Genomic DNA, 144,179 nt, shown 5'->3' with positions numbered 1-144,179 from the left:
TAAAGTTTAGTCTCCAGAAGCGTCAAAACTTCTTTACTGTAAAAACTGTGAATCTGTGGAATAGACTTCCTCAGAACATGGCCACAGCAGGAACAGTGGACAGTTTTAAAAAGGGTTTAGAATAATTCTTAAAAGTAAACAACATTAATGCTTATGAAAAAGTGTAGAAATTCGAGTCTCACTTCCTTCTGGGATTCACGTCCCCAACTGTCCCTTGGTTGAACTTGATGGACTTATGTCTTTTTTTCAACCATATTACTTGTTACTATATTCAGCGTAAAGAAGAACAATGAGTTATTGAATTCATTATATGGTCCCCACACAGCCCTGATCTCAACTTTATCCAGTCTGTCTAGGATTACACAAAGCGACTAACCCTGGGTTCACACCTAAGCGTTCCTCAAACGCGCGTTTTATGCGCGTTTTTGTCGCGCGTTTTTTGTAATAGTAAACGCGCGTTTGACGCGCGTTTGTGTCATTGACTGCAGTGTCCTATGGCCACAAACGCGCGTCAAAACGCCCCAAAGAAGCTCAAGTACTTGTTTGAGCGTCGGGCGTTTTACAGCGCGTTCGTACGCGCTGTAAAACGCCCAGGTGTGAACCCTTCCCATAGGGAAGCATTGGTTTTCATGTCTTAAGCGTTTTACAGCGCGTTTGAACGCGCTGTAAAACGCTCAGGTGTGAACCCAGGGTTAAGGAAGGAAGGATTTGAGGAAGATCTGTAGTTAGTTCTCCAATATGTCTAGAACAACCTCCCTGCCAAGCTCCTGCAAAAACTATGCAAGTTCGATGCTGTTCTAAAGGCAAAGGGAGGTCACACCAAATAATGATTGGATTTAGATTTTTCTTTTGATCATTCATGTCACATTTGGTTAATTGCTAAAAATTCACTATTTTTGAAAGCATTCTTACTTTCCAGCATGTTTTCCACAACTGCCTAAAACGATTGCACATTACTGTATATAGAAATCTGCACCACTGCAAAAAAAAGTGATTTTTTTATGATCACCCTTTTATGAATGGATCACTAATGGGGACTGCCATTTTGAGCGCTACACCCAAATCAAATATCCAAGACGTTTGACCGACCCTGTGACATTTATTGTGTCTAAGATGCTTTGTCATCTGTTGACTAAAGATGGCTACTGTACAATGTGCCGTACAATAATGCAAAACACTTATGCAAATGCATAAGAAACATGCGTGGGCGGCATTCAGCTATAAGAGGAGCCAGGAAATATGGAATTCTTATCTGGAGGAAAAACAACTTTACTGGAGGTAAAAAAATACATTTCAGGGGGAATGGATGGGGGAAGGAATGCACTAACGTTTCCATGAAATACTGCATATATAATGTAAACACAAGGTACAAGCAAAACAAATTTCCAGAGCTGAAAGTAAAATACATTATAGATAAAAATCAATGCTAACCTTAATCTAAATAAATGGTAGTGAGTGGAAGAAAAATACATCCAGACAGCCACACATTATCAATGATAAGTACTTTTTGTTACTACAATTTAAAGAGCATTAGTCAGCATGATCAACCCTATTAAGACATATTTTAAACCATTTTGCCTATGCCTGGTAGGGTTGATCATGCTGAGTAAAATACTACCTGTCTTGTTTTCCGCACCAGACACACGTCTGAAACTACCCTTTAAAGACCCTGTCAGTATGATCAACCCTATTAAACCAGATATTTTGCAGCTGAGTAAAATACTACCTGTCTTTTGTCTATACCATCACTTAGTCATTGATGGTCCAGCATCATTTATGGTGTATACAGTCATCAGTGACAGTATGTTAGCATTCTGGTGCTCGAAATAGGTCATTTCATACATTTAGGGCACCATTCACATGTACATATTTTTGATCCCCATGCGATCTGCATTTTTTGTGGATCAGACTCAACACGGATGTATTTTGCAGGAAATCATGCTCTCACATAGAACGCGTTTTCCACACTGGACACACTTGTCTGAAATTACCCTGAAGGGTCCGCTGCTGGCAAAAGAGTCAGTATGGGGAAGAGCAATGGTGTTAGCGATCGCTATTCCCAATACTGTGGAGGAGATCGCTGCATGTAAATGCCACGGTCTCCTCCACATGCGAGCAGCAGATTGTCGGGAAGGAACACTTCTGCTCTGCACACTTCATTCCCCATTATGGGCAGAGGCACAAGGCCGGCTAGATCGGGATGTACGGGCCGGCACATGCGCATTAAACGCTCTTGTGCCTCTGCCCATAATGGGGAATGAAGTGCCCAAGCGCAGAGAATCTGTTAAATGGCGCTGGATTCCTCACTAAGAGGAGGACGTAATCAGAAGAACCCAGGGCAGGCCATTGGGGTAAAAGGGTAAGGGTTTCGTATGAAAAGCACCAAGGGGCCTGGGCACCGGCCGCATGAACGCCTCCCCTGGGCCCCTATAGAGGCTAATTAACATATTGAATGTGTTTTTCTGAGAAAATCGGCGATGGACAACAATATTGAAGGTAGCATTCTAATATGGGGAATGTAATGGAGATCCTGATGTTAGTGTTCTATAATGGTGATTTCAGGTGAAAGACTCCCTTTAAATGGTCCCTCAGTCTGGTTCAGTAGGCTACACAATCATGGGGAAAACTGCTAACTTGACAGTTGTTTAAAAGACAGTCACTGACGACCATCACATGGAGGCTAAGCCAAAAAAAAGGTCATTGCTAAAGAAGCTGGCTGTTCAGAGTGCTGTATCCAAGCATATTAATAGAAAGTTGAGTGGAAGGAAAAAGTGTGGTAGAAAAAGGTGCACAAGCAGCAGAGGTAACTACCCTTGAAAGGATTGTCAGGAAAAGGCCATTCAAGAATTTGGCGAGATTCACAAGGAGTGGACTGTGGCTGGAATCAGTACTTCAAGAACCACCACACACAAATGCCTCCAGGACAAGGACTACAACTGTCACATTCCTTGTGTCAAGCCACTCATGCCCAAGAGACAACTTCAGACGTGACTTACCTGGGCTAAGGAGGAAAAAGGACTGAACTGGTGCTCTGTAGTTGAAAGTCCTGTTTTCAGATGAAATTAAATTTAGCATTTCAGTTGGAAATCAAGGTCCCAGAGTCTGGAAGAAGAGTGAAAAGGTACACAATCAAAGTTGCTTGAGGTCCAGTGTGAAGTTTCCACAGGCAGTGATGGTTTGGGGAGCCATGTCATCTGCTGATTTTGGCCCACTGTCTTATATAAAGTCCAAAGTCAGCGCTGCAATCTACCAGGAAATTTTAGAGCAGTTCATGCTTCCATCTTTCAAGCTTTATGGAGAAGCGGATTTTATTTTCCAGCAGGACTTGGCACCTGCTCACACTGTCAAAAGTACCAATACCTGGTTTAATAACCACGGTATCACTTTTCTTTATTGGCCAGCCAACTTCCCTGACCTCAACTCTATAGAGTATTGTCGAGAGGAAGATGACAGACACCAGAACCAACAATGCACACGAGTTGAAGGCCACCATCAAAGCAACCTGGGCCTCCATAACATCTCAGCAGTGCCCCAGGCTGGTCGCCTCCATGCCACGCTGCATTGATGCAGTCATTCATGCCAAAGGAGCTCCAAAGTACTTTTCAGTAAGCCAACACTTGTATTATTTTTTTTAATCGGTCTTATTTAATCTAATTTTTTGAGATACTAACTTTGGGGTTTTCATTAGCTGTAAGCCATAATCATCATCATTAAAATAAATAGACGCTTGAAATAGATCCCTCTGTGTGTAATAAATCTATAGAATATACGAGTTTAACTTTTTGAATTGAATTGCTGAAAAAGATTAACTTTTCGATGATATTCAAATTTGAGAATGCACCTGTAAAAAGTGTATGGCCATATAAGATCCCTTAACTTGAACTGCAATCTTGCAGCCGTAATAAGCGCCCTAAACTGTGGTCTAAAGCTGTTTTTCAGATGTGTGTACTCACATCTACTTAGCAAATCTAAGAATGTGCACATGATGGATACTGGCGTGTAGCTCATAAAATCTGCTTAAGATCTCAGTCACATTGTTGTAAAACTACAGCATCTGGATTGTTGGGGGAAAAAAAAAAAAAAATCATGAGCCTTTTTGCCAAGACTCTGCTGGGAAACCACGGCAGGTGGCCACATGTGGAGACGGGCTCATGCCCATGAACAAAGAGGTTCCGTGCCCGTTCTGCAGACCTAAAGCGGCAGGTCTGCAAAATACAGCCACTGGCCGTGTGCACTCTGTGGCGGGGATGTGGACCCATTGACTTGAATGGGTCCATGATCCCCAATATATGGCCAAAGACAGGACAGGTCATATCTTTTGAGGAACGGAGGCACGGATCGGAAGCCCACAGAAGCGCTTTCGGGTCTGTGCCTCCGCACCGCAAAAGACAAGACATATCCTATCTTTGGCCGTATCTTGCAGATAAGTCAATGGGTCCACATCCCCACCGCGGAGTGCACACAGCCGCATTGCGGACTGCTATTTGCGATCTGCAGCACAGGCCCTTACATTCATCTGTTTGAGTCCTAAGAGCCACACATAGCAGTTGTGAAATGCAAACCTATAACAAAAACCCAAGGGGGCACATACTGCACTGAAGGTGTATATGATACATCACATAATAGATGCTTATCTTTTGATGTAATAAACTAACAAAATTCTACAAATACAGTTTACAAACCGGCTAATTCTTTTAATGCAATTTGCATAATTCTTGTACCTTTTCTAAAATGCGTTAAAAAATTGCTGCATGCTGTCTACTATTGCTATTCAAGAGCACTTAGTGAAAGAATTCTAGTGCATTTTGCTTTTTAAATCTCCCCAGTATTTTATGAACCAGGTCACATTGAGATTTCAAGAATTTGAGATATTACAGGAAAAAATAAAAATAAAAATATCTATATCTATAGAAGGACTATGACTGGCAGAGTGAAAATCCATCACACTAATATAAGGTCAGGTGTTAAATTACAAGTATACCAATTTAATGCCAAGCAGCTTTTAAGACATACTAAATGGGGACAAAATCATTCAGCAGGCTGGCTGGACTCCCCCACACCAATTTGTAGCAATAACCTTGGCCCCAATAAGTAGAATATGTAGCAGATTGCACTTTATATTTTCCAAAAGATCATTGTAATTGTAGGTAACAATAAGTCAGTGCACAGACTAGACTGAGGACAGAACCAGCCACAAAGACGTGCAAGGATTTTCTTTCTTAGCTTTATTGTTTGGGTATAATGGTTTGCTCATGTACAAACTTGAAGAATGCAACATAGAAATTACTGCTCTTGGCCTTGTAGACACAAACATTTTTCTCCTTTCTGGAGGAGAAATTAGAAATGAATAGCTGTAGAGAGATCACTGCTCACTATGGTGTAATGGGTGCTTTGAAGAGAAGGTTGACTAATTCTAGTATATTATAGTATCTTCCAGCAAAAACACCCTTATACACACTGAGGACGTGATATAATTTTTTTTTTAAAAGCCGGGCATACAGCGCTTTTGAGTTCTGAGCAATTAAACGGGTTGTTCCAAGAAAAATATTCTACATTTTTTAAAGCAGCACCTTGATCTGAATACTTTTGTAACTGCATGCAATTAAAAATGTTGAATAGTCACCGAGTTATTCCATAAAATCTATCTGTGTAGCACCACCGGGAGTATGTTCTTCCCTTGTTTGTCTGTCCACCAAGCTGAGGTGGACACAGATAATTGGTTCCATTCTTCAATCATAAGCCACCAGCCTTATCTGTGACATTAAGGCCTCGTTCACACTTCAGTGTTTAGTCAGTGATTTCCATCAGTGATTTGTGAGCCAAAACCAGGTGCAGCTCTAAACATAGAACAGGAGCAGATCTTTCCCGTCTACCTCATGTCTGTGGAGGCTCCACTTCTGGTTTTGGCTCACAAATCACTGATGGAAATCACTGACCAAACACTGAAGTGTGAACTAGGCCTAACAGGGAGAGCGCGGCTGCAGAAAGGACATCCCCCCTGAGCTTTGATAGGGACAGAGCTGCCAGATGGATATAAATCTAGCAGAGCAATCGGAGCAATGAATGGAGAGATCTCTGGATGTATGCGAGATACAAGACTGGTTCTAACATTATATTAGAGATTTTCATATTTTTTTTTATATGTATTAACCATAGGATAGTGGCTGACTCTGGATACCATTACTCGGTAACACTTTTTTTTTTGCTAGAAACTGCACCACTATCACCATCAACTTAAGCCTAGTGTACAGATGAGTGAACCTTTTGGGACTTTGTTCGGTTCAGGTTCAACAAATTTTTGTTTGCACTCAAATCGAAGTATCAAAGTGACTCCAATTGCCCTGCAAATTAGTATAACACACACTCTTGTCTCCTAGGAATTGTTTTTAGGAAAATGTGTTAACCGCTTTTTGTCAATTTTAAATATTTTTTTCTCTCCGCCTCCTTCAGCTATTGAACGCAATGACAGCAATAGCAAATCATATCAGAGAGACACTAACATACATAGCTATGGATAAACACGTTTGACGGAGTAAACTAACAGTGGGGGTCATATATTAAGACCATGTTACGTTTTAGACGCCGGTCTTAATAACCCTATATCTGTCAGCGCCGGCCTCTACATAACTTCGTTGAAACCAGGCAGGCAGTGGCATGATGGCAGCAGCAGCAGCCATATGGAACATGATGGTAGGCAGGAAGGCAGACAGCAACAGTGGCAAGATGGGACAGAAAGGCCAGATCTATTATCATTCATGATAATCAATGCAGTATAATACAGATGTATTGTGCTGCATTGAAACACGGATCATACCCTGTAATGTTGAAGTCCCATAGTGGGACAAAAATAAAAATAATAAAAGTGAAATAAAAGTGTTTTTAAGAATAAATAAAATAAATAAAGTCTCAAAAAAAAGTCCCCTTTCCCAAAAAGACAAAATTGCAAAAAATAGAAAAAAAATAAAAACAGATATATTAGGGTTCGCTGTGTCTGTAACAACCTGCTCTATAAAAAATATCACATGAACTCACCCGCCTGGTGAACACTATAAAAAATTTAAAACTGTGCTAAAAAAAAAAAAAAAAAAAGAAGCCATTTGTTGCCACCTTTCATCACAAAAAGTGTAATACCAAGTGATCAAAAAGTCATATGTACCCAAAAATAATACCAATCAAACCGTCATCCCACAAAAAATGAGACCCTAAGATAAATTGACCAAAAAATAAAAAAAGATATGGCTATCAGAAAATGTAGACACTGGGCCAGATTTATCATTAGCTCAAGTCAGAATAATGGAGTGAAAAAGTCGAAAATTTTTGCGCAATCACTAAAACTGCGCAAAAATTTGCGACTTTTTTCTGCTCTGCACTATGCTCTGCACCAGTTTTCTGAAAGTGGGCGTGTTTTCTTATGTAAATTAATCTCTAGACAGATTTACTATTGAGACTATTTAAAAAGTCGCAAAAAATTGCGCAATTTCACTCCAGTGAGGACCATGCTTATCTTATGAGACTTTTTAATAGAACATGCGACTTTTTTGTAAAGACGTGCGACTTTTTTGTAAAGACGTGAGACTTTTTTGTAAAGACGTGAGACTTTTTTGTAAAGACGTGAGACTTTTTTGTAAAGATGTGAGACTTTTTTGTAAAGATGTGAGACTTTTTTGTAAAGATGCTACCGTCAAACCACATTTATTACAGTCTTAAAGGGCCGTTCATAAATCTGACTTGGCTAAAACTGACTTTAGCCATATGTGAAAGTGGAGTGAGCTGTCAGAGTCATGATAAATCTGGCCCACTATGTTTCAAAAATGCTTTTATTGTTTAAAAACAAAATATATTTTAAAAAAAACTGACATATTGGGTATCACCACGTCCGTAACAACCTGCTCCATAAAAATATCATGATTTACCCTGCAAGGTGAAAACCGTAAAAAAATAAAGTCTATCTAAAATTTTTTGTCAACAAACATCACAAAAAGTGTAATACCAAACGATCAAAAAGTAGCATGTAATCCAAAATAGTACCAATCAAACTGTCACCTCATACCGCAAAAACTGAGCCCCTACATAAGACAATAACATGAAAAATAAAAATAATGTCTTTCAGAACAAGGAGACACAAAAACATAATTTATTTAAAAAATGCTTTATTATGTAAAACTGAAACAATAACAATAAAAGTAGTCATATTTGGTATTGTTGTGTCCATAACAACCTGTTCTATAAAAATAGCACATTATCTAACCTGTGAGGTGAACACCATGAAAAACAAAAAACAACAAGTGTGCCAGAACAGCCATTTTTTGTTACCTTGCCTCACAAAAAGTGTAATATAGAGCAATCAAAAGTCATATATACCAAGAAATAGTACCAATAAATGTGTCACCTTATCCTATAATTTCCAAAATGGGGTAATTTTTGGGGAGTTTCCACTCTTGGGGTGCATCAGGGGGACTTTAAATGTCAAAAGGCAACTTAAAATTATCCCTGTGAAATCTACCCTCTAAAATCCATGACGTTCCTTTCCTTCTGCACCCTGTCATGTGCCCGTACAGCAGTTTACGACCACATGTGGGGTGTTTCTGTAAACTGCAGAATCAGGGTAATAAATATTGAGTTCTATTTGGCTGTTAACCCTTGATGTGTTACAGGTAAAAAAATAAAATTAAATGGAAAATCTGCCAAAAAAGTTAAATATAAAAATGTAATCTCCTTTTTCCTTTAATTCTTGTGGAACATCTAAGGGGGTAAACAAACTTTGTAAAATCAGTTTTCAGTAACTTTAAAGGGTGCAGTTTCTACAATGGGGTCATTTATGGGTGGTTTCCACTATGTAACACCACAAAGTGACTTTAGAATTGAAGCGGTCCTTAAATGGGTTTTAGAAATTCTTAAAAATTTTAAAGTTTGCTTCTAAAATTCTAAGCCTTATAAGATCCTAAAACATAAAATTACATTTACAAAATGATGCAAACATGAAAGTGGATATATGGGAAATGTAAACTAATAACTCTTATGATGTATCACTATCTGCCTTAAAAGGAGATAAATAAAAATTTCGAAAATTGCAAATTTTTCAAGATTGTCGGTAAATTTATTATTTTCTAAAAAAATAAAAGGTGAGTTATATCGACTACATTTTTTCACTATCATGAAGTACAATGTGTCGCGAGAAAACAATCTTAGAATCGCTTGGATAAGTAGAAGCATTCTGAAGTTATTACCACAAAGTCACATATCATGTTTCCAAAAAACGGCCTGGTTCTTAAGGTGACAAATGGCAGTGTCCTTAAAGTGTTAACCCCCATTACTTGTAGATTGTATGCTTGAAAACAGGTCCCTCTCTATTTATGTTGTTATAGTAACACTATAATTGTAACATTATTTCAATGTACCCTGCAACTTAATGTATTAAACATCATTATCTCTGAAAATTTCCCTCAGGACAAAATAGTGAGGTTAGCAGAGGTTGCGAGGTCTCTGCTGCTCGTAAGAAAGATCAAGTGGCTCTTTGTCCTTATGACAACCTTAGTACATGCAAATCATTTGGGGAAAAAAATTGCATGAGGTAGTTCTAGAAAATGCTGTTAACTTCTTCACTCCAATGTCAACTGGATGCAATGCAAATAGAGGGAATTCAGATGCGGCTCAGTCCAACACTTCATTCTTCTGCCTCTTCAGACTGCCCTGTGCCACTAGGTAGAAACTACGGACTCCCTTTAAAGGGGATTTCCAGTTATGATTTTTCAGCAAGTGCCCACAGCCAGCTGAAACACAAGATTCATACTTACCAGCTCCATGCCATTCTGGTCTTCTGTGCTGTCTCTACCTTCCGGTCTGTTAAAGGGGCTATTAATTATTGATATTTATGTCAATCTCAATAATTAATATTCATAAATAGGCGTGAGTCGTCTGGTGATGACTCCGCCTATTTATGCCTAAATTAACAAAAAATCGCTACCGATTGCCTTACTCTACACTGTACTATCTGCGACGCCTTACTACTACTACTACTACTACAAAAGACTACACACTGTGCTTAAATAAAAGGTATTTATTAACACACTATACGTCACAGTATAATATATTTGCTTATAACTATATATATCTATATCAAGGGAATAGATATATATATTTATAGCAGCACAGTAATATAAGTACACACACTATTACAACACACTAATACGGTTCTAACTACGCTAACACAGTCCCAATTCCTCCCCAGAATCTAACTACAATTACAATAATACACATACATACACTTTACCAGCAGCCCACCCAATCCTGTCAATATACTATCCCTACGGGGAATAACAAGGGGTTAATACGAACACTGCTGCTGTTGGGGTAAGCAGGGCAGCCGTGAAGGGGTATCAGAGTTAGAGGCAATACCAGGGTAGCAGGGGATATGAGAGATCTACAATCCTGGGGGAACACAGGGGAATTAGGAATATAGGGGGACACAGGGCAGGGGAAGGTAAGGGTTTCCAAGGGACAAGGGTAAATGAGCTGCAGGGGAAGGTAAGGGTTATAGGGGAATTAGGGGTATTGTAAGGGTTAATCAGCGTTGGTGGTATAGGGGGAGTAAGGGTTGGTTGTATGGGGGGGGAGTAAGGGTTAATCGTTGGTTGTATAGGGAGGGTAACAATAGGGTTATCGTTGGTGGTATAGGGAGGGTAATAATAAGGTTAATAATATCGTTGGTGGTATAGGGAGGGTAATAATAGAGTTAATCGATACTTAGGGTATAATGCATGTTGTCCAGGGGGGCTCGTTTGTCCAGGAGATGATCCTCTCCGACTGGGGGCTCGTTCAGAAGTGCCTTAGCGTAGTGCCGCTGGACTATTTAAGATCGGCGGCGCTCGCTCCCGAGGCAGCCTGTCCTGTGGCGCGCATGCGTGCCGTCGGCCAGAACGGGTGATAAGAAGTCACCACGTCGGCCCGCGGATCCCAGAGCGCGCTTCCAGGCGGAGGGTTCCTTTGATCCTCCGCCTGTGGCGCATCTACATAACTTGCGGTGTGATAATTATCGCGCCGGAGGTATGCAGATAACAGAGGGACGTTTGTTTCCCTCTCTCTGTTATGTTAACTATCCCCAGCAGCTGGGAATAGTTAACACCAAAAGGCATCAGGTCTCTATTGATCCTATGCCTTTTGAGGTCACCAGAGGCTGGACATAATTGTCCAGCCATCTGGTGACCTTCTCATCTCCTGCAGGCATGCAGGAGGAGGGGGGCATCCGGACAGGGGGCAGCTTATCCTTATGCTATATGTGTATGGATGCTTGGGGCAAAAAAAATGTCATATTCTAGGTTCTTCAAAGTAGCCACCTTTTTCTTTGATTACTGCTTTGCATAATCTTGGCATTCTCTTCATGAGCTTTAAGAGGTAGTCACCTGAAATGGTTTTCACTTCACAGGTGTGCCCTGTCAGGTTTAATAAGTGGGATTTTTTGCCTTATAGATGGGGTTGGGACCATCAGTTGCGTTGTGGAGAAGTCAGGTGGATACACAGCTGATAGTCCTACTGAATAGACTGTTAGAATTTGTATTAAGGCAAGAAAAAAGCAAAAAAAATGAGTGTCCATCATTACTTCAAGAAATGAAGGTCAGTCAGTCTGAAAAATTGGAAAAACTTTGAAAGTGTCCCCAAGTGTAGTCACAAAAACCATCAAGCACTACAAAGAAACTGGCTCACATGCGGACCGCCCCAGGAAAGGAAGACCAAGAGTCACCTTTGCTGCGGAGGACAAGTTCATCCGAGTCACCAGCCTCAGAAATCGCAGGTTAACAGCAGCTCAGATTAGAGACCAGGTCAATGCCACACAGAGTTCTAGCAGCAGACACATCTCTAGAACAACTGTTAAGAGGAGACTGTGTGAATCAGGCCTTCATGGTAGAATATGTGCTAGGAAACCACTGCTAAGGACAGGCAACAAGCAGAAGAGACTTGTTTGGGCTAAAGAACACAAGGAATGGACATTAGACCAGTGGAACTCTGTGCTTTGATCTGATGAGTCCAAATTTGAGATCTTTGGTTCCAACCACCGTGTCTTTGTGCGACGCAGAAAAGGTGAACGGATGGACTCTACATGTCTGGTTTCTACCGTGAAGCATGGAGGAGGAGGTGTGATGGTGTGGGGGTGCTTTGCTGGTGACACTGTTGGGGATTTATTCAAAATTAAAGGCATACTGAACCAGCATGGCTACCACAGCATCTTGCAGCGGCATGCTATTCCATCCGGTTTGCGTTTAGTTGGACCATCATTTATTTTTTAACAGGACAATGACCCCAAACACACCTCCAGACTGTGTAAGGGCTATTTGACCATGAAGGAGAGTGATGGGGTGCTGCGCCAGATGACCTGGCCTCCACAGTCACCAGACCTGAACCCAATCAAGATGGTTTGGGGTGAGCTGGACCGCAGAGTGAAGGCAAAAGGGCCAACAAGTGCTAAGCATCTCTGGGAACTCCTTCAAGACTGTTGGAAGACCATTTCAGGTGACTACTTCTTGAAGCTCCTCAAGAGAATCCCAAGAGTGTGCAAAGCAGTAATCAAAGCAAAAGGTGGCTACTTTGAAGAACCTAGAATATGACATTTTCAGTTTCACACTTTTTTGTTATGCATATAATTCCACATGTGTTAATTTATAGTTTTGATGCCTTCAGTGTGAATCTACAATTTTCAGAGTCATGAAAATAAAGAAAACTCTTTGAATGAGAAGGTGTGTCTAAACTTTTGGTCTGTACTGTATATATATATTTTCATTCATTCATGGATGTTTGGGGCACATCCATAAATATACATACCCATAGATAAAACCAAAAAGCCCACCAGTACATATATACATAGAGATGTATGCTGCCAAGGGGGCTTACATACATCTCCATGTATACCCACAGGTCCAACCTGGACGGGCCCATAGACAAGGGCCAATATATATGTATATATGTAGAGGCATATATACATATATATTTAAATATAACACTTCCCTCAACACGGTCCCTGCAGTTTACACCCGGCTGTGCATGCACCCTTCCAGTGGTGCTATGACCACAAGCAGCACTTCATTGGCTGGAGTGGTGCATGTATCCAAGCCCATGCCGGATGTAAACAGTGCGCGGACAAGAAGATGGAGACAGCAGAGCAAGCACATAGGACCAGAGCAGCAAGGAGCTGGTATATATGAATCTTGTTGACACCTAGTAATAATGTGATGCCCCATCAACATATACCGTGTAGCAAAACCCAAAATAACAAAGTAGGACCACCTTGGTTGTGTGATCATTGATCGAGCACCACAAGCAGTTTATACTTTGTCAAACGCTGCTCAATCACACAAAGTTTTGCAGGTGTTCTTTTTTCATTTCCCAGTTTAACCTGTTTAAACCACAAAAGATAATATTTTAGGCTTAGCCATTAAAACATAAAACTCAACTTTCCAGCTCATCATATGACAGTATGCAGTTCCCATGGCATAATGGTGCGCAGAGTTTCACTAGACACAGAATGTCACATTTCAATTCAGTAATGCAAATGCATAACAATTCTTAGTTAATATACATTATCACACAATTTGGCTTGTTCATAACACTGAGGAAATGACCACGTACACGATACCTACCTCTACAGTACTTAAGCAGGAACTTTGTATAAACTTCTGAGTTTTTTCATTGGAGACTAAGCAGTTTACAGTGTCGAGGAGTAGAGTCACTTGTTGCAGGAACTGAGCTGAGATTGAGAACGCTGAGCCTGGACGGTAGACAGAGTTGAGCGGCAAGAAGGCCGACAGAAGGATGTTTGTTTTCTTAAGAAACCAATACTAGCATAAAGTTGGACAACATATGGGTAAACACTGAAGACCCTTTGTTATTTTTATCTTCAAAAACCTAATTTAAAGATTTCTGACTTTCATAAAAAAATTACATATGCTCTACTAATCCACACTAGCAGCAAGGAACTCCGGCAAGCTGTTCCGGCGGGTGAACAGCCTGTCGGATCCATGCTGCCGCTAGTGCACGTGTGCCCCCGAACTACCGCTGTTCACCTGCAGGAGTCCCTTGCCGCTAGTGTGAAAGTATCTGTCCATAACATGTTTTCTCTAACCATCCTCCATTTTCTGTCCGTGTTCTTCTGTCCATTTTAATATTTCCCTTTTATTGTCTTAAAGGGGTTGTGCACTTTTGGGTGGGGGTCATGTCAAGGGAAGCATATTTACCTGCTTCCCAACACTGCGGCCTCTGCTGCAGCCAATTGCAGGTTTCTGCGGTGACCTGCCCCACTTGCATTTTGACAAATGGTCATGCGATGCAAGGAGAGCAGGTCAACTCTGTAGCCAGTGATTGGCTGCAAGGGTGTCAAACCGGAAGTTTACATCCAGGGAACACAGCGGAGGCTGCAGAGTGCAGGAGCTAGCATGGGGAAGCAGGTAAATATGATTCTCTTCGCAGGTCTGCCAAAAACCCACCCAAACATGCACAACCCCTTTAAAACTGTAGATGATTTAATAAAGCTGCTTGCTAAAACCTGTGAATTGTCCATTTCTTCACTGTCTTTTGTCGTCATTATTTTAGAGCGAGCTGAGCTTTTCTCTAGGCACCACTACTCTACCAATGAACTGTAACTAACAGCCCCGGTTCTTAAAACAGCCTACTGCTCTACAGCCAGGATCAGAGATGGTGCAGGTCCGAACTGGCAACAGTATAATTGCCACTGTCTGTGACCAAAGGGGATTTCTCCTGCTGAATGGGTTCCAGTGATCTGGGTATGCCCTTTCCAGTTAGCCCTAGGGGCCTAGAAAGGGTCCCAGCACTGTAAGTTCAGTTATCCTGCTGTTAGGGTGCACTAGTGTTGCCCTAATCTCAGTCATGCCATAATAACACAGAGCATAATGTCTTCACAACAATGTATTTACCTCGCTTTTATACACCCGTGTCGCTTCTGAAGCCCATATGGCCATTGCATCTGTCCGCTGCGTGGATGAAAAACATCCGACTTCGGGGGAGGGTGGCCGTTGAGGAGTAGGGTCAGCCAATAGCAGGCCAAGACAGGAACAAGCCTCCCCAGCGTCACCTGCGATGCTAGAGAGGCTCGTCCCCGTCACCACCTGCTATTGGCTTCATCCGTGTGGGCTTCAGAAGAGACATGGGTGCCGAAGAGCAAGTTAAGGAAATTGTGTGTGAGGGGCCCAGGCATATGGGGGGGGGTAAGGCATTTCAGGGGTTAGATAACTCCTTTAATGGAATTATAAAAAATATATTTACTAAAATAATTTGAATAAAAACTTTCAAAAACTAAAAGCTATTTTTCATAAAATACACTTTATTGCACAAACTTTATAAATGCAAAAAATATATAAATACACACTCATCCAACAGGTTATTCCATGTAAAATATGCACAACGTAGAGTACAAAAAAATTAAATAAATTAATCTAAAAAAAAATAAAAATCGAAAAGTGCTTTTTCTATATCTGCAACAAAAAAAATTACATATAAATGATTAAGTAATTTAGATGTACCCTCAAAGCAGCACAAAAAAAAAGTTATTTTTCTTGCAAATAAAATTTGCCATGTCAAGATTTTTTATTTATTTTTTTAAAGTTAGTGCTGCTTAAAGAAGACCTTTCATCGGTCAAAACATTGTGAACTAAGTATCATGACATATACAGCGGTGCCCAGGGATCTCACTGCACTTACTATTATCCCTGGGCGGGCTCTGATGTCTAATCTTTCTGCACCAGAGCTTCCCACTTGTTTTTCAACCCTACTTATTTTTTCAATCCTGGTTAGAGCGAGTTTGTGCTTTTCTGTGAGGGGAGCAGTAACCACCCTTGTAAGATAACCGCTGCGTCTAGACAATTTATTACATGGAATAGCCTTAGTTTCTTGGAAAAACTAGACTTGTTGAGCTTTGGAAGAAAGCGCTTTCGTTATGACCATTTTAACTACCTCCGGACCGCCTAACGCAGGATCGCGGTCCGGAGGCGGCTGTCCCAGGCAGAGTGACGCATATACGCGTCATCTCGCGAGACGCGAGATTTCCTGTGAACGAGCGCACACAGGCGCGCTCGTTCACAGGATCGGAAGGTAAGAGAGTGGATCTACAGCCTGCCAGCGGCGATCGTTCGCTGGCAGGCTGTAGATGCAATTTTTTTTAACCCCTAACAGGTATATTAGACGCCGTTTTGATAACAGCGTCTAATATACCTGCTACCTGGTCCATTTTGCTTGGATCGACCACCAGAGGACACAGGCAGCTCAGTAAAGTAGCACCAAGCACCACACTACACTACACCCCCCCCTGTCACTTAACCCCTTATTAACCCCTGATCACCCCATATAGACTCCCTAATCACCCCCTGTCATTGATCACCCCCCTGTTAGGCTCCATTCAGATGTCCGTATGTATGTGTTTTACGGATCCATGGATCGGATCCGCAAAACACATACGGATGTCTGAATGGAGCCTTACAGGGGGGTGATCAATGACAGAGGGGTGATCACCTCATATAGACTCCCTGATGGAAAGAAGACACCCCAAGGTATTCCGTGAGGGGCATGGCGAGTTCCTAGAATTTTTTATCACAAGTTAGCGAGGAAAATTGTTATTTTATTTATTTTCTTACAAAGTCTCATATTCCACTAACTTGTGACAAAAAAAAAAAAAATTCCCTGAACTCACTATGCCCATCACGAAATACCTTGGGGTGTCTTCTTTCCAAAATGGGGTCACTTGTGGGGTATTCATACTGCCCTGGCATTTTAGGGGACCTAAAGCGTGAAGTAGTTTGAAATCAAAATGTGTAAAAAATGCCCTGTGAAATCCTAAAGGTGCTCTTTGTAATGTGGGCCCCTTTTCCCACCTAGGCTGCAAAAAAGGGTCACGCATGTGGTATCGCCGTACTCAGGAGAAGTTGGACAATGTGTTTTGGGGTGTCTTTACATATACCCATCCTGGGTGAGAGAAATATCTCTCTAAAAGACAACTTTTCCCAATTTATTTATTCAAAGTTGTCATTTAACAGAGATATTTCTCTCACCCAGCATGGGCATGTGTAAAAAGACACCCCAAAACACATTGCCCAACTTCTCCTGAGTACGGCGATACCACATGTGTGACACTTTTTTGCAGCCTAGGTGGGCAAAGGGGCCCACATTCTAAAGAGCACCTTTAGGATTTCACAGGGCATTTTTAACACATTTGGATTTCAAACTACTTCTCACGCATTAGGGCCCCTAAAATGCAAGGGCAGTATAACTACCCCACAAGTGACCCCATTCTGGAAAGAAGACACCCCAAGGAATTTAGTGATGGGCATAGTGAGTTCATGGAAGTTTTTATTTTTTGTCACAAGTTAGCAGAAAATGATTTAATTAATTTTTTTTTCTTACAAAATCTTTTTCTGCTAACTTGTGACAAAAAATAAAAAGTTCTATGAACTCACTATGCCCATCAGCGAATACCTTAGGGTGTCTACTTTCTGAAATGGGGTCATTTGTGGGGTTTTTCTACTGTCTGGGCATTTTAGAACCTCAGGAAACATGATAGGTGCTCAGAAAGTCAGAGCCGCTTCAAAAAGCAGAAATTCACATTTTTGTACCATAGTTTGTAAACGCTATAACTTTTACCCAAACGAATAAATATACACATATTGCATTTTTTTTTTATCGAAGACATGTAGAACAATAAATTTAGAGAAAAATGTATATAGAAATGTAGTTTTATTTGAAAAAGTTTACAACTGAAAGTGAAAATTTCATTTTTTTGCAAAAATTTCGGTAAATTTCGATTAATAACAAAAAAGTAAAAATGTCAGCAGCAATAGAATACCACCAAATGAAAGCTCTATTAGTGAGAAAAAAAGGAGGCAAAAATTCATTTGGGTAGTAAGTTGCATGACCGAGCAATAAACCGTGAAAGTAGTGTAGTGCAGAATTGTAAAAAGTGGTCTGGTCATTAAGGGTGTTTAACCCCTTCCCGACCGCAATCTGTATATATACGTGATAGCTGCACATACCCCGTGCAGCTACCACGTATATAAACGTTCTGGCAGCTCTTTAATCGAAGCGCTACAAAGCGCTTGGATTAAAGCTTCTGCCCCTGCCCTGTATGCCGTCACGGACAGCATACAGTGCCAAGGGACCAGAGTGGCCCCTTGCCGGCAATCGATCCAATTGGTTAGTCTGTACAGACTGTACAGATTTTTTTTATAAAATGGAAAATCTGCCAAAAAAGTGAAATTTAGAAATTTCATCTCCATTTTCCTTTAATTCTTGTGGAACGCCTAAAGGGTTAACAAAGTTTGTAAAATCAGTTTTGAGTAACTTGAGGGGTGTAGTTTCTACAATGGGGTCATTTATGGGGGTTTCCACTATGTAAGCCCCACAAAGTGACTTGAGACCTGAACTGAACCATACACTTGACAAAAGCTTAACCTAGCCGAAACGTTGTGTGATTTTGTACACTGTGCCTTGGTATCTTGCACAAATAAAGATTTTGGGATGGATATGCTGCTGTGACCCGCTATTTTTTTACTGTTCTGTGGACCGCATTGGATCTGGGGTCTCCTGTCCAGCTGCTGCATCACACCATCTGAACTCTGCACAAGCCGACTGCAGTGCTGCTCCTAACCTTTATTTTTCCCTTCAGACCTGAACTGGTCCTTAAAAAGTGGGTTTTGGAAATTTTCTTAAAAATTGTAAGAATTGCTTCTAAACTTCTAAGCCTTCTAACGTCCTAAAAAAATAAAATTACATTTCCAAAATGATGCCAACATAAAGTAGACATATGGGGAATGTTAAGTAATAAATATATTATTAGGTATGACTTTCTATTTTTGGTAAATTTGGGATTTTTTCATAAATAAAGGTGAAATATATTGACTCAAATATATGACTATCATGAAGTACAATGTGTCACGAGAAAACAATCTCAGAAAGGCGTGGATAAGTAAAAGTGTTCCAAAGCTACAACCACATAAAGTGACGCATGTCAGATTTGTAAGTTTTGACCTGGACACTGGGGCATCAATGACCCTTGGTCATGAAAGGGTTAAGCTAGGGGAGCTAAGGCAGTTAAATAGTGCCATGCTTTGCCAGCTACAATAAAAAGAATGCACAAAGGATTCATAATGATATATTAACCCTTTCTTGACTGGGCAACTTTGTTTCCATTTATCACTCCTTGCCTTCAAAGAGCTGTAACTTTATTTTTTCATTCACATAGCTGTATGAGGGCTTGTTTTTGTAGAACAAGTACTTTCTAATGGCACCATTTAACATTACGATTAGTGTTGAGCTACTCGAAGCATCTGAAGTGGACTTCGATCTGAATTTCAGGAAAAATTTGTAGCCAAATTTCCTTCCTCTCATGGTAAAGAATAAATTTTCCCTAAAATGGTGGCTAAAAATAAAAGAATATTACACTCACTTCATCCACTTTATCACGGAGATGCCATCTTTATTGAAGAAAACCTGCCAAAGGACCTGTGGAGAGCGTGATGACATCACAGTGTGTGCCCAGCGTGATCACATGTTGATGTCATCAGTGATGACGTTCCCATGGGCACCCAGCATGATCACATGGTGACGTCATGCTCGCCACAGGTCCTTTGGCAGGTTTTATTCAATCAAGAAGGGAGTAGATGGCCTCTTCGTGAGCAAGTGGATGAGGTGAGTATTCTTTTTTTTTTTAAAACCCCTGAAAGGCTTATTGTGAGTCACAGATGTGTCAATTAGCGTTGAACGCGGCATCTGAGCGGTTAAAATGGTGTGGTGCGAACGCCATTCCCAGTCATTGTGCCCGCTCTATACAATGGAAAGCGATTTGTGACAGTAATTCGTAACTAATTGGATTTCTTGTTGAAGCTTGGCAAAGCAGCCAAATCAAACTTTTCAAAACTTCGCTCATCTCTAATGGTGGTGTAATGGGAAGCTGGAAAATTTCAAATGGGGTGGAACTGGAAAAAAAAAAACTATTCTGCCAAAGTTTTATTGGTTTTGTTTTTATGGCATTCCCTATATGCTAAAACTGACCTGTTATCTTCATTTTCCAGTCAGTACAGTTACAAAGAGCACATTTATATAGTTTTTCTTACATTCTGACATTCATAACTTTTTTTATAATCATGTCTACAGAGTGGTGTGTCTCTTTTTTGTGGGTCGAACTGCGGTTTTTATGGACGTCATTTTGAAGTGTGTACAACTTTTTGCTAACATTTTATTCAATTTTTCGGAAGGAGAGTTGACAAAAAATGGTAAATCGCATATATTGATTTTTTTCCCATTATGGCATTCACCAACTCACCACATGGGATAAATATGCTTATATTTTAATAGTTCAAATGTTTTAGAATATTGGAAGCCTATGTTTATTTTTTATTCGTTATTTTTATTAACCCTTTCAGTACCAGACACTTTTCACCTTAAATCCCAGGCCAATTTTCGCAAATCTGACGTGTCACTTTATGTGCTTTTACTTATCAAAGCCATTCTGAGACAGTTTTCTTGTGACAAATTGTACTTCATGACAGTGGTTAATTTGAGTCGATATTTCACCTTAAATTAATAAATATAAAAAAATAACAAAAAAAAAATTGAAATAAAAACCACACAAATTTGCAAAATTTTAATTTCTCTACTTTTAAGACAATCAACATTCCCAATATGTCTGCTTTATGTTGGCATAATTTTGTAAAAGTCATTAATTTTTTTAGGATGTTAGAAGGCTTAAAATTTTAAAAGCACTTTTAAAAATTATCAACAAAATTCCAAAACCATTTTCTTAAGCACCAATTAAAAGATAACTGTCACACTTAGACCCCAATTTCAATTTTCATATATGTAGTTACTAATAACATGATATTCCAGAATCAGTTACTATTAGTGTCCATTCACACGACCGTTTTTTCTTTCCTGATCTGTTCCGTTTTTTGCGGAACAGATCAGGACCAGATCTGGACCCATTCATTTTCAATGGGTCCTGGAAAAAATCGGACAGCACAATGTGTGCTGTCCGTTTCCGTTGTTCCGTTCCGCATGTCCGTTTAAATATAAAACTTGTCCTATTCTTTTCCGCAAAATTCGGATCCTGGTACAATACAAAGTCAATGGATCCGCAAAAAACGGAAGACATTCGGATGTCCGTTCCTGGAAACACAATTTTTTTTTCAAAGAAATCCAAACAACTTTATTTGATTATTGAAATTTATACATGGTTCCGTTTTTTGCGGATCCGCAAAAAACGGATGACATACGGAAACATTTTCAGGAACAACGAATCCGCAAAAAACGGACCGAAAATCGGGATATAGGAAAATACTGACGTGTGAATGTAGCCTTAAACTGACTTACCCCATATTTAATAAGATTCAGCCCTTAGCAACCAGTCTGCATAAAACTGCAATTTTACTATTCAGTTAAGATGGCCGCCACTGCCCTCACCCTGAGGTTAATCCCGCCTTTCCTCACTAGCCAGTAACAATAGCCCCCAAAAGTGTCAGTAACCAGAGCCCTCCCGCCTAAAGGGTTAATCTCATGCAGCACAAAGGGGTCCTCTTACCACATGTTGCTTTCATTTATACACTGAGCAGATGGCAGATCTCCCTTCCCTGGTCTGCGCTGCTTCAGCTCTGCATTGTCCCAGTCTGCTGAGTGAGGGAGCGTCTAGTGCACACAGCCCAGGCACTGTTATCAGCTGCTGGGGAGGACCTGGCTATAATCATTTACTTACAGTCCCTGGCTGTCAGTAATGTGACCTTGCACGCAGCTTGCTTCTGCTTGCTCAGTCCTTCAACAGATAGACGGACCTGCATAGCAACCCTATTGTAAGCACAGGTAAAAGTAGGCAGTACAGGGAACAAAACTGTGGAAATAAGGGTTAATTGAATACACAGTGAAAAGTTGAAATAGGGCCACCAAGGAGATATTAATCACCACAATTCAATACTCAAAAAATAAATAAATTTCTTTAAGTTATAAAGTGATTTTGAGGGGCTTACATAAAAGAAACCACCCATAAATTACCCAATTTTAGAAACTACACCCCCTAAATTATTCAAAATTGATGTTACAAACTTTCTTAACCCTTAAAAGGTGTTCCACAAGAATTAAAGGAAAATGGAAGTGAAATTTAAAATTTAATTTGTTTTGTAGATTTTTTATTTAATCACAATTATCTTGCAACATAGCAAGGGTTAACAGAAAAATAAACCTCAATATACATTACTCTGATTCAGCGGTTTACAGAAATACCCCATATGTGGTGGTAAACTGTTCTATGGGCACGTGCCAATTGTTAGAAGGAAAGGAGCGCCATATGGTATTTGGAGGCAGATTTTGCTAGAATGGTTTTTGGGCACCATTTTGTATATGAAGAGACTCTGGTGTACCTTTACAGTGGAAACCCTCCAAAAGTGACCCCATTGTGGAAACTAAACCCCTCAAAGAATATATTAAGGGGTGTACTGAGCACTTGGACCCCCTAAGCGCTTTATCGAATTTGGAAACACCTGGCTGTGAAAATGAAGTCATTTCTTCCAATAAAATGTTGCTTTAGCCCCAAATTTTCAATTTTCACAAGGGGTAACAGGAGAAAAAAGCACCCCATTATTTGTTACCCCTTTTCTCCTGAATATGGCAACACTCCATATTTGGAACATAGCAGGACGCCGAAAGGAAGGAGTACCATTTGGCTTTTGCAGCTCAGATTTTGATGGATTGGTTTTAATTTTTTTATTGTAATTTTTTTTTGCAGGAGGTGACATTTTTATTGTTACATGTTGGGGTATATATGACTTTTTCATCACTCAATATTATGCATTTTGTAAGGCAAGGTGACACAAAAAGACTGTTTTGGCATAGTTTTTATTTATTTTTACATTTACAGCATTCACCTGACAGGTTAAATCATGTGATTTAGAGAGCAGGTAGTTACGGACGCGGCAATACCCAATATCTCTATAATTTTGATTTTACACATTGAAAGCATTTTTGAATAGCATAAAATCTTGTTTTTGTGTTGCCATGTTCCGAGTTATATTTTTCTGGCGATTGTCTTAGGTAGGGTCTAATTTTTTGCGGGATGAGACGACTGTTTGATTGGTACCATTTTGGGCTACATATGCCTTTTTGATCGCTTGATCACTTTTTGTGAGGTGTTCACCTGATCGGGTGAATTATGTGATATTCTTAAAGAGCCGGTCAATACCTAATGTCTTTTTTTCCCCATTTTTAAAAAAATAAATTGGGAAAAGGATGCTTTTTTTTTTGTCCCATTATGGGACTTCAACTTTTGGTGGTCTGATCCGCTGTACAATGCATTACAATACATCTTTACTGTAATGCATTGCCCATTGCCGTCTTGCCTGTGAGATCCAGAGGGCTGTATCTCACAGGCTTACATAGAAGACAGCTACCTATGGAAGGTATTGGGCTGCCTTCCCAGCCACTGGGTCCCCGTCACTGCAGAGCGGGGATCAGACAGGGATACTGCAGTCAGCAATGACCACGGCATTGTGAGGGTTAATGAGCAGGCATCAGTGTTTTCATCAATAACGGCGCATACAGCAGGGGTCCGGCTATCAGTGACTGCTGGACAGCTGATCCTCATCAGCGCGCTATAGCTGTATGGCGCTGGGATTTAAGACAGTTCCCAGCGCACCATTGCAGTCTATAGGAGATTTAATACATTCCTATGGAGCACTGCCAGGCAGGGCTTCATAGGGAAGTATTGCTGTGCCAGCCTCAAAACTTTCTAAGGCTCGAGGCTACCACGAAGAAAGAAACGATTCCCCAATTCCCAATCGCTTGAGGGAGCAGTTCCGGCCTCGGGAGTACAGCTTTCTGGGAGAAAACTGCCTCTGATGCTGTGGTCACAATGGACCATGGATTCTAAAGGGGTAGATGCAGATTGCAGACATTGCCTCTGGGCGTCTGCTGCGTAAAGCAGCAGAGTGGACAGCATATTAAGGACTCTACTTTTGCCGTACATGTACGGTGGTGGTCAGAAATGGGCTAACCTTTTAACATTATCAGTTTAGGTCAAAACTATGATTCCAGTCCGTTGTTACCAGGATTTACCGCAGCGATTCCCGAAGGTAAAGTGGAAACCCAGGACGGGCAGGATCGTTGGATTGGTTTTAATGTATTGCCTTTAACCCTTTTATGCTTGCAAGTACAATAAATCCATTTTTATACTGGTTTTAAAGCGGTGCTTCCCTATTGGAGAGCTTTAAATATTTTATACAGCTACACTGGATAAAAGAGAAGAAAGGAAGGAAAGTGAAGCCTCCGGATTTGTTTGATGTGCCTGCATGTTCATTTGCGCTCGTGAGTATAACCATACTAGTGTTAGTAGCATTGAATTACAGTGCTTCACTATCAGTGTATTTTCTGATATCCCACAAGAATATCTGGTGGAAACAATATTGGTGGGACCTGATGTTTTGCCTATGTATATGAAATTGGATGGTCTGAGCTTGAAGAGGCTTTCTCCTAATTGGATAGGGAACGCACGGCCCCATATAACGCATTATCAGTTTAGGATTTGCCAACCTAATGGAATACAAGAGAGGAGTGATGATTGTTGAAAATTGGTCTTCGTACACCTATACAGATATTTCATTAAAATCGTCTGCTTGGCCCTATAATAGTCATTTACAACATTAACAATGCCTAAAACGTTTTTCTAAGCTGCTATTTTAATTGAAAATAATAGTGATTTTTCTTTCAAGGACAGAGGCATTTTTATACTTATAAACGGTAAAGAATCTAAAGAGAATTGTCATTGTCTGTTTCTCTGCAATTACTTAAAGTGGTTGTAACACCGCAGACAACCCCTTTGAGATTTGCAACAACTCCCAGAACCCCTGGCAAACAGTTGATTTTGCTAAGAGCAGCTGTTCCTGGCTCTGTATTTCACCTGCAGTGTAAAGGATTGCTAAAGTAGGCCTCCTTTCTAAACAATCTTCAAGAAAACAGCAGAGAAGCTTTTATTTATGTCAACCATCGATAATCTGATATTACGAAGCCCCACATTCTCCAACACCTCTGAGGAGTGCAATTCATAGAGCTCCTTCAACCTTAAAGTAGAGCTATAAAAGCATAGCGGCAGCAGCAGGTAGTTTTAGCCAAATGTTTGGAGCAAGAGAACATGTCCCAGATTATGAACATTTTTTTCTTCTGCATGGAAACGGACCCGTCGTGTAGATTCTTAAAACTGCACAATGTCAATTTTTTGGGCGATTTCTTGTGCAGATTTCACCCTTTGCAATGTAAAGGGAGAGATTCGCTGCAAAACCGCATAAAAAATACAAGTGGATTTTGGTGCAGAAACACACACGGAATTTCTGTTTTGAAATCTGCCTGGTGTGCAGGTGCTCTAATGGGGAATCGCTGGTGCTTTGAGGTACTAAAACAAAGACAATTTAAAACATGCTAAAAGGGTTAGTTACTCTTACTGGTAATTGGATTTTCAAATAGCCTGCATAATGGCACTCACAGAAGGGAGGGTGTCCCCGCCCCCAGGACAGGAAACAACACAGACGCACATGATAAAAAAAATAATATACATATTAATACATTACTAATGTAATAAATTACATCATTCTTTAAAGAAATAGGGAGGGAAAAACCCAGTGCAGTTGTGGAGGCTATTGGAAAATCCAATTACCGGTAACAGTAACTAACCCTTTTCCCCGGCGCCTCCACAACGGTACTCACAGGAGGATTCACAGAGAAAACAACTCTAGGGAGGGACAACAGCAGATAGAATTTTGCGACCCAAAGACAGTCCTGGTTCTGAAGAACGTCCTGTTTATAATGATTGAAAAAGGTCAAAAGGGTTTGCCCATGTGGCTGCCCTACAAATCTGATCTAAGGAAACTGAAGTAGATTCTGTCCAGGAGGCTTTGGCACAAGTAGAGTGAGCTCTTATTCCAGCAAGAGGTTGTAGATTTCTATGGATGTAGGCAAAATAAATCATCTCCGATCAATCTCGCTATAGTTGACTTGCTGGCAGCCTGATCTTAGTTAGGTCCCTGGTACTGGAGGAAGAGTTGATACGATTTTATGAGGTTAGTAGTGGTGCTTAGGCAAGTCAATACACTTCTAGCGTCCAGGTTGTGGGATTTCCTTTCCTTATCTGTAGCTGGAGATGAGCAGAAGGCAAAGAAACTTCCTGTTGACAATGAAACGACTTTGGGGAGGAAGGAAGGACAATGCCTAAGAATTATGCAGTCATCCAAAATCGTACGGTATGGAGATTTACAAGAGAAAGTTTGGATTTCTCCAATTCTTCTGGCGGTCATTATTGCTAGAAGAAATTATGTTTTGTAGGCGAGAAATTTTAGTGAAATATCTTCAATTGGTTCAAGCGAGGGTTACATTAAGACTGAGAGGAATAATAGGTGAGCAAGCGTCTTGTAGCCACCTTCAAAAACCGTTAGATCAAAGGGGAGTCTGCTAGCTTAAAATCCAGGAAGGAACTAAGAGCCAAAACCTGAACCTTGAGGGTCGCAGGTCAGAGACCCTTATCTAATCCCGCCTGTAAGAAAGTGTAAATTACTCTTACCGGTAATTGGATTTTCTAATAACCTCCACAACGGCACTGACAGGAGGGTGTCCCCGCCCCAAGGACAGGAAACAACGCAGGAGCAACTATTTAAAAAGGCCTTCTCCCCCTTACCTCACCAGTCAGTAAGAGAGTACTCCAAGAAGATGCAAAAGAAAATTGTATTAAATATCAAATTACATAATTTGACAATATAAAGAAACATAATACTTACAGTAATCAATAAACACACATTTCAATTGGGAGGGAAAAACTCTGTGCCGTTGTGGAGGTTATTGGAAAATCCAATTACCGGTAAGAGTAATTTACACTTTTCCCCGACACCTCCACAATGGCACAGGAGGATTAGCACAGTAATCTACTAGGGCGGGACAACAGCGGCAAGAACTCTACGCCCAAATGATAAGTCCAGGTTCTTTTGGACATCAGTTTATAGTGATTATAGAAAGTCATGGGACTCGCCCAGGTGTCCGCTTTACAAATCTGGTCTAAAGAGACCGAAGCCGATTCTGCCCAGAAGGATGAAACTGCCCTAGTGGAGTGGGCTTTTATTCCTACAGGATATAAAAGGTCTTTCTTGATGTAAGCAGTGGAGAGGACACCCCGAATCCATCTGGCTATGGAAGACTTGCTGGCTTTTCCTTTATTGGCCCCCTGGTGTTGAAAAAAAAAAAGTTGGTCCGATCATCTAAAAGCCTCCATGGCTTTTAGATAGGCTAAGACAGATCTTCTTAGATCTAGGTTATTAAATTTCTTCTCTTTTCCAGAGGAAGGATGTGGGCAAAAGGATAGCAGCGAGACTTCTTGACCACAATGGAAGGGGGAGATCACTTTATGAAGATACGAGGGACAGTGCCTTAGAATTATACGATCGTCTAGTATAGACAAATAGGGTGCCTTACAGTAGAAGGCCTGTATCTCCCTAATTCTTCTGTCGATGGTTATTGCCACTAAGAATACTGTCTTGTAAGTTAATAGTTTTACAGAGATTTCATCCACCGGTTCAAATGGAGGCTCCATTAACACCGAGAGGACTAGACTCAGATCCCAAGGTGGAACCATGGAATGAACAGTCAAAATCTTTCTGGTAGCCCCCTTGATAATGCGTTTAATAAGAGGGGAATAGGCCAGTCTTAAATCAAAAAAGGCACTGAGGGCAGATATGTAAACCTTTAGAGTGGTCAAGCAGGCTTGGACCCGGGACAGATGGATTTCGAGCATCTCTTTGGAGCTTGCCGCTACCAAAAAAAACATCCAGGTAAGGTATTATTAATATCATTTGGAGAAGTAGGTATTTTATAACGTCGGACATGACTTTGGAAAATACTTTTGGAGTTGAGGCAAGCCCGAACAGAAGCCCCTTTCTATTGGAAGTGGAGCAATTAGTCTCCTATAAAGACTGCGATTCTTAGATATTTTTGATGGGGTGGATATATTGGGATATGATAGTAAGCATCTTGTAAATCTATTGTAGCCATCATACAGTCTTGAGGAAGGAGGTTTATTGTTGATTTTATGGTTTTCGTTTTGAACTTTTTGTAAACGATTGATCTGTTTAGGGATTTTAAGTTTATTATTAGTCGGAAGGACCCATTTTGCTTCGGCAATAGGAAGACCGGAGAATAGAACCCCTTCCCGTATTGATCCTTTGGAACAGGAAGGAGTACTTTCTTTTGTATTAGGGATGATACTTCTGACTCTAGACAAAGTTTTCCCTTTGGGGAGTCTTGTTTATTGTAAATCGATCTAGGGGAAGGGAGGTAAATTTGAGTATTTAAAACCCATGCGGAGGTATAGATGTTTTCCCAGGCTGGAAAAAAAGCCCTTAATCTGCCCCCCTACAGGACTTCTGGCGTCATTGGGTGGAGCGAGAAGTACTCTCGGGGTTAAGTAGGAAACCCCTAGCCCTAGCTTTGGAAGGTTGCCATTTCCTGGAACCTTTTTCTTTTTAGGGTCCGTTCTGGTCTTTCTTTGATTCTGAAAGGACCGCCTTTGATGGTAGTATTTATTTTCTAGAGGGCACCCCTTTTTATCAGATTCCTTTTCAAGGATATTGTCTAATCCTGAACCAAACAGTCTGTCTCCCTCACAGGGGAAGGAACACAGGTGTCTCCCGACCATGAGCGAAGCCAGACTGTTCTCCTAGCCGCATTGGAGAGTGCAGCAGATCTGGCTGAGAGTCTGACGAGGTCAGCTGAGGCATCTCCTAAAAAGTTAGATGCCTTTTTTTAGGCATGAGAAGGGACGCCAGAATTTCTTCTCTAGGGGTAACATGATGCAATGTGTTCCTCTAACTGATCTAGCTAGACAGAGGGTTCTGGCTGCACAGGTAGAGGCAATGCTAGGATGTAACATTGCCGTATTTGTTTCCCAGGATTTTTTTTAACATGCTCTCAGAATTACTATTCATGAGATCCCTCAAAAGTCCTGTATCCTTAAACGAGAGGGAAGATTTTTTTGAAATACGGGCAACTTAGGTGTTTTGTCTCATAAATGTATTTCTGATTCTTCAAAAGGGATATTTCATTTTGAAGGAGTTGGGGACCGTGGTTTTTTTTTCAGGGTCTTTCCATTCTCTTGATATTAAAGCTTATTATTATGGATCGGGAAGACCCTGCTAAGTTTTTCTCCGAGCCTCTGAAACATGTGATCCTGTATGGAGTGGACCTCTTTAACATCCTTAACCACTTCAGCCCCGCTAGGTGAAACCCCCTTCATGACCAGAGCACTTTTTACACTTTGGCACTACACTCCTTTCACCGTTTATCGCTCGGTCATGCAACTTACCACCCAAATGAATTTTACCTCCTTTTCTTCTCACTAATGGAGCTTTCATTTGGTGGTATTTTATTGCTGCTGACATTTTTACTTTTTTTGTTATTAATCAAAATGTAACGATTTTTTTTGCAAAAAAATGACATTTTTCACTTTCAGCTGTAAAATTTTGCAAAAAAAACGACATCCATATATAAATTTTTCGCCAAATTTATTGTTCTACATGTCTTTGATAAAAAAAAAATGTTTGGGCAAAAAAAAAATGGTTTGGGTAAAAGTTATAGCATTTACAAACTATGGTACAAAAATGTGAATTTCCGCTTTTTGAAACAGCTCTGACTTTCTGAGCACCTGTCATGATTCCTGAGGTTCTACAATGCCCAAACAGTAGAAAACCCCCACAAATGACCCCATTTCGGAAAGTAGACACCCTAAGGTATTCGCTGATGGGCATAGTGAGTTCATAGAACTTTTTATTTTTTGTCACAAGTTAGCGGAAAATGATGATGATTTTTATTTATTTATTTTTTCTTACAAAGTCTCATATTCCACTAACTTGCGACAAAAAATAAAAAATTCTAGGAACTCGCCATGCCCCTCACGGAATACCTTGGGGTGTCTTCTTTCCAAAATGGGGTCACTTGTGGCGTAGTTATACTGCCCTGGCAATTTAGGGGCCCAAATGTGTGAGAAGAACTTTGCAATCAAAATGTGTAAAAAATGACCGGTGAAATCCAAAAGGTGCACTTTGGAATATGTGCCCCTTTGCCCACCTTGGCAGCAAAAAAGTGTCACACATCTGGTATCGCCGTACTCAGGAGAAGTTGGGGAATGTGTTTTGGGGTGTCATTTTACATATACCCATGCTGGGTGAGAAAAATATCTTGGTCAAATGCCAACTTTGTATAAAAAAATTGGAAAAGTTGTCTTTTGCCAAGATATTTCTCTCATCCAGCATGGGTATATGTAAAATGACACCCCAAAACACATTCCCCAACTTCTCCTGAGTACGGCGATACCAGATGTGTCACACTTTTTTGCTGCCAAGGTGGGCAAAGGGGCACATATTCCAAAGTGCACCTTTCAGATTTTGCAGGCCATTTTTTACACATTTTGATTGCAAGGTACTTCTCACACATTTGGGCCCCTAAATTGCCAGGGCAGTATAACTACGCCACAAGTGACCCCATTTTGGAAAGAAGACACCCCAAGGTATTCCGTGAGGGGCATGGCGAGTTCCTAGAATTTTTTATTTTTTGTCACAAGTTAGCGGAAAATTATGATTTTTTTTTTCTCTTTTTTCCTTACAAAGTCTCATATTCCACTAACTTGCGACAAAAAATAAAAAATTCTAGGAACTCGCCATGCCCCTCACGGAATACCTTGGGGTGTCTTCTTTCCAAAATGGGGTCACTTGTGGCGTAGTTATACTGCCCTGGCAATGTAGGGGCCCAAATGTGTGAGAAGTACTTTGCAATCAAAATCTGTAAAAAATGGCCTGCAAAATCTGAAAGGTGCACTTTGGAATATGTGCCCCTTAGCCCACCTTGGCAGCAAAAAAGTGTAACACATCTGGTATCGCCGTACTCAGGAGAAGTTGGGGAATGTGTTTTGGGGTGTCATTTTACATATACCCATGCTGGATGAGAGAAATATCTTGGCAAAAGACAACTTTTCCTATTTTTTTATACAAAGTTGGCATTTGACCAAGATATTTCTCTCACCCAGCATGGGTATATGTAAAATGACACCCCAAAACACATTCCCCAACTTCTCCTGAGTACGGCGATACCAGATGTGTGACACTTTTTTGCAGCCTAGATGCGCAAAGGGGCCCAAATTCCTTTTAGGAGGGCATTTTTAGACATTTGGATCCCAGACTTCTTCTCACACTTTCGGGCCCCTAAAAAGCCAGGGCAGTATAAATACCCCACATGTGACCCCACTTTGGAAAGAAACACCCCAAGGTATTCAATGAGGGGCCTGGCGAGTTCCTAGAAATTTTTTATTTTTTGCATAAGTTAGCGGAAATTGATTTTTTTGTTTTTTTTCTCACAAAGTCTCACTTTCCGCTAACTTAGGACAAAAATTTCAATCTTTCATGGACTCAATATGCCCCTCAGCGAATACCTTGGGGTGTCTTCTTTCCGAAATGGGGTCACATGTGGGCCAAATTTTTTTTCTGAATGGAGCCTTACAGGGGGGGGGGGGGGGGGGGGGGGGTGTGATCAATGACAGGGGGGGTGATCAATGACAGGGGGGGTGATCAATGACAGGGGGGTGATCAATGACAGGGGGGTGATCAATGACAGGGGGGTGATCACCCATATAGACTCCCGGATCACCCCCCTGTCATTGATCACCCCCCTGGTAAGGCTCCATTCAGACGTCCGTATAATTTTTACGGATCCATGGATCGGATCCGCAAAACACATGCGGACGTCTGAATGGAGCCTTACAGGGGGGTTATCAATGACAGGGGGTGATCACCCCCCTGTCACTGATCACCCCCCCTGTAAGGCTCCATTCAGACATCCGCATGATTTTTTACGGATCCATGGATCGGATCCACAAAACACATGCGGACGTCTGAATGGAGCCTTACAGGGGGGTTATCAATGACAGGGGGTGATCAGGGTGATCACCCCCCTGTCACTGATCACCCCCCCTGTAAGGCTCCATTCAGACATCCGCATGATTTTTTACGGATCCATGGATCGGATCCACAAAACACATGCGGACGTCTGAATGGAGCCTTACAGGGGGGTTATCAATGACAGGGGGTGATCAGGGTGATCACCCCCCTGTCACTGATCACCCCCCCCTGTAAGGCTCCATTCAGACATCCGCATGATTTTTTACGGATCCATGGATACATGGATCGGATCCACAAAACACATGCGGACGTCTGAATGGAGCCTTACAGGGGGTTATCAATGACAGGGGGTGATCAGGGTAATCAGGGTGATCACCCCCCTGTCACTGATCACCCCCCCTGTAAGGCTCCATTCAGACATCCGCATGATTTTTTACGGATCCATGGATACATGGATCGGATCCACAAAACACATGCGGACGTCTGAATGGAGCCTTACAGGGGGGTGATCAATGACAGGGGGGTGATCAGGGAGTGTATATGGGTGATCACCCGCCTGTCATTGATCACCCCCTGTAAGGCTCCATTCAGACGTCCGCATGTGTTTTGCGGATCCGATCCATGTATCCGTAAAAATCATGCGGACGTCTGAATGGAGCCTTTCAGGGGGGTGATCAATGACAGGGGGTGATCAGGGAGTGTATATGGGTGATCACCCCCCTGTAAGGCTCCATTCAGACGTCCGCATGTGTTTTGCGGATCCGATCCATGTATCCGTAAAAATCATGCGGACGTCTGAATGGAGCCTTACAGGGGGGTGATCAATGACAGGGGGGTGATCAGGGAGTGTATATGGGTGATCACCCGCCTGTCATTGATCACCCCCCTGTAAGGCTCCATTTAGACGTCCGTATGCGTTTTGCGGATCCGATCCATGTATCCGTAAAAATCATACGGACGTCTGAACGGAGCCTGACAGGGGGGTGATCAATGACAGGGCGGTGATCAATGACAGGGGGGTGATCAGGGAGTTTATATGGGGTGATCATGGGTTTATAAGGGGTTAATAAGTGCCCGGGGGGGGGGGGGATGTAGTGTAGTGTTTGGTGCGACTGTACTGACCTACCTGAGTCCTCTGGTGGTCGATCCTAACAAAAGGGACCACCAGAGGACCAGGTAGGAGGTATATTAGACGCTGTTATGAAAACAGCGTCTAATATACCTGTTAGGGGTTAAAAAATTCGGATCGCCGCTGGCGATCCACTCGCTTACCTTCCGCGCCTGTGTGCGCGCGTTCACAGGAAATCTCGCGTCTCGCGAGATGACGCATATATGCGTGACTGTGCGCCAGCCTGCCACCTCCGGAATGCGAATCTGCGTTAGGCGGTCCGGAGGTGGTTAATATGCATGGTCGCACGGATAAGATTTTAATAGACCGTCAGTCTCTTCTGGAAGAAATAGGGGTCTGCCAGAACCGTCCTCTGAAGAGGCTTATTCAGAGTCAAACTAATTCTCCCTCATCAAATTCAAGGGGAACATCAGATGTGGGATCTTTGTGCGGTAGATGGCAGTGGTGACTGAGAAGCCATTTTTAAATCAACAGCAGAATTAACTTCCTCCTTTATAATTGCTCTCAGACTCCAGGAGAGATGGAGATTCCTCAGACACAATCTTTTCTGTGTACTTTTGAAATAAAGTTTTCTTGCTCTTTGAAGCAAAGGATTTTTTTTTTTTACAAATGGCGCATTTTTTGCAACCCACTAGGCTGGCTGGCTTGCGAGTCATGGTCTCAGTGCCTTAAAAGGGAGACAAAGGGATAATAGGACCGTGAAACACCATAATAAAACCAGGGCCACCACCTCACCAGATGTGAACATAAGTAACCAATATAAGGTGATTGTTCATAAAACATCTGTGCACATATAATAACATTTATCTCTAATGGGGAAGGATCTCCAGGCTTTCTGGCGGTATTTTCTCCTGAGGCAGGCATGCTTGAACCGCAGGTGAGCGTGAACTGGATGGCCGGCTGCGGTCACAAAACGCCGGCATCTCAGGTCCGCACCTTTAACCCGGAAGTGACGCGCCCAAAATCTCGCGAGATTCTCTTGCACAAGGAGAATCTCGCCTGGTGACCTGAAATCCCGTGCGATTCCCACATGCGCACAGGACTTGTGAAGCCCAGGGATGCCTGCAAGCAGGGCTTACTCCAGAGATGGGAAAGGGCGGCGAGAGCGACCCCGGGGGACCCATCTCCTGCATTTAGAATTAATAGAATGTCTGGTTGAAGTAGATTACGTGAAAAAGAAAGGAAGGGATTTCAGGTTTTTAAATAAATTTTGTACGTTATGGATTTTTGACTCATGGTGGTTATTACCGCATCTGACAGTCTTTTTTGCTTTAAGGCGAGGCATTCAGCTTCCAGGCCTTCAGACTGAGTTGGGATACCTTGGGATGGAGTAGTGGGCCCTGGTGGAGAAGGTCAGGGATTGATGGAAGTGTCCTAAATACTCCTGCAGACAGCCTGAGCAGGAGAGGAAACCAAGACCTTCTTGGCGAGAACATGGCAATGATTACTACTTCAGCCCCTTCTTCCGCCAACTTCATTAGGGTCCTTGGGATCAGGCTAAAGGGAGGAAAGGAATAAAGAAGGGTCGTTGGCCACAGCTGGGATAATGCATCCACCCACAACAATCTAGTCGGGAGAGGGAGCAAAATCTTTTTTCACTTGTCTGTTGTTTTTGGTGGCAAACAGATCTAGGTCTGGAACTCCTCATTTGTCGCAGAGTTGTCAGAATATTTGGTTGTTCAGAGACCATTCTCCTTCCTTCAACATTTGACGGCTTGAGAAGTCTGCTAATACATTGATTACTCCTTTCACATGAACTGCCGATAAAGACATGATTATTTTCTGCCCAACAGAAGATGTTCCGAGATATTGCCGCTAGGGTACGGCCTTGAGTCCCTCCCTGTCTGTTCAAATATGCCACCGCTGTGTTATTGTCCAACAGAACCTTTACATGTTTGGGAGATGAGGACATTGTATACGGCTGAAAGTTCTCTCATGTTGGAGGAAGCATTTATCATCTCCTTCTGCCCAGAGGCCCTGAACTACTTTTCCTTCCGAGTGACCGCCCCCATCCTAGACTGCTTGCGTCTCTGGTCACGATCCTCCGCTTCTCCTGACGCCTAAAGACTCCGGTCTGCAAATTATTCTTTACTTTCCACCTTCTGTCCAGGAGGACAAGAAAAAAGATTGAAGCATTCTCGTAAGGCTTTGTGCCCATCTGATCAACAGGATTGCTGCTGTCAAGAGTCCCAGAATGGTCAAGACATTCCTTATGGAGGAGGTTTTTTGGCTGCAAAAAAGATTTAGTGACCCCGAATTTCCTGTTTTTCTAAAGGCAAGGAAAATATTAGCTGGTGAGAATCTAAGACAACACCTAGGAAGAGCCTTCTCTGATTTGGGGTCAAATATACATTTTTTTTAATTTATGACCCAGCCTAAGCCTGTAAAGCATTCCTGAAACCTGGGCAAGATGAGATCAGAGATCTTCTGAGGGTGAAGCAATCAGGTAGTCGTCTAAATATGGAATTATTAATATTCCTATTAGGTGAAGGTATTTTGTGACTTCTGAGATAACTTTTGAAAATACTCTTGGAGCTAAGGAGACGACGAAAAGAAGAGCTCCGAACTGGAAACTACATAATAGTTCCTTTTATATAGATGACTATTCTCAAATATTTTTGATGGTTTTGATAAACAGGGACATAATCGTATGCGTCCCGAAGGTCCATTGTAACCATAAAGTAGTCTTGAGGAAGGTTTATGGTGGATTTTATGGTCTCCATCTTGAATCTTTTGTACACAATGTATTTGTTTAGGGAGTTAAGATTTATTATGAGACAGAAGGATCCATTTCGTTTCTGCACTAGGAATACCGGAGAAAAGAATCCTTGGCAGACTTGATTTCTCGGAACTGGAAGAAGCAGTCTTTTCCCGATCAGAGTAGATATTTCTAGCTCTAGATTTTCTTGTTTTATTTTTTGAGGAAGTATCTTGTTTATGACAAACCGATCTGGGGAGGAGAACTGAACTCCAGTTTCAAGTCCTTTTGTATAGTGGTTAAAACACACGGGGAGGCTCCCATCTCTTCCCAGGCAGATGCAAAGTGTTTTAACCTGCCTCCCACCTGACTTATGGAGTCATTGTGTAGTACGAAAGGCATTCTCAGAATAAGAATCCTTTCCCTCTCCCTTTAAATGGCTGACACTTCCCAGATCCTTCTTTATTCCTTTGGTCCAATCTAGTCTTTTTCTGATTGCGAAAGATATGTCTCTGGTGGAAAAAACGACTTTCAGAAGAAAATCCTTTTTTCTCATCTGAAGCCTTGTCGAGAATGTTGAGACAGAGCCAAACAGCCAAGGGGATCGAACACAGGCGACTTTTGGAGCTTGCATCGCCGACCATGTGCAAAGCCAAATAGCTCTGCATGTAGCATTTTAGATGGCAGCTGACATGGCAGAAAACTTAACTAAGTCTGCAGATGCATCTGCTAGGAAATTAGATACCTAGAGGCTAGAAACTCTTCTCTGGGTGTGCCTGCCACTAAATGTTCTGCCAATTGATTCAACCAAACAGATAATATTCTTGCCCTGCATGTAGACGCAATACTGGAACGCAACATGGCTGTGATAATTTCCCAAGCTTTTTCCAATAGGCTCTCGCATTTTTTGTCCATTGGATCTCGCAGGAGATCCATATCCTCGAATGGGAGTGAGTTTTTTTTTTTAGAAATGTGAGCCACTAGGGCATTAATTTTTGGGGTCTGGTCCAATTTTGACTCTGCAAAGGGATATTTCCTTTATAAGGAATTTGTCACGGCCATTCTTTTTTCAGGATCTCTCCATTCTTTGGATATCAGGGATTCGATATTATAGATGGGAAAGACCCTTTTCCTTCTTTCTCCTAATCCCTGAAACATCTGATCTTGGATGGAGTGGGTTTTCTTAACCTCCTCAAAGTTCACAGTTGCCCTTATGGTTTTCAAAAGCCCCTCTGTTTCTTTAGGGAGAAACAATGGTTTACCAGAACAGTCATCTGAAGAGTCAGAATCAAAGTCAGATATGAGCTCCCCTTCATCCAAATCAAATGCAAGATCAGAAGTATTTATGAGATGTCGATGAACGTGGGGTTTGTGGCTTGATTCTAGAATCTAACGCTGCGTTGGATCTAAGCGTCAAGGATGGATGGTGATTCTTCTGTAACCACTTTCTCAGTGCATTTTGGGCATAAGGGATTTTTAGTTTTTGAAGAGGATTTTCTGCAGATAGCGCATTTTTTGCATCCTGGATCTCCCCAGGCTGGTTTAGACGTGATGGTCTCTCTGCCCTAAAAATAAAAATGAGACTTTACTCTCCATAGGAGAGGAGGCTTACCGGGCTAAGATAGCGGGATCCTCAGGATTTCGTGTGGACTGAGCCGCGCCCACTGGAGCCAGCACGTTTGTAGATGCAGAAGGAAGGACGGAATGGTCATCCAAGTGCTCAGTTTTAAGTGTCGCCCCCTTTGCATGCTGCACCATCTGATGTCCTGCGCCGGAAGCAGACATCCAGAGTAGAGTACGAGATTCCAGTGCCCAAGAGGAATCTCGCCTGGTGATGAAATCATGCCAGATCCTGCGCAATCTCCCTTCCTGGGAGTATTGTTAACCTGGGGAAGCCTGAATTCAGGGCTTACTCCTAGGACTGGGTAAGGGAGGCTATGCATCCCAGTTCCCTGCACCAGCCCTCACACCTTGTGGGAAAGGAAAACAGAGGCGGTGTGATGAACAATCCAGGATTCCTGGCACTCCAGAAAAGGCTTCCACGCCCACCCAAGGACATGAAACTAATGAATATGTAAGAGGAGGAGGCATTGTTAATCCTGTGCTTCTGCTTTCTTTCCTGTCCTGGGGCGGGGACACCCTCCTTTCTGTGAGTGCCATTGTGGAGGCGCCGGGGGAAAAAAGTTTTAATTTGGTCATTTTAAAAATATTAGACAAGCAGTTAAATGTTAAAATTAAATACTCATTGCATGATGAAAAGCAAAAACGCACAATGTTAGAAATGTGACTAGTCAATCTGGTGTTGGAAAAATCTTTATAGTAATCAAAGCAAGAAAAAGTTTCAAATATATCAACTGATTTATAGATAAATAGAGCACAGCAAACTTTTCATTTACTCCAACTACAGCATATTTTAAAAACCCCGGATCATCAGAAGTCAATAAAACCTTAACGTATCTTCACAGTATTTGTACAGTTGTCTTAAGAAAAAAATAATCTAAACCAGTCAAAAAAAAAAAAAAGACACTGCATAACAAAATTTTAACAGCTCAAAATCCCTGAACTTTCAAAAAAAAATCTTTTAAGAGATGGCTCTGTACACAGCATGTTTTCTATTAACGTAACAGATAAAACACACACAAAAAAGGAGTTGACGATGTGCAATAGCAGGCATGTACTGTCACAAACAATACCTTTCACATTATTGTTGAACTGTACAGAATTGGATGAGAATAAATTAACAATTCTCTGAGGACAGAAGAATATCTGCACACACAAAAATATTGTATGTCCTGCTATATGTCATCACCCGTTTAACCCTACTGTCAGATGATATGTAACAGGAAAAAGACTGAGTAATAGTGTGTAATAAACAAAACAATATACATTCTCAACACATGAAATGTAAGTACCTGAATGAATCATATGAAGCTATTGGGGTAGTGTAGAAAATATAGGTACAGTAATTCATATGTGTTAAATCTGCAACATCTTCACAAGTAAATCATGTTTTGTGCTAAATTGACCTTCATTTTTACCCATTTATAAAGAAGAAATTGCATGCTGAAGTAACATAGCTGGCAAATTAGATGTACCCTTTTCTACTATCTAACAAAAGGAACTGCCAATAAAGGGGTTGCCCCATCAAACAGGTTCTGGGCTGCAACCCTGAACTTCCTGATTGCTATGGGGAGATGACCTGTATTTTGACTGATAGCACAGACAAGCGGCACTCTGATGACATCACCACAGCAACTGCCTGTGCATGCAAGTTCCCGAGGCTGCTAGTGAAGCATTTTCATTAGCAACTTTGGTGAGGAGGAAGGCTGGTGAGAGCATCTAGTGACCGAGCTGTATAAAACAACTCCAAAGCTACCGCAGATGTCTTGAAGCCATTCTACAAAAGTGATGTGAGGTGGCCTGGAGAGGGGCTATTGTGCATGTACGCTTACAGCCACTACAGATAGAGGAACTCTTGACTGCAGCGGGGGCCAAATTCCATAAAAGCTGTGTAAGAAGGGGTAGAGGAAGGAAGAAACAGTATGGAAAGAGGCACCTTTGCTGACACATCCCAATTAGCAAGTGCCATGTACTGCTGTTTTAGGCACGCTAGGGCCTACTTTATGAGATGGGAATACCCCTTTAATTGTGACCTTCCTCTTTAGTACATTTATCCCAGACTATTCCACCTTGAGAGCTGATATGCTAGCATTCGAGTACAATATACAATTAGCTCCTGCATAGGTGTATCTACATTGTTCTACCAATTTGGGAAGGAAAAATTAGACTAGGTTGCCATGGGGCAGCCGTAACTCTAACCACCTATGACTGTTTATGGCCACTCAAATACTTAGGTTTAACAGAGGTATACTCTTAAATTTCAGATGGCCATGGACAACTGCTGGTGGATGGAGTTGCTGATGCCCTGTGGAAACTCCGCCTAAATGTGGCCAGACACATTCTATGTTTTGGACAACATAACCTGTTGAGCTTTTCAAATTATTACAATACTTAACATGTGTAGATCTTTAACCCATTAGTGACTGTCAGTATGCCTTTTTACGGCGGTCACTAACAGGTCTTAGGCTAGGCCGGCGCCTTTTTACGGCAGCCTAATCTAAGCACTGCACCCATGTATCACAAAGCATGAGTGTGGCACTCAAATGAGAGCCAGTCTCCTGCTCTAAAGGCCCAGACTAGCAGAAGCACTGATCTGGGCTGTTTAAACCATTAGATGTTGCAGCCAATAGCGACCACAGCATTCAAGCAGTTTAGTGGAAGGGAACTCTGTGTCAGGCATCCGCACACCGGCAAATTATATCACGGGGTGTTGATGTCTTAGAATTGCAGCTGTGTGTCTAATGGAGGCCCCTTGGTCTGCCTGCAGTGTATGCCCTATCACTGTGCCAGAGCTTCATTAGCATTAAGTACATTATAGAAGCACGCAGATCTCTTGTCAGTCAAGTCCCCTTGTGGGACTAATAAATTGTAAAAAATCAAAGTTGGTTTATAAAAAAAATAAAAAAAAATGCACCTTTTTCCATTGAAAAAAATGCTCTTTAATAGGGGGCAAAAAATCCCCCCCCCCCCCCCCCAAAAAAAACAACACACTACACAATTATCACAAAATGTATCCCGCATGGTGAATGCCATAGAAAAATTAAACAAATAGTTATGTACCCCAAAATGGTACCAATGAAAATCATCTGGCAAAAAAGTTCTCACACAGCTTCGCAGAAAAAAAATAAAATAAAGTTATGGGTTTTGGAATGCAACGATGCAAAAACATTTAAAAAGGTTTTATTTTGCCAATGTAGTAAAATGTAAAAAAAATAGAATATATATACACTATATGTATTTGGTATTGCTGTAATCGTACTGACCTAGAGAATAAAGTAAAGTAATGTAATATAAAGCAAAAAATTTATGCCACAAAATTTATAATGTAAAACCCCCCCCCCCCCCCCCCCCCCACCTCATTCGCTATACAGAAAGAGTTAACACATTGATGGCTTGGTCACTAAAGACTACGTTTGTTTCCTATATTTGTAAATATGTTTGCTATATCATAAAAGACCTCTTGGGGACATCTTTATTGTGAAACTTTTCACTGTAACTGGGGCATCCATTTGCAGGCATACACAGAGCCCTATTGCGATGATAGTCACTGGCAGAACTAATGTTCATCGCCTGTTCTTTGCCTGGGCACACCTGGCGATCATTTGATGACCAGGTCCAAAAAAGGCACAAGCTCTGCCACTTGCTCTATAGACGATATAGCACTCATTGAGCACTATGTAGACTTAAGAAGAGAACGGGTTATAAACATCTGCTTTGGCTCTGCGCCTGCTAAACTGTATTTGATTACTGTAGTGATTACTGTAGTGACACAAATACACATTGCAGACACAGCTCCTGCACCACCTACCACCAGGGGCAGTCACTATGGTGTTAAAAACAAACCATCAGTTAAGGTGACTGATGACAGACTTGCCAGGAAAGAAGTTGGCTGCTTATAACATTTTCATGCGACAGCAGGGGTGCACATACGTTCTGTGAAAGAACATTCACAAGACTATCCTTTGCCCAGTCTCACTGAACATGATTGTCTGGTTTGAACAATTGTCAACATAAATTAAAGTGTCTATGGCTGTGTTGGCAGAATGAGCCTTCATTCAAACCTACTTCTATCTAATGTGTATGGCCACCTTAAGAATTAATGCTTATAAGGGGTTAATTACAGTAAATTAAATGCGCTGTTCAGCCTAGGAGGCCAACTAATACGCTAAACCTGTGCCAGATTTAAAAAACAAACAAAAAAAAAAAACCTGTCTACAATCCCAGAAGGCTTGGTTCTGTGACTGCTGCAGACAATCACTGGCCTCAGCAGTCACATTTGCTAGAATAGCACACTGCTGCTAATCAAACTAAGGCTTTTTAGCTCTGAGGCAATAATACCGAGAATTTCCCAAATAAAGGATTTAAGAGTCACTATTTTGTGTTGCGTTCAACAATTCAGACATCTCATTTGTTAATTGCCTTGATTATTTGGCTAAACCCATGCTGGTGCCAAAAGTCTTGCTAGGATTGCTTTTTATGCTGGTCCAAAACTAATAAACCATTTAGCAGCCTGAGTGCTGCAGTTACTAGATGCATAGCTGCACTCTAAAATCAAATATGAAATCTCCAGTTTTCAACACACAGGCCAATATCTGAGGTTTGCCAGCAGAGCTAAGGAACTGAGAGCCATCATCAAAACTGTGGCCAACAGTGCAAACTCTGAATTCTAGAACTGCCCAAAACTTTTGAGTTACTGAAAAGTTGAACCGCCAAGTATAGTTTAAAATGTTAAAGCAGAGATAGCCGCTGAAATGTACATTTTAGATTTTGGTGTTTTTTTTTATAATAGGCCATTTTTGATAGCTAACTTCCTTTATGGCTTATTTTGACAATTGGGGACGGGGCAGAATGGATTATGCAAGTCTAAGGAAAAGGTTAGTTCCTACAAATAAAATCAAGTTTTAAAAAACACCAGTGCAAACCAAGTCTGCAATTAACTGCACAGTAAATGTCACATTAGTTTACAGTATTGTGTGCTCTATTTGCAGCCAATAAAATTTGCCTGCCATAGTAAATGCACAAGAAAACAGGAATTTATTGCTTACAAATGACATTTCAGTAGAGTTTGATGGATTTTCCAATGACACCCTAGTATATACAATCGCCATTATTCCTGTAATCGCGTAGTAATGCTTACAAAGTCTTAAAAACGGTAGTCTAAAAATCTAACTTTCCTGATGAGCCACTGGATACGAACACGCATGATCAATAAAAGTTCTAAAAACTTTCCTTTTTAAATTAATGCTAACAAATTTTAAGTTACCAGTTCATTTGTGCAAATTCAATGAAATTCAAGTGAGTGCAAATTAAGTGTAAGGCTACTTTCACACTCGCGTTTTGTGTGGATCCGTCATAGACGGATCCATTCAGATAATACAACCGTCTGCATCCGTTCAGAACGGATCCCGTTTGTATTATCTTTAATATAGCTAAGACGGAATAGTCTTGAACACCATTGAAAGTCAATGGAGGACGGATCCGTTTTCTATTGTGCCAGATTGTGTCAATGAAAACGGATACGTCCCCATTGACTTACATTGTGTGTCAGAACGGATCAGTTTGGCTCAGTTTCATCAGACTGACACCAAAACGCTGCAAACAGCGTTTTGGTGTCAGTCTCCAAAGCGCAATGGAGACTTAACTGATGCATTCTGAGCGGATCCTTATCCCTTCAGAATGCATTAGAATGCAAACTGATCTGTTTTGGACCGCTTGTGAGAGCCCTGAACGGATCTCACAAATGGAAAGCCAAAACGCGAGTGTGAAAGTAGACTTATATAAATAGAATAATAGCAACCTAGATGTATATTCGATCAGAGCTATTGACCTGACAAACCTGTTTCAGAAAACCTATTGAAAAATGTAAAGTGAATTTACCACCTAAACAAAAGCACACAGACATTTAAACAATTTCACATGTGAAACAACAAAATCGCTGAGTGAATGTACTCAGTGACTACCCTAAGGCAGTCTTTTAACCAATTATTTAGCTCATAAAATAGTTGACTACATTTTACATAGAGGTTTGGTTCATTAAAATAAAAAATAAAAAAAGTGGAAGCACAAAATTGCTTTGCCATGAATCAAATAGACATCTAAAATTACTAAAGGAAGCAAATAAAATGTATGCATTTTATCTTGTGTACATGAAAAAAAGAAAGCTGCAAAGAAACAAAAATGGGTGTGCCTGATTTCTATTTTTTTTTTATCAGTACAAGTGCTTGTGCGTCAAGTATTATATGCAAGGCTTATCACACGGCAGGTCTTTAAAAATAATAAAAAATATAAATAAGGCACTGTACTTCTAACATTCACTATTAAAAAAAGCTAAACACCTAAAAAACTAAAAAAATAAATTACATTTTGAGCACCAGAGGGGGAAAAAAATAAACCCTCAAACCGTTAACTTCCCCACAATCCATGCATCACAATGCCTACATGATTTAGTTATCGGTAGATTTCAAGGGTTGCTACAGGATTATCTAAAACGGTTCACAAGTAATGCCAAAGAATGTACAATAGTACACAGGTAAAGGTCCTTGCTTGTTACTTCAATTCAAACGATCGTCCCTTGCGATTTGTAGGCTGCAGCTGTGATCTTGGTTTGCGGTGCCTCACTTGGGATGCTACTTTTATTTTGTGTTTTGCAGAGATGGCGCAGATTTTTTTACGTAGTCCCTTTTTCCTATGTGAAGATGACAAACTTGCGATTTTAGATGAATCAGCCAAATTTGGGGGCACTTGTTTTAGCTTGGCTGATCTGGTCTTACACTTCAGTACAAGTTGTGGTTTACGGGACTGTTTTTGCATAGGAGTTTTTGCTTTTCCTTTTCTTAAGCTTGTTTTATAGACACCAGCCTTTCCCACTTGTCTCTTTGGAGCTTGTGAATTGGAAGTTAAGTCTATTTTACGTAATCTGCCGTCTTTAGCTTTTGTAGAGAATGCTCTTGTGTTAACATGAGGTCTGTTTTTAAAATATCCTTGCTTTGCTTCTATTTTTCTTTTTTTACGTGGCTGTGCAACAGTTTCTATCAAGGTGTCATTTTTGGAACGCTTCTTACTTCTTTGATCTTTAATTACTACAGATTTAGAGTTTACTGAATTCTGAACGTTTTGCAAGCCCAATTCTGAAGTAGCCATTCCCTTTATATTTTTAGGGCCCGTTTTTCTTTTTGCATTTATCACACACACTTTCTTACTTTTACTTACTGTACAAGATTGATATTTTAAGTTTTCCCGCAATCCGCTGTATTTTTGTACGATATGAATAGGAGCAGTCTTTTTAGCGTTAACATGGGGTTCTTGCTTTTGGCAGTCATTAGGCCCTTTTACAGTATCTTTGGGAACCTCAGTAAGTGGTACACCGCTGTTTATCAATTTATTTAACGAATTCTGAGTTATGTCGTTGCGTGCTGGAAAAACTGAGGCAAATTTCTTAAGATGTTTTTTCAAGCGCTGAGCCTGTAACATGTGAGGATATAGATTTTGGATTGGATACTTCGGCGATTGAATCATTGGCAGCTGATGTTCCTCAGGTAGACGAGTGTTTAATTTCTTTACAATAACTAACGACTTTGTTTCTGTTGTTTCCATAAACCATCTGCAAACGTCTGACAATTTAAAAGAATTCATAAACAGGCTCTGAACCGGAGAACATGTTGGTTGATCTTGAATGCTTTTAGGTCTACGAACCCTTTTCTTGGTTTTCCAAATCTCTTTTAATTTATCAGCTTTGTTTTTCGACTTTGTCACATTTGCAGTTTCTCTTTCCAGTGGAATCCACTTTGTGTGTACGGTTGTATACGTGTCATTGAAACTAGAGATACGCTCCTGATTTTCTTCCTCAGAACACCAGTCTATAAATTTAGGTATATTTTTTTGCTTATTGGAATAATTGATTTGCTTATTTTCTGTGGACGGGCTCTTCAATTTATCAGATTTACAGTTCATTTTATCCTTCAATGTTTTTAATGCAGCAGGTTTGGTGCTTCTAGTTTGAGAGATGGAATTTAAGTCATTTTCTGATAGCTTTTCATTACATTTCTGAAGTCGCAATTGGCCGTCAGTGCTCAAACTTTTTGCACTACACTTACATTTAGCATTTGCCATTTTCAGACAATGATGATTCTCCTGTGCAAAAGATACTACTCGCTTATCACAACCTATTTTAAAATCGATCTTGAGGTGTTTAGACATCTTAAAACGGGACAAACAAGCAGTGTTTAACATTCTTTTGTGAAGTAATGGTGTGCCTTCTCTACAATGGCTGTTTAAAGAGACAGCAAAATAACTTTCACTACTACTGGTCTCTTCAATGGAGGAATCTATGACAGTGGCAGGAAAGGGTGTATCTTCTGTTTTTATTTCCACACACCTCTGCGCAGAGTTAGTGTCTTTAATGCAAGGTAATATGACTTGCAGGGAAGGAATTTTCTGTAAAAACGAGTCAACATGGGCTTCACGACTCCGAAGACATCTGTCAGTTGGGGCAGGAACTTTTTTATGCCTTTTTGATGGTGTAAGAGTTTTACGACTATTTGTGTTGCTTATCAAAGAATTGTCGATTTCGTCTAGACCAATTGCACCTTTGCCATTTTCCCCAATAACCTCTTTAGTTTTTAGGAGCTCCCTAAATAGGTCATGTTTGTCGCATCCAGATGAAGATGTTGCATCACAATGACAGAGGTCCTTGTTTAGAACATTTGCTTCCAGTTTCACATTGATATTTTCAACAATTTTTGCACATGTATTTAAGGGACTACGAAAATGTTCAGCAGGGCAATTTGGTTCAGTAAGTGAAGGTCGTAGGGTAGCTATACTGTGCAGTACAAGATCTTCTTCTGTCTCCATTTTAACAGAACGATTAAGAGCTAGGCTTTGACCATCCTTTACACGTTCTAATAATTCTAAATCTGTGAAGTGGACATTTTCTTTGTCCACACTTTGAGAGGTGTGTTCCTGCAACTTGATAACACTACCAGAACAACCAGGATCAACTTGTGAAGTCTTAGAAAGCTGGCTTCCAGAATTTAGTATAGGAATTACATCTTTAATGGTTTCTGACTTCAGTGTTAATTGCTGGTCAGAGGTAACAGTAGGATCATCAATAACTGCTTCAGATAAAATCTTACTATCATTAAGACTAGTTGAACCAATGCCTGGGAGATCTTTGTCAGCAGTCTTATTTGGGAATGAAGATGAATATAGAATGGAAGGACTTGCATGGCTGTATTGTAAGGTAGCACAAGTTTCTTCCAGTGTTGTATTATGTGGATAACACTTGGGAGGTGCTGTATCATGTTCAGATTTCGATGAAATGACTTCCATGTCTAACGATGGGTTAGCTGAACTATGTTCAGGACTACCCAAATTATTGGAATGGGTTACGAAGTCTGGATTTATAGTCAATTTAGCTACACTTTTTTCATGATCATTTATAGATAAACAATGGGCATCTATATTTACTACAGAAGAATTTGGGCAAGTCTTTGGAATTTCCTCAACATAGTTATTAAGTGCCAGTTCACCGTGGTTGCTTGGAATAGATGGATTTTCAGGTTCATCTTGTGCAAGAGAAAACACAGCTACTAAAGAATCAGGGATGCCATCTACTAGTTCCATACTCCGATGTTGACCAGTATGATTTTCAGATTCACAGCTTCTTGAAGAATCCAGTACCGTCTCTTTTGTTTCATCATTCTGTGGGACAGGACTGAAAGTGTTAGTTTCTACTTGGATCAATGATACAACACCTGTGGAAGGTAGAGTCTCAATCAAGCCATTAGGAATTATTAACGTATGTAATGCAGAGGTTACTTTGTCCTCAACCTTTGCGCTTCTTACCAATGTGCGAACAGTGGACAATTCACAGCAGTCCCCACCAAACAGATATCCTCGGGTACTTTTCCTTGCAGTATTTCGAGGACAAACTACAGACTTCGGATTCTCAAAGTGGCATTCAGTTGTAATTGGCTCACTAATGTAAACTACATCACACTGTTTATCACACTCATTTGTCAAGACTCGAGAACTCTTACATGCAACTGTTTTTGAGTGCTTTTCATACATCCTGACTTTTTGTAAAGCTGACCCAGAAAGGTCAGCAAAGTTCTGAAATGGACCCTCGCAAAGGTTTCCAAGCTTCATTGCCATCCCTGTTACAGAATTCTCCTGCATTAATTTACTGTCACCACAGTCTAAAAGTGTCTGTTTCGGGTTAATGTATTGTGTGTTTTCTTTATTTGCAATTTTGGGGGTGCTTGTAGGGAGTTCAGATCCTGGAAAATCATTGACCATGTTTAATGCAGAGTTACTATGTGAAAGCATGGCATGTTCTAAAAAAACAGTCTGACCAACTTCAGATATTTTTGCAAGGACGATTCCAGATTTTTCCTCTGTGGGTGGCATAGCTATAGTATTATTTGTAATGGCTGGGTCTATGGGATGAGATACATTAACGCCATGATCCGCCTTGGAATTTCCACAGTAGTAGTTGTCCTCATGTAGATCGGTTCGAGTACTTATAGAAACGTGGTGACAATCTAAACAAGATTCAGAAGCAGATTTGTTTATCTCCACCAGGGAAGGGTTTGCTTTTCTATTAGAACAGGAATGATCATAGCCTTCGATATTAGCATTTTCAATCTCGGAAACGGAGGCACTTCGACTTGTGGATTTCATTATGTATTCCTCAGTGCATAAATTGTTCAACACAAGAATAAACTGCTTTTGGTGATGTGAGCACAGCTTGGCCATGAACATTTCCAGTGATAAACTTGTTGAATTGTTAGGGTCTATTGCATTTCTCGGTGTATCCTGAATGCTGGGGGGGAAAGAGAGGAAAAAAAAAAAAAAAAAAAGGGAAAAACATTTAGCAAGGCAATAACAAATCATTAAAGTCGACACATTCCTAGCAAATTCTTCCTACTAGTGAGACTGCATTGCTTTGTAAATGTTTAGAAAGACTGCACACAAAGAGCTAACCTGCAAAGCTATAAGTTAATTTAACAAAATATCCTTGAACATTCCAGAAGCAATACTACGATTCTTCTATACAAAACTTGACAATCCTCAAGCCTGCACATCATACCTTCATAACAAACCAAGGTATTTGCAAAGAGAACCAATAGATCGAAAATATAAAACCTCACTAGAAGCCTAATCAAATTGTCGGGGGTCAACAAGAGAGCCTATTGTTGTATGACCATCAGAAAAATAATTGTATCCCTCATTTACAATGTAGACAGCAAATAAGATGGTGTTCTCATTAAAATCGATCTGTTCATTTAGTTGTTTTTTTTTTCATTCTACTGTAGAATCCTACATTTTCATAATTTTCGTAAAACAGAAGGAAAACAGACAACACATGACACACATTGATGTAGCACAATGCTGGATCCACACAGGGTTTTGAAGCAGTTGTGTTTTTCAAAGTTTTTCCTTTAGGTCAGAAAAGCTGCAGATTTTACGGTACGTTTCCACTGCGGATTTGAAGTTCAATTTACATAGTTTAAGGGGACTCTCATATTTTGATCCCAAGTACACAGTTTTCTAGATACTTCTTTGAAGCCACATGTAATTTTTAGCACAGCACCCTTGCTTAACTTTCTCAGTTAGACCATCACTGTGGCCAGAAAGGTAAGGGGAGTCAGTGACTCCAGGCAGTCAATGCACTGCTCTTCTGTAGAAATCTTTTTCTAGGCCTCTCGAGTACAATAGGGCCATCATATTTAGAGTGCCCACTCACTTCACCCCATAAAGCCAGACATCCTAGGCCACACACTCGACCCACAAAATCACAGCCCTAATGCTGGCAAAAAACAAAACTGGAAGGTGAGCTGGGGGCCGAATGGGAGCGCTTCTCTCACCTTCAGTCAGCCACAGAGAGCTATGTCCGCGAGCTCTGGTGAATGACTGGGGGCGAGAGAAGCTTCAAGTCAGTCCACTTGTAGCTGCAGCCCACGATCAGACAGCACAATGCTGCTGCCCGAGCTACTGAGAAAGGAGGACATCCTTGCGTCCGTCCGAGGACAGGAAGCCAGAAAACCGGACATCTGGCCACCCTAGTCATACTGTTATCCCAATTCTTAACCTATTCTAATAAGGATTATCTTTCAGATAACTGTTCCCCTCACAGCAGCAGTAAACTGGATTAGGTGTTGACTGCTACAGAAGGCCATGATTTAGTATTTAATTTTGACTGGTATGGTACTGCCGAAAGGAAAATGCAACCAACAGCCAAAAATATTGTCAAAATACTAAGGCTACATTCACACAACAGTGAAAAATAATGGTTGTTAAAAACAGATACACTTGTGCATCCATTTTCTGGCCGTGTGGCAATTTTTAACAGATGTTAAAAATAGCCATTAAAAATGGATGAATTTCAGATTTTTTTTATGCCAACCCCTGCAATGCCCTCAGTATATATTATGCCCCTCTGTAGTGCCCCCTGAACAATTAACAGCCTCTATAGCAGGGTTTCTCAACTCCGTTCCTCGGGACCCACCTTCCAGTCATCAGGCCTTACCACAGGTATTCATTCTGTGGGATATACTCAAATCCTGACCGGAAAGTGGGTCCCCAGGACTGGAGTTGAGAAACCCTGCTCTATAGCGTCCCCTGCAATGTCAGAACACTGTGTGTGTGACTCAAACCCTGCTGCCTCTTGTAAGGACAGAGTGTTCATGTACATGCAAGAAGAGGGTTTTGTTTCATTTTAACCCCTGAAAAGGCCCTTAAAAAAAAGAAAAAAAAGGTACCAGGTTTTAATGCCCATTAGATGGTGCACTCCTGTCTGAATGGTCATTAAAAACTGGCTCATTCATTGGGGTCCATATGGCTGTACATCCTATTTTTTGATAGACCCATAGAATTGGCTCTGAAAACAGCCATTTTTCACTGTCATGTGAATGTAGCCTTTACCCTTTCTGATGGAATTGCTCCTGTAAAAACCTCAACTGTTTGGCTAGTATGGTTTTACACTGGGAATTTCCATTTGTAAAAATGTACATATGCTTTTGAGAATGCAGCCTAAAGAAATATTGAAAGGAAACCGGCCACTGGGATTGATACATATGCAAATAAACCTGAGATGAGTCCGGGACAGGACTCCTCAGGTTAATTTGCATATGTATCAAATAGGTTTTTTTACACAATAAAAGCACACAGAGCTATGGGGACTGGGTAGTGCGGATGTGCTAGCGGCCATCTAGCAACCCATGTCATCAGCTCTATACACAAAATCCCGGTGGCAGGTTCCCTTTAAAGCCTTTTTATTGCATTGCATCCCCAACTGATCAAGAGAATGAGGATGCACAGTCTCTGTTGCACCACTCAACTATATGGGACTGCCAAAAAAGAAGCAGCAAACAGTCCCATAGAGCCGCAGCACGCATTTGAGACGGTCACTCCATTCACAAAAGGGAAATTGTCATTAGCAGTTCACTGTTCTGTCCCTGAACATCCTAACAGCTTCACTATTGGCCAAAACAGATGCTAGAAAAAAAACAAACACCTTAGACAATCTGTCACGATAATCTTGGACTATTATCTGCAGTAATACATTAGTAGTATAAGGACTCTAGTTCACCATTTCTTATTTCCTCCACTGTCCCCCATTCACCTGCTCTCTGGAGTCCTCTCGCTTAGGTGAGAATGGCGCAACAGTCCAGACTGCATAGCTCAGAGCAGCTTTGACAGCTGACTGGGGGAACAGGAGGCAGTAGGAAAATTAACAAGTCCTAGTCCAAGATCGTGCTGACAGATTCCCTTTAAGGTTTCCTTCACACGTCTGAAAGAGTTTAGCGGTTCCGCAAATTGCGAATCTGCAAAACACAGACACCAGCCATGTGCACATGGGTGGCACTATATAAGAAAATGCCGATTCTTGTCCACTATTGTGCACAAGAATAGGACATGTTCTATTTTTTTTGCGGAGCCACAGACCGGAAGTTTGGGGCCGCAGAATGGAAGTGCAGATGCGGACAGCACACTGTGCTGTCCACATCTTTTCTGGCCCTATTGAAAAAGAATGGGTCCGCACACGTTCTACATAATTGTGGGACGGATCCGAACCATTCATACGGACGTCTGAATGGAGCCTAAAGGGTTGTCTGAATGTTTAGAACTGGATAGGTCATCAGTATCTGATTGTGGGGGTGCACCTCCTGGATCCCCGCTTATCAGCTATTTGAAGAGGATGCGACCTCTTCCTAGGCCAGTCACGGTCATCGGTCACATGGCCTAGGCACAGCTCAGTACCATTCAAGTGCAATACCATGCACAGTCACTAGCCAATGGACGGCACTGTGCTTGGTAAGCTGAGATGAGACCAAAGCGCTCACTGAACAGCTAAGCCTCTTCAAATAGCTTACCATAGGCGTGTCAGGTGTCAAACCCCTGCCGATCAGACACTGAAGACCTATCCTGAGGATAGGTAAATCCATATTAAACACCTAATGTGCACTATATTCAAATTCCTTTTTTTTTTTTGCAATCGAGATAGAGAAACTTGACAGACGTCAAGCTGGCCCCGCCCAAATTCCGTTTGCATTGATTGATTTCTCTAAGGACAGGGAATGCTATCCGTAGACCTTTGAAAGTCTTACGACACACTGTTGACTTAAAAAAAAAAAGGTAGTTCACTTCTATTGGGCTCCCGATGTCTGCACCCCTTAAGCCAGGGAAAGTACACCATGCTTCACTGCAAATGTGTAGAGATTAAAAAAAACACACCACGCATCACGAGATTTTCAACAGGCTGAAAATAAGGTTCCATCAAAGTAGACTGGGTGGGATTAGGACATGACTAGTTTGACTTCTCCCCTAAGGGTTTCCACCTCCTTAACGGCAGAAAAAAAAAAAAGTAATTTGCACATAGCATGTGCCAGGATCCCTTCTGGCTAAAAACACTATTGGAAAGATTAGGAGCAAAATAGTGAGCTACCGGAGGCAGGTTAAGAGTGGAAAAAGCATCAGACAGGCTCCTTTAAAGTCAGCCGAACCTGACAAGCATATGTATTAGGGCCTTCCGAATATCCCTCAACTGCAGATGTCATGGAAAAGAAGAAATCCAACACGTTCTCAAGGGAGACAAGTTGCCACCACATGAGTATGGCAGCGGCTTCCTCTCCTCTCCCCACTGAGAACACATGCATGTTTGGCTGAGGTTTACTGCTTTTCAAGTTAAGGCTACTTTCACACTAGAGGCAGGACGGATCTGACAGGCTGTTCAGTCGGATCAGTCCTGCCGCTATTTCGCAGTGCCGCCGCTCCGTCCCCATTAACTAGAATGGGGACGGGGGGCGGAGCTCCAGCAGTGCACGGCGAAAGGCCGCCGGACTAAAAGTACTGCATGTCCGACTTTAGTCCGGCGGCCTCTGGCCGTGCTGCGCCGCCCCCATTATAGTCAATGGGGAAGGAGAGGCGGTCCGGCAAAATAGCGGCAGGACGGATCCGACAGGGTGAACAGCCTGTCGGATCCATCCTGCCGCTAGTGTGAAAGTAGCCTAACAAAAGCTTTGTCATTTTGTACAGGCGTTTTTTCATAATGCTTCATATAGTCCTATAGTGTAAATGATAGTTCTCTGTAACAGCAGACCCAGTTGGTTCGGTGCGTTTTCCTTCACTTTGCAGGCTCCGTTCTAAAGTTAGGTGGGAGCCACACATATGAGACAGTGGGGGCATATCCTAGGGTCACACCACCAAAGTTTGAGGTGCGACAACCCTTTTAAGTACAATGCTGAGTGACCTCAGAACGCTGAAGTTAGCCAGTTATTTAACATCAACACTTTAAATCACAGCACTTTTTAGGCATGAAAGAAAAGAGGAATTTTTTTTCACAACAAATTTATTAGAAGAATAGTGGTTTTGAAAAGTCTAGCATCCAGTGAGAACTACCATACACAACATCACAGCTGGGAATGTATTTTTTTGTAGTTTTTAAATTGACATGGTCAAATTATACAATGGAACCATTAAATTTTACATATGCACGACGACAGAATCAGCGCTTTCAGCATACAATGCCGAAAAAAAATGAACCACATGGATTTTTTTTTTTTTTTAAGTTTAAAAGTACTTATCACATACATTAAAGACATATTTTATTTAGTCCAGTCAAAATCAGAACAGCATAAAAAAAAGAAAAAAAAAAGAAAGAAATTATGTAGTGCAATCAAACAAAAATATATAATTGTGATCGTAAGTGCTCTACTACATAAGACATTGATCATAGCAAGAACAAAAAAGTTTAAAATCACAGTACAAAAAAAATCTCTAAATAAATATAAACTACAGTACAAGAGAAATCTTAAATTATACAATTCTGTCAAACTGTAAACAGCATATTGAAATGAGGTCAATAAGTGTGTAGGAGGGGGTTCCTGTTTGGACACAGGCTATCCAATTACTAGAAATTAAATACAGAGACACACAATTAAAGAGTAGTCATCACACAGAATAGAAGCTCTAGTTCGTATTCGCAAATATATGCATCATCAGGCCTAGTTTTTAAAAGGGTAATTTGAGGAGTGACCATTTGTTAGCCTTAGGGGCAATGAACACCCTCTGGGAGAATTTAGGATTGCATTTTACTATTAAAAAAAAAAATTCCATTGGTCTTTAATAAAGATTTTCAGCAGTTTTTGTCCTACAGGGTTAAAAGAGGTTGTGTCACTTCAGCAAATGTCATTTATCATGTAGCGAAAGTTAATACAAGGCACTTACTAATGTATTGTGATTGTCCATATTGCCTCCTTTGCTGGCCGGATTCATTTTTCCATCACATTATACACGACTCGTATCCAGGGGTTAAGACCACCCTGAAAACCATCAACGGTGGCCGTGCTTGCACACTATAGAAAAAAAGCACTAGCCCATGTGCACTCCTGGCCACCAGACAGGCTGTCACTTTTTCCTATAGTGTGCGAGCACGGCCACCACTGATGGACTGCAGGGTGGTCATAACCATGGAAATGAGCAGAGTATAAGGTAATGAATCCAGCCAGCAAGGGAAGTAATATGGAGAATCACAATACATTAGTAAGTGCCTTGTATTGACTTTCTCTACATGATAAATGCCACTTCCTGAAATGATACAACCCCTTTAGGTTTCAGTCTCTGCAGACTCCCACTTTGTTTTATAAAGTCCCTTCGGTTGCTGCTCTGACAGGAACATACATTTAAGCAATATTCTTATCAGTTTCATAAGAATTTAGCTATAATGAGTGCTTATGAGCTGTCAGGATTTCAAAGATAAGGGGGCTATACATCCAGTCATCAGAACAGCAACGTGAGAGGGCTCAGTGTGACGCTGGGTTCAGACCTGAGCGTTCTGAAACGAGCGCTCTGTATGCGCGATTGTACGGGCGTTTACAATCGCGCATACAGAGACAGGGGTGCACACATTGTCGCGCGTTCCCGAATATCTATGTGCGGGAACGCGCGACAAACGCCCAAAAAAAGCTCAAGCACTTGTTTGTGCGTCGGGCGTTTTACAGCGCGATCGTACGCGCTGTAAAATGCCCAGGTGAGAACCATTCCCATAGGGAATCATTGGTTCTTGCCTGTTGTGCGTTTTACAGCGCGTAGGAACGCGCTGTAAAACGCTCAGGTGTGAACCCAGCGTAAGGCAGAAAGGGAGTCTGCACAGACTGAACCAACAACTGCTGAACAAATAATTGAAAAAATTATACGATTTTCAGCTTAAAAAGTGCAAAATACAATAAATTGCACCCAAAAGGTGTTCATTGCCTTGGGCTGTCCAGGATAAGAAAAACAATGCAGAATTCTTCCAAGAACAGCTCCACACCTGTCCACTGGTTGCACATGGGATTGCAGCTGTGCTTCATTCACTTCACAAGGGAAGCCGATCTGCAATACCAGACAGCCCATGAAAATTGTGGTGTGGTTTCTAGGGAGGGGAATGTTTTCCCAATCCTGGACAACCCTTAAGTGTATTTTCTCTGCAAATGCAGTAAATATGTCAGATGAGGCTTAATTTAATTCAAATGGCTTTTCATTTGCACCTTCAAAAAGAAGCAAATGTAACTGAAGACAATAGTAAAATTACTTTTGTTTATTCTAATCCTCTTCTTAAGATATAGGTTTAAAGACAGGAACCCCCGTGCTATCTGCTCAGTAGTAACTGAATATACAGAATGCCACTATAAGTGTCTGAGGCACTGTGTGCTGAGGAGTTAATAATGCAGCTTTTATAAACCGTTTGGCTGAGTTATACCTGGATACCTGAAGTGAGGTTTTTTCATTTTTTATTTTTTTTTAACTTGACATTCATCAAGGATGTGCTACAAGCACGTCAAAAAGGAAACAAAAAAGAAAGGAAAATTAAGATACAAATCACTGCTAAATTTAAGAATAGCGTACAAGTACCTGAATCAGTGAGTAGTGAGTCGAGTGTCCCTGAGGGTTTTTAAGCAGTGTGTACATATGTTGAATTCCTAAGGTTTTAATATTTTAGCCTGAAAGCAAAAAAAATAAAAAAAATCCCAGAAATCCCATCAAGCCGAGGCTACAATATATGCAAGAATCATTGTCTAGTTTGTACAAGTTTTTTTTTTCTTTTTCTTCCTAGCAGCAGTGAACTGCTGTACAAATACATCCCATCTGTAATCTACACATGGGAGTCAGATAAAACATTTACTTTAAAAATTATATAAACATTTATATTCTGAAAAATAATCAGTTTACAATCAAATGCATTCATGGGCTTAGAAATACTTCTGCAACCGCACTTCTGTATGCTGGTAGAATAATTACACAAGTTAGTCTACCCATTGCCTAAAAGAAAAATCTAAAAACTGCAGGAATTTCATCCTTTCATGTGCATTAAATATCAAATATTTTTTTTCCACTGAAAGGAAATAAAATTACAATAATTTTTTTTTAAATTAGTGTATTTTAACTACAGGTGAATGCGTAAAAGAACTGGATTTATCAAGAGAGATTCACTGTAATTTGGTATAAGAGGGCTGCGCCACTTAAGGCCAAAGTCCATTTATTCAGCTTTATATTTGCAGTCTTGAAATTAAACTTGCATGCATCTAACATATGAAAGAGCTAATGTGTATGGGCTGAATAAGTCCGGTTTAAGCTCAAATGTCATAATTTTCAGTGAGAACAAAAAATGTGCAACTCTGCATAGTACAATGCAAGTGAACATGTGAAACCAATTTATTAGGGTCCATTCACACGTCCGGAGTGCATTGCGGATCCGCAATACACCCGGCCGGCACCCCCATAGAAATGCCTATTCTTGTCCGCAATTGTGGACAAGAATAGGACATGTTCTATTTTCTTCCGGAGCTGAGGACCGGAAGATCAGCTGCGCGCTCTGGAAATGCGGAGGCGGACAGCAAACTGGGTGCTTTCCGCATCCATTCCATCCCCATACAGAATGAATGGGTCCGCACGGAACGGATGCGGACCCACTATTACGGACGCGTGAATGGAGCCAAGTTGTGCATTAAAAAATTCACAGCATGCTCAGAAAAGAGTTGGAAAACGTTTGTAAATCAGTGGTACACAAGTGCAACTTAAAGATTGCTCCCATTAACCACTGGCTACCACAAATATGCAGTGTTGGAAAAAGGGGTTGATTGACTTGATAAACGTGGCATTTAGTGGGAAAGCTATTGTAGTCAATTGCATCAAAAAGTCTGGAGTGCTTACACAGTACAGCGCATTGTAAGGGTGATGTCACGGGTCGCAGTTTTTTTTTTTTAAGCCAAAGCCAGAAATGTATGCAGCAGGAAGAGGCACAATCCCAATATATTCTCATTCTCTTTCAAGCCACCTCTGGTTTTGGCACAAAAAGCTGTGTGTTATACCCCCACTAAACAACAAGGGGTCTTCAGCACTATTAGGAGTGCTGCTGCCTGAGCAAACAGTTAATCAACAGGGGGTTTCAATTGTCTGACCCCAACCGATTACTGATGACATATCCTAATGATATATCATCAATATTAAAGGGGTTATTCTGGAATTTATATTGCTTACCTATGCTCTGGATAGGTCATCAATATCAAATCAGAGGGGACAACTGGGACCTCTGTGAGGCCATGTGACACAACCGTACATTGGTCACATGGTCTAATTGCAATGAAGTGAATAGGGGTGAGCTGCAATACTAAGCAGCCACTATACAATGTATGGCGCTGTGCTTAGAAAGCTGCTGGGAAGTTTTAGCGAGCGCAGCAGCTCCCTGAAACAGCTGATCCGCAGGGGTGGCAGGACTTGGACCAGCATCAATGTGATAACGATGACCTATCCTGAGGATAGGTCATTATCAACTCCTGGATAACCCCTTTAAAAATTTGCCCACCAAGTATATACTTTTACAGTGATTGGACGTGGAAGAAAAACAAGACAGTCATCTTTAGGCTGGGTTCACACCTGAGCGTTTCTCAAACGCGCGTTTTACGCGCGTTTTTTGTAATAGTAAACGCGCGTTTGACGCGCGTTTGTGCGATTGACTGCAGTGTCCTATGGCCACAAACGCGCGTCAAAACGCCCCAAAGAAGCTCAAGTACTTGATTATGCGTCGGGCGTTTTACAGCGCGATCGTACGCGCTGTAAAACGCCCAGGTGAGAACCATTCCCATAGGGAATCATTGGTTTCTCCTTGTTCAGCGTTTTACAGCGCGTAGGAACGCGCTGTAAAACGCTCAGGTGTGAACCCAGCCTTAAGGAAAATAAATAGCAGTTTATGTTATGGAATAAGTTTCAAAATAGTCAGGTTTGGGGTGTTCTTTGTGCATCGAACATGTGTCAGTTTAAATTAGCCGATAAACTATACTCAAAACCCATTAAATAAAAAAAGTTAACCATTATAACAATATTCCAATATAAAAGTCTTTAAGCTTCAATTTAAAAGAAAAATCTGGAAAAGGATCGAGATTAGTAAGAACTATTATAGCACAATGCATTATAAAACAGTGAATCTCAGTGATAACTCCAGTAAGGAGCGTATATATAGAGTGCTGAAATAAAATAAAAAAAGTGCCAATAAGCTCCTCTCTCTACTCAACAGGAACTGGCAAGTGCTTTCTAAACTTATCTAACAATTCTGTATATTAAAAGAAAAAAAAAAGAAAAAAGGAACCGGTGTTCTTAAAATGCCAGACAAGATTGCATTTTTTTCCCTGTACATGATATAGTCAAGACTGCTCGAATTGAACTTTAAAACTTTTATCCCTCACCCATTTTTGTCTTTTTATTTTAATAAGTACAAATATTACGATTATAAACACTTTACATAAGATTAGCGTGACAAGCTGCAATCTAGTATATAGACTTTTTGGCAAATACACCTGTAAGCACATCTAGCATTGGTCCACTGACAGAATCTGTACCAAGGAAGAAAAAAAAAACCAAAAAAAAACAACAACTAAAGGCTAAATAACCAATAGTCCGTAATCAAGAGGATGAGCTGATGCGTTAATACTTACATGCTAGACAATTCAGTGACACAGCAATACATTCCCTTGCCTGCATATGGCTCTGTCATAAAAACGGCTTTATTGAAATTGCACTGCTCTCCCTTAGCAAGAGATAATTTTTTTTTGTTTTTGTTTTTTTATTTTTTAAAACAACTCCATTACTTGCTCACTCAAAACTAAACCTAACCTACGAGTTTAAAAATAAAGTTAAACTTTTGAGGTATGGAATTTATCTGTACATAAAAATAATTCAATTTTATGATTTTTAAAATAACAAAAAAGTGACACCGTACAAGAACCAAAATATTTACAGCAGTTTTGTTAACAAGTAAGTGATCCACTACGGAAACTTAATAGCCCGTGTCCGCCTGTTGCAGGACAATGTATATAAAAAAAAAAAAAAAAAAAAAAAAAACACTGAAAAGATGGCAAACCTGACGCGGAATTAGTCCTACCAAGTTCAATATGGAGATCAAGACAATACAAAAGTAGAATATGAAAAACTATGTACTGAAAAGAGGTATTTCGTGTTCCAATATGGTAGTTGTTATATAACAGTAAGCCAGACTCGTGCTTCACTCATGAGTCACTTTAAAAGAAGGTCAAAAAAGGTAGATTTTGTTGTAGTGGAAAAAAAAATTAAAATAAAACTATATAATCAGAGCGGGTCCATTATGGCTCAGAACAAAAGTGTTAAAACCCTTTCCACGGTTGCAGTTACATTGCATATTTCAGTCACGCTGACTTCATCAGCGTTAAAACTTAAAGATTTTTTTTGGGGGGGGGGGGGTTATAGGGAAATACTACTTCATAATGCAAAAGGCATGACGCACAGCAAGTCAACTGAACTTGCAAAATTGGTATAAAAGCCAAGTATGTTAGGGATAAAAAAAAAAAATAATATGCAGATGATTTGTGCAGAGGACAAAATCGGGGGAGTATGCGCACTGAAATAGGAATGCTTAAATCATATCAGCGTTATCAACAAGGTGCACCTGAATATTAAGACTGAAGTTTTACTAAATGTACAAGGTAAAATATAAATCTTCTAAAATAAAGTCAGCAGGTTTTTTTCAGTCAAAAGGGTAGTGAAATATTAAAGGGATCATTAGAAATTCATGCATTATGGAGGGGGGAGGAGCTATCTAAATTTTCAGCAAAAAAATATGTGATAAGCAATTTTGGCCAACAATATCAGATTGTTGGGGGTCAGACAGCCAGCACCCTTACAGATTGGAGCAGCTGTCCATCCATTCTCTATGTAGTGGCTGTGCCGGGTTAGCGCAGCTCTCATTCACCTGAAGTTAGTAGTCCCCCCCCCCCCCTTTCCCAATTAACCTACTGTAAGAATAGGTAATCAATATCCATAACCCGAAAAACCGAATTAGTTACCATTAGGATTATGCCCGCTTTCCAGTTTATAGAAAGGCAACAGCTGTACAAAATTAAAATGGCCTTGGTGTCAAGTCTGCTCTATCACGCTGCGCAGGGCCTTTCCCAGAAACGCCCTGTTAAGTTTATAGGCAACCCCAATAAGAGGAGATTCAAAATAAATGCATTAGAACTTTTAAAGGGAACCTGTCATCAACTTTATGCTGACCGTGCTGAGGGCAGCATATAATAGTGACAGAAATGCTGATGTCAGCGGTGTGTCACTTATCAGCTAAAAGCAAGCTGTTGCCGAGAACCAGCATCATAATCATTGCAGCCCAGGCAATAAAGAGTCACATCTACATGAGAACAGTCCTGGTTATTCATGAATTCCGGCTCTCCCTGCCCACCTGCTGATGAATGACAGCCTTCTATCTAGTTTTCTCCTTTCTCTCTAGGAGAGAACTGCCAATCAGCAGCAGATGGGTGAGAGAGCAGGAGATTATAATAACCAGGACTCTTCTCAGGTAGATTTGACACTTTATAATGCCTGGGCTGCAATGATTATGATTCTGGTTGTCGACAACTACTTACTTTTAGCTGATGAGCGACACACCGCTGACATCAGCATTTCGGTCAGTACTTTATACTGCTCTCAGCACAGTCAGCATAAAGTTGATGACAGGTTCCCTTTAAGTTACCGCTATTTTATGAAGTGGGGGGGGGGGGGGGAGAATTAAAAAATAAATAAAAATAATTTAGGTTCCCAGAAAACCCCTTTTAATTCTGCCTCACAAAACAGTAACAGACATTTTGGTACTGCAAATTAAATTAGTGCTTAAAAAGTTTACATGCGTCTGCAAAAATCAGAACGAGTGCCCCGTGAATAAACTCTTGCCGTCTCAAACATTTCTCCCGCCATTTTCATTTTCCAGAAAAGTTCAGTTTCAGATCTTTGTGGAATGCTTCTAAACTGACAAGATGCAATACAATCTTCAGGTCACAGGTTAGTTAAGTAGTGTTAAAAAGGTTTAACATGTTTGGTATACATAGAATATGTTAGAAAAAAACTAAACAAAAAGACCCAATCTATTTACAGAGCCTATTCTAAACTGCAAATACTACACATGTACCATTTCTTCATTAAAAGGTAGGCACACAGTATCACCAGGGCTCGATTGTCAGAGCTAAGTACAGCATGTAAGTTGGCAGTAACATAAGAGCAGCTGAAGACTACCTGAGGTTGAACTAGTGTCAAGGTTTACGCGAAATATTTCAAAATCTGATTTTTTTTTTTTTTTTGCTGGTCTCCGACTGCATGATGGAATTTTAAGCTAAATTTTGGGCACTGCAACCATTTCATTCTTAGGATTGGTGGCAGTCCCAGAGTTGAACCTACACCGATAATAAAGTGATGGCATAAACTAGTGATAGAAGGTATTATACACGATTACTCTTTTGTGAAGGCGAAGGATAGTCTTGGTATATTTGCTTCAAATCATATAGAAGCATGACAAACCTTTGTATATACAGGATTGGCTTCACTGGTTCTGCACACAAGTGCATACCAACAATAAAAGAAAAGTAAAACCTGTTTCGGTTAAACAGAATATAGTATAATCTAGTCAAAATGGGAATGGGAGGCGTTCCAGAGCATGTACTCAATATCCACCATTACCTGTCATCTCTGCAGATAATGTGACAGGATATATATCTTTTGTCTGATGCTTCTACAAGACTTTTAGACTGGGTTTCCACATTCATGTTTTTTTATGCAGTTTTTAAAGAGACGAAGTCTCAGTCTTTCCTTTAGGCCTGATGCACACGACCATATCAGTTTTTGCGATCTGCAAAACACCGATCTCAGCTGTGTGCATGCCACCAATTTTTTAAAAACGGTTTGAAATGCCTCATCCACAAAACTTACAAGAATAGGACATATTGACGGACTAGTGTGCTGGTATGCATCTTTTACGGCCCGACTGAAATTAATGGGTACAGATCAGATATGGACGTGTGCATGAGGCCTTATAACGTGTCATCCATCTATGATCAATTCCTGGCTTTGGCTTCAAATAACTTGACTGAAAACCCAGTCTTAGTGCCAAGTTAAAATGACTCGCTGAAGAGACTGAATCTGTCAGTGTAAAGGGTAGAGCTGGTCAGCACCTACTCAATGCACGCTGCACGGAAGAAGGAGAAATCTCCACAATCAATGGATTAAAGGGAACCTGTCACCGGGATTTTGTGTATAGAGCTGAGGACATGGGTTGCTAGATGGCCGCTAGCACATCCGCAATACCCAGTCCCCATAGCTCTGTGTGCTTTTATTGTGTAAATAAACCGGTTTGATACATATGCAAATTAACCTGAGATGAGTCCTGTATGTGAGATGAGTCAGGGACAGGACTCATCTCAGGTTAATTTGCATATGTATCAAGTAGTTTTTTTTAACACAATAAAAGCACACAGAGCTATGGGGACTGGGTATTACGGATGTGCTAGCGGCCATCTAGCAACCCATGTCCTCAGCTCTATACACAAAATCCCAGTGACAGGTTCCCTTTAATGAATCCCAGCAGCTGTGTCTTTGCGGTAAAAATTTATTCCAGATATGTCCTACAACCAGGACGCTTTTCGGCAAACTTGTTGATGAAGGCATGTTTGCCGAAACATGTCCTGCTTGTAGGACATATCTGAAATAAATTTATATCGCAAAGACACAGCTACTGGGATTCATTAATCCATTGAATCTGTCAGTGAAGTGTATCATACTGAACCAATTTTATTTTATTTTTTTCATTAGCAAATCAGGTTCTGGTGTCTTGAATCCATGGGAGTATTTCCTATGCAAGGTAGCAAGTACCCGCCCAGGACGCAATTAAACGAGCGTACATGGGTTATTGTAAGTAGCAGGGTTGATGTCTTGTTAGTGAAGAACCCCTCGAAACTTGAAGTATCAGGTAAAATGTGTGCCTACCCTTTAATGCACGATGGACGATACTATTATACAAAAAAAAAAGGAGGAAAAAACAAAAAACACAAAACTACACAGATTATAAAAAAAATCTAGCAAATAATTCACCCATGGTAACATTACAGTGATCACGTGGCAAGCTATGCTGCCCATTTTCTTTTTAAGGTATAAACCTATTTTACATTTGCCACTGCATATAAAGCATACCAACTGAAGGGAATAGTGTTAATAAGGAGGTTTTTCAAATGGTGCAAGTACAGAGAAGGTTTGGTGCAAAACAAGGTCATAGTGGAGTGCATATAAATGTATGGAGAGCAGAGTCCAACAAAAGGTAAGTACAAAACTGTGTGGTTCATGGGAGTGCTTACAAAGAACAGTTACCTGAAAAGGACGTAAAGGCTGCATTTTGTTTGGTGCAACTTACGATAATCCACAGCGGACAATGATTGACTATCAGCTTACACAATGACTATTATACAGTAAAATCAATCCTAGCAAAACATGCTAGACCAGAGGAGTGCCCTTCATTCCTGAAATCTGAGGAATAATAATGAGGTTGTACTGTTATGAAACAATATGCACCAGATAATATCACAGTCGTTAAAACGTGTGTGTGTGACCCCTGAAAGCCTACAATGCGGAAACCACACAGTTTAGTAGATATAAATCAAGTAAAATTTACATATCAGTATATGTTCCCAGAACTCTGAGGAGTGTGTAGAAATCAGCATCTCCAGAAAAGAAGAGCTAGTATGAGGATAAGGCTACTTCTTCTGAAGTCAACAGAATAACCCTACCATCACTTTGCAGAAGATTTAGTGTTGATCTGGCAATTGGTATAGTTTGAAGGTAGTGTGTAGAATATGCTCCCTGTAAGTAGAATGGCAGAGTAAGCCAAGTCTGGGGTAGGGGGAAGCAGAGTCGTGTAAGCGCTATCTAAACCTACAGAAGAATATTAAGTCCGTCTTCAGTTGCAATGAAATGTTTTCAACGGTTGTTGCTGGAGTGTCATGAAGATATATGTGTACTGACACATACAGGAAATTTTATTCCACCAGGAAAAAAAAAAAATATATATATATAAAAAATTAAAATTTCAAAACACTCGCACTCCTGATAAGACGCCTCCATGCTTCCTGGCTGAACAGGACCTACACGGCCCGCCCTGGAGAATCGTTCAACTTAAGAAATGTAAAGCTCTAGTAAAACTCGCTCATTTGTAGGTCAGAAACGTACTGTCCATAAGGCCTACCCATACCCCACATGTTGTGCTCTTTGCACACTGCCACGCTGAACTAAAGCCTTTTCTTTTGCATTCTCCGAAAAAAGTAACAACCTCCAAAAAAAAGGTACGTTTGAGGTACATTCAATTTTTCAGAAATAATCATTTTGGCATAAACACTTAAATCAGACTTCTAGGAAATGAACTGTTTAAATATCTTTAGACTGCCTTATTTTTCCCCGCCCCTAGACATATTTAAGTAAATCCTGAATTTTCTTTTTAAAGTGGACTTGTGTTCAAAAAAATTTAAAATATACATCAAGAACACAATACATGCAGGCTCAAGAGCAGCGAGTCCATATGCACATGTATAGGTTCTCTTGCTGAGGTAACAATTCGCTATTAAAAATAAAAAGCATGCGTAAAGGCCAAATAAAGTATTCGAGGGTTGCACTGGGCGTGTGGAATTGACAAATCTGCCTGATTTTGAGCACAGAATTTGCACCTGTAGAGGTCTGTTAGGAAACTGCCTGAAAAGTTTCACAATAAGTTAAGCAGGTGTAAAGTGTGCTGTGCATCAGAAGACAGAAGTGCTCGCCCAGTTTGGTTACAACTCATTTCCTAAACCTAAGACTTTACAACATGCCTATTCATCTTTAGATTCATTTGCACTTGGCGATGTCTCCACCTCTTCCTGAGGCTCCAGTTCACTTTTTACTACAACATCTTGTTCTTCCAACCTCATTAGTTTCAGCTTTTTCTTTGGAGGGTTTTTTAATGTGCCTAACCGCTCTTTGACTTTGTACTCCAGTGTGCTATGAGGAATCCCATAAATGCTTTGCGCTTTGGAGACACTCATTTTGCCGTTCATGACAACGGCTATCGCTTCCTCCAATATCTCACTGTTATACTGTCTGTATCGCCCTCTTTTTTTCCTTGTTTGCTTAGAAGCAGGGTCTCCTTCTTGATCTGAGGTGGAATATGGCTGTCCAGAGGTAGACTGCTCAACATCTGAGCTCCAGGAATCAGTGGTAGTATCCAATAAATTCCTTCGGTTTTGCTTTGGAAGGATAGTCCTTAATTTTTTGCTAAGTGCACTCTCAGTTTGTGAACCCATAACCAAAGAGTTGTAATTGTAAAGCTCCCCACTGCGGGACTCCCAAGACAAATCCATGCCACGCACCTGTGGAATTTTTAGATCAACTGGAGAAGAAAGGCCCAATTCCTTTTTAATTTCATGCTTGTTTTGAACATTTTTTTGAAAAGCATTTGCATTTTCTGTGAGAATCGGCAAGTCACTGATGTTGCTGAGTGCGCCATTTCCCCGATATTTTAAACGGCCAAAGTTTAATTCGTAGTGCGGTTTTGCCCAAGAAGCTTCCCTGGATAAGATCAAATGTTGTCCTTGATTCTGCAGTCCAGGTGAACCATGGCTGGCAGCTGATGAAAACTTTCTGCTATGCAATTCCTCACTAAGCTGCAAGGAGCGAGCCAATGGCACTTTCAGAGGTGTGGAGTGGCCATAAGTTTCCCTGGTTGCATCCAGCAAACTTCTTGGAGGCACCCCATCACCACAGCGCAGAAGTCCATCTGGACGGTGAAGGCTGGGTCTCCCAGGTCGCCTAATTGGATGGAAGGAAACTGATGTGAGCAGAGCTTGCACAGGTAGGGAGGGATGGGTGAATGGGGCCACTCCTTTATTAGAAGGCCTTGCTTGGGTAACATCACTTTTTTTTTGTATTCTAACATTATCTCAGCATCAGTTTAATGAAAAACAAAAAGAAAAGGTTCACAGGAAATAAATAAAATTTTGTGGGCAACATAAAAAAATAAGCTGTCACTTGATCTTTGGCTGGGTTCACAAATTCTTGTAGAAAAAGGAAAAAAGAAAACAAAAAGGTCTTGCACAACAGTCTGTGAGTAGCACTTTAATTATGAATATGAAGGTAGTGGTCAATCCCTTTGTATAAGTGTATACACAAGTGATTTATGTGACGTTACCACTAAACAAGTACAGTAATAAAAGAGTAAGCCACTTGGTACATTATACAGTCTACTTTATAAGATACAGTTAAACAGTGCCTGCTGCTCACATCATTATACAGATGAAACACAAAGAATATAGCCCATGTCTAAAGACAAGGTGGTCTAGGTTGCATTAAAAATAGTAATTTAATTTATCTTCAAGACTTAAAGAGAAAAATGGCCTTACAAATACAAGTTTGCATTATAAAGTGTGCTTTGTAAAGCCACTGAGTAGATTAGAATTTGGGCAAAGCACAAAAAAAAAATAAACCAACACATCAAAAAGCTGAAGTTGGGTATTACAGCATTAGAGTCAGACCATTTTTCACTTTGAAAGAACAGACTTGATAGGTGACACAAGGTATGATTTAGATGGTGATTGATTATTGATTTAAAGACATGATTTCAAATGTTGAAATGCAAGATACATGTAGTATTTAGATATCACATGGATGCTTCCTACACACACTTAACACAATGACGAGCTGTCCTCACTTAATGAATGCCAACCATTCAGCTGAATCGCTGCTGCACTACAAAGACTAGAAAAGTATAGTTTAAAATTATAATTTAATAGAGCTGAAACTACAAAATGCTGTACAAATGCCTGATAAATTGCTAATGGGTTATGAGAAAAAAAAAAATAGGAAGTCTGTCACACTGCCATTATGAAATTGCAGGGATGGTTTTCTGGATTTTTAAGGTACAAAGGCACAAATATTTGGTAAATGGTTAAAAATCATCATAATCCCTCTTACAAAGAAAGTGGAGTAAAAAATAAATGGAAAATGCATCTATGCACACTAAAAAAAGTGTGATATACAAGTTTCTAGCCTTTATTCTAATTTTTCAAAGCCATGTTTGCCTCCCATAACAACCCGTATAATCCTCATTAGTAGCACACTTTAAAATTCTAAGTTTGAAAATGTGCAGGTTTATGTAAAATTAGCCAAACAATGAATGGGAACAAAGTACATGATTTCACAGACACACCACTAAATTTGAAGAGTGAATTTCATTGCTTTAGAGGATGAAGAGGTATAAATCACTTTGCTTTTGATTCTGCAAGTGCAAATTAAAAGAATCTATATAACACGATGAGTCGATGATGCTTACCCATTCCCTATAGTGTTTGAGGTACTTGGAGAAATGCAGGAATTCGGGCTACCAGAACAAGGACTCTTTTTAGTGGACAAGTCAAGCACTCCATCTGCTGAAATAAAACAAGACAAATATTTACTTCGCTTTATTACAATATGTAATTGCCATCATTACATGAGGAAGTAGAGAATGAGTCACTACCACTAGTCGTCTGCTTAAAGGAGTTTTCCAGGTTAATGATATATCCTCAGGATAGGTCATCAATATTAGACTGGGGGGTGGGGGGGGTCCGACACCTGGGAAACCCCACCGATCGGCTGTTCTCTACAGGGACGGCCCTAGGTGGAAGCACAGCTTTCGAAATGCAGTGACTGCACAGGGTTACTGCAGCTGAGCCCCCATTCAAGTGAATGGTAACCCGGCACAGTCATTACATTTACAGTTCTTCTTTCGTTAAAAGTGCTAATTCCAGCAACACAATGCAGAGAAAAGTTGGCTGGTGGGGGTGTTGGTATCGTACCTGAGGATTGGTCATCGATAATATTAACCTGGAAGACCTCTGAACTCTAATGTGAATTATGCATAATCTCCCCCCGACTGAGGCAATCAGGTGACACGAGAGTTCTTTATTTTTTGATGTAATGCACAAATATTGGATGCAACCTTGTTTTACAGAAAATTAGTTTAACATATTTGGGTTTATGCAAAAGTTATTTATAGTGTGAAGCCTGGTGCTCAACAAGTTTCTTCACACCCCAAGACAATACTCAGCGGAAAATAAAATCATCTAGTACACGGTTATAATTCATTTATATTAAATACGAGACATTTTGGAAAGCAGGTAAGAGTAGAAAACAATGGTCATGGATAGTCAGCCTGTGGGTAGTAGTTTTCATACGGTTAAGCAACACGTAAGGCAACAGCACAATAGGCAGACCACACAGATCCCACTGACTTCTGGACCTTCTCATGTTGCAGATTTACTGCTGAATTTTAGCGACAAAATCTATTCCACACTTTCAGATGTGTGGAACACTCTCAAATCTGCTACGGGTTAACATACCCTTAGGGAACCACTGGTGCTGGTGTCACATCAAATAAAGTGTGCAGATCCAACTACTGTGTCGTATTGTTGGTGCAGTATAATTTTTAAGGTAACCAAAGTGTTGAAAAACCAGAAGTTAATGAATGGAAAGCTCTGGTTTTTAAAGATTAAAGAAAACAAATATAATATATAAAAGTTATGAATTAAGATACCTTGCTCACAGGGCTCTTCCAAATGTGGCTTCTTGACAGTGAGGTCTAAGGGAGAATCTTGATCAGCCATCAGAAGCTTGCTAAGCACAGGATTCTGGGTAGTGGCAGGGGGAGGCGAACTTTGTCCAGAGGGTGATTTCGGCAAGCTTTGGTTCTTTGTGCTGTTGGGCGGGCTGGAGTCCTGAGTAGAGCTATTCTTTGAGGTATATTCAGCAGCAAACTGTCGAATCATTCGCTGCATGATCTCACGAGCAACTAGGGGAATATTAGGATCAGAGATCCTAGGACAGTCTAGATTTATCGGAGTGGGGTGTATGAAGGGGAAATAAACAGGGAAAAAAAAGAAACAAAAATCATTAAATGAAGAAAACTTATATAAATAAATTTAATTATACAAAATTACAAATTAAAATTTTAATAGTTAACTTTTACCAAAAATAAATAAATACAGAAATCGTTCCACCAAACCTCATACCACTTAACCTCCAAGTCATGAGCTTAAAACATGCTTAATCCAAGACAGACTGGTTACTATAGAAGCACGGCTTGACAGCACAATGAAAAAGCTACAGCTAGTAGTAAGTGTGAACAGAGTCTAAGGCCTCTTTCACATGAGCCAAGTTCAATCAGTTTTTTCTGTGAGGACATTCAGTGTGTGCGTTTCTTCCATCTGGATTGCATGTGTTTTTCACGTGCATGAAGAAAAACTGAAGACTAAAACAATCTACATCTAGCAACCATCAGTGAAAAATGCATTGCATCCGGATGCGCCCCCCCCCCCTATTTAATTCTATGGAGCCAGAGCTGCATGAAACACACACACACACACACACACACACACACACAATATAGAAGATGCTGCAATTTTTCGTGAACGCAGAAGAAAAACGTGCTCATGTGCACAGACCTATTAAAATTAATGGGTCAGGTTTCAGTCCAGATGCTACGTGTTTGCTACACGCATCTCATCTGGACAGAAAACTCATTCCCGTGAAAGAGGCCTAATATATGCAAAATATATAGTTAAGAAAAAAAATGTCCATTCGTAAACATCACAAACCTTTCTTGTAAAAGACTGCATTGATGAATTCTTCTGCTTGCGTTTCTAGTCTAATTATCTTTGCCTGCTCTTGTTTCAGAAAATTTTCTTGCCCAGGTTCATGAATTGGTTTATGAAAGCCAGCTAGATGCTCCTAAAAAGAACAAATACAATGTTTTAATTTACACACGATTTTATGAGTACGTGCACAGTAAAAACACTACAATGTTCCGATTCCTGCAAACATTTTTCAGTCATACAGTCCACAAATGGTCTGATTAGATGTAACTTACTCACTCCTTTAGTTGAGGAGAAAAAACACCTGTAGGCAAACATCCTCTCTAATTGGTAATGGGGTTATCTCATGACTAAAAAATGATAATCAGACATCATATAGTACATGATAATCTCTTTCTAACAAAGCTAGAACCAGCCCTGTACCTTACATGGGTCCAGAGATCTGCTCTGTAAGATTTATATTAAGCTGACAGCTCAAGGGGGGAGTGTCCTTTCTGCTACAGCTCAGATCTCCCCATCATGGCTCAGGAGGCAGTTGAAAGATGTAACTGAGCATGTCCGGCCATCTCAGTGAGCAGGACAAAGGAAAAGAAAAATGCAGATGGCGCAATACAGATACTTTTTATTGAATAACTCAGTAGCTATACAAATTTTTATGTAATTACAAAAGCATTCAGATCCAGGTGCTGGTTTGAAAACTATAGAATATTTTTTGTGGGACAACCCCTTTAAAAAGGCCATCAAAATTAACAGCGATTTGTGATGAGTACAGAGAGTTGTTATATCTATCACAATTTCCTCATAAATTTGACTACCTATTGAAAATTTCCATGGAATTTTTTTTTCCATGCAGCTTTGACCCTTGCTGTGAAAATCTATGACATTGATTGTTGCTGAGGCTTTGAAAATTCATAGTATGCTCTTAGATCCATACAGATAAATTCCACTGTGTGAATGGAGTTGTAAAAAACCCCATCCACCTATATTGTACCGTGCACTGTTGTGGGTTTTCAGTGCAGAATTCACACCTGAATATATGTGATGCCTACATGCCCTAAGGATTCTACACTATGTTCATTTTGCAGATGCAATGCATAAGAAGAAAGCCGTGCAAAATGGGGGTAAAAAATAAAAATACCTGGACCCACACATTTTGTTAGAACGAGGAGACACTCAGCCGAGCGGTGTCTTTGCTCGCTAGCTGAAGATGGGCACATAAAGTCTATGAGCCAGTCTTTAACTAGTGAGGAAAGATGGCACTCAGAGCACTTCTGTCTCTGCGTTTTAGTGATCTCATCATCCATCATAACTTAGCATGTAGATATGACACTGAAGAACCTGGCACACTTTAAAGGCCAATAAATGACATGGTTATAGATCAGATAGCAACGCCAACAATGTGATAACATAGCTCACTACCTTAACTTTTTGTCTCCTCAAGCAGCAGAAAAGGCAATTCTCATCGAAGGACCAATCATATACACCTGTGGGTTCACAGTCTGGAATACATGGGGGGAAAAAAGCTCCACGTTAAACCATAGTTCCCCACAAAGGCGTAAAGCAAATGATCCATGTTACTAGTTGTAAAGTCTTCGAAAACAAAAAAAAATTAAAAGAAACTTAATCCTCTCTGTATTATTTGACAGTTTATCATGCATAGGTTTACAGATTTTTTTGTTAACACTCCCTTTGTGCACTGTATTCAGGGGTCCCCTGTAAATGGAGCGATGGTGTGCACGATCTGAATGCTTTTGTAATTACCACTCCATTCACAGTCTATGGGACTGCCAAGAACAAACTCTGCTACTTCATTCTCCCAGGGGACATGCAGATAGTCACACGTGCACACTACGGCTCCAATCAGACAGGGAAAGCACAGCAGATCTCAATTGTGCATGCGGCACTAGACTTCTGGGTACTGCAGTTGTTCACTTTGAATGATGCGGACCTGCTGGCGGCTTAGCTCCATTTAATGGACCTCAACCGCGAGTGGACATTGGTTTGAGGCACCTGCTCAAGTGGAATCTGTCTTGGCACCAAGCCAACAAGGGACGCGCCCATTCTTGGCGCGGTTGTGGCTTTAAACCACAGGCCACAAACTGCAGTGCGGATTCCCACTGAAAACTGTGGGAGGTAAGGCACTGTGTGGCAGCATAAACCTCTGTGTGGGCAGAAGGGATCGTGTTTTCTACTTCGAAAACAAGCAAGCATTTTGCAGAAAAGGAGAATTGCAATTGTTTTGTATATGCCATATGTCAATCTTTGAATCACTTGTAAGACTGGCTATGACTATGCTTACAATACCTGTAATCGTAAGGCCACACATGGGGCAGTCTGCAGCAGCAAAATCCACCCCAAATCGCGCTAGTTATCGGGGTAAATGCTGCAGATTTGCTGCAGATTGCACCCATTACATTGCAAAGGGTGACATCTGCATAAAGTAACATACTGTGGGATTAAAGGGAATCTGTTTTTATGGGCAGCATGAACTAGTGACAGATCCTCTTAGAAAAACGCTGGCTCACTTTCTTTAATTGTTTAACCTCTTCCCAACCACCATACTAGGGATCGACCGATTATCGGTTTTACCGATATTATCGGCCGATATTGAGGATTTTAACTGTCATCGGTATCGGCATTTATTTTGCCGATATTCCGATAACAAATCGGGAACACAGATCGCGCTGCTGACAGCGCTCTCCGTGTTCCCTCTGCAGCACAGGGGAGAAGGAAGCAGTGTCTCCATGCCCCTGTGCTGCTGCTGCAGCCAATGGGAGAACAGGGAACAAGAGGAGGGGAGGAGCTATGGCCACTGCGCCACCAATGATGTTAACTTACTCATTTATTCAAATTGAACAGGAGGCGGGAGCTGCAGTATCACATAGCCGGCTCCCGACCTCTGAGCTGTAGCTGCGATCTACGGTAGTTAACCCCTCAGGTGCCGCGGATCGCAGCTACAGCTCATAGAGGTCGGGAGCCGGCTATGTGATTCTGCAGCCAGCTCCCGCCTCCTGTATATGAATGAATGAGATTTATTTTCATTGGTGGCGCAGTGCGCCCGCGGCCCCCACCCCAGTATTCACAACATTGGTGGCGCAGTGCGCCCGCGGCCCCGACCCCCACCCCAGTATTCACAACATTGGTGGTGCAGTGCGCCCGCGGCCCCCCCCCCCCCCCCATTGATCGTTGGTGGCAGTGGCCACAGGATCCCCTCCTCCTCCGATCGGAGTCCCAGCAGTGTAAGCCTGGGGGCTCCGATCGGTTACCATGGCAGCCAGGACGCTACTGAAGCCCTGGCTGCCATAGTAAGCTCCATGCTGCTGTGTGCACAAAGCACAGAGCAGCAGGGACCGTGTGAAGTCCTATTCACCCCGATAGATCTCTATCAGGGTGAATAGGACAAGGGTTCTAGTCCCTAAGGGGGCTAAAAGTTAGTTAAAAAAAAAAAAACACACAACAAAAAAAACACCAAAATATTAAGTATAAATGAAAAAGAAAGATTTACAAAAAAAAAATAATACACATTAACAATAAACATTCATTTTCAGCAGGAATTTTTTTTCTTTTTCAAAAATGAAAATTCACATATCGGTATAAATTATCGGCTATCGGCCTAAAAAATCAATATCAGTCGATCCCTACACCATACGGCTATTTATGTCATTGGTCGGGACTTTAAAGATGGCGCCCGCTCCCGAGTGGAGTGGGCGCCATAGCCGCAGGTTGTTTGCCGTTTCATACAGGAGGCACCCGCAGTATTGCCGATTGCAGACATTTAACACTTCAGATGCCGTGGTTGATCCCTGAAGGGGGAAGCTGGAGTGCGTTAGTAGCAGCCCCTATCCTCCTGTGAGACAGGAGGCTACAGCTTAGTAATTTCTATGAAGTTCCTGCCTGTAGCAGGGCTCAATAGAAATACAGTAAAATCCTCAGACTCCAATGCTACTACATTGGAATCTATGAGAAAAGCAATCCAGTGATTGCTTGCTATAGTCACCCGTGGGAACTATATAAAAAAAAAATATATATTTTATAACAAAATAAAAATTTTCAATCACCAGTCGTCGTCGTCCCCCCCAAAAATAAATAAAAAACACACATCATGGGTATCCCAGCGTGCAAAAATGCCTGTACTATTAAAAAAAACTAAACACTTTCCACCAAATTGTATGCAACTGTAAATAATGCCATTAGAAAGGGCAACTTGTCCTGCAAAAAACAAGCCATCATACAGCTATGTGAACAGAAAAATTTAAAAGAAAATGTATGGCTTTGGCAGGGGCTAAGAGTAAAAAAATAAACGAAAATCGCCTGGTCATGAAAGGGTTCAACTGTTGCCAAAATCTTGTACTGAAAAGTTTCAGTGCAAGCTGATCAGTCCTGATAAACACTGCAGTTTTCAGTGCCCAATCTGCTGTCGTTGCACCCACAGAAAGCAAAATATGTTTAGGTTTAACATAAAATTTATTTATGCTACATACATAATAAAGCCTAACAAAATGCAGAAGAAAAACAAGTATAATGTAGGCTGCTAGTCTCAGGGCTCGTTCACACTTGCGTTCTTCTGTTCCGGCATAGAGTTCCGTCGTCGGGGCTCTATGCCGGAAGAATCCTGATCAGGATTATCCCCATGCATTCTGAATGGAGAGAAATCCGTTCAGGATGCATCAGGATGTCTTCAGTTCCGGACCGGAACGTTTTTTGGCCGGAAGAAAATACCGCAGCATGCTGTGCTTTTTGCTCCGGCCAAAAATCCTGAACACTTGCCGCAAGGCCGGATCCGGAATTAATGCCCATTGAAAGGCATTAATCCGGATCCGGCCTTAAGCTAAACGTCGTTTCGGCGCATTACCGGATCCGACGTTTAGCTTTTTCTGAATGATTACCATGGCTGCCAGGACGCTAAAGTCCTGTTTGCCATGGTAAAGTGTGGTGGGGAGCGGGGGAGCAGTATACTTACCGTCCGTGCGGCTCCCGGGGCGCTTCAGAGTGATGTCAGGGCGCCCCACGCGCATGGATGACGTGATCGCATGGACACGTCATCCATGCGCATGGGGCGCTCTGACGTCATTCTAAGTATGACGTCATTCTAAGTATACCGCACCCCCGCTCCCCACTACTACTATGGCAACCAGGACTTTAATAGCGCCCTGGCTGCCATAGTAACACTGAAAGCATTTTGAAGACTGATCCGTCTTCAAATGCTTTCAGTTCACTTGCGTCTTTCCGGATCCAGCGTATAATTCCGGCAAATGGAGTACACGCCGGATCCGGACAACGCAAGTGTGAAAGAGGCCTAAGTCAAGCCTAAAACTGTACATTCATCTTGTCTTTTATTCTCAAGTTCACCAGGACCCCGCAGAAAGCTTTAAAGTGAACCGGTCACCTCTACTATGCTACCCTCACTGAGCGTTTCTAAATGTTCATTGTGTTACCCTAAACATATAATTTACACTTTTAATTTCATTTGCAGCGAATTCAATAAGTATTATGCATTTTTGTACTTCCCGCCTTTTATGCTAATTAACATCAAAGAGTCATATCTCACTTGTGTGACCAGAAGAGTCATATTTTCAAGCTCTGACTCATCTCAGATTAATTTGCATATGTATCAAATCGCTTTTTTTACACAATAAAAGCTATGGGGACTGGGTATTGCGGATGTGCTAGCGGCCATCTAGCAACCCATGTCCTCAGCTCTATAACCAAAATCCAGGTGACAGGTTCCCTTTAAATGTTCATTTTAAAAGGGACACTCCTCAAAATGTATTCATATATGTGAATATTTTATGTCTTTTTAATAAAATAAAAAAAAGTGGAGGATTCCGATTTGTCTGGACTTTTAGCACGGCAGTGAGATCTGGCAAGGAGAGACTGGCACTCTGCTGCTCTACCATTATACTGTATCCAAACTCAGGCACTTACTGTAATTATTACCATCTTGGCCATGAAAGGCCAAGATGGAACACCCTTTTTAACACTCTAGTGGAGATTTAGCAAAACTGCTGTAAAGGCAAATTGGCCTAGTTGATAAATTTCTCCCTCTGTGAGACTACCGAGTGAGGGGTGGTGACTCAAAGCACGATACCTCCTCAATACTATCCCAGTAGTGTGGTCTGTCATGGGTTCTCACTGTACGCTAATCAATGCACTGCTCCTCTGTTTGAAAATACTGCATATCTAGGACTATCAAGAGAACAGATCTGAGACTGCCAGTCCAATCCACCTACTATTCTAGTGAATATTACCTAGCAGATAAACCCTTCTCCGCGCTAGAGATGGACCGATATAGATTTTTTAGGGCCGATACTGATAATTTGTGAACTTTCAGGCCGATAGCCGATAATTTATACCGATATTCTGGGAATTTTCATTTTTGAAAAAAAATAAAAATAAATCCTACACAAATCTGCTGAAAATTTTTGTTTATTGTTAATGTGTATTATTTTTTTTTAATCTTTTTTTCATTTATACTTAATATTTTGGCTTTTTTTTTTTCTTTCTAACTTTTAGCCCCCTTAGGGAGTAGAATCCTTGTCCTATTCACCCAGATAGATCTCTATTAAGGTAAATAGGAGCTCACACTGTCCCTGCTGCTCTCTGCTTTGTGCACACAGCAGCATGGAGCTTACCATGGCAGCCAGGGCTTCAATAGCATCCTGGCTGCCACGGTAACCGATCGGAGCCCCAGGGGAGAGGGGATCCTGTGGCCACTGCCACCAATCATTAATACAGGGGGACTTGGGGGAGGAGGCGCACTGCGCCATCAATGATTAATACTGGGGGGCGCCACCAATGAAGTTAAATCTCTAATTTATTCATATACAGGAGGCGGGAGCTGGCTGCAGAATCACATAGCCGGCTCCCGACCTCTATGAGCGGTAGCTGCGATCCACAGCACCTGAGGGGTTAACTACCGCAGATCACCGCTACCGTTCATAGAGGTCGGGAGCCGGCTATGTGATTCTGCAGCCAGCTCCCGCCTCCTGTTCAATTTGAATGAGAGATTTATCTTCATTGGTGGCGCAGTGGCCACAGCCCTGCCCCTTCTCTTGTCCCCTGTCCTCCCATTGGCTTCAGCAGCAGCACAGGGGGAGGGAGACACTGCTTCCTTCTCCCCTGTGCTGCTGCTGAGGGAACACGGAGAGCGCTGAGAGCAGCGCGATCTGTGTTCCCCATAAGTTATCGGAATATCGGCAAAATAAATGCTGATACCGATAACAGTCAAAATCCTCAATATCGGCAAAACCGATAATCGGTCGATCCTACTCCGCGCAGCAGTTTATTAACCAAGATTACTTTGCCCTCCCCACTGAGAACTGTTCTGACATTTCCGAAACAGAAGGACAAGATTTTGCACTCATTTTCCAAGTAGAGTATTGATTAAATAAAGCCAAAATTCTATAAATATAATTTTGTACGAACACCGTTTAGAGGTTAGCAGATAGCAGACTACAATGGGAAAGAGCCTCCCTAGCGGCATCTGTGATGATAGGGAGGCTTGTCCCTGTCGTAGTCTGCTATTGGATGACCCCTCCACCCCCAACATTTTGACCCTCACGACGGGGAGATGCCATGGAGGCCATGTGGGTATCAGGAGTGACACAGGTGCCGGGTAACGGGGTAAGTATAACCTGTAGGAGGTGCCTGGGCATTATAGGGGTTGGATAACCCCTTTAAGAACCCCAATAATAAATGAAGTGAAAAAAAAAAAATCCATAGTGGTTTTAAAGCATGCTGCAGATTCCAAACCTGTTGCAGTCTTTTGCCACAGCAAAATGTGCACAAAAATGAGGCAAAATCCGTAAACATCATGCACATTTTTATGTTAGTTCTATAGCTTATTTTATATGCTTTGTGTGAAACCAATAGAGCAAGGATTAACAATGACCATTCACTTCTGAACACTTCCCGCTTGTTAGCTGCAATCAGCGGGCTGTATGGAGATAAATGAAAGTTACAACGATCATTCATCCCCACAATTTCACAGACTAATGAGCTGCATAAAAAAATGATAAGTATTGCCTGCTCATTTGTCAGATGATCCACGACAAATTTACAAGAGCAAATTATCAGGAAAGAACATTTGTACGGATGTTCACTCCCAATCATCTGGGTAACCTCGTGCACACGACCCTAGTTTTTGTTCTCATACGATCTGCATATTATGCAGACCGGATGCGGACCCATTCATTTCAATGGGCCAGCAAAATGGACAAGAATAGGATATGTTCTATTTTTTCTTGGCGGGGCCACGGAACAGAGAGGACACTGTGTGGTGTCCGCATCAGTACGTCCATTACGCGGCCGGCAAAAAAATAATAATAGAACATGTCCTATTCTTGTCTGTTTTGCGGGCCAGGATAGGAAATTTTTTTCAGAAATTAAAGAATAAACGGTGGCATGCACTCTGCTGGGATTTGTGATTTGCTGACCGCAAAACACTTACGGCCGTGTGCATGAACCCTAAATGGCATTTAAAATATGTTCAAAGAAGCAACCAAAATGCAGGAATGAATTACCTTTAAATACGCTGAGATCATTGAGCAATGCAGGTCCAAATAGCCCTTCTAAAATAGTCTCAAAACCTAAAATGGAAGAACAGAAGACTCAGTATTTAATTTTACACACAAAAAAAGGAAACAATCTCACAAATTTTTTTTACTGAAATAAATTAAAGATGGCAGCTTTCAACATACACTAAAACAATAGAAATGTGTAAACCAGTCTTTACAGTTAGATATTGAGATGAGGACCTTCTGTCTTTTCTATTTTAGTGAATACATTCCACACGAGAACCTTTACTAAGGCCTGATTCAGACGGCCCTTCAGATCTCGGTCCTTAAAGCACGGGCGTCCATATGGTGTCTAGTTGTATCCTTTTTTACCCGGATGCATTCAGTCAGTGTCAGGACGTTAGAAAGTAATCCATTACTTTAATGGGTCATATGCTACACTGGTTCAGTGCAGACAACACAATGAGAGAAATTACTCCCAATAGGCTAAATGCCACTCCTCTGTTAGTCCTCCTGGAAATGTATGAATAAATTAATAATTGGGCATTACCATTCGCCTTGTGAAAGGAGTATGTCTCCACACAGTCTGCCTGTCAGCACTGACTGGACACAGTGTGTAGGGGCATACCGCCAAATGGTAACACCCAGTTGTCAATTTATTCATAAATTTCTAGGTGGAATAACAGTGGAAACAGACAACCTAGAGTTAGGCTAGTTTCACACTAGCGGTGGCCTTCTCAGTCAGGCTGCTCTGGCAGGTGAACAGCCTGCCCGATCCACGCTACCACTAGTGCACCGTGCCGCCGGAAGTCCGCTGCGGCCCCATTCACTATAATAGGGGCAAGCTGGAGGTCCGGCCGCAGCACGTCAAACATGCCGAGAGGCACACGGGATAAAATTACAACATGTCGTAGCCTTAATCCGGCTGCCTCTCGGCATGTTTTCCGTGCTGCGGACGGAGCTCCGGCCCACGCCCATCATAGGGAAGGGGGCCGGAGCAGACACTAGCTGTAGCAAGGATCTGGCAGGCTGTTCCCCTGCTGGAACAGGCTGCAGCTAGTGTGAAAGTAGCTCAACTCCAGAATTATACGGGGAATACTGTAAAAAAATAAATAAAATTTAAACACACCATATCAGAAGAGGAACAGCTCCCCTCTCATTAGCTACTGGATTTGGGTATTGCAATACATTTGAGAGACACAGATCTGCATCCTGATCCGTCTACAAATTGTATCTATTTGCCGGAATCCAACAACGCTATTGTGAAAGTACCCTTAAACAGCATGTCTGTTCATATGACCAAAAGTACATCACATGTCAATTCAATTCTACAAAACAAAATAAAGAAGGCTCATTAAAAACTTCAAAGATTAGAGAAACTTATTCTAAGTTAGAAATAATTCTATACTCTTATTCGAAAAACTACTCACTATCCATCTTGTACTGAAAAAAAATAAAATGAAAAAAAAAAAAAGGATGCAGCCCATTTTGCCCTTAAAAGGTTATTCCAGAATTTTGTTATTAATGGCCTACGCTCAACCGGCTCCATTCACCATGGACAGAGCTGTGCATTTTCAGTGCCAAAGCTACACCAACAGTTAGCACTGGGTATTCTGAGGATTGTCCAATATCAAAATCCTCGATTGTTTTTTTTTTTACTGGATAATTTGTATTTTCCCCAAAGGCCCAATTTTGGGGTGCCATCAAGGCAAGAGAAGGTAGGATGCTAAAAAAAAAAAATTATATACATATATTTTGACATTTTTAAAGATTTTTTTTTTTACAGTTGTGGATTCAAACATGAGCTTATACAGACAGATATAATAAACTCGAATACAGAAGTATTGTAGTGGATTATATCAGCAATCAATGTTGACAGCCACCCTTTTAGGTCATGCCTCAGGTCCTGGTTGTCATGACGACCAACTGGCTTCTGAAGATCACGATGAAGACTGTGAAAGGTGGTGTCACAAGCTGTGAGAAACAGCTTAGATGCCGCGGTCATATTCAAAAAGGCATCCAAGGAATTAAATAGCAGGGTGCAACAGGGTGTCAGCTGTAGGTAACAGCTAACATCCACTACATCATGTATGGCGAGTGGCACCAACTAGCCGCCTGATGCGCCAGACACGTACAGGGCAAGAGCACAAGAGTGGCGCTGTTTCCGGGAAGAAAGGTGCCTTTTTCTAATTGTATACAGCTATTACTCCTCTATATATTTAGAGAAAACAGCATCTAGGCTGAAAGATGATCAACACGACCGATACTAAGCCCTAGAAGGAGAAAGCTTTTAGCGTAGGAATATGCAGATTAGCTCTCTAACAAGAGAAAGAAAGCCGCATCTGTGGTGCCACCTAATGGAGGTACCTACCGCACAGTCAATGCCTGACACATTAACAAGACTTGCAAACTAAAGATCACTACCTGCCTTGTTCTGGTCCGTTCATCTAGGACAGCCGCGCAGTCTATTGATAGGAATTTTTTGCAGAAAGCAAATCTCTTGTGTAACTAGGACTTTACAAGACCAAAACAGACCCGTCAGGAGACTTGGCCGAAATTAGAAGCAGAACCACATGGTCCATCCGCATGACTGTATTTTCAGTCCACATCCAATCCTCTTTTTTTTAACAGATCGGATGCAAACCCATTAATTTCAACAGGGGAACGGATGTACATATTTTTTGTGGCCCCTGCAAAAAAAAAATAAAAAAAAATAGAACATGTCCTATTCCTGTCCATTTGCGGATTAAAATAGGCATTTGTTACAGTGTGCGGCCTGTGAAAGGGGAAAATGTGGGATACAAATGGCCGGTATCTGTGTTTAGCATACCGCAAAATGGATGCAGTCGCGTGAATGCTCCCTTATTAGACTACCAGTTTAGAATAGATGAAAGGTTGATTACGTTTCCCTATTAGGAGTAACTGAAGGGACACTGCACTATTCAGTCACCATGTGGCCCTAACCTTAGACCAGCAGATGACAAGACCAGAGTTAAAGGGGTTGTCTGACATTAGGTCAGCAATATCAGATCGGCAGGGGTCCATCACCGGGCAGCTCTGCCGATCACTGCTTACTAAGCACGGTGGCGTACATTGAATAGCTTGGAGGAGGACTGAGCTGCACCCAGGCTGAGACTGATGAACGGGCAGCCCTGGAGGTCAAACCATAACCAAATAGATATTGATGAAACAGATAGGCAATCAATATCAATTCTTGAACAACCCTTGAAAAGGTGAACTCGGACATAACCCCTTCTTCACCCTCACGGCCCCCCCTGATATGAGCATCGGAGCATTTTATGTTCCGGTGCTCTCTGCAGGGCAAAGGCTTTTTTGTTCACATTGGCGCACTGCTAGGGGAAGGCTTCCGTTGTACAGGCTAGGGCAGTGCTAAAGCCCACCCATCAGTGCCACTGACATCACAGGGCTCACTGCTAGACGGAAGCCTCCACCTAGCAGTCCCCCATGGAGAGCATGGATCTCCAAAAAAATGCTTCTGCCCTGCACGATAAAGCTCAGGGCAAAAGAGAGCATCGGAGCGTGAAATTGGGATACGTCCGAGTTCAGTTCTGAACCCGGACAACCCCTTTAAGGCTGGCACAGTCATTTTGGCTCTAACATATAGCTGCAGTGATAATCCATCTCCCGGCACAGGGTGCTCCTTGGTAAGAAATATTTTCTGCTTAAAGCAGGCATGCTCAACCTGCGGCCCTCCAGCTGTTGCAAAACTACAACTCCCAGCATGCCCAAACAGCCTACAGCAGGGCATTGTAGGAGTTGTAGTTTTACAACAGCTGGAGGGCCGCAGGTTGAGCATGCCTGGCTTAAAGCAATATTTATTGCGTGGTGGTGGTGCCACACATGAGGCCCAGGATACAGAAAAGACAATCCCAAAATATATTTAGCAAAATACCTTTGACTGCGTAAGTACAATGCACATTTCACGTCTGAAACATATGGGCTATTACCTCCACCTAAAGCATGTTTATAGAGATACCATGTGCATACATGTCAATATAGAAGTGGATGGACACTTAGAGAGGGGTCACAGCCAAAGCCAGAAGTGGGTTTGGAAGGGAATGAGAAAAAGAAAGGAAGGGCTTTTACTTCTTTCTGGATCCAATGGCTTAGGCTAAAAAAAAAAATTAATAAAAAGGTAACCTTGCCATGTGCCTAAGCAAATTCCTGTAGAGAGACCTGGGGGAGACAAGCCATGACTGTGCAGATACTCCAAGGGTTTAGACATATAGGGAATGTTAAGTAATAGTAATTCATGGAGTACTGTGTACAGTTCTGGGCTCCTGTAAACAAGGCAGACATAGAGCTGGAGAAGGTCCAGAGGAGGGCAACTAAAGTAATAACTGGAATGGATCAACTACAGTACCCTGAAAGATTATCAAAATTAGGGTTATTCAGTTTAGAAAAAAGACGACTGAGAGGAGATCTAATTGCTATGTATAAATATATCAGGGGACAGTACAGAGATCTCTCCCATCATCTACTTATCCCCAGGACTGTGACGAGGGGACATCCTCTGCGTCTGGAGGAAAGAAGGTTTGTACACAAACATAGAAGAGGATTCTTTACGGTAAGAGCAGTGAGACTATGGAGCTCTCTGCCTGAGGAGGTGGCGATGGTGAGGACAATAAAGGAATTCAAGAGGGGCCTGGATGTATTTCTGGAGCGTAATAATATTACAGGCTATAGCTACTAGAGAGGGGTCGTTGATCCAGGGAGTTATTCTGATGCCTGATTAGGGGAATAAAAAATTCCTTCCCGACTCCAAAGTGAGGAAAATTGGCTTCTACCTCACAGGTTTTTTTTTTCTCCCTTCCTCTGGATCAACTTGCAGGATGACAGGCCGAACTGGATGGACAAATGTCTTTTTTTGGCCTGTACTATGTTACTAATTAATATTTTATGAGGTATCACTTTGTTTTAAAAGCAGAGAAATAGAAATTTTGAAAATTGTGAATTTTTCAATATATTTGGTAATTTTTTTATAAATAAAGGTGAAAAATATTGACTCAAATTTACGACTATCATGAAGTACAATGTGTCACGAGAAAATCTCAGAATGGCCTGGATAAGTAAAAGTGTTCTAAAGTTATTACCACATAAAAGTGACATGCTGGATTTGCAAAAAACGGCCTAGGCAGAAAGGTAAAAACTGGCCGGGGTAGAAGAGGGTTAAAGAGGGCTTGTAACCTGCACATTTTGACACCGGCAGCCATGATTGGACAGGATCAGACTGTGCCCCTATTGCACCCCAGATGGTACCTTGGAACCTAACCTAAGTTCGGTACCAAGGATTTTTACAGTAGAAATTTATTTACGACATTATTACCCAAAGTCTCTTCGGCTCATCGAAGCCAATACATTATAATACTGTACAGAGCACTTGTACAGTATTCAAGTATTATGCAAATCGATTTGCTCATCCCTAGTTACCACCAATCACAGACTTTGCCTCCATGTGTCTGCTGTGCACACCAAACTATAAATTAGGCAGGGCTCCAGATGGCGACCAAAATGGTCGGTCGATCCGCTGCAGTTAACACCCCCCCCCCAGTATAACATACATTGGTGGCGCAGTGCCAATGAGGGTTAAAAAAATTAAAAATAAATTACCTCACCTCCTCCAATTGATAGCGTAGCTTCCGGTCTCCTGTTCTTTCTTCAGGACCTGTCAACGGACCTGTGGTGACGTCACTGAGCTCATCACATGGTCCATTACCATGGTGATGGATCATGTGATGAGCGCAGTGATGTCACCACAGGTCCTTTTCCTCACAGATGAAGACAGAAGAGAAGCCGGGCTGCGCGAACAAGTGGATTAAGGAAAGTTAAATTATTTATTTTTTTAACCCCTCCAGCCCTATTTTACTTAGCATTTTAACTCCTTAAGGACTCAGCCCTATTTCACCTTAAGGACCAGACCATTTTTTCATCACATATTGTACTTCATGACACTGGTAAAATGAAGTAAAAATAAATATTTTTATTTTACAAAAAATTCCAAATTTACCCAAAATATGTAAAAAAAAAAAAATAATATATAGCAAATTTCCAAGTTTCAATTTCTCTACTTCTATAATACATAGTAATACCTCCAAAAATAGTTATCACTTTACATTCCCCATATGTCTACTTCATGTTTGGATCATATTGGGAATGATATTTTACTTTTTGGGGATGTTACAAGGCTTAGAAGTTTAGAAGCAAATCTTTCAAAAACCCAATTTTTAGGACCAGTTCAGGTCTGACGTCACTTTGCGAGGCTTACATAATAAAAACCACCCAAAAATGACCCCATTCTATAAACTACACCCCTCAAGGTATTCAAAACTGATTTTACAAACTTTGTTAACCCTTTAGGTTTTCCACAAGAATTAATGGAAAATAGAGATACAATTTCAAAATTTCACTAACAGCCAAACCAAACTCAATATTTATGGCCCTGATTCTGTAGTTTACAGAAACACCCCATATGTGGACGTAAACCGCTCTACAGGCACAAGGCAGGGCGCAGAAGGAAAAGGAATGCCATACGGTTTTTGAAAGGCAGATTTTGCTGGACTGTTTTTTTTGACACCATGTCCCATTTGAAGCCCCCCTGATGCACCCCTAGTGTAGAAACTCCCAAAAAGTGGCCCCATTTTAGAAAATATGGGATAGGGTGGCAGTATTGTTGGTACTATTTTAGGGTACATATGATTTTTGGTTGCTCTATATTACACTTTTTGTGAGGCAAGGTAACAAGAAATAGCTGTTTTGGCACAGTTTTTATTTTTTGTTATTTACAACATTCATCTGACAGGTTAGATCATGTGATCTTTTTTATAGACTAGGCTGTCACGGATGCGGCGATACCTAATATGTATACTTTTTTATTTATGTAAGTTTTAGACAATGATTTCTTTTTTGAAGCAAAAAAAATAAAAATCATGTTTTAGTGTTTAGTCTGAGAGCCATCATTTTTTCAGTTTTTGGGCGATTACCTTGGGTAGGGTATGATTTTAGCGGGATGAGATGATGGTTTCATTGGCACTATTTTGGGGTCCGTGTGACTTTTTGATCGCTTGCTGTTGTACTTTTTGTGATTAAGGTGACAAAAAAAATATTATTTAGCAGTTTTTATTTTTTATGGTGTTCATCTGAGGGGTTATGTCATGTGATATGTTTATAGAGCCAGTAGATACGGACGCGGCGATACCAAATATGTATTACCCCCCCCCCCCCCCCTTTATTTTTTACCAATTTTTGTTTAACTTTATTTGGGGAAAATGAATTTTTTTTTTTTTTTTTTTTTTTTTTTGAAACGTAATTTTTTGGGGTGGGGGACGGACGACTAATCCTTTACAGTGCATTCCAATACTTCTGTATTGGCTGTATGAGTAATACAGGGAGTATTACTCATACAGCTTCTACGGCCTGCGAGAACCAGGGGGCTGGATCTCACAGGCTCTTCACCGGAAGGCAGCGCAATGTCTTCCTTAGATATCGCTCTGCCTCCCATGCCATCGGGTCCCCCCCACAGCTGCATGGGGACCCGATGGCACCGCCGCCCGCCGGATAAGGTAAAAGCCGCAAACCGCAGGTCTGAATTGAAACAGGGCGTACCGATACCATGTTATAAGGGAAAATAATACAATCTACACAACCTTGAACCCAAACCTGAACTTCAGTGAAGAAGCTCGGGTCTGGGTACCACAGTCAGTTTATCACGCGCGTGTGAAACACATTGCATCCACGAGATAAAAACTGAACCACGGAACGCAATCGCAGTCAAAACTGACTGCATTTGCGTACCTACTCGCGCAATGCACCCAGGACGCATCTGGAGCCAAAACGCGACGCACGTCTGAAAGAGGCCTAAGGCTACTTTCACACTTGCGGCAGTGTGATCCGGCAAGCAGTTCCATCTTCGGAACTGACTGCCGGATCCGCCGATCTGGATGTGACAAAGCATTTGTGAGACGCATCCTGATGCGGATCCTTCTCACAAATGCATTGCAAGAACGAATCCGTCTCTCCGCTTGTCATGCGGACAGGCGGATCCGTCTTGTATCTTTTTACTGGTCTGCGGTATTTTGAATGCACTAATACATTCCTATGGGGAAAAATTCCAGATACGGCATTCAGGCAAGTCTTCAGTTTTTTTCGCCGGAGATAAAACCATAGCATGCTACGGTTTAATCTTTTGCCTAATCAGTCAAAATGAACGTTTCATAAAATGCGAAATGCACACTGCTTTTTTTGGCGTTTTTTTTCCCCCCGCGTGGTATTGAGTATCGCAATACTTTTTTATGGTGACGAAAGCGAATCAAAATTTTGCGTATCGAAACAACCCTACTCCGATCTGATCAGCGTGGCGTTGTCACGATACCAAAATTTTGATTCGGTTTCGATTTGGCGACTAAAAATTTAAATTTGGCTCCTAAATTTTCCAGTTCAGGAGCCAATGGCTACTAGGTATTATTTTTAGTCTGGAGCACTGTTAGGGCATCAGTAAGTGCATTAAAAAAACTGCAGAAACCTGGCGGTCATAGCTCTTGTTCAGCGTCTGAGCAGGTGCCATCTTTAAAGACCCAACATCAGTCGTACATGTAGAGCAGATGTCGGGAAGGGGGTTAATTGTTGATGAATACTGGCAAAAATAAAAAATAAAAGCCAAATTGCTAACAGGTTACACTTGCTACTTCCATTGTCTATGATCGAAAAGTCATGTGCAACACAAGGCCAAAAAGCCAACAGTTACTCCATAGACAAAATGCGATATCGCAATGCAACACTGCGATCATTGTGCCGACTGTAGTTTCATCCTTATGGAGGAACTTGATGTGTTTTGAGTGGTGGGGGCAGAATGGGGGCCTCTTGTGCCTGCTCTAACGCATTAGAGGGAAAATTGGGGAACAATTCTTACAAAGAAGGGGGGGGGGGAGGGTTGCGACCACCATTACAGCTACCCTCTATGCAGCAGCGTCTGGACCTGGTAGCGGGAACAGAGTCACCTTCCTAGAGGACCTGGGTCCTGATGAGGGGAGCGCAGAGTGGTACTACAAGGAGGGGGATAAAGGCAAGGCTGTTCTGGCCTTTATGTCCGTGCAGAGGCAGGCTGTTTTAGGGTTGACCAGCAGGACAGACAGGGCTCTAACTGCCAAAAAAAGATACAGACACCTAGTAATACAGGCAGCAGAGCCGTAAGCATTATAACATACAAACATCCCTCAACAAGACCATGATGGGTATATGGAACACCAACAGCAGTACAGATAATGTAGTGTGCTGACTGGTGAATACCAAGATCAGCGTTAAGGACATTACATTCAAAACCAAATGTCACCACAAGGACAGAGCAGTAAAAATGTCATATAATAAGTTTTATCCCAGTATAACGTTAGTCAAGGATAGCTGTGTATTACATATACCCCTTTTACTGTATCAGGACCTCTGACACCTAAAATATCCCTACACTCATATATACCCCTCCTACTGTATAAGGACCCCTGACATCGCACAGAGCCCATCTGTTCACGCGCTATCATTACACCCATGATTTATTTCCACAGAAGAAATCCGAGGCCTACACTTCTGGTGCAGATATGCAACAGATCCCACAGGAATTGGCGTCATTGTCATTTAAAGGGGTTCTGCACTTTCATGTAACTGATGATCTATTCTCTGGATAGATCATCAGCTTCTGATCGGCGGGGGTCCGACACCTGGGACCTGCGCCGATCAGCTTTTTGAGAAGGCAGCGGCGCTCCAGCAGCGCAGTGGCCTTCTCACTGTTTAACGCAAGTTGATACTAGTTGTGACGTCAGCGGGCCGGCAGTAAACAGTGAGAAGGCCGCGGTGCTGCTGGAGCGCCGCTGCCTTCTCAAACAGCTGATCAGCGAGGGTCCCGGGTGTCGGACCCCCGCCGATCAGAAGCTGATGATCTTTCCAGAGGATAGAGCAACCTGTAGGGCGACTATAAAGCTCCCCCATTGACTTGAAGGAGTTAGGCCTCTTTCACACGGGCGTCAGTTTTTTTGCCCGGATCAGAGCCGGGTGCGATGCGGGAAAATGCGCAATTTTTCCGCGCGAGTGCAAAACATTGTCATGCGTTGCACTCGCGTGAGAAAAATCGTGCATGTTTGGTACCCAAACCCGAACTTCTTCACAGAAGTTCGGGCTTGGGATTGATGTTCTGAAGATTGTATTATTTTCCCTTATAACATGGGAAAATCGCACCGCATCCGTACTTGCTTGCGGATGCTATGCGATTTTCACGCTTCCCATTCACTTCTATGGGGCCTGCGTGGCGTGAAAATCGGACAATATAGAGCATGCTGCGATTTTCACTCAACGCACAAGTGATGCGTGAAAATCACCGCTCATGTGCACAGCCCCATAGAAATGAATGGGTCAGGATTCAGTGCGGGTGCAATACGTTCACCGCACGCATCGCACCCGCACGGAAAACTCGCCCGTGTGAAAGGGGCCTTAGGGTTCAGTCTGGTTGCTGTTCGTTCTACAGTCGAACACGAGAATCATTCATCTAAATGAGCGCTCAGGGGCTGCCGGAGATAGCAAACAGCTGTACTCTACTTTCTGCTTCTCTTTTGCATTCCCACATTGGATAGCTAATCAATATCAGATCGGCAGGGTCAGACACCCAGCCCACCTGCAGTTTGAGGCCACAGCGCTCTAGTGAGTGCAGCAGCCCCCTCAGAGCTTACCAAGCACAGCTCCATCCACTGGATGGCATCTCTGCTAGATATTGCAGCTGAGACCCATTCCCTTGAATAGCAATGAACTGAACCCAGGTCATGTGACCAAAGAAAGTGAGAGCAGCAGCCTCTTAAAGGGAATATGTCACCGACATTTGGCCTACATAAATAATGCTACCATGCTATTCTGTAGTCTGACATGGGTTAAAACATACCTTTGGTATTCCTTTGTGGATTTCCTATCTCCAGAAAACGGTTTATTCTATATGCAAATTAGGGTGCAAAGTACACAGGAGGGCGTTTCCAAACTTTCTAAGGGTTCAAGCACACTCATTCACAGTGCCCAGCAACTGCAACTTTTTTTTAAATGTCGCAAAAAAATTGTCACAATTTCACTCCAGTAAATGGGTGGTGGAGAAAGTGAAGTAACAACTCAACATCTGTCAGCAGGTTTGTACCTATGACACTGGCTGACCTGTTACATGTGCGCTTGGCAGCTGAAGGCATCTGTGTTGGTCCCATGTTCATATGTGCCCGCATTGCTGAGAAAAATGAAGTTTTAATATATGCTAATGAGCCTCTAAGAGCAACAGGGGCATCACCATTGCACCAAAAGGCTCTGCCGTTTCTACTGCCTGGCACTGTCTATCAAAGTGTAGAGGGCACGGCCGTTGCAGAGAGAGCAGAGCCTCTAGGTGTAACAGCAAATGCGCCCCCATTGCTCCTAGAGGCTAATTTGCATATATTAAAGCGGTTCTCCAAGAGTATAAAATGCCCCCCCATATGCCGGGCACCCCACATGGAATATACTTACCCCGCTCCCGGCACCGCTCTTGGTCCACGCACCGCCACTTCTCTCTGCACACGGACGAAAACATCCGATGTCGGGGAGGGGGGGCGCAGCAGGTGGGGACGAGCCTCCCTAGCATCGCCGGTGATGTTATGGAGGCTCGTCCCCGTTTGCCATTGGCTGCCCCCCCCCCCCACACCCCCACACCGGATGTTTTCATCAGTGTGCAGGGAGAAGCAGCGGCGTTGCGGGGACCAGGAGCGGCGCCTGAAGTGGGGACCGGGGTAAGTGTATTCCATATGGGGAGATTTTATACTCTTGGAGAACCTCTTTAAAACATCATTTTTCTCAGTAATGCGGCCATATATGAACGTGGGACCAACACAGATGCCTCCAGCTGCCGAGCGCACATATAAGGCTACTTTCACACTACCGGCAGGACTGATCCGACAGGCTGTTCACACTGACGGATCCGTCCTGCCGCTATTTCGTCGTGCAGCCGCTCCGTCCCCATTGACTATAATGGGGACGGGGCGGAGCTCCTGCGCAGCACGGCGAAAGGCCGCCAGACTAAAAGTACTGCATGTCCAACTTTATAGTCCGGCGGCCTCTCCCCGCGAACTGCAGTGCTGTGCCGGAGCTCTCCACCATCCCCATTATAGTCAATGGGGACAGAGCGGCGGCCTGGCGAAATAGCGGTAGGACAGATCCGACAGGGTGAACAGCCTGTCAGATCCATCCTGCCGCTAGTGTGAAAGTACCCTAACAGGTCTGCCAGTGTCATAGGTACAAATCTGCTGACTGAGGCACCAAATATACTGCAACGTTTGATAAATTTGACACAAATTACAGGAACACAGATTCCTAAAAAAAATCGCGCAATCTATTTACTTATCAAAGTTGAGCCCTAGCGGAGGCTTGTCAGTTTTTTCTTTAACATTTTTTACTGCTGTAAAATAATGTCTGTAAGGGTCCAATCAGACGTCAGTAGTGCATTGCAAGTCCGCAATACACCCGGCCGGCACCCCCATAGAACTGCCTATTCTTGTCCGCAATTGCGGACAATAGGATATGTTCTATTTTTTTCCGGAGCTGCGGGGCACATGGTGTGCTCTACGCATTCATTCCGTCCCCATAGAGAATAAATGGGTACGCACCCATTTCGGATATTGCAGAACGGATGCAGACCCATTCTACGGATGTGTGAATGGACCCTTAGGGTCCCAACATACATGAATTTGGCAGTGGCAGTTTACAAAAAAAAATTAAAATTAATTAATATACGGTAATCAAGGCAGAATAACGGCTTGTGTTCTTTTGGCCATCTGCAGTGGTTGCCTTTTTTGAGGTGGTTTTCCATTTTATTTAACAAACTGTGGCCCATATTTACCCAGGTGCGTCTGCACCGAAAATCTGTCTAAAAGTAGGGCAAGTAGGGTTTCTACACTCCCTCCAGCACAGCAGCTCCCTACTTCCTTCTTCTGCTCGGGTGCGAACCTCCTGTGATTGGCATAGTGGTGCTTGCCTGAACAAGCGCGCTGCCGATGCTAAGCATGGTATGACAGGGGTGGCCGTAACCCCTGGCAAAGAGCTGTAAACACAGCTGATAGAAAAAGCGTAATTCACAGACAACAAGTCTTTTGAAATAACATTCCAATTGGTAAGTGCATTACTTGGACATTATGCATGATCTGGGACACCGTATTTAGATGTGACAACAAGGGGCAGAGCTTTAAATGAAAGGGATAGGACTAAGATGCACCATAATTCTGGAGTAGAATCAGTCTCAAAGTAAGGGCTCATGCAGGCGAACTTAATTTCTTTCCGTATCCTCTTTTTTTTGCGGACCGTATGCAGAACCATTCATTTCAATAGGTCCACAAAAAGAACGGAAGTTACTCAGTTTGCATTCCGTTTCCATATGTTCTATTTTTTTTGTGAATCGAACATGTTCTATCATTGTCTGTATTATGGACATGGATAGGATTGCTCTATTAGGGGCCAGCTTTTCAGTTTCGCAAAAAATGGAATGCACATGGAGGTCATCCGTATTTTTTTCGGATTCGTGTTTAGTGGACAGTAAAATGCATATGGTCGTGTGTATGAGCCCTAAGTCAACCAATAGTTGGTATAGAGTCAGAGAAAAGTGTCGGCCCTTGCACCACATTTATCATCCAGCCTGACCACCTGTGATAAATGCGGTGTAGGTCCAGACCGCTGGTCTAAGGTTAAGCCATCTTTAGGATTAGTCAATTTGGGCCAGTGCGCCACTAAAAATGCAAAGATGCACAAAACTCCCCAGCTAAAACCTGTGTGAAAGCAGCCCAATTGGTCAGCGCATGTATGGTTATATACAGTGCTAATACAATACTCACTGCCCAAACAAGATAAGTAACAGTAATGCATATAATCAAAAACTGTATTGTGTTTGTCTACACAACCATATTTTCAGAAGGGTCAAAATACTGTTAATCTACCTTCACGTACGAAAATTCATTTTAAACCACTCCTGGAATGCGCTCATGACTGGTAAGGAAAAAAAGAACGGAAACCTATAAAAGTACACTCTTTGCCAAATACATTTAAAAAAAATCCAAAATGAGTTGCACAAGTAATAAAGAAACATTCATAAGTAGTGTGTCTTTATTTTATTCTCTCTCCAAGGGCTCATGCACACAAGAAACTGACAATTTTTTGCACTATTTGATTTGTGGGATGGATGACTGGGCCCCGCATGTGATCCACCCAAAAATAAAAATAAATAAAAAATTGCGCAGATAAGGTTAAATGCGGTTGTGTGCATGATGCCTAAAAAGGACATCACACTATGGAAACTAGTGCTGCATGTTGCACTCTCAGCATAACTCTTTATGGCAGCCTGTATACGCTGAAAGGCAAAAAGAAAATGCTAGTCCACAGACAAATGCAAGAGGTTTGTGTACCTTGATAACAGCCTAGGAGTGCAGCCATAGGGAATGCCCCCCTTCTGCCATGCTCCGAAATGCTTCCCTTATAAAAGTGCCAATTTAAGTAATAGATATTTTGGGGGAATGCTGTTAGAGATCTGCACTAACACAAGGCCTTTGAGTCTATACTTATAAAAGAAAAAAAAAATTGACTGATTTTCAGATGCAATACATAGTATACTGTACCTTTGATCTACAAAATCAATGAAAACCCAACCCCCACTAGCCTGGGGTTATTTGATCATATTTACAAAAAAAAAAAAAAAAAGGAACAAAGACGTCATAAGTCAATTCCCAAAGTAACATGGAGAGGCCTCCAATAACAGCCAGGCCAGCGCTGTTACCCAGTACAAATCCAAATAAATGCAGATTTGAGGGCATCTGCACAATGCACCAGGGATACAATTACAGAACTACTCTCCTAAAGTGTAATTGGAGTGGGCAGAAGATGGGAGCACCTCCTCCAACAAAAAAAAAAAAAAAAAAAAAAAAAGGGGTTAGCAGAAGATAAGTGAATACGCCTCATGTCAATAAGAAGGGAGCCGTTATTCACAAATCCCCAGAACAAGTAAGGCCCCAGTAACCATTTGGTAACATGTGGTCATCTGTCAGATGAGATGTCAGATAAGGAAAACTAAATAATGTGCATAAAATTAGCTCTTTGGGATGGGCTCATACGTAGGTTTTTGCTGTCGTTTCTCTTTCCTTTTTGCATTTTTAACGGCATTTACAGTACCTAGCAAAAGTATTCACCCCCCCTTTACTTTTTTCGTATTTTGGTGCCTCATAACCTGGAATTAACATAGCTTGTTTGAGGATTTGCATCATTTTATAGAACATGCCCACATCTTTGAAGATGTTTGTTTGCTTCACAATCAAAAAATAATAATAATTAAAAAAAATAGAACAAAATAACAGAAAAAGTCAATGGGCCAGATTTATCATTAGCTCAAGTCTGAATAATGGAGTGAAAAAGTCGCAAATTTTTGCGCAATCGCTTAAACTGCGCAAAAATTTGAGACTTTTTTCTGCTCTGCACTATGCGCGCCAGTTTTCTGAAAGTGGGCGTGTTTTCTTATGTAAATGAATCTCTAGACAGATTTACTATTGAGTAGGGATCGACCGATATTGATTTTTTAGGGCCGATACCGATAATTTGTGAACTTTCAGGCCGATAGCCGATAATTTATACCGATATTCTGGGAATTTTCATTTTTGAAAAAAAAAATTAAAATTCCCACAAATCTGCTGAAAATTAATGTTTATTGTTAATGTGTATTTTTTTTTGTAAATCTTTCTTTTTCATTTATATTTAATATTTTGGTGTTTTTATTTTTATTTTTGTAACCTTTTTTTTTCCCACTAACTTTTAGCCTCCTTAGGGACTAGAACCCTTGTCCTATTCACCCTGATAGATCTCTATCAGGGTGAATAGGAGCTCACACTGTCCCTGCTGCTCTGTGCTTTGTGCACACAGCAGCATGGAGCTTATCATGGCAGCCAGGGCTTCAATAGCGTCCTGGCTGCCATGGTAACCGATCGGAGCCCCAGCATTACACTGCTGGGGCTCCGATCGGAGGAGCAGGGGAGAGGGGATCCTGTGGGGGGGGCGCACTGCGCCACCAATGCTTAATACTGGGGGGGGGGGGGGAGGGGAAGGCGCACTGCGCTTAATCTCTAATTTATTCATATACAGGAGGCGGGAGCTGGCTGCCGGCTCCCGACCTCTATGAGCAGTAGCTGCGATCTGCGGCACCTGAGGAGTTAACTGCAGCGGATCGCAGCTACAGCTCATAGAGGTCGGGAGCCGGCTATGTGATTCTGCAGCTCCCGCCTCCTGTATATGAATAAATGAGAGTTTAAGCTTCATTGGTGGCGCAGTGGCCATAGCTCCTCCCCTCCTCTTGTCCCCTGTCCTTTCATTGGCGGCAGCAGCAGCAGCACAGGGGGAGGAGACACTGCTCCTTCTCCCCTGTGCTGCTAAGGGGAACACGGAGAGAGCTGTCAGCAGCGCGATCTGTGTTCCCCATACGCTATCGGAATATCGGCAAAATAAATGCTGATACCGATAGCGTTCAAAATCCTGAATATCGGCCATTAATATCGGTAAATCCGATAATCGGTCGATCCCTACTATTGAGACTATTTAAAAAGTCGCAATTTCACTCCAGTGAGGACCATGCTTATCTTATGAGACTTTTTAATAGAACATGCGACTTTTTCATAAAAATGTGCAACTTTTTCGTAAAGATGTGCGACTTTTGTAAAGCTGCTTACTGACGGATAAACTGCTACAGTCAAACCACATTTATTACAGTCTTAAAGGGCAGATCATAAATCTGACTTGGCTAAAACTGACTTTAGCCCTATGTTAAAGTGGAGTGAGCTGTCAGAGTTGTGATAAATCTGGCCCAATGTGTATAACTATTCACCCCCCTAAAGTCAATACTTTGTAGAGCCACCTTTTGCGGCAAACACAGCTCCAAGTCACTTCGGATAAGTCTCTGTGAGCCTACCACATCTTAGGGCTCTTTCACACCTGCGTTCTTTTCCATATGTTCCCCGACGACGGAACTCTATGCCGGAAGAATCCTGATCAGTTTTATCCTAATGCATTCTGAATGGAGAGAAATCCGTTCAGGATGCATCAGGATGTCTTCAGTTCAGGACTGGAACGTTTTTTGGCCGGAGAAAATACCGCAGCATGCTGCGCTTTTTGCTCCGGCCAAAAATCTGTGCGGCTCCCGGGACGCTCCAGAGTGACGTCAGGGCGCCCCACGCGCATGGATGACGTGATCGCATGGCTTATTGTCGTCCTATATACGGATACTCCAGTCTCTGCTGTGGAACTCTGCAGCTCCTCCAGGGTTACCTTAGGTCTCTGCTGCCTCTCTGATTAATGCCCTCCTTGCCCAGTCCGTGAGTTTTGGTGGGCGGCCATCTCTTGGCAGGTTTGCGGTTGTGCCATGTTATTTCCATTTGGTTATGATAGATTTGATGGTGCTCCTGGGGATCAGCAAAGATTTTAATTTTTTATTTTATTTTTTTAAACCTAACCCCGACTTGTACTTCTCAACAACATTGTCCCTTACTTGTCTGGAGAGTTCCTTGGTCTTCATGGCAGTGTTTGGTTAGTGGTTTTATATATTTTTCTCATCTCACATCACCAACTTTAGACTATTGTGTTCTGATCCATCACATAAAATTCAGATTAACAAAACACGAAAAAAGTCAAGGGGGTGAATGCTTTTCCAAGGCACTGTATGTAGTAAAACTGTCAGCTCCAGATGTTAGCTGAAGGTCTATAACAGTGATGGCTAACCTTGGCACTCCAGCTGTGGTTAAACTACGACTCCCAGCATGCTCCATTTATTTCTACAGAGTTCTGAGAGCAGCCAAGCAAGGGGGGCATCTTGGGAGTTGTAGTTTTACCACAGCTGGAGTGCCACGGTTAGCCATCACTGGTCTATAGGAAATGTAAAACGCAGGATACAAAAGTATTTTTTGCTCCTGGCATTTTTCTTCATTAGATTTCTTTTTAAAAACATCACACAATGAAGCTCTAGCCATTTTTTCAGGTGTTTTCACATCTCTATAGGGGAAAATCATTAAGGATATGCTAATGGTAAGACTGGCGTGCAAGTCTGCACGAAAAATCTACAGAGTGGCAGAATCTGGCACGTCCACACTTTTCCAGGCATGCTTGACAATGGGGTGGGGCTTAGCAGAAAGGGTAGGGCCTTAGGGTACGTTAGAGGACTCCAGCAGGCAGTTTTGTTGCCACATCTGCCTGCCGGATCAAGAAATCCGTATGCAAACGGATAGCATTTGTTTCCAGATCCAGCTGACAAATGTATTGAAATACAGGATCCGTCTCTCCGGTGTCATCTGGAAAAACAGAGCCGGTATTTTTTTTTCCCTTTACATCTTTAAAAGGTCTGCGCATGCGCAGACCGGGAAACCGGATCCAGTTTTCCGGAACACTTGGTACCGGATCCGGCATTAATACATTTCATACATAATACAAAATACATTTTAATGCTGCGGTATTTTCTCCGGCCAAATACCATAAGAGTGACTGAACTGAAGACATCCTGAATGGATTGTTCTCCATTCAGAATGCATTAGGATAAAACTGAAGCTTTCTTTCCGGGTATTGAGCCCCTGTGACTGAACTCAATACTGGAAAACTTTAACGCTAGTGTAAAAGTACCCTTAGAGAAACCATTTTGCACCACAATTCTAGTGTATAAATCTGTCTCAAAGTAAGCCGACCATTAAATCGATAGAGTCAGAGAAAAGTGTCTATCCCTGAAACACATTTATCATCCAGCCTAAGCCCCAATGACAAATCTGGTGCAGTTCCAGACCGCCAGGTCTAAGCGTACGCCATCTTTAGGCCTCGTTCAAATTTCCATTTTTCACTGAAGTCTGCTATCCGCATTTTCCACAGACAGAACATGTACCTAGTGATTTTATTGTGTTTGTTCACACATCAGTGAAAAACCACAGAGACAGACACTAATTTGTTCCGTGATACAGACCAAACCCGCCCATTTAAGACTATAGGTCCATGAAAAACCACCGACACACATGGCATCTGTGTTTCATGAAACATTGGTAGGAAAAGCTCAGGAAGTTAAATTTCAGCTGAGCAGTGTCCGTGGAATATGGATAACACACGGTGGGAAAAATACAGAAACGGACCAATCGCAGATGAAAAATGGATACGAAAATGTGAAAAGGGCCTTGGGATAGTAAATCTGAGCACAAAAAAAATAAATAAAAAATATGGATATTTTTGGCCACCTAAGGCCTCATGCACAAGACCGTGTGCAAGCCATGGTCGTGCTGCATGCAGACCACAATGTACGGGCACAGACCGTCTGTGGATTTATTCACTGGAATGGGGTCCACAATCCACATCTGATGGTCTGCACCGCAATTGCTTGCACCACTTTTTTACAGTGCGGAAGCGTGGACAGAAAACCCAAGGACGTATGCCGCAGTGCTTCCAATCCATGCCGCCGTTTCGCACCTCCCAAGTTGTGGACCCAATCAAGTGAATGGATCCACATCCGTGATATGGTGCGCACACGGCCGATGCCTGTATATCGCAGACCTGCCGTTTGTGGTCTGCAGCGTGGGCACGAGCAGCCTACGGTTCTGTGCATGAGGCCTTAGTTATTCTGCCATTTTTGCACAAAAGTCCACATTTGTGTGAATCCACAAATTTCCAAAAATCGTGATGACATTTAAGACAATCTGCACTGTATGGAAAGGAATCAATGCTCCCTTCCCCCCCGGATTTCTCGCTGTCAGCAATATACATAAACTACATTACAAAATGCCTTTTTATAAACACGTAGAACTTATTTTTATGACATACATCGGCTTTAAAAAAAAAAAAAGAATTGTGGGACTGCAGTACATGAGAATTAACCCACTTTATTACAAGCAGCTAGCAAAAAAAAAAAAAAAAAAAACACTTCATGTGACGACCAGGATCAAATGTATTTTCAAAATTACACGAAAGCGGATTGAGTAAGCACTCAGGCACATGCATTTATCCAACATGCTTCATGCTTGTCAGCCCCTAATACATGGTAGAGCTTCTAATAGCTATACAAAACTTAGAAGGGTAAGAATATATAATTCATGATTTTCATTCAGGAACACTTAAGGAATCACACCAGCGCAATTCTCCCTAAAGTTACAAGTGATTGAATGTTTGAGCATCACTGGCTGCTCTGCATCCTAATATGGCTGGGCTGGCAGCATTACAATAAAAGTCATCTTCATTACAGCGCTTTGCAATTTGTCAAAAAAATGTATTTGCACGTGCCCTCTATCAAGGAATCCAAATAAAAAAATGTGACTCCACACCCATGACTAATTAACTTAATATCAAAATCATGCAAAAGCCTGCGTATTATGGTAGAAACTGAACCGCCCCCTCTCTCCTGCTGGATTTGTGGAGAAGGAAACAATAGCAGAAAATTACTATAAAAACCGCCTAAAATCTATTTTTGAAGAGGATCCTGACCTTGCTCTCTTGATCTGCTGTTAGAATTCCCTTCATATCCCCTCCCCCTCAAAAGTGTTTAAAAAAATAAATAAACATCTGTGATGCGAGAGGCGATCCTTTTAAATGTCAAGAGTCATGTATGCATGTGGACGTTCTTCTGACTGTCAACTGTGACGGTCCGTTTGGTCCCCAATGTGCATAGGATGAGACCGGACATTATGTTGTAGGTGGAGGACACTGGATACAATCTACAGCCTATGAATAATATACAAATTATCTAAGGATTAACACTTTTAAAGTCTCTCGTCACTCTTTAAGGCTACGTTCACATGTCCGGCATGCCTAATCTGACACAAATGCAGGACAAAAAACATTGGGCTGAAACCTACCATTTATGTCGGAAAGCAACCGGATCACCACAAACCCCCATTATAGTCAAAGGTGATCCCGGTTGTGAACTGAAGAATCCAGCAATGCCGGATCTAGTGAAATCTGACAGGCTGCTCTCTGCCAAAACAGTCTGCCGGATCCGCTGCCACAGACATAAATGTGCCCCAAGCAGCTGATGTAGGTTATACCGAGGGTAGGTTCCACAGCAGCCACTAGTTGGAGACCGCTGGTTCAGACAAATCAGCATCTGCATGTAAAACCATTGGGCCAGAACAAAGTTTATGGGCAAATAAGTTCTGCAGGACTCCTAAAGCTTGCTAGGGTTTATTCAAATGCCATATGAGGGCCGTTTTAAGAACCAGTTAAAGTCTACGGGGATATTCAAGTGCCTTTTTTTATTTATTAACAACTAGCGAATAGCAGCTGTCGAAAAATAGGACATGTCCCATCTTTGGCTGCTTCCAAGGCCAGGCAGACTCCACTGAAATCAATGGACCATGTAGAAAGGAGTGCACCAGCATAACAGCCATTAAAAACAGATACACTATGGAAAAAGGGCTTTCAGGGGCTAAAAAAAATAAATTTAAATACTTAGCTCACCACTTGCATGCGAAGGAACACTTGCTCCACACTGGAGGCAGCAGGACCTTACAGTCATGATGTCACATGATCACAAAGAGAGCCATCAGGTCCTGCTACCTCCAGTGCAGAGCGAGTGTCCCCAATGGGCACAAGAAGTGCACATATACATTTAAAAAATAATAAATAGTATCTGTCGGCACTACGGGAGGTGGGCGTCGATTTTATAAAATGGACTACTTATTAGGGCTGAGCGAATTGGCTTGCTGTAGCCAAACCAGATTCTTTTAAAAACTATGTTAACAGTTAAACATATTGCCTCCACGGAAGTCTTTCCAAAGTTTCAGCAAATATCTTGAGACTCCTTCATGTCGCCTCTATTACGTGTCACTTTGTTTATTTGCATAAATTACTATATCAAAATACGAAGCTGAACTTGGATTTATTAATGAGGCACAAAGCAGAGTTCGGCTTAGTATTTTGATATAGTAATTAATGCAAATAAACGAAGTGACACGTGAGAGACTAAAAGTCTCACGATATTCACTAAGGGTATTTTCACACTTGCGTTTTTTCTTTTCCGGCATTGAGTTCCGTCCTAGGGGCTCTATACCGGAATAGAACTGATCAGATTTAACCTAATGCATTCTGAATGGAATGCAATCCGTTCAGTCATTGTACGGTTTTTGGATGAAGAAAATACTGCAGCATTTTCTCTGTCCAAAATTCCGGAATACATTAATGCCAGATCCGGCCCCAAGTGTTCCGGTAAAATGGATCCGGCTTTGCAGTCTGCGCATGCGCAGACCTTTAAAATTGTGGAAGAGATAAAATACTGGATCCGTTTTTCCAGATAACAACCGGAGAGACAGATCCGGTATTGCAATCCATTTGTGAGATGGATCCGGATCAGTCAACAAATCGTATCAGTTTGCATACAGATTGGCGGATCCAACAGGCAGTTCCCGCAACGGAACTGCCTGCCGGAATCCAGCGACGCTAGTGTGAAAGTACCCTAAAACTTTAGAAACACCTTTGCAGACGCAATATATTTTACAGTAGGACGGAGCGCATATTCTTAACGAAGTTTTTAAAAGAACCAGGTTCGGATACGGCTATCCGAACCCAATTCACTCAACGCTACTACTTATATACACTGGGGCACTATTGGGTGGCCAATGTATGTCCAGGGGGCACTACAAGGGTCATTATGTATACTGAGGGCACTGCAGGGGTTGAGTTTAAACAAAAAAAAACAATGAACTACATCTGTTTTTAATTGGCATTAAAACAGGTGGATGGTCCCAAAATGGATACCGAGATGCAAAACAGCCATAAAAAAATAAAAATTAATTTTAAAAAAACGTATGGACAATAACATATAACATTTTCCCCGCTATTGTGTGAATATACCCGTATGGCACATTTTTTGCCCAAAGTAGCCAATGCTAAAACTTGCTGCAAGTTCCTAACTTTTTGGGCTGCTTCCTAGCTAGGGCTATGCCGATTCTTCTGTATTGATCGCTTAACAAATTAAAAACAGCTTCCTCAAATCTATAGCAATGTGTGGACCCCGACACACACCCTGCAAGCCCAAGCATTGATTTAAAAGACTTATCAAACTGGTGTCTAAAATCTGCAACAATTGGTTTCTTCCCCCCCCCCCCCCCCCGACACGTACTATGGAAGCACAGGTATTGTAAATTTCTAAATTATAGAACTTCGACACAAATAAGTTATCTTGGTCATAAAATGTTAAAATTTAACAGGAACAAAAAAAAAAAAAAGTTTCCCGAAAGAATACAGCACAGAGCGAGATAATCCCAAGTTCAATGCGCACAACTATATCGTAAAAGCAATCAATTTAAGTTTTGTGTCATTGTCGTAAAGATAAAATACTTGCCAATTCTAAACTTTGGACCCTTTGTTAAAAAACTCGAACATGCAAAACGAGTCATAAAAAAAAAAAAAAAAAAAAAGCCTGCATTGCCTGACCTTAGAGTTGGTGCAAAACTTGCTCACAATATTAGCACTCTATAAAAAACAATTAAAAAAAAAAAAACAATTCAACAGTGGGGAGAACAGAATCAGATAAAAATTAACAACTATATACCAAAAGCCAGTAACAAACCATCACTGCTGTCAATCAAAACTTCACCTCATGTTCTGCCACCCAAAGCGATGGTCTCTAACCTGTTTCTCCTCCAGGCGGTGCAGAACTAGAACTTCCAGCATGCCCCTGCAACGCCTGGATCATCACAGACCTGAGCCATTCACAACAGAGACCTCTTCTTCCTTTGCTTGAGAAAGCCAAATAAAAAAAATAAAATAAAAAATTGCAAAAAATGCTACACGTGAACACAGCTTCAGGGCCGTGCAATCATTTATAGATTTTTTTGCTTTCTATCTCCAATCTTCTGGCTAATTTTTGCACAGCAGCACTCATGTAAGGAATGCATGATGCCGTATAATAAAAACCTAGCCATGGCAGAGATGGAGTTAACACAAATCTGGTTACACATACAAAAGAAAAAAACTAAACAAAAAACAATCCCCTAGCTATTTTTTTTTTTTTTGGGGGGGTGCTCTTAATTCGTCTCCTAGATGATTGATCCCATCAAAATAAGTCACAGAACCTACTCCTAAATGTCTCAGGGGTTAAAACCATTTCATCAACTCCTATCCATCATGTGTAAACTGTAAACCCACAGAATTTTTTTTAGTCCCCCCCCCCCCCTTCATGTAATACGTGCTCAGCTACTGTTTCAGGAAGAGGACAAAGAAAGGCTATCACAGCATGAAATTACATCTGAACCAAAGCACAATTTGCATAATGGGCTTTGCTAAAAATTATTTCAAAGCCCCCCCCCCCCCCTTCACTTTTAGGCTTAGATAAAATTAACTTTCCACCAGGATTAATATTCGCCCCCCCCCCTTCCATATCGTGCCACTGGGATATACACACTGAAGTCTCCCCCTCCCGAAAAAGAACAAAATGCCAATGCAAATCAATGACAAAAAAAAAAAATATGAAGAAGAGGAGGAGGAGGGGGATGCAGATGAACGGGTGAGCTTCACAAAAACACACAACACACAAAGCCCAGCAACTTTTTCTGAAAAGGCGTCATTTTTGCCTTTTAACCCTGCCGATGACAGAGGGGAGAGAAACAGGACCTTAGCGATGGAAAGGAAGGGGGGGGGGGCACACACACAAAAAAAAAAAAAAAACACCACACATACTGTAATCGAGGAGTTCTCATGCATCCCGTGCCCATCCCCCAGCATGCTGCAGCCACCAAAAAGGAGATCTTCTCTCATATTCCTGGTGTGCAGGGGATCCTCGGGGAGTGCGGTGATCCTTAATCATGGGGTGAGGAAGGTTCCTCCGGGAAGGGCGAGCGAGCTAGCTGGAGCTAGGCCTCAGGCCCCTCTCACGCCCCCCTCTCCTCATGAGCCTCACCCCCATCATCCCTGCCCACCATTCAAGGAACACACACACAAAAAAAAAAAAAGAAGTGTTTGCAGAAAGAAGGGAGGGGGAGAGAGCGCAAGGCATCGAGTTTCTTTAATTAAGCAAACAGAAGAAAAAAAAAAACACACACACCCAAAAAAAATAAAAAATCATAGCTGCAAACTAAAAAGCCCCCCCCAGAAAAAAAAAAAAAAAGTCTGCTAGGGACTGATCTCTGAACCCGAGCTGTAAAGGGAAGTGGCAATTACCTAGAAACCTGATAACAATGCACTTCACACTCCCCCCCCCCCATGGGCACTCTAATGTTAGGGTGGTGGTGGGCGTCACTGCACCCAATGCAGCCCCATGTGTAGAGTCTGGAGGGGGAGCAGGTAAATATACCCTTTAAAAAATCTCGAAGGGATCCACCTGAGAGCTGCAGCACTTCACCTAGGGGGGGGGGGGGGGGGGGGCTGAATTTTGGGCAATTAACAAGCGCAGGAGTCGGGGGCGCGCACAGAAGGGGGAGGGACCCGGGAACGCGCAGGGGAAGGTAAACCGAGCGGGGACGCGCACTATATAAAACAGAGATGTCGGTGGGGGGGTGTTTCCTGCGCGCTCCCGGCATTAGAAACGCGGGCCGAGCGGCGGGAGTTTCTCTCGCTCCCCCCACCAAAGCCAAGCCCGTCCCCCCTGACCAAACTCCCAGCAACAGCCGGACAACCGAGCCCCGGCCGCATGATTGGTCTCACCGGGCGGGGGGGGAGTAGAGAGGAGAATCCGGCATTTTGGGAAAACTCTGTCCTCCCACCGTACTTTAACTGTCCGCGACCGGCTAAAAAAAAAAAATGGAGAGAGAGGGGTAGTGCGAGGAGAAAGGGGTCGCAGTCACGTGACGGAGACCGTTAAACCCGTTGCCCCCCTCCGCTCGCGCACGCCCACTTCCCGCGGTTTTTTTCCCGTTACCTCAGAGCAGTGAGGAGAAGAGCCGGCCGCTCGTGCGGTGACAGGAGAGGGCACCGGTTCCGGGTTGGTCGTCGTCGCTTACCCCCCCTCTTCTCCTCCCCTTTCTCTCTCAGTTGCGGGCGTTAAGTTGTAAAGAGAAACAGGTGACCCGTCGGGTGCGATTTGGGGTGTTTAAAAGAATTAGAGCTTACCTACACAGTGAATGAGCTTGTGCCGCCAAGAGTCAAGTTCCTGTCGAAAACCGCGCCTCTCGATAGAGCATTGCTGGCTCTTACACAGACTCGCCATTTTCTGCTGGCCTCGCACGGACCCTCCCCCTCTAACAACCGCCGCCCCCCTCCTCTACTGTCCTCCCTCTTCCACTCGGTACGTAGACCTCGGTGACGTCAGCACGTACAGTCCTGTCACTATCTTGCTGTGTGAGGTAAAAATCCCGCCCAGCCTCAGGAGCTGCCGCCTCAGCCCTGGTGATGAATCTGTACACCCAGCGCTACAGCATCGCACCTATACAGAGGTGTCCAGCTGGGCGGCAGGACTACAACTCCCAGTATGCTCCACCTTCTTTAAACCATTATCTTACCAAAGTCCCAATAAATGGGTCCCTTTTGTGCAGCTACAGGTGCCAGCAGGGGCGTTGCTAGGGTCTCAAAGCCCTAATGAAGTTGCCTCGTCCCCCCCACACCCCATTTTGCCGTACTTGCTATACAGCAGCTCATACCTCTCACATCCAGGGCCTCCAGGTGTAGATCTCTCTCATCATCTTCTCCATTTGGTCCGGACAACTTAACACCCACAACGAAATGGTAGCTGCAAATACAGTGGAGGAGTTTAAGCATGCATGGGATAGGCATAAGGCCATCCTTCATATAAGATAGGGCCGGGGGCTATCCATAGTATTCAGTATATTGGGCAGACTAGATGGGCCAAATGGTTCTTATCTGCCGACACATTCTATGTTTAACTTCTTTAAGTCGCGCCTCATCTATGCAGAGTGTGACACAGACATCTTAGCTTCCTCACTTTTCTATCATCCCCTGACCTAGAGCCTCCACAGTGTTATTCTGCTGCTCACTGTGCTCCCTAATATCCCCAAATACTATCCTGAAGAAATATGAGTGACCCCCATAGTAATAGTGGTCCTCAAAGTCCCACCAATAGTAATTCCTTTCCAGAATGCCCTCATTAGTAATACTGCCTCCTACAGTTCCCACAATAGTGATGATGCGCCACAAGAGTGCCCCTATTAGTAGCAAAGCTGTCCAGTATTAATAATGCCCCCAGTAGAAATAAGCCCCCCCCCTATTGTTCCCCAGTGGTAATAAAGCTCTCTACAGACCCCTCAGTAGTAATAAGGCCCCCATAGTACTCAGTAAAAATAAGGAGGATCTATAAGTCCCTCCTATATAGCCCCCAGTAGTAATAAGGACACCTATAATGTCCCCTGGATTTGCAGTACCTCCTGTAGTTATATTCATCCTACCACCATACAGTCCCATGTAAGTAACATCACACCAGCTCCCTTGCCCTCTCCAAAATACAGTCCTATGTAAAGAACATCACTACTAGTGATAATCGAGCACCAAAGTATTCGGACCGAACACACTGCTATATTCGGGTGCTCAACCAAACACCCGAGTATTATGGAATCAATGGGAGACAACCAGGCACCCCCTGCTCTGAAGAGGGAAAATGGATCGGAAACAGCATGGGGACAATGTCTGAATTCATCTTGGACTCCCAGGTAGCTGCTGCAGGGCTCCAGATAGCGACCAAAATGGTTGCCAATGCGACTTAGAATTTCAAAATGGCGACAAGACTTTGTAGTCTTGTCGCCATTTGCGCCTAGAACCTCCTCTGCTCTGCCTGTCACACAGGAGTTGAACTGACATGGGACGGGCTGTGCATCCCATGTTCTTCTCAACAGCACAGGGGAGAAGGAGGCAGTCCCTCCCCTTTGTGCCACTGCTCCCATCAATGGGCTGATAGAAGCGAGGAGGGGCTGTGGCCACTGCACCACCAATGAATATAGTGGATGCCTGAATACAAACGCAGGCTGCGGGTGCCGGGTATGGGACATAGCCGGCACCCGCAGCCGGCGTTTGTATTCAGGCATCCACTATATTCATTGGTGGCACAGTGCACCGCAATTCCCCCCCCCCCCCCAACCCAGGTATTATAAAGTATAATCATTGGTGGCGCAGTGCGCCCCCACCCCCACCAGTATTATAACTATTCTAATCATTGGTGGCAGTGGCCACAGGATCCCCCATCCCCTCCTCATTGGTGGCAGTTTTGATCGGAGCGGCAGCAGTGTATTGTGGGGCTCTGATTGGTTACCATGGCAGCCAGGACGCTACTGAAGCCATGGCTGCGATAGTCGTCTCCCTGCTGCTGTGTGCACAGAGCAGCAGGGAGAGTGTGAAGTCCTATTTACCCTGATAGAGGTCTATCAGAGTGAATAGGACAAGGGACTAAAAGATCTCAGGTTCTAGCCTCTAAGGGGGGAAATAGTTATTAAATAAAAAGTTAAAAAAATATTAAGTATAAATCACCCCCTTTCCCAATATAAAATATATAAACAATAAATAAATATTACATATCGCCACACCCAAAAAAGTGTGAACTATTAAAATGTTTAAAAATATACCCTATGCGGTGAATGCCGTAAGAGAAAAAAAATAATTAAAAAACTTGCAATTTGCCATTTTTTTGTCACCTTGTCCCGACAAAAATTAGGATCGGACTGTTCTATTATGGTCCAGACGTTCCATATAAAATGTGGAATCCACGCGGCTTTTTTGGTGTTTAATTTTTTTCACGTGGTATTGAGTATCGCAATACTTTTTTATGGTATCAAAATAGTCAAAATTTTTGTATTGTGACAACCCTAGGGAGGTAAGACGTCTTTTTTTTATTATACCATAATTATATGTATTTTAAATTTCTCTCCTAAAATTTTCAGGTTAGGAGCCAATGGCTTCTTGATATTATTTTTTGTCTGGAGCCCTGTGCTGGGAACCATGTTGTCTGATTTGTACGCCACTTTTACAGACTGACAAAAATACGCACAAAACCCCCACGAAAATCGATTTTACAGGAAAAATTGTTAGGAAACATTCTTTCCTGTATATTCAATTGTATATAAAGTGCAAGTGCTGCAAAAAATTTCAAGCAATTATGATTGATGGCCTGCTGGTGACCCTCAAAAACATTTTGAGCAAGGGCCTGCTGATCTAACCCTCTAAAACCTTAGGGGTGAGGGCTTGCTGCCGCATTGGTGACTCTAGATAACCTCTGGGCGATTGCACGTCCCCTGATTGGCTGTTGTTGCCTTGCCCCTTTTTTTCCCTAATTGTGAAGTTATTAAAACACAAGAATCCAAGGAAGGCAGCAGGCGCGTGGCAATTACCCACTCGCGTCTCGGGGAGATAGTGACGATAAATAACGATACAGCACTCCTAAACTGCCCTGTTATTGGAATGATTACACTTTCCGCTAACGAGGATCTATTGGAGGGCAAGTCTGGTGCCAGCAGCCAACTTGTTCCCGGCCTCCACAACGTTCACCCAGTGGGCCATCATGGTGAGGATTGTGTTGACCAGAGTCTTGGCTACTGAGACTGGACTTGTAGGTGAGGGCCTGCTGCCGCTTTGTTGACTCTGGATAACTTCATCGCACGTCCACGTGATGGTGACTATCCATTTGGATGTCTGCCCTGTCAACTTTGGAACAATTTCTCAACAAGGACCTTATGGTTTTGCAGAGTTTTGCTTGTCCTCTCCACCAGAGGAATGAGAGATGAGAAGTTCTATTTGTAGCGGCGGTCGAGATGGGTGAACAACCAGTAATCCGTTTTGTCTAAAATGCGTATAACGTGCGGGTCGTGGGAAAGGCAGCCTAACATGAAGTCAGCCATGTGTGCCAGAGTACAAACAGGCAAGACTTTGCTGTTGTCATCAGAAGATAAGCTGACCCTGTAAAAGATTTTAGGTGAGGGCCTGCAAGTGAGCTGACCCTGTAAAACATTATATGCGAGGGCCTGCAGTTGAGCTGACCCTGTAAAATATTATATGCGAGGCCCTGCAGGTGAGCTGACCCTGTAAAAAAAATTATATGCGCCGAATAAGCATGTTGATATGATGGAGGAAGAGCATGAGAAAAATGAAGATTCAAGCATATACACATAAAGGAGGGCCTTATTCACATTGTGTTACAATAGTTCAGGTAGTGGGACTCCTACACTAATATAGCCTATGCACTAAGTGAAAGGGCTGCCAAAAATTACAATGAACCGGCACGCCAAAACGCCCCTTGTTACACATAAAGGAGGGCATCATACGCACCCTTGAAAAATTATGATTGGTGTCCTGCTGGTGACCCTCAAAAACATTTGGAGCAAGGGCTTGCTGATCTGACCATCTAAAACATTATATGTGAGGGCCTGCTGGTGAGCTGACGCTCTAAAACATTATATGCGAGGGCCTGCTGGTGAGCTGATGCTCTAAAACATTAAATTCTAGTAAGAAAAAAATGTGGGTGGTTCAGTCAGCACAGCCCTGTATGCAGGTGCACATTGCTATGGCGAAATACAGATACAAACGCAAAAACACAAATGCAATCGCACTCTGCAACCAGCACACTGCCCTGCCTCTATGCTGGATGTTGAATGAGGCATTGGTGTAAGCGAGTGCATGCTGTTCAGCTGAAGCTCTAAAACATTATATGCGAGTGCATGCTATTCAGCTGATGCTCTAAAACATTATATGCGAGTGCATGCTGTACAGCTGATTCTCTAAAACATTATATGCGAGTGCATGCTGTACAGCTGATGCTCTAAAACATTATATGGGAGTGCATGCTGTACAGCTGACTCTCTAAAACATATGTGAGTGAATGCTGTTCAGTTGACCCTATAAAAAATTTTTAGTTGAGGGCCTGCAGTTGAGCTGACCCTATTAAAAAAAAATACAGTGGAGTGAATATATACAATCTGGATGAGGAGGAGAAAACAAGATTCAACCATATACTTTTTTTTTGTGGTGGTGGAAAAGGTGCATGGGAATACACTACAGTAGATTGAGTACATTATAAATGATAACTTGAAATTGCCTTTATGTTCATCATCAGCTCAGCTCTCCTCTGGTGAAGTTGAGAAGTCAGGGGCAATCCAGGCCTTGTTCCTTTTTATCTGACTCAACCTGTCAGCATTGCACTAAATACAAAACACTGGCGGCAGGACAGGCCAGCACCTCCAAGGCATAGAGCGCAAGTTTGTGCCACGTGTCCTGCTTGGACACCCAGTAGTTGTAAGGCACTGAGGGATCATTTAGGACGCTGACACGGTCTGCTATGTATTCCTTCACCATCTTCCAAAACTTTGCCCTCCTTGTACCACTAGGCCGCGTTTCAGGGTGAGGTTGCTGGCGGGGTGTCATGAGTGTCCCATGCCTTGGAGAGTGTTGCCCTGCCTTTGTTGGAACTGTTGAGTGTTCCCCTTGTCTCCCTTCCTCGGTTGCCTAAGGAAGTACTAACTCTGCCGGCCACGTTGTCAGATGGAAAATTTTGGCGCAATCTCTCAACAAGTACCTTTTGGTATTGCACCGTCTTACTCGTCCTCTCCACCACAGGAATGAGAGATGAGAAGTTCTCTTTGTAGCGGCGGTCGAGAAGGGTGAGCACCCAGTAGTCCGTGTTATCTAAAATGCGTATAACGCGAGGGTCACGGGAAAGGCAGCCTAACATGAAGTCAGCCATGTGTGCCAGAGTACCAACAGGCAAGACGTTGATGTCAACATCAGGATGACTCTCCATTTCCTTCTCCTCTTCTGCCCATCCACGCTAAACAGATGGAATTAAAGTTCCATGGGTACTACCCTCTGTAGCAGAGGCAACTGTCTCCAGCTCCTCCTCCTCCTCTTCATGGTCCAATTCGCGCTGAGAATATGAACTGTGGGTAATCTGGCTATCACCCTGTGTAATGTCCTCCCCCATTTCCTCGTCTGCCACATTCAGAGCATCGTCCTTAATTGTGAGCATCGATCGTTTTTGAATAGACACAGCAGTGGGATGGTTACGCTGATAATAGCGTTATCGCCACTAACCATCTGTGTGGATTCATCAAAGTTTTTTAAAACCTCACAGAGGTCTGACCTCAATGCCCACTCCCCGCTTGTGAATAGTGGCAGTTGACTCGAAAGGCGACGACCATGTTGCAGCTGGTATTCTACAACTGCCCTCTGCTGCTCACAAAGCCTGGCCAACATGTAGAACGTAGAGTTCCAGCACGTGCTCACGTCGCACAACAGTCGGTGAGCTGAAAGCCGCAAGCGCTGCTGCAGCGTTGAGAGACCGGCTGAAGCTGTGGACAACTTGCGGAAATGGGCACACACGCGGCGCGCCTTCACTTGTAGCTCTGGCAAATTGGGGTAGGTTTTGATAAACCGCTAAACCACTGTCATGGAACCATGAACCAGACGTACAACAAGAGATAAGTGGAAAATAAGAAGGCTTTATTGAAAAGCAAGCCGTAAGCAAAAGTCCAAACGGATGGCTAAACCGAAGCAGGGTCTTGCGTAGACAGAGGTCAGGAACCAGAAGGGTAGTCAGACGAAGCCTGGATCAGGAACCAGCAGGGTAGTCAGACGAAGCCAGGATCAGGAACCAACGGGGTAGTCAGACGAAGCCAGGATCAGGAACCAACGGGGTAGTCAGACGAGGCCAGGATCAGGAACCAGAAGCAGCAGCAGTCTTAGAAGCATGTGAACACAGGAGGACCAAGCAAGGAACTGAAGCCACAGACCTCCTATATATATGAGCTAGGCATCCAGCTCCTCCCAGTGGGAAGGAGAAGCCGCAGGGTGGGAGGCTACAAGAAACCCAGAAACCAAGATGGCCGCCAGCACATGTCAAACGAAGGAGAACAGTAAGAAGGTAAGACCATGACAGTACCTCCCCCTCAAGGGCCCCTCCTCCGCGGAGTAAGGAACGGTTTCTGAGGGAAGCGTGCGTGGAAGGCTCGGAGCAAAGCAGGAGCATGGACATCTGCGGAGGGAACCCAGGAACGCTCCTCTGGACCATAACCTCGCCAATGGACCAAAAACTGCAACCGACCGCGGACCAGGCGTGAGTCCAGGATATTGCTCACCTCATATTCCTCACGATTGCCCACTTGGACCGGACGGGGCCGAGGAAGTGAAACGATTACACACCAATGGCTTCAACAGGGAGACATGAAACACGTTGGAGATCCGCATGCCAGGAGGAAGCGCAAGGGCATAGGCTACCGGGTTTACCCTGCGAAGCACTCGGAAGGGACCAACAAAGCGAGGCGCCAGCTTGGGAGTGGGCACTCGAAGGTTGAGGTTGCGGGTGGACAACCATACACGGTCTCCGACCTGGTAGGAAGGAGCGGGCGCTCGTCTGCGATCAGCCTGGAGTCTCTGGCGCTGCGCAGAGACCTCAAGGGACCTCTGGATCTGTACTGAAGAAGCACGTAGGACGGAAAGGTGATCCTCCACAGCCGGAATATCCTGGGGAGAGAATACCTCCGGTAACACGGCAGGTTGGAACCCATAATTGGCCATGAAGGGAGACGTCCCAGAGGAAGAGTTCACTGCCGTGTTCCTGGCAAACTCAGCCCAAGGCAGGAGGTCAACCCAATTGTCTTGGTGATCGGAGACATAGCAACGAAGGAATTGCTCCAAGGCCTGATTGGATCGTTCTGCGGCCCCATTGGACTGAGGGTGGTAGGCCGAGGAGAAAGAGAGATGAATCCCCAACTGGGAGCAAAAGGCGTGCCAGAACCTGGACACAAACTGACTCCCCCGATCCGACACAATCTCCTTGGGCAAACCGTGCAACCGGAAGACCTCCCTGGCGAAAATCGTGGCCAACTCTTGTGCAGAGGGTAACTTCTTGAGAGGAACACAGTGGCACATTTTGGAAAACCAATCCAGAATCATGAGAATGACCGTATGGCCTCGGGATGCAGGGAGGTCCACAATGAAATCCATCCCCAGGTGTGACCATGGGCGCTCCCCGGTGGCTATGGGTTGCAAAAGGCCCAACGGAAGGTGCCGAGGGGACTTATTCTGGGCACAAACGGAGCATGCCGCTACATATGCGGCGATGTCGGAACGTAGAGAAGGCCACCAGAACAGACGTGAAACAGCCCAGGACAGCTGATTCTTTCCAGGATGCCCCGCGGCCTTGGAGTTATGGTAGGTTCGCAACAACCGAATGCGCAACTCCTCAGGCACAAAACACCTGCCGTTGGGTCTCCCAGAGGGAGCACCAGATTGAGCCGCCAAAATCTGCTCACCCAGGGGAGAGGTCAGGCTGGTGCGAATGGCGGCCAGGATCTGATTCGGAGGTATGACCGAAGTCGGAATCGACTCCTCCCCGGACAGCTCGGAGTACTGCCGTGATAAGGCATCCGCTCTGATGTTCTTGGAACCGGGTAGGTAGGAGACCACGTAATTAAAACGTGACAAGAACAGAGCCCATCTGGCCTGACGTGGTGTCAATCTCTTGGCCTCAGAAAGGTAGGTCAGATTCTTGTGGTCCGTCAGGATGAGAACCGGAACCACCGAACCCTCGAGCAAGTGCCTCCATTCTTTAAGGGCCTGCACGATGGCCAATAACTCCCTGTCACCAATCTGATAGTTGCACTCCGCGGAAGACAGTTTCCGGGAGTAAAACCCACAAGGAAGCAGAGGACCCTCTGGTGTTCTACGCTGAGACAGGAGGGCGCCTACTCCCGTCTCAGACGCGTCCACCTCGAGGACAAAGGGCAACCCAGGGTTGGGATGCGACAGAATCGGAGCCGACACAAAGGCGGACTTTAGAGCCTCAAAAGCTCGGATGGCCTCGAGCGGCCAGACCTGGAAATTACTGCCCTTCCTGGTCAGATCCGTGAGAGGCTTGGCTAGCATAGAAAAGTCCCTGATGAACTTCCGATAATAATTGGCGAAGCCCAAAAAGCGCTGCAGGGCACGGAGACCACTGGGCTGGGGCCACTGTAAGACAGCCGAAACCTTCTCAGGATCCATGGAGAACCCCTCAGCGGAAATGATGTAACCTAAGAAGGTTACCTGGGATCGGTGAAATTCGCATTTCTCAAGCTTACCGAACAGCCTGTTCTCTCGTAACCGTTGCAACACTCGTCTGACATCCATAATGTGGGCCTCCATGGATTCAGAATATACCAAGATGTCATCCAAATAGACCACCACACACTGCTGCAGCAGGTCACGGAAAACATCGTTGATGAATTCCTGGAAGACTGCGGGCGCATTGCACAACCCAAAGGGCATAACCAAGGATTCATAATGACCGGTCCTGGTGTTAAACGCGGTCTTCCACTCATCGCCCGCCTTGATCCTTACCAGGTTATATGCCGCCCTCAGGTCGAGTTTGGTAAAGACCGTGGCCCCTTTGAGGCGATCGAACAGCTCGGAAATCAAGGGTATCGGGTAAGCGTTCTTGATCGTGATGCGATTGAGACCCCTGTAATCGATGCAAGGCCTCAACTCACCGCCCTTCTTTTTCACAAAGAAAAATCCAGCCCCTGCCGGGGACGAGGATTTGCGAATGTGTCCGCGTGAAAGCGCCTCCCTCACGTACTCCTCCATGGCCTCATTCTCCGCTACCGACAGTGGATAGACTTTGCCACGAGGAGGAACGGCACCAGATTGTAACTCTATGGCACAATCGTATGGGCGGTGCGGAGGTAGGGCAACCGCGCGCACCTTATCGAATACATCCCGGTACTCTTCGTATTCAGGAGGCAACAGAGAGTCCGAGGAAGTACACAGCAACTTGACAGGCCCATGGATGCAACTAGCCCCACACTGCGGTGACCACGAGAGGATCTCGGCCGATCTCCAATCGAAAGTCGGATTATGCTTCTGGAGCCAGGGGTACCCCAAGACCACCGAGTAGTGTGGAGACGAAATCACCTGGAAACAGACCGACTCTCTGTGAACGGCACCAATGGCTATCCCCACTGGAAGGGTCTCATGAGTCACGTGTGGCGGCAGAAGGGGTCTGCCGTCTATCGCCTCAAGAGCCAGTGGGGAACCTCGAGGCTGCAGAGGAATTGAATTGGCGGCAGCGAACACACTATCAATGAACAAACCACCAGCACCAGAGTCCACCAACGCCTGGGTCGTCACCGAGCCCCCGACCCAGGAGAGGACAACAGTGATCAGTGGTTTGTCAACACGAGAAACCGGGGACGAGGAGACTCCACCCAAGATCTGCCCCCGACAGGATCTCAGGTGCGAGCGTTTCCCGGACGGTTCGGACATGCCAACCGAAAATGCCCACCGAGACCACAGTACATGCATCGGCCCTCGCGTCTCCGGAGTACCCTCTCCCCCTCGGACAGGCGAGCAAACCCCAGCTGCATGGGTTCACCCCCAGACAAGTCATCCCCAGGAGGCGTGGGAGGAGAGGGAGGCATGGGTGGGACAGCAAACGTAGGCGCCAATCTGTTAGAAGACCTCCGCAGGCTCTCCTTAAAGGAAGGTCTCTCCCTGAGTCTGGTGTCAATCAAAATCAGGAAAGAAATAAGAGACTCGAGCTCCACTGGTAGGTCCTTAGCTGCAACCTCATCCTTCAAGGCATCCGAGAGACCATGAGAGAAAGCAGCGACCAGAGCCTCGTTATTCCAGCCCACCTCTGCTGCCAGGGTACGAAACTCAATGGCGTATTCAGCTACGGATCATGAACCCTGTCTGATGGACATAAGGAGCTTCGCAGCAGAGGCAGCACGAGCCGGCACATCGAATACCTTCCGAAGAGAAGCAACAAAACCGGAAAACTCGGCAACCACCGGATTGTTGTTCTCCCATAAAGGGCTGGCCCAGGCCAAGGCCTTGTCCGAGAGCAGCGAGATCAAGAAGCCCACCTTTGATCTCTCAGTAGGAAAGGCATGTGGCAGCAACTCGAAATAAATGCCCACCTGGTTAAGGAAACCTCGGCACTGAGTTGGCTCTCCCCCAAAGCGCTGTGGAAGCGGGGCAGAACCGGTCATACCCCGAGATACCGCAGGCGCAGCAACAGGTGTCGGGGTAGACTCTGGCGCAACAACCGGAGCGGCAGTAGGAACGGGCCCAGGAGCGACAACCGACCCATCGGCAACAGAAGCGAAATGAGCCGTGCGTTCAAGCAGGGTTTGCAACGCCACAGCGAACCGACCCAACAGGTGATCCTGCTGATCAAGTCTGGCAACCAGCGTAGGTAGCGAGGATGGCCCTGTACCGTCAGAATTCATGGCTTGGTCCTAATGTCATGGAACCATGAACCAGACGTACAACAAGAGATAAGTGGAAAATAAGAAGGCTTTATTGAAAAGCAAGCCGTAAGCAAAAGGCTAAACCTCTGGCTAAACCGAAGCAGGGTCTTGCGTAGACAGAGGTCAGGAACCAGAAGGGTAGTCAGACGAAGCCTGGATCAGGAACCAGCAGGGTAGTCAGACGAAGCCAGGATCAGGAACCAACGGGGTAGTCAGACGAAGCCAGGATCAGGAACCAATGGGGTAGTCAGACGAGGCCAGGATCAGGAACCAGAAGCAGCAGCAGTCTTAGAAGCATGTGAACACAGGAGGACCAAGCAAGGAACTGAAGCCACAGACCTCCTATATATATGAGCTAGGCATCCAGCTCCTCCCAGTGGGAAGGAGAAGCCGCAGGGTGGGAGGCTACAAGAAACCCAGAAACCAAGATGGCCGCCAGCACATGTCAAACGAAGGAGAACAGTAAGAAGGTAAGACCATGACAACCACTAAGTTTAAGACGTGGGCTAGGCATGGGATGTGCGTCAGGTTGCCGAGCTCCAAAGCCGCCGCCAAGTTAAGGCCATTGTCGGACACAACCATGTCTGGTTGTAGGTTGATTGGCGAGAGCCACAGCTCAGTCTGGTCTCTTATACCCTGCCACAGCTCTGCGGCAGTGTGCTGTTTGTCCCCTAAACAGATCAGCTTCAGCACGATCTGTTGACGCTTACCCACAGCAGTGCTACTGTTTCCAGCTAGCAACTGATGGCTGACTGCTACTGGAAGTGGGGGTTGGAGCCAGTAACATAGCTGCTGGCGGAGACCCTGATGGACGCAGGGCTCGCAATCCTGTGCCATCCCAGGGTACGACTCACTCCCGGCCTCTACAACATTCACCCAGTGTGCGGTCAGGGAAATGTAGCGTCCCTTGTCACCAGCACTTGTCCATGTGTCTGTGATTGAGTGAACCTTCCCAGTAACTGCGTTGGTCAGGGCACGGGTGATGTTCTGGGACACATGCTGGTGTAAGGCGGAAACGGCACACCGTGAAAAATAGTGGCGGCTGGGGACTGTGTACCGAGGGACAGCTGTCTACATCAGGCTGCAGAAGGCTTCAGTGTCCACAAGCCTAAATGGCAACATTTCAAGGGCCAGTAATTTCGAAAGTTGCGCATTTAGTGCTATGGCCTGTGGGTGGGGTATTTGCGCTTGCTTTCAAATGACTGTGTTATGGACATTTGGACGCTGCGCTGGAACAGGGAAGTGGATGTTGTTGATGGTTCATGCGAAGGGTATACGGGCCTCCGCCTGCGACAGGGGATTGGCCAGCAGTGCATAACACAGGGGAAGAGAAGGCAGTGGTGTGATCCGCAGACCCAGATTGTGGACCTAGGCGTTCGGCCCACTTATTAGGGTGCTTGGATCAGGGCTGTGGAGTCGAGGAGTCTGCAAAATGAACCGACTCCTACTAAATTTAAATTGGAATAAAAAAAAAATATATATTTAAATGTCCCAATTCACAAAAAGTTATAATTAATTACTTCTCTACTGTAAGACTAAAGGCCAATGCATGCAGTGCGTCACGTTACCGCAAAACGAACACATTAAGTGACCGTGAAAAAGCATGCTTTTCATATGCTTCACTATATGGCACGCAACGCCCAGTTAAGGAGCTGCAATACTTTCCGTTGTGTTCCGCTGTTACAGGGAATGCAACGCCCATGGTTAACCTAGCCTCTCACTGATAACTGATTAAGTAAATATGTTTTTTGCAGGACTAGAGACACTTGTATAAGTGAAGGGAATGGATAGTCAATAGTTCAAGACTGAAGCTGTAAACCATTTGAAAAACTGCTGTCATTTAGCTAAGGCTATAAAAACTTGTAAACTCAGATTGTTAGCTTAAACTTTAAACATGACTGGGATTCTACTAGGGAAATCATATTTTAAAATAAATGCCCCTTCCTCTGCCCCTTGATGGATACTCACACTGCCCTATCTTCAGCAGAAGTTCAGCACACAAAGGAGAAGGCAGCAGCAGCACCATTTTTGAACTGGTAAAGTTCCTGTTCCTGATTTCTATGCCTGCTGCTACTATGCAGCCACTTGATGAAAGAAAAAAAAGAAAACGTTGTTTTCATTCTGTTTGTCTTTTGCTTAAACTGTTCAATACAGTAGACTGTTGGCTTCCTAGCCAGTAATTCTGTGGTAATGACATGTATGTTGCCTTTCTTTCCTTTAAGGAATGTACAGTCGTGGCCAAAAGTTTTGAGATTTACACAAATATTCGTTTTCACAAAGTTTGCTGCTAAACTGCTTTTAGATCGTTGTTTCAGTTGTTTGTGATGTAGTGAAATATAATTACACTCACTTCATACGTTTCAAAGGCTTTTATCGACAATTGCATGACATTTATGCAAAGAGTCAGTATTTGCAGTGTTGGCCCTTCTTTTTCAGGACCTCTGCAATTCGACTGGTCATGCTCTCAATCAACTTCTGGGCCAATTCCTGACTGATAGCAACCCATTCTTTCATAATCACTTCTTGGAGTTTGTCAGAATTAGTGGGTTTTTGTTTGTCCACCCGCCTCTTGAGGATTGACCACAAGTTCTCAATGGGATTTAGATCTGGGGAGTTTCCAGGCCATGGACCCAAAATGTCAACATTTTGGTCCCCGAGCCACTTAGTTATCACTTTTGCCTTATGGCACGGTGCTCCATCGTGCTGGAAAATGCATTGTTCTTCACCAAACTGTTGTTGGATTGTTGGAAGAAGTTGCTGTTGGAGGGTGTTTTGGTACCATTCTTTATTCATGGCTGTGTTTTGGGGCAAAATTGTGAGTGAGCCCACTCCCTTGGATGAGAAGCAACCCCACACATGAATGGTCTCAGGATGCTTTACTGTTGGCATGACACAGGACTGATGGTAGCGTTCACCTTTTCTTCTCTGGACAAGCCTTTTTTCTGATGCCCCAAACAATCAGAAAGAGGCTTCATCAGAGACTATGACTTTGCCCCAATCCCTCAGCAGTCCATTCACCATATTTTCTGCAGAAGATCAATCTGTCCCTGATGTTCTTTTTGGAGAGAAGTGGCTTCTTTGCTGCCCTTCTTGACACCAGGCCATCTTCCAAAAGTCTTCGCCTCACTGTGCGTGCAGATTCCTGAGCAAGCTCTGCACTGGTGGAACTCCGATCCCGCAGCTGAATCCTCTTTAGGAGACGATCCGGGCACTTGCTGGACTTTCTTGGATGCCCTGAAGCCTTCTTAACAAGAATCGAACCTTATTCCTTGAAGTTCTTGATGATCCTATAAATTGTTGATTGAGGTGCAATCTTAGTAGCCACAATATCCTTGCTTGTGAAGCCATTTTTATGCAACGCAATGATGGCTGCACGCGTTTCTTTGCAGGTCACCATGGTTAACAATGGAAGAACAATGATTTCAAGCATCACCCTCCTTTTAACAGGTCAAGTATGCCGTTTTAACCCAATCAGCCTGACATAATGATCTCCAGCCTTGTGCTCGTCAACATTCTCACTTGAGTTAACAAGACGATTACTGAAATGATCTCAGCAGGTCCTTTTAATGACAGCAATGAAATGCAGTGGAAAGTTTTTTTGGGGATTAAGTTAATTTTCATGGCAAAGAAGGACTATGCAATTCATCTGATAACTCTTAATAACAATCTGGAGTATATGCAAATTGCTATCATAAAAACTTAAGCAGCAACTTTTCCAATTTCCAATATTTATGTAATTCTCAAAACTTTTGGCCACGACTGTATAAAATACATTTGCATATTAAATACAGAAGAGTCGTAAGTACCAAAAACTGAGGAGGAGGAGCATTTATCTACCGACTCCACAGCCCTGGCTTGGATGCCATGTGGCGGATCATGCTGGTGGTGGTGAGGTTGCTAGTGTTGACGCCCCGGCTCATTTTGGTACGGCACAGGTTTCAAACTACTACTCTTCTGTCGTCTGCGCTTTCCTCAAAAAAGCGCCATACTGCGGAACACCTACCTCTTGGCAAGGTAGATTTACGCATGGGGTGCTCGGTGTAACGGTTGCGGGCCTGTTTGGTGTGGGCCGACTTCTCCCTTTTGCAACCCCACTGTCTCTTCCAGCCTGTTGCGGTGCTGCAGATCGCTCCCCCTCTGAGCTGCTGTCCTTGCTTGGCTTTTCACCTTCCCATTTTGGGTCAGTGACCTCATCGTCCACCACCTCCTCTTCCACTTCTTCACTCTGCTCATCTTCTTGACTTGACCTAACCACAACCTCGGTGATTGACAACTGTGTCTCATCATCATTCATCTCGTGAACGAATGATTGCCGTTCACCACCGTCATCTTCTTGAGACTGTAAAGGCTCAAGTGGTTGGGAATCGGGGCACAATATCTAAGGTCCCTCTTCAAGCGTGCTGGGCACGAAGGCCTAATGTACTAGTGGTGCTGGAAAGAGCTCCTCGGAATATCCGAGTGTGGGATCACTTGTTTGGCAAGCCTCTCCATAGTGGGAGGAAGGATGATCAGAGTGAGAATTCGGTTGGTGGAAGACAGGTTGGTGCTTAACCGACTGGAAGCATTATCTTCAGCAATCCAACTGTTGGACATGTTGTCCTGCTTCGCCCAGCTAAGTTGGATGTTTATTTTATTTTTTCTGTTGCACTGGCAGCAGGCACAGTTTCATTGCACCCAGCTCCACGGCCTCTGCGTGCACCATCAGCATCATGCACACTTCCCCGTCCCTTAGTGCTCGACTTCATATAAATGGTTTTGTCACTAAATGTGGCGCAGATTGTTTTACTGTCCGCTAAAGACAGTTTTTGGATGCAGGACAGTATATGTCACAGAAACCCACAGAATATGGATACTATATTAGGCCCAGATTATTGGAATCTGCAATACAGACACTGTTTTCTGATGTAGTACAGTATTTATTACAGAACATCACATATTATGGACACTATATTAGGCCCAGATTATTGGAATTTGCAACACAGACTGTTTTCTGATGTAGTACAGTATTGGTTACAGCACACCACAGAATATGGACACTATATTAGGCCCAGATTATTGGAATCTGCAATAGACACTGTTTTCTGATGTAGTACAGTATTGGTTACAGCACACCACAGAATATGGACACTATATTAGGCCCAGATTATTGGAATCTGCAATACAGACACTGTTTTCTGATGTAGTACAGTATTGATTATGGACACTATATTAGGCCCAGATTATTGGAATTTGTAATACAGACACTGTTTGCAGATGTAGTTTTTTTTTTTTTTTGTTGCTGCACAAAGCCACACACTATGGTCAGTAGATGTGGCCCAGATTATTAAAGACAGTCTGCGGATGATGTACAGTATATGTCACTAATCGTTCTAAAATAAAAATATCTTGCTGCTGTCAAACACACACAGTAGTCCTTAAAAGGATTTTGGGGTCTTTGAAAAGCTTTTGGTAGTAAAAACAGCAGATTTCTGTCCCCCTCTCAGCACTGTTCCTGAGCGTGCAGGTAAATAGATTGCTGCTCTAAAACACACACACACTCGCATAGTAGTCCTTAAAAGGACTTTTGCGTCTTGGAAAAGCTTTCTCCGAATAAAAACTGTGAAATTCGCTCCCTACTCTGTCTTTTTCTGCCTACACTCTGCTCTCCCGGTCAACTTCTGAGCCGAACATGCGTCATTGGGTGCTATATAGCACCCGATGATGCGTTTCGGCCAGCCAATCACTGTAATGCCAGCAGCCAACATGGCTACTGGCATTACAGTGAGGGCAGTACTTACCTGCACTTTTATTGGCTGCTTGAAATGTGCAGGGAGGAGACTCGAGCATTGCGCTCGAGCACATGCGGTACTCGGTCGAGTACCGCCATTTGCCGAGCATAGCGATGCTCGAGCCGAACAGATATTCGGCCGAGCATGCTCGCTCATCACTAATCACTACCCTCCCTTCAGCCCCTCCGACATACAGTCCTATGTAAATAACACAATTTCCCTGCCTCCGCCATAGAGTCCCATGTAAATTCCATCTTCCCAGCCCCCTCCAATTTATAGTCCCATGTAAATAACATCCCTTTCTATCTACAGCCCCCCTAAAAAATACAGCCCCATGTAAATAACATTCCTCCCTCCCACAACCGCCATCAACATACTGTCACGGTCCCTCAGGTGACTGATGTCAGGAAATCAAGGAGATTGTCTGAGTGTGGAGGAATCTAACAGCCTCCTTGCTTTCTCTTTATTCAGTGTTTATAGGCTTAATGACCACTTCCCTTTTCTCAGCTGTTTCTTAGTGGTAATCACTTCTACCCTTTATAGTCCCACCCCACCCTTTCTGACTATGCGGTTGATAGCTTCATTTGGGTTTGGCTAAGCTGGTGTGAGATCCTCTCTGGTGTTCTTGTTCTTCCATCTCTACCGAAGTTAAGTGTTGCGTTTGTTTGTATTTGTTATATTCCCTGTTGTTGTATCTGGGCCTGAGACAGAGACTTCCATTCGTTCATCTGAGGAGGAATGGGTTGTCTCTGGTCCTATACTTATTCCAAGGCCTTATAGGGAAATCAGAGCCTAGGTATCCTGCTTATGAATATTCCTACCTTCAAGGTCTATTCATATTGATAGGTAGTCAGGGCCCGGATTAGGGTTGTCTAGGGGGTGACTTGTTCCCCTTCCCTCCAGTGTTCAGTGTGAAGTCGTCCCCCCCCCCCCCTACAAACACACTGATCTTGACACATACAGTCCCCTGTAAATAACATCCCACCCAGCCCCCTGCTACATACAGTCTTATGTAAATAACATCACTTCCTCCTACAGCCACCATCAACATACAGTCTCATGTAAATAACATGACCTCCTCCAACACACATTCCCATGTAAATAAAATCCCTCCCTTCAGCCCTAACATACAGTCCCAGTTAAATAACTACAACTCCCAACATTGCTCTGCCTCTCCCTTCACTAACCTCTCCTACTGTAGCAGACCTCACCTCAGCTTCTTCCCCCAAGTCTTCTACTCTTCACTGCCGTCCTCCCTGAGGACGGCAATACAGTTGTATCTAGCTGGCAGGCAGGACATTCGGGGCCCGGTGACAAAACATCAGGGGCCCAGGTCCCGAATGTTTTGACCTAGCAACGCCCCTGGGTATCAGCATGTCCTGATTACAACTTTCATCATGTCCTCCCAGAAAGAGGAGGCAACAAAGGACACATCACCTATGCTACCCGAGTATGTACCTGTATAATATAAAGATTCTCTATGGGGTACTGCTGCATAACATTAACGTGTCCAAAGGCCTCACTGACCCAACCAGTATCTTTTTGGTATGTAGTGGTGAGATTTACACTCGTTGAGAAGAAAAAGATACCACCCCCAGGTAGAAATGGCCGATTGTTGCAAAACTTGGCAGGCAGATTATTATTAATTATTAACTGTGGTCTGATTAGACACTTTGTCTTACCACAAGAGGGTGTAAAATAGCTTACCTCCACTGCCCTATAGGAAAGTTCTCAGAGGCTTCTTTTTGGTAGTGTACCTCATGGCAAGAGATGGTTGACTGCTAGGTTCTCTCAGATGCACTCGAAGATATTTTGCCCAGTTGATAGATTGTGAGAGCGCGCATCATTGGACTGAGAGAAGCAGGATGGACATTTCGATGAATTGCCTACCATCTGGCCCGTTCTGACCGAGTTGTTAGGAACAGTGGTTACATGTGGGCAGGGACAGCAGACAGACACTGGTAGAGAGGATTGTTTGATCTGCAGACAAGCAAGAGCCGCTCCCACAGTTTGGTTGTCCATCATCCAGACACAGGTGGCCCCTTCATTACACACCCCTGTTTCTGCCCGGAACCATTTCCAGGAGCTTAGCTGAAGGAAATTTTGTGTCACGGTGCATATTACGTGTACTGCCATTAATAACAGCCACTATCGCCTTCATATGCGGTGGTGTCATGAACAATAAACCTGGACTGCTACAGACTGGAACCATATACGTAGTCTTTAGTGAGGAAGACTTTCAGGTGACTACCTCTTGAAGCTCATCAAGAGAATGCAAAAAGTACTGATCCCGTAGGACAGAGGGATAAAACTTAGCATTTATTTTCGGTCAATCTAAAATTATGGACAACAGAGGAGGAGCCTCTACACACAACAAATATAACAAGACAGCCCAGCGGGCAAAGTAATACATACAAAAACAGTGTGACCAGAGATTTAAATATAAGCAGGAACGTTCTCACCCGGTTGTTGATCAGGATGTCTCATGGAGAAGACTGGGGGTGAAGAACGGTCCTTAGATGCTTCTTGTTCACACACAAAAGATAGATAAGCCCCTTCAAAGATGGTTGGTGGCGAGGTGGTTAGCCCTAGGCAACCCTAAGAAGGGGGGCAGGGGCTAGTATGCCCTACCTATCTACACGGGGACTTACCCCGCAAGGAGCGTCCCCGTCCGGATACCTGTCCCTGTGGGGACAGAAACCCTAGTAGTCCCTAGGAGATGCTCCCTACGTGTCACGTTTCAGTTCGTTCACAGAAAATCATCAGGGGAGATAAATGGTGCACACAGGGCTATGGATTGGGCCTGTGCGACCAAAGAGACAAAGTAATACTAAAAAGGGTATTTTTAGAACATGGGTCAGAGGCCTGAAATGAGTGTGAAGCCAGTCAGGCTAAGACACACAGGGCATGACCGCATTGACGTGTTAAGTCAATATAGATACACCAGTGGGTGCCAGCTATGGAGTAACACTAGCCACAGGGACGATTAATCCAGGGGCAGGCTGTCAGCAGAGTGTACTCACCAGCTCTGTGTCTTAAGTACGCTCCGATACCGCCGGGTTCCCTTGCCGCTTTCTACTTCCGGGCACGTGACTAGGTGAACAGGGTGTCACGTGCCCGGTGGAACGCAGGAAGTGAGCGTGCGTTCCACCCCGACGCGGCCCGTGGAGCGCGTCGCCAGAGGATGACGCCGCACAGCATGTGGTGAACCACATGACCAGGAACTGGTCACGGGGCGCGCCGGGCCGAAAGGAAACGCCCACTGTCCCTGCGCCGAGCAGGACGCAACAGATGTATTGGCAAGTGGCGGAGCGGAGTGTGGGCAAAGTAATTGGGCACAATAATAAATTGTCACAATTAGATGCCAGGTGGATCCAAGGTTCTAAGGATCCATGGTAACGATTCATATATATGAAAAAAGTGAACTAGACTATTAGAGGCAAATTCAATTGTACATAGGCCAAAGGAGCAGTAGAACTGGCCCGACGAGAAAAAAGAGAGAAAGTACATGTTGGGAAAATCAGATGTAGCAGCTAAAATTAAGCTGTTCATTTAATCCCATAGGGGCCATTGTCTTTAAATAGTAAATCCAGCGCAATTCGCGCTGCAATATGGCACGGTCCCAGTCTCCTCCACGTTTGGGGGGTGGAATGTGATCAATACCCATCACAGTGATGCAGGCTTTCCCGTTGTGTTGACGGTGAACATGATTGGCGACCGGAGTGTCTTTAGCTTTGGTTATGTCGCCAAGATGTTCACCGACACGTCTGCGCAGCTCCCGAATAGTCTTACCTACATATCCCTTGCCGCATTCACACGACAAGAGATAAATGACACCACGGCTCCTGCAGTTAATGAAATGGTGTATATGGTATGTCTTCCCTGTAACCGTGCTACTGAAATCTTTACCGGTTTTTAGATAGGGACAGGCAATACACCCGCTGCATCTGAAGCATCCCTTAATATCAGATTTGAGCCAAGCTGAACCTGATACAGAGGGTGGGGGTGTGAATTCGCTCGACACTAACGTGTCGCGGAGACTCCGTCCTCGGCGATAAGTGACGTGAGGATAGTCCCCCACCACTTCTTTCAGATCGGGGTCTAGTTGAAGAATACCCCAGTTTTTTTGAAAGATGCGTCTGACATCCCCAGCAGCCCTGTCGAAGGTCATGATGGGGCGAATGATGTTGGAAGATGGCGTGGTGCAGGGTTTAGGAACAAGGAGGGACGTTCTATCTGAGTGTAATGCGAACTCAAACGCTCTCCTTAGGACCTTGTCGGGATAACCACGTTGAAGGAACCTGGTACGTAAGTCGGCAGCCTGTCTGACAAATTCTCTTTTTGTGGAGCAATTGCGCCTAATTCTGAGATATTGCCCCTTGGGAATACCTCGCCTAAGTGGGAGGGGGTGACTACTCTCCCACCTAAGCAAGGTATTGGTGGACGTCGGTTTACGGTAGATCGACGTTTCCAGAGCGCCAGCAGGTGTATGGGAGATGAGGACATCAAGGAATGGTAACGTGGTGCCCCCAACCTCACAGGTGAAGTGCATGCCGATCTGGTTGTCATTGAACATCTTCACCAGCGAACGGAACGAAACACCGTTCCCGTTCCAAATGATGAAGATGTCGTCAATGTACCGCGCCCACAAGCCAATCTGGTCCAAGAGAATAGAGCGTTCGTCCCTAAAGACCAGAGTCTCTTCCCACCAGCCCAGGAACAGGTTGGCATACGACGGGGCACAAGAACACCCCATCGCGGTGCCCCTGAGCTGGTGGTAGAGTCTCCCATTAAACGAGAAGACATTGGTGGTCAAGGTAAACTCAAGAAGGGAGAGGACAAAATGGCTGTGGGCGCGGTACTGACAACCACGAGTACTGAGAAAATGCTCAACTGCCTTCACTCCTAAGTTGTGAGGAATGTTGGAGTAGAGGGCCTCCACGTCGATACTGGTTAGTAGGCTCGTGTTATCAACGTGTATGCCCTCTAGTTGTTTGAGCAGATGTGTGGTGTCTCGAGTATAGGACGGCAGCGAGGTCACAAAAGGTGCCAATACACGATCCACATAGATCCCTACATTTTGGGATAGGTTCCCTACCCCAGATACTATGGGGCGCCCTTTCAGGGGACGTGTTCCCTTGTGGAGTTTGGGCAGACAGTAAAATGTTGCCAAACGTGGATGAGTGGGCAACATGAATCTATACTCGTCCTCGGAAATAATAGATGCAGTTTTAGCTTCATCAAGAATGCTTTTCAATTCCAGTCTGTATCTATTTGTTGGATTTGTAGAAAGAACCTCGTACGTGGATGAATCCCTCAGCAGGGCCTCGCACATATCCGTGTATTGACCGTGGTCCATGACAACCGTGTTGCCCCCTTTATCGGAGGGCTTGATCACTATAGAGTGGTCAGTCTCCAGACTAGCTACAGCGGTGGCATGGGCCCGGTCAATATTGGAATGGAAGGTGGGACGTAGATTCTCAATCTCTTGCGAGACCGTGCTGAAGAAGACATCCACGCACGATAACTCACCCAGGTTGGGAGGCATCCTATTACTTTTAAGTTTAAGGTTAGTAAATGGTCCCTGGCCCTCTAATTTGTCGAATTCTCCGTCTAATCCGTAAAGCAGGCGAACGTCCGCTAGAATATCCAGGGGTATGCCTAACTCACGGCACTGTTTTTTATCCTGGAGTTTGTAGAATTTATGCCAGCGGAGCTTCCTGACAAATAGATTGAGATCTTTGAATGTTTCAAACAAGTTAAAAGGGGGGGTTGGGACAAAAGAAAGACCTAATTGCAGGACCTCTATCTCAGTGGAACTAAGATTACGGGATGAGAGGTTAACTACCTGGGGACCTCTGAGTTCGGAGGTTGTTGCAGGCGGTTCCGTAATGGGTATGTCTGTTGAGGGGTTGGTGGACCTTGATGTTGACCTGTCCCTCCTAAAAAACGAGGGCTAGGGGTACCTTGATATTGTCCCCGTCCTCGTGGATTCCCCCTCTGACGCCCACGTCGGTTACCTCCCCGTGATGGAGGTCTCGGACCCTTAAATGAGTTGTCAGAGTCTGAACAGTCGGTGTCGGTGGATGACTGTTCAGTTAAGGCTCCTGTGGGTTCCCTCCTATTAGCAATGGAGGAGTAGACTCTATTATCTTTGAAATCTAAGGACCGTTCTTCACCCCCAGTCTTCTCCATGAGACATCCTGATCAACAACCGGGTGAGAACGTTCCTGCTTATATTTAAATCTCTGGTCACACTGTTTTTGTATGTATTACTTTGCCCGCTGGGCTGTCTTGTTATATTTGTTGTGTGTAGAGGCTCCTCCTCTGTTGTCCATAATTTTAGATTGACCGAAAATAAATGCTAAGTTTTATCCTTCTGTCCTACGGGATCAGTACTTTTTGCTACCTAATTTTGGGATTTAGTGGGCCTGTTTGACATACCTGGCCCTTTAGTTGACTCTTTCTATTCCGCATACTAGGCATGGCAGGTTTTCTTGCTACTGGCTTTAGTGCAGAAAACTGGCTCACTGAGGCTAGAGAGATTTTCTCAGAAAAAGAATTTTCACAGAAAAAATATACCCCGTCATTTAATGCAGCTTTCAAAGAACTTACTGATATATACAAGGATCAAATTCTCTCCTGGTGGGAGGTGCAAAGCCTAGAAAGCTATCTGAAGCACAATATTGTGCCTCGAGGTCTTAGGATTGCACTCCTACCAGGAATCAGATTCCGTAACCCAGGCTTTCTTAGTAAATGGGAAAAAGAAGCCACAGAAAGTTCCTTGAGACTAATGCGTCTTCTGCTCACAGAGGAGAAAAATAACCTTGAGACTCTAAATAAAAAATTGAATGCGAGTATTGAATCGGCCCAGGTATTCTCACAGGAAGCCGAGTTTGCGAATAAGGAAAAACAACTCCAGAACCTTCTTGAAAAATACCAATATCACTTGAAGGAACGCAAGCATCGGCAGTTTGTGAGGGACCTGGCCGATTTCAAAGATAATAGAGTCTACTCCTCCAATGCTAATGCTAATAGGAGGGAACCCACAGGAGCCTTAACTGAACAGTCATCCACCGACACCGACTGTTCAGACTCTGACAACTCATTTAAGGGTCCGAGACCTCCATCACGGGGAGGTAACCGACGTGGGCGTCAGAGGGGGAATCCACGAGGACGGGGACAATATCAAGGTACCCCTAGCCCTCGTTTTTTAGGAGGGACAGGTCAACATCAAGGTCCACCAACCCCTCAACAGACATACCCATTACGGAACCGCCTGCAACAACCTCCGAACTCAGAGGTCCCCAGGTAGTTAACCTCTCATCCCGTAATCTTAGTTCCACTGAGATAGAGGTCCTGCAATTAGGTCTTTCTTTTGTCCCAACCCCCCCTTTTAACTTGTTTGAAACATTCAAAGATCTCAATCTATTTGTCAGGAAGCTCCGCTGGCATAAATTCCACAAACTCCAGGATAAAAAACAGTGCCGTGAGTTAGGCATACCCCTGGATATTCTAGCGGACGTTCGCCTGCTTTACGGATTAGACGGAGAATTCGACAAATTAGAGGGCCAGGGACCAGTTTACTAATCTTAAACTTAAAAGTAATAGGATGCCTCCCAACCTGGGTGAGTTATCGTGCGTGGATGTCTTCTTCAGCACGGTCTCGCAAGAGATTGAGAATCTACGTCCCACCTTCCATTCCAATATTGACCGGGCCCATGCCACCGCTGTAGCTAGTCTGGAGACTGACCACTCTATAGTGATCAAGCCCTCCGATAAAGGGGGCAACACGGTTGTCATGGACCACGGTCAATACACGGATATGTGCGAGGCCCTGCTGAGGGATTCATCCACGTACGAGGTTCTTTCTAGCAAATCCAACAAATAGATACAGACTGGAATTGAAAAGCATTCTTGATGAAGCTAAAACTGCATCTATTATTTCCGAGGACGAGTATAGATTCATGTTGCCCACTCATCCACGCTTGGCAACATTTTACTGTCTGCCCAAACTCCACAAGGGAACACGTCCCCTGAAAGGGCGCCCCATTGTATCTGGGGTAGGGAACCTATCCCAAAATGTAGGGATCTATGTGGATCGTTTATTGGCACCTTTTGTGACTTCGCTGCCGTCCTACACTCGAGACACCACACATTTGCTCAAACAACTAGAGGGCATTCACGTTGATAACACGAGCCTTTTGACAAGTATCGACGTAGAGGCCCTCTTCTCCAACATTCCTCACACCCTAGGAGTGAAGGCAGTCGAGCATTTTTTTTTAGTACTCGTGGTTGTCAGTACCGCGCCCACAGCCACTTTGTCCTCTCCCTTCTTGAGTTTACCTTGACCACCAATGTCTTCTCTTTTAATGGGAGACTCTACCACCAGCTCAGGGGCACCGCGATGGGGTGTTCTTGTGCCCCGTCGTATGCCAACTTGTTCCTGGGCTGGTGGGAAGAGACCCTGGTCTTTAGGGATGAATGCTTCCATTCTCTTGGACCAGATTGGCTTGTGGGCGCGGTACATTGACGACATCTTCATCATTTGGAACGGGAACGGTGCTTCGTTCCGTTCGCTGGTGAAGATGTTCAATGACAACCAGATCGGCATGCACTTCACCTGTGAGGTTGGGGGCACCACGTTACCATTTCTTGATGTCCTCATCTCCCATACACCTGCTGGCGCTCTGGAGACGTCGATCTACCGTAAACCGACGTCCACCAATACCTTGCTTAGGTGGGAGAGTAGTCATCCCCCTCCCACTTAGGCGAGGTATTCCCAAGGGGCAATATCTCAGAATTAGGCGCAATTGCTCCACAAAAAGAGAATTTGTCAGACAAGGCTGCCGACTTACGTACTAGGTTCCGTCAACGTGGCTATCCCGACAAGGTCCTAAGGAGAGCATTTGAGTTCGCATTACACTCAGATAGAACGTCCCTCCTTGTTCCTAAACCCTGCACCACGCCATCTTCCAACATCATTCGCCCCATCATGACCTTCGACAGGGCTGCTGGGGAAGTCAGACGCATCTTTCAAAAAAACTGGGGTATTCTTCAACTAGACCCCGATCTGAAAGAAGTGGTGGGGGACTATCCTCACGTCACTTATCGCCGAGGACGGAGTCTCCGCGACACGTTAGTGTCGAGCGAATTCACACCCCCACCCTCTGTATCAGGTTCAGCCTGGCTCAAATCTGATATTAAGGGATGCTTCAGATGCAGTGGGTGTATTGCCTGTCCCTATCTAAAAACCGGTAAAGATTTCAGTAGCACGGTTACAGGGAAGACATATCACATACACCATTTCATCAACTGCAGGAGCCGTGGTGTTATTTATCTCCTGTCGTGTGAATGCGGCAAGGGATATGTAGGAAAAACTATCCGGGAACTGCGCAGACGTGTCGGTGAACATCTTGGTGACATAACCAAAGCCAAAGACACTCCGGTCGCCAATCATGTTCACCGTCAACACAACGGGAAAGCCCGCATTACTGTGATGGGCATTGATCGCGTTCCACCCCCCAAACGTGGAGGAGACTGGGACCGTGCCATATTGCAGCGCGAATTGCGCTGGATTTACTATTTAAAGACAGTGGCCCCCATGGGATTAAATGAACAGCTTAATTTTAGCTGTTTATTTGATTACCCCAATATGTATTTTCTCTCCTCCCTCGCTGGGCCAATTATACTGCTCCTTTGGCCCATGTACATTTGAATCTGCCTCTAAGAGTCTAGTTCACTTATTTCATATATATGAATTGTTACCACGGATCCTTAGAATCTTGGATCCACCTGGCATCTAATTGTGACAATTAATTATTGTGCCCAATTACTTTGCCCACACTCCGATCCGCCACTTGCCAATACATCTCTTGCTTCCTGCTCGGCACAGGGATAGTGGGCGTTTCCTTTCGGCCCGGCGCGCCCCGTGAGCAGTTCCTGGTCACGTGATTCATCGCATGCTGTGCGACGTCATCCTCCGGCGACGCGCTCCACGGGCCGCGTCTGGGTGAAACGCACGCTCACCTCCTGCGTTCCACCGGGCACGTGACACCCTGTTCATCTAGTCACGTGCCCGGAAGTAGGAAGCGGCAGGGGAACCCGGCGGTATCGGAGCGTACTTAAGACACAGAGTGGTGAGTACACTCTGCTGACAGCCTGCCCTTGGATTAATCGTCCCCGTGGCTTAGTGTTACTCCATAGCTGGCACCCACTGGTGTATCTATATTGACTAACACACTTAATGCGGTCAAGCCCTGTGTGTCTTAGACTGACTGGCTTCACACTTTTTCAGGCCTCTGACCCATGTCTTAAAAATACCCTTTTTAGTATTATTTTGTCTCTTTGGTCGCACAGGCCCAATCCATAGCCCTGTGTGCACCATTTATCTCCCCTGATGATTTTCTGTGAACGAACTGAAACGTGACACGTAGGGAGCATCTCTTAGGGACTACTAGGGTTTCTGTCCCCACAGGGACAGGTATCCGGACGGGGACGCTCCTTGCGGGGTAAGTCCCCGTGTAGATAGGTAGGGCATACTAGCCCCTGCCCCCCTTCTTAGGGTTGCCTAGGGCTAACCACCCTGCCACCAACCATCTTTGAAGGGGCTTCATCTATCTTCTGTGTGTGAACGAGAAGCATCTAAGGACCGTTCTTCACCCCCAGTCTTCTCCATGAGACATCCTGATCAACAACCGGGTGAGAACGTTCCTGCTTATATTTCAAATCTCTGGTCACACTGTCTTTGTATGTATTACTTTGCCCGCTGGGCTGTCTTGTTATATTTGTTGTGTGTAGAGGCTCCTCCTCTGTTGTCCATAATTTTAGATTGACCGAAAATAAATGCTAAGTTTTATCCCTCTGTCCTACGGGAACAGTACTTTTTGCTACCTAATTTTGGGATTTAATGGGCCTGTTTGACATACCTGGCCCTTTAGTTGACTCATCAAGAGAATGCCAAGAGTGTGCAAAGCAGTAATCAAAGCAAAAGGTGGCTACTTTGAAGAACCTAGAATATGACATATTTTCAGTTGTTTCACACTTGTTTGTTATGTATATAATTCCACATGTGTTAATTCATAGTTTTGATGGCTTCAGTGTGAATCTACAATTTTCATAGTCATGAAAATAAAGAAAACTCTTTGAATGAGAAGGTGTGTCCAAACTTTTGGTCTGTACTGTATGCTGAATGATACCATACAAAACCTGTATACCTCCATGTCCAATCGTATCTCATCTTGTATCCAGGCTAGAGGCCGTATCTCATCTTGTATCCAGGCTAGAGGCCGCCCAACAGGATCCTAGAGCCTCCTTTCAGTTGTACAGTTCTCCCCAATAAACATATACTTCCTCTCTAATATTGTAATGATGTACATATATCATTATTACATTCACACATAGGAAGTTTTGTTTGAGTCTAACTACTTGGAACATTATTTTTTTGTCAGTGAGTGTATATGAGTAAACAAAAGAGCATAGTCAACAAGGACCATCCTGTACCAAAATGTCAGTTGGTTCATTCCTTTGTAATGAGAGTCTATGGGCAAGTTATGCCAATGATCCACCTCTTAATCATTGAATTCAACTTCATTCAGACCCATTGCCACAGGTATATAAAATAAAGCATCTAGCCATGTAGTCGCCTTTACAAACATTTGTGAACGGAAGTATTGTTCTAAAGAGCTCCCTGAATTCCAGTGTGGTCCTGTAGTAGGATACCATTGCTGCCACAAGATAGTTTATGAAATTTCTTCCCTCCTATCTGTTCCACCTTTGAGTGGTATGATTGCAAAGCATTTAGTAACCACAACTACAACTCAGCTACAAATTGAAGACCACCTATAGTTAATGAGTGGAGTCGCCAAGTGCTGAGGCGTATAGTACTTAAAAGTCGCCAATGCTCTGCTGATTCAATAACTGCAGAGCTCCAGACCTTCTCTGGCATTAACATCAGCACAAAAACTGCTGTCCACCAGGAGCTTCATGCAATAGGTTTCCATGACCGAGCAGCTGCATGCAAAACTTATATCACCAAGCTCAACGCCAGATGTTGGATGGATTGGTTTAAGGCATGCCACCGCTGGACTCTGGAGCAGTGGATACATATTTTGTGCAGTGAGGAGTTACTTTTATCTGGCAGTCTTATGGACGAGTCTTGGTTTGGCAAATGCTAGGAGAACATTAAAGGGGTTCTGCAGTTTACCCACAGGCCCAGTGATGTCACGACTAGTATCAGTGGCCTGGGCGGGGGTAAGCTCTGTTCACTTGAATGGAGCTTAGCCCCGCCTAGGCCATTGATACTAGTTGTAACATCACTGGGCCTGCAGTAAACAGCGAAAAGGCCCGCAGCGCTACTGCCAGCACCGCTGCCTTCTCAAACAACTGATCGGCAGGGGCGCCGAACCCCCGCCAATCATGCTGATGATCTATCCAGAGGATAGATCTTCAGTTTATAAAAACTGCAGAACCCCTTTAACTGCCTGGCTGCATTGTGCCAGCTGGAAATACTGGTGGAGGAGGGATAATGATGTGTTTAGTTTTTTTTTGTATTTTGTACAGGGGTTGACCTAGGTTTCTTGATGGGGAATCTTAATGCTTCACCATACCAAGACATTTTGGACAATTTTATATTTCCAACTTTGTTGGAACAATTTGGGGAGGGCCCTTTGTGTTTCAGCATAACTGTGCCCCATGCACAGAGAATTTCCATAAATGCATTGTTAAGTGAGTTTGATGTGGAAGAACTTGACTGGCCTGCACAGTGCGCTGACCTCAGCCCCCTTAAACACCTCTCATCCAACATCAGTGTCTGACTTTGAAATCTTGTAAAAAGCCTTCCCAGAAAAGTTGAAGCTGTATTAGCTGCAATTGGGGGCCCTCTCCATATTGAAGCCTAAGGATTTAGAATGGGATGTCATAAAACCTTCTGTAGGTATAATGTTTAGTTATCCAAATACTTTTGGCTGTATATAGTGGGGAAAATAAGTATTTGATACACTGGCGGTTTTGTAAGTTTTCCCGCCTACAAAGAATGGGGAAGTCTATAATTTTTATCGTAGGTACATTTCAACTGTGAAAGACAGAATCTAAGAAAAAAAATCCAGAAAATCACATTGTGTGATTCTTAAATATTTAATTTGCATTTTTTTACGTGAAATACGTATTTGATCACCTACCAATCACCAAGAATTCTGTCTCTCAGACCTGTTAGTTTTTAAGAAGCCCTTCTGCTCTGCACTCATTACCTTTATTAATTGCGTCTGTTTGAACTCGTTACCTGTATAATAGACATCTGTTCACAAATTCAATCACACTCCAACCTCTCCACCTTGGCCAAGACCAAAGAGCTGTCTAAGGACACCAGTGTTAGCCCAGCGCTCTGTGCCTACATGCAGCACAGACGCCGGGCTCCCTTATTTCCTCCATCTGCCCTGTGCACTACTGACAAGCGTGGGCAGCAGGTAGCTTTACTGTGCTCCGTGGCAGAGTTTACTTCCTGCTTGAGTCCTGAACTGGGTGTGTCTCTTCTGACATGTGAGGCAGCATATACACGCCCTCTATCTCCCCATCCTATGGCTTGGTTGCCAGAAGTATTTAAAGGCGCTTCCTGCCTCAGGAAAGCGCCTGAGCAATCTTGGTCACTAGCTTGTCTAGTTCCTGGTGTTAAGGTGTTTTAAGTTCTGCTTTTTTGGGTACCGGACCCTGCTTCTTGATTCAACGGATTTTGCTTGTTTGCCATATGCCTTTGACCTTGGACTTCCATTACGGACTTTGCTTGATCACTGCCTGCCTTAACTCTGGACTTCCTGACCATGTCCTTCCCCCCCCCCCCCCCCCAGTGCTTGCACCGGTATCTCTGACTCCCTGGTCAGCTGCCACTGACCCAGGAATGCTTTGGAGTGGCATCTGGTAATTACCCTACTGGCCCAACCCTGTCCTCACCATCAGAGGCTCTAGTGAAGACCAGGTAGTTACTTAGTCACACCCCTTGAGTGTATAGCCAGTCAGTGGCGCAGTGGATACACATCCGCTTGCATAACTAGGGACAAAATTGTAGACTTTCACAAGGATGGGATGGGCTACAGGACAATAGGCAAGGAGCTTAATGAGAAGGTAAATATTGTTGGCGCAAGTATTAGAAAATGGAAGAAACACAAGTCAATCTTCCTCGGTCTGGAGCTCCATGCAAGATCTAGCCTCTTGGGCTAATGATGATTCGGGGAAAGGTTAGAGATCAGCCCAGAACTACATGGGTGGACCGGGTCAATGACCTGAAGAGAACTGGGACCACAGTCTCAAAGATTACCTTTAGTAACGCACTGCGCCAGCACATGTCCAGGCCTGTTCGCCAATGACCATCTGGATGATCCAGAAGAGGCGTGGGGGAAGATCATGTGGTCAGATGAGACCGAAATAGACCTTTTTGGTATCAATTCCACTTGCCGTGTTTGGAGAAAGAAGAAGGATGAGTACAACCCCCAAGGACACTGTCCCAACCGTGAAGCATGGGGTGGAAACATCATATTTTGGGGGTCCTTTTCTGCAAAGGGGACAGGACAACTGCACTGTAATTGACGGGAGGATGAATGGGGCCATGTATCATGAGATTTTGTCCAACCTCCTTCCCTCAATAAGAACATTGAAGATGGGTCGTGGCTGGGTCTTCCAGCACGACAAAGATCCAAAGCACACAGCTAGGGCAACTAAGGAGTGGCTCTGTAAGAATCATTTCAAGGTCCTGGAGTGGCCCAGCCAGTCTCCAGACCTTTGGAGGGAGCTGAAACTCAATGTAGCCCAGCAACCGCCCCAAAGCCTGAAAGATCTAGAAAAGATCTGTATGGAGGAGTGGGCCAAAATCCCTGCTGCAGTGTCAAGAACTACAGAAATCGTCTGACCTCTGTAATTGAAAACAAAGGTTTCTTTACCAAATATTAAGTTCTGTTTTTCTATTGTATCAAATACTTATTTCATGCAATAAAAGGCAAATTAATTATTTAAAAATCATTTTTCATTTTTTGGTTTTCGATTCTGTCTCGCACAGTTGAAGTTTGCATACGATAAAAATTACAGACGTCTCCATTCTTTGTAAGTGGGAAAACTTGCAAAATTGCCAGTGTATCAAATACTTATTTTGCCTGTAGGTAAAAAGTGCTTGTTTTGTACATTGCTCCAGCCATATTAAAATAGGGGAGTATATATGAAGCTGCATGAACTAGTCACCAACCGATATTTGAGTACATGGGGTGTGGATGTAATATTTTTTTTGTTGTTGTTTTTTTCAAATATAGCTCTATAAAAATATCACATGACCTAACCCCTCAGATGAACACCGTAAAAAAAATAAAAACTGTGCTAAATAAACAATTTTTTGTCACCTTACATCACAAAAAGTGTAATAGCAAGCAATCAAAAAGTCATATGCACCCCAAAATAGTGCCAATCAAACCGTCATCTCATCCCGCAAAAATCATACCCTACCCAAGAAAATCGCCCAAAAACTGAAAAAACTATGTATCTCAAGACTATGGAAACACTAAAACATGATTTTTTTTTGTTTAAAAAATGAAATCATTGTGTAAAACTTACATAAATAAAAAAAATTGTATACATATTAGGTATCGCCGCGTCCGTGACAACCTGCTCTATAAAAATACCACATGATCTAACTTGTCAGATGAATGTTGTAAATAAAAACTGTGCCAAAACAGCTATTTCTTGTTACCTTGCCTCACAAAAAGTGTAATATAGAGCAACCAAAAATCATATGTACCCTAAACTAGTACCAACAAAACTTCCACCCTATCCCGTAGTTTCCAAAAAAGTGACCCCATTTTAGAGTTTCTACTCTAGGGGTGCATCAGGGGGGCTTCAAATGGGACATGGTGTCAAAAAAACAGTCCAGCAAAGTCTGCCTTCCAAAAACCGTATGGCATTCCTTTCTTTCTGCACCCTGCCGTGTGCCCGTACAGCAGTTTATGACCACATATGTGGTGTTTTTTTTGTAAACTACAGAATCAGGGCCAAAAAAGTGAGAAATGATACTGAGCACGTCGGGCAGCCCATGGGGCCATTGTCCCGCACTCATAAGATCTTATGAGTGCGGGACAATAGTCACATGGGTGGCCCGACGTGCAAAGCATCATTGTAATCTGTGATGCTGTGTAATCCCGTGTGCACAATCAATGCCGCTCCGGGACATTTGGCCCGCTCATGGACCATATGTCTCGGAGGGCATACGGTCATGTGTATGAGCCCTTATAGTAATTGAGACAAGAATGAATCAGGGCAACAATGAGGGTTTTTGTTGTTTCCGCAGTAAAAGGGTGCATTCTAGAGATGTTTTTGAGGTGCAGGCGGCATAAGTGAGCAAAAGATTTAACACCTTACCGACCAGCGCCGTATATGTATGGCGCTGGTGGGGACTTTAAAGAAATTTAAAAAAATGTTTTTTAGAATAAAAACTAATTTAAAAAAACATAAAAATTCAAATCACCTTCTTTCCCTAAAATTAAAATAAAATAAAAAACATAGAAAATAAAATACACATCATTGGTATTACAGTGTGCAAAAACTTACTTACTATTAAATATAAAATTATTTATCCAATACGGAAAACAGCAAATCGGAACAGCTCCACACAGCTCAATACACATAACTACAAAAAAGTTACAGAAGTTAGAAAATGGCAACAAAAAGAAAAATTTTATTGCACAACGGATGCAGTCACAAATATATGGTCGTCTGAATGAGCTCTTAGTCGGAGCCTTAAAGCTGATAGACCTATCTCCTTTAAAACGTCTGGTCTGCATTGGATTTGTACCTAGGTTAGGTAGAAACCAGCCAAGGTGGGCCAGGACTTTGATTTAATGTTTATGTGTTATTTTGTTGCTGTGCCTTAACCCCAAACGCTTGTATAACTTGGATCCCTAGTTTTGTGCTGGATATAAGTTTGAGTTTGGACTTTAACACTGCTCAACACAGTGACATCTATTATCGCCGGCCCTGTTCACATTCACACATCCCTTCAGCTGAATAGATGTTATAGTAGTGCCACACACTGACAGGGAGATAGCAGGTTTAGGTAGGTTAGTAAATGTACAAAACACAAGGAGTTCCATTTTTGAGAGGATATGATGTTAGAGACAGTATACAGTCACTGGTGTTTTGTAGTACAGCAGGGGTGATATCATGTCTGTCCAGCTGTGTAGAGAGAAAAGAGGAGAGGACCTACGACTGATCCCTGAGGAACCCCAACAGGAAGAGGGAAGAGAGAAGAAGTAGAGACAGTAAATGACATACTGAAAAAGCAGTCAGAGAGGAAGAAAACCAAGAGAGAGTAGTGTCTTTAAGGCCTATAGATTGGAGCATGTTGAGTAGGAGATGGTAGTCTTACAGTGTCAAATGCAGCAGAGAGTACCAGAAGAATTAGTAGAGAGTAGTCACCATTGCATTTAGCTATCAGGAGGTCATTTCTCACTTTGATGACGTCAGTTTCTGTAGAATGTAGAAAGCGGAAACCAGAATTAACAGAGAAATAGCAGATAAGGTGAGAGTAAAGCAGGTGTTCCAGGAGTTTAGAGGTGAAGGGGAGATTGTAGAAAGGTCTGTAGTTAGTAACACAGGGTGGGTCAAGATTTTTTATTTTTTTTTATAATGGGGCTATGACCGAATGTTTGAAAGAGGAGGGTAAGATACCAGATGAGAGAGACTGAAAATTTTAGGTGGGTAGTGACAACTTGGGAGACTGGAGGAGGTGTGAGGGAATAGGTTCAGTAGTGCATGTGGTAGGGTAAGAAGAAGAGAGGATCCTGGAGACTTCTACTTGTGACTGGGTCGAATATGGAAAGTGAACCAGAGGAAGTGCAGTAGGGAAGATGATAAATGACATTTAGCGCAGAGGTCTGTTATAGGGGTATGAGGGAGGAGGAGTGAAAAGTATCAAAGAGTTTTTTTGGATTACTGAGGAGATCATCATATTTGTGAAATAGGTCTGTTTGGCGAGGTGGAGGGCAGAGTTGTAAGTTGTCAGCATACATTTTTTATGAAGGATTTTTTTTGTGTGTGTTTTTTCCCTATAGGTGGTCAGCAGGGGTTGTTTAGTACTTTTATATTATGACCTCTCCTGAGGATAGGCCAGAAATATCTGATCGATAGGGGTCTAACACCACTTCCAATCAGCTGTTGCAGAGTAGGTCTGGCATCGGAACTAAACAGTTCAGTCCATTGTGTAGTGGATGTCGCTGGTTACTTCAGTATTCCCTTCCATTGGAGCATCGCTGCAGCAACTAGCTCTGTCCACTACACTATGGACTGAGCTGTGTAGTTTTGGCACCAAAGACTTTTTTAATCATGAGTAACCACAGCAGTTTTTGCGTCTCAGCTGCCTATATATCATATATCATCTAACTGCTATATCCTCCAGCAATGCTGAAAACTCCAGTGCTGTTGGATTAACCCCTTAGATCACGGGTGTCAAACACAAGGCCCGCGGGCTGAATCCGGCCCGCCAGACCTCGTCATGTGGCCCGCGTACCCGCCGCCACCGGCCGCCAGCCTTTACCTTTTATTCTCGCTTTTTTTTTTTTTTTTTACACAAGAAAGCCGCCACTTCAGCGCATGCGCGGCAGCCTACAAGCCAGAGAACGTCTGCCCTCTAGCGGCGCCGGCCGTTCTACACAGGAAACCTCCACTTTACATGCATTCAGGAAACCTCCACTTGTTTTTATATTGAACGCATGCCATCCTGTGATGTGACAGATCCAACGGCTGCCTGAACCCTTCTCTCCTGTACTGTAAGTACATATGATGTATGTGGGGGGGTCTGCTTATTATTCTGCTTAAAAGTCTGATTATAATTAATTTGAGAATATAATTCCAGTAGGAAGGTTGCACACTGCTGGTATCATCCGCAAGAAAACTTTATTGGAGACTGCTCAGACGGAAGAACATGGTATTTGGTCTGAGCAGTCTCCAATAAAGTGTCTTGTGGACAATATCAGCGATGTGTGACCCTCCTTTTCTGACTTGCATCATCTGCTACTGAAATGTGAGTGGGCTCTGCATTGGTCTGCACCTGCCCTTCACAGCACTGCAATGGTTACATACCATGGCAGGTGGAGCGGTAAACTTTGGATATACTGACCACTTCCATGTCACTTTGAAGTGGTATAGGGACCATAAACTACAATCAAATAACCCAAAAATGTCCAAGAAAAGAAAAGTTGATGCAGAGGGAAGGCAATTTCAAGAGAGATGGGAAAGTGAATACATGTTTGTGATTAATGGAAAGAAAAAAAAAAAATTACTGTCTGTTACCAAAAATCATTTTTCAATAAATTGTACAATAATTGTACATTTGAATATCTACTTGCCATTATTCTGACTATGTTTCTGCTTTCAGAGCTAGTTATTACTTACATTATTACAAAAAACAGTAATAATTGAATGCAGTGACAATAATTTATGATAATAAAGAGTGGACACATAGTCCTACAGATACAACCGGCCCTTTGAGGGTGACCAAACTGCTGATGCGGCCCCCGATAAATTTGAGTTTGACACCCCTGCCTTAGATGTTGTAGTCAATGCTGAATGCTGCATCTAAGGAGTTTACAGAGGGAGAGGCCTTTCTATATCCATCGGCTCCCACAATGCAATTGCGTTGTGCTGATGATTTCCACGGGGCCTGAAATACTTACAAAGGCCTCTGGCACTGCCATGTACAGAAGCCTATGAGGCCCAGCCCCCAGACGGGGTCTCATGGGTGAACTGTCAGTGTGAAACTGACAGTTCTAATACATTGTTTTGTGCTGCATTGGAAAAGGGATCAAAACCCTAAACGTTGAAGTCATATAGTGGGACAAAACTAAAAAGTTTCAAGTGGAAAAAGTGCACCCTAAGCCATTTACTAATGAAAAAAAAAAAAGACATATTAGGTATCACCACATCAGCTCTATAAAAATATGACCTGATTTACCCTGTCTGGTGAATGCTGTAAAAAAAAAAAAAAACTGTGCCAGAACAGCTATTTTTTGGTCACCTCACAAAACGTTTAGGATCAAGTGATCAAAAAGTACCCCAATTAGTATCAATGAAAATGTCAAATCATCCTGCAAAAAACAAGACCATAAGACTATCGGCAGAAAAATAAAAATAAATTATAATTTTCATAAATGCTTTTATTGTGTAAAACTGAACAAAAATAAAATACATTTGGTATTGCTGCATCCGAAGCGACCTGCATTATAAATTGTCACATGATCTACCTCATCAGGTGAACGTCGTTAAAAATAAATAAAAACTGTGCCAGAATAACCATTTTTTGTCCACCTCACCAAAATCTAAATATAATGCGATCAAAAAGTCGTATGCACCCCAAAATGATATCAATAAAAATATTGCTTCATCCCGCAAAAAATGAGCCCCCACATGAGATCGCAAGTAAAATAAAAAAAAATCTTCGGAAAATAGCTGCATACATATAATTTTTTCTCATAAAAAATTATTTTATTGTGTATAACTGAACAAAAAAAAAATAAAAAAATATATATATATATATTCTCTCGTCTCTCTCATGCTTCCGGGGTAGGAGGAGCCGCCTCTTTGTCTCCCTCTATAGCCATTCCGGCTCCCCTCCCCCCCCCCCCCCTCTGCGTTTTTTCCCTCACCACTTACCCCTTGGTCTTGGGATTGGTCGCGCTGCCTGCGGCCCCCTTACTACCTACTTCTCTCTGCCGGGGTTCGTGCCTCCGCTCGTAGAGTGCGTTCCACTGTGGAGCGCACCAACGTGCTCACCCCTACTGCAGCCCATCTGGCAGCCGGCAGAAGCACGCTCGCGGGCGCCCTCTGCTACTTCATGCGCCACACTGCAGGTCTCCCACTGGAGGGTCTTGCTGGTCGGCCGTAGCATGGGCAGGGGTAAAATGGGTGTTATTTTGTTTTTTGATGGATGTCACCACTTTAAATCGCACTGCCAGCTACTGCTTCTGTTACACAATGTCCTGAGCTTATGTATGCTCTGAAGTTTACAGAGGTGCCAGGTCCCCGTGAGTTGCTCTGCAGGCTACACTGGTGTCCTGTCCACATGAGCCGCTCTGCGCTCTCACTGGTGAGATGCCTCACAGCTTCCAGAGGTCCTTTTGAGTTGTACCGCACAGGACACCAGTGCCTTTTCCATATGCAATGCTCTGCAGCTTGCAGAGTTTCTATAAAAAAAAAACAGGGTTGGCCCTGCCCCAGGGTAGATTGTTTGAAGGTCAGGGCCGTCCCGGCGCTTCATGGTGGTCTCGTTAGCCTTGGCTTCACCTAGAGTCTTTTTAAGTGAATAAAAAAAAAAAAGTTTTATTTTTTATTTGTGTGCCTGTTTTGTTTTCCTTTAAACCTTCATCTCTTCCTCATTCCGTTCTTTCCTCCTCATCTCACTTAGTGTTTTTCATCACCCCTCGACTTGTCTAGTTTCAATTTATAAAAAAAAAAATAATAATAATAAGGGGGGTTTCTATCTTTGTTTTCCCCTCATTTCATGTCTTTCCACGGACTCCCGACACGTTCTTCTTTCAACACTCTCTGGTCCTCTGTCACGCCGCTCAGTCTTTGTCTCACTACGTTATCAGGTTGCCTGATACGCTTAGGCTCATGTCGTCAATAGTCGCCTGTTACGCTCAGGCTTCGTCCGTTGTTTTGTCTGGTCACCTGTACGCCCAGGTTTCGCCTCGTCACCTTTCTGGTCCCCTGATTCGCTCAGGTTTGTCTTGTTTTTTCAGTCATTTCGCACGCTCACGTTCTGGTCTCCTGGCACGCTCCGCCATTGTCTTCTCACGTTGTCCGGCCACCTCAGTTCGACCAGGGCTTGTCTTCTTGTTGTTGCCTGGTACGCCCAGGTTTCGTATCGTCACGCTGTCTGGCCACGGTTCCGCTCAGGGTTTGTCTTGTCTTTTGTTCTCCTTGCACCTACAGATTCCTTTTTTGTTTCTCCGTTTTGTCATCTGGCACTCCCTGCCTTTGTCTTGTCATTCTGTTTGGCTGCCCGGTACGCCCAGGCTTTGTCTCATCTCTGTTTGTCTGGTACGCCCAGTCTTTGTCTCGTCTCTGTTCGCCTGGTACGCCCAGGCCTCATCTCTGTTCGCCTGGTACGCCCAGGCCTCGTCTCTGTTCGCCTGGTACGCCAAGGCTTTGTTTCGTATCCCTGCCGGTTCACCTGGTACACCCAGGTTTCATCTCGTCTTGCTGTCTTACCTGATACACTCAGGCTTTGTTTCATGTTTTCTGTCCGCCTGGCACACCCAGGTTCCGTTTCGTCTCACTTCCTGTTCTCTCTCTCTGTCTGGTCGCCTGGTACGCTCAGGCTTGTTTTATCTTCTACGTAGTCACCTGGCACGCTCAGGTTCCGTCTCATCCCGCTGTCTAGCTACCTGGCATGCTCAGGCCTCTTACTGTTCTCCTCGCACAGCCACTGGCTGGCCATGTTTTGTCTCGTCCTTTCTGTTTCCTCCCTGCCACGGTAGGCTTAGGTTCACGTCTCCCTTCGTCCGGGCCCCCCCCCACACACACACACACACTCGGTAGTCCGTCTTCCGCCACGATTCCCAGCTTCTCCTGCTCACGTTTCGGGATTCCAGGTCTCGTGTCCACCTTCTTTCGGCTCCCTTGCTCGAACATGCACCCAGTTCATCTGTCAATCTGCTGGTCTGATTCCGCACCATTCCCTTTTCGTTCATTCCTCAGGCATGCATGTCCTCCCCCTTCCATGGTAACCTTTTGGGCCCTTCACCAGTACGGTTATCAAAGCTGTCATGTTCCTCAGCTTTCATGGCTTCCTCAGGCCAGGCGAGCTTACCTGCAGT

The 144,179-nt window shown here is 43.3% G+C and overlaps 1 protein-coding gene and 1 long non-coding RNA gene across 10 annotated transcripts; both read right to left on the bottom strand.

Moving 5' to 3' along the window:
* Nucleotides 1-38,068: 38,068 nt before the first annotated feature.
* On the bottom strand, nt 38,069-40,316 carry LOC122941862. Its single transcript, XR_006390531.1, has 2 exons — nt 39,596-40,316; nt 38,069-39,523 (listed from the first exon to the last, which is right to left on the bottom strand). It is a non-coding gene; the product is annotated as an uncharacterized LOC122941862 (long non-coding RNA).
* Nucleotides 40,317-43,069: 2,753 nt separating this feature from the next.
* LCOR (ligand dependent nuclear receptor corepressor) lies at nt 43,070-104,590 on the bottom strand. Of its 9 annotated transcripts, none has more exons than XM_044299329.1 (7): nt 104,460-104,584; nt 78,387-78,452; nt 71,284-71,363; nt 69,868-70,000; nt 68,808-69,098; nt 67,566-67,662; nt 43,070-48,215 (listed from the first exon to the last, which is right to left on the bottom strand). In XM_044299329.1, exons 1-7 carry the CDS (start codon nt 104,554-104,556, stop codon nt 43,940-43,942), a joined length of 5,040 nt encoding a protein of 1,679 aa, XP_044155264.1. In that variant the 5' UTR covers nt 104,557-104,584; the 3' UTR covers nt 43,070-43,939. The 9 variants fall into 9 exon arrangements, with proteins under 9 accessions (XP_044155264.1, XP_044155265.1, XP_044155269.1 ...); XM_044299330.1 differs by having other exon boundaries at nt 67,566-67,659; XM_044299334.1 differs by lacking the exon at nt 71,284-71,363 and adding an exon at nt 79,510-79,708 and having other exon boundaries at nt 104,460-104,496.
* Nucleotides 104,591-144,179: the final 39,589 nt, after the last annotated feature.

This window comes from Bufo gargarizans, chromosome 6 (assembly GCF_014858855.1).
Source record: "Bufo gargarizans isolate SCDJY-AF-19 chromosome 6, ASM1485885v1, whole genome shotgun sequence".
Classification (NCBI taxonomy): domain Eukaryota; kingdom Metazoa; phylum Chordata; class Amphibia; order Anura; family Bufonidae; genus Bufo; species Bufo gargarizans.
This window is presented reverse-complemented; position numbering and strand designations above follow the sequence as displayed.

Excerpts from the sequence above, each read along its gene's own strand:
- LCOR (XM_044299329.1), bottom strand. The coding sequence starts at position 104,556 with ATGGCGAGTCTGTGTAAGAGCCAGCAATGCTCTATCGAGAGGCGCGGT. Across the intron at positions 78,453-104,459 it reads CAAGCTCATTCACTGTGTAG|GTTTTGAGACTATTTTAGAA; the intron begins GTAAGCTCTAAT and ends CTTCCATTTTAG. Across the intron at positions 70,001-71,283 it reads TGAGGAGACAAAAAGTTAAG|GAGCATCTAGCTGGCTTTCA; the intron begins GTAGTGAGCTAT and ends TGTTCTTTTTAG.